Raw genomic sequence first — 121,896 nt, 5'->3', positions numbered from 1 at the left:
AAAGCAGATGATCTCCAGGCCCCACCTGGGGCTGGCAACCCTAGTAGGGGAAGCAAAATTCCAAGGGTTATGTGATTAATTCCACATTGTGTTTGCTGTGGGTCTGGGTGAAGTGAAGAGGCCCAGAAGGGAACTTTGAAGCTCCATTGTGTCTTCCAGTCCTAGAGATTTGCAGGTGGAGGCTGGGGTTTGAAGAAAGGGCATAGTGCCATAAAGTCAGCAGGGTATTATGCCGCAGAGTCCACCCTCCAAAGGAGCCATTTTCTCTGACAGAACTGATCTCCATCGTCATGAGATCAGTTGTAATTCTGGGAGGCCGCCAGGCCCCGCCTGGCTATTAGCAACCTTACATCCAGTGGGGGGTTGGTAAACAAGCCTTGCCTTTCTTAATGCTATTCAGTGAGATCAGGTCTAAACTGAGGTTCAGCTTGTGCCATATCTTCTTAGTGAGTGTACACAGCATCAAGCCATTAATGCTATTAGAGGGATATAAAACCACAGACAGCAAAGAACTGGGTTTTTCAGCTCAGGCTCATTTGCTCCATGGCTGCCCCCCCCCCTCCATTATGCAATGACATTGTTCAGTTCCTCTTCTGTCGGCAGCAACAAGAATTTGGCAGGGAGTGGGGGGAGAGCTGAAGAACTGCCCAGCTGGCTGTGTGATCGCAGGAGCCCAGCAGTGTCTTCAGCTTGGGCAGCGACAGTAACCCATCTTGTTCTTTTCCTCCAAATGGATCTCACACTCTATTTCTTTCCCAGGTCCTTTTGCTACAACCACATCGAGGTGAGGAGCAAATGGAGGGAGAGGAGGCAGAGAGAGGAAGATGGCACAAAGCTCCCCCCCCTCCCCCGTCGGGAAGAAATACTGGCACTTCTGGGGCCCAGCTGTGTTGAGCAGGTTGAATTCCTTCTCAGAGCCCTTCTGCCTTCCATGGCATCTTGCTGTGTCAAGTCTGATTACTCTAATCTTCAACAGGCTTCCACAATACGGAGCTCTGCTCAGAAGTTGGGCATGAAAGCCGCCTTTGTGTGTCGCCTCTGGCAGTGTGCGAGCCGCTTGTTAGGTATATAAAAGATGAATGCTTTACATGTCAGGCTGAACCATCAAGGGGGGACTTTTCTGCTTGCCACCTTGAAGATCCTGCAACGGTTTCTCAGCCCTTCTGACTGTGAGTAGACAGGGGTGCAAGGAGCTGTACATTTGCACCTTGGATGCAGAATGTCTACGAACAGTGGTCCAGGCAGCATGACCAGATAAGAAGGATTCCCCAGAAGAGCCAGTCCTGTCTTTCACACACACATACACACAGCAAAAAGCTAATTCAAGCATTACTGGCTGAGGACGCCACTGGATATATAGAATCATGGGAGCGGCCCATGGGAAAAAGGTAATGATTTTTTGCTTGGTATTTGTATTCTGGCTGAGGTGGAGCTGCCTAGCAACTCGGGATTAACTCATGAAGACTCTGATGGGTGTCTATCAAAGGGTATCAAAGGCTGAAATGAAGCAGTTTTGAGCAGATATCTGGAGAGGAGGCAGATCAATACTTTCAAGAAGACAAATGTGGCTTTGGCATCCTCTGGATGGAGACCTTCTTCCTTGTCCGGCTGATAAATTAGCCATCTGGCGCAGGAGGAGGGAAAAAGTTTCACAGAACCTGTTGAGATGAGGAGTGAGAACAAAAATGACAAAGGTAGCTATAGTTCAGCTGGAGTCCTGCAGATGCTAGGGGCCAGTTCTTAAATGGTGCCTTCTGGTGAGATTCATGTGAAGAAAGCATTTGATTTCAGTGGGCTTTGACTGGAGCAACTTTGCATCAAATCATAATATTATTTAGGCTGAGGTAGATTAGCCAGAGAGAGGCCAAAGGTCACTCACTGAGTGTCGTGGCTGAGTGGGGATTTGAAACTTAGGCTCTGGGGCCAAAGTCAAGCCTGCTAGCAGTTATGTTCCACCAGCTCTCACACACCAATGCCCTGAATTTGACTTATTCATTTGAACTGTTTATTAAAAGTTTTTCCAACTGCTTGAAGTGAGGAACATAAAAAGTAAAACAAAAGAACTGTGAGAAATAAAACCAGGTGACAGAACAGCCCTTTTGGGGAGGTGTTTACTGCAGTGTGCTCCGCTGTACCACTTCTGATTAATCTTTGGAAGCTTCTAGTGAAGCAGAGTAAAATTACTGATTATATAATATCAGCCGTCTAGCATCTGTGCTAATCATGCAGCGACACTCTGATTTTTGGGCAAACTATGGTTTTGAACGCAAAAATCCCACAGAGTTTTGCCCAAAAATCAGTGTCACACATTATGTCATTGGCATGATGATGTCACTTCCAGGATGAAACACCCCCAAATCCCCCACTGTGATGGCAAGGGGACCTGGCAACCCTACTTTAGATCACATTGTAACAATAAAGGCAAGACAGTGAAGCCTTTTTGGTGGTTGGCCCTGAATGTGGAATTCTTTGTCTTTGAAGATTCCCCAAACAGCACAGTTATACTTAAGCTCATTTTGGTTGCTAGGGTTAAAATGATACGAGAGTGGGGTGTTAATGTTGTTTGGCTTTTAATTACTCCCCTTGAAGAGGCTGTGGATTTGAAGTGGGGAAAGATCCTTCAGAAAATCACTGGAAGTCAAAACTGCAGGTTCTAGCGGTTCTTTTTTTTGGGGGGGAGGGTTTAAAACAATTTTATTTGGTAACATATGGTAACAAATTATATTTCTTGCATCATTAATAACTTCTTTTATCTATCCCATATATTACTTTCTACCCACCCCTCCCCCCGTTACTTGACCCCTGCCGGTGTTATTTACTTAAAGTACTAATGTTTAAAGGTATCCTTAACTAATAAAAACAAAAATTAATATTCTTCTTTTTTCTAAGACTTAATCATTATCAAAAATTGTCCAATGTCCTTTTATTTTCCATTCTTTTTCTACATATCTTCTGAACTTTTTCCACTCCATCTTAAAAACTTCTAAATCATAGTCTCCTAACATTCTTGTTAATTTGTCCATTTCACTCCATGTCATAACTTTTACAACCCAATCCCATTTCTCTGGTATTTTTTCTTGCTTCCACAACTGTGCATATAATGTCCTAGCAGCTGAAAGCAAGTACCAAATTATAGTTCTATCTTCTTTTGGAAATTTTTGCATTTGTAATCCCAACAGAAAAGTCTCTGCAACTTTCTTAAATTCATATCCCAAGATCCTAGAAATGTCTTGTTGAATCATCTGCCAATACTTTTTTGCTCTTTCACAAGTCCACCACATATGGTAGAAAGAACCTTCATGCTTTTTACATTTCCAACATCTGTCTGGCATCTTATTATTCATCTTTGCCAATTTCTTAGGAGTCATATACCATCTATACATCATTTTAAAACAGTTCTCTTTAATACTATGACACGTTGAAAGCTTCATAGAGTTCTTCCACAAATATTCCCAAGTTTCCATCTGTATTTCTTTATTTACATTAATTGTCCACTTAATCATTTGAGATTTCACTACTTCATCTTTCGTAGACCATTTTAAAAGTAATTTATATAATTTTGAAATTAATTTTTCGTTATCTCCAAGCAGAACTTTTTCCATTTCTGTTTGCTCTTTTCTTATTCCTTCAGTTTTAATGTCATTCTCCACCAAACTCTTTATTTGTTGCATTTGAAACCAATCATATTTATTATTCAGCTCTTCAGCAGTTTTCAATTCTATGTTGCCACTTTGTATTTTTAATAGTCGATTATATGACAACCACTTTTCTTCACCCGCCTCAGCTGTTATTTTTATCACTTCGGCTGGCACTATCCATAACAGTTTTCTCTCATCTCCATATTTCTTATATTTCATCCATGTATTTAGCAAGCTGTTTCTTATATAATGGTGAGAAAAAAAGCCGTCTATCTTTTTTTCCCCATAATACATATAAGCGTGCCAGCCAAATTTATTTCCATGACCTTCCAACGCTAAGAGTTTTTTGTTTAACAACATTATCCATTCTTTTAGCCATACTAAGCAAACTGCTTCATGATATAATTTTAAGACTGGTAATTGAAATCCGCCTCTCTCTTTTGCATCTGTTAAAATTTTCATTTTAATTCTTGGTTTCTTCCCCGCCCACACAACTCTGAAATTTTTCTTTGCCATCTATTAGATTGGTTACTGTCTTTCACAATTGGAATAGTTTGAAACCAATACATTATTATTGGTAGAATATTCATTTTAATTGCGGCTATTCTACCCAACAGTGACAAATTAAGTTTATTCCACTTTAACATATCTTCATCCATTTTACGCCATAGCTTCTCATAATTATTTTTGAACAAATCAATATTCTTCATTGTTATCTCCACACCCAAATATTTTACCTTGGAGGTAACTTCACAGCCCATTAGTCTCTGCAATTTTTGTTGCTCATTTATTTGCATCTTTTTACATAGAAGTTTTGATTTTTCTTTATTAATACAAAGTCCCCCCCACTCCCCATATTCTTGTATTTTGACTAACAACAAAGGTGTGACTTGTGTGGGGTTTTCATTTATAAACATTATATCATCTGCAAATGCTCTGTATTTATAAGTAAATCCTTTTACTTTTAATCCTTCTATTTCTTTATCTTCTTGGATTTGCATCAGTAAGATTTCAAGAGTCATTATAAACAACAGTGGGGAAAGTGGACAACCTTGTCTTGTACCTTTACTAATTCTCATGTCTTCTGTAAGATCAGCATTTATACATAGCCTTGCACGTTGTTCAGTATATATTGCTTTTATCATTCTTATAAAGCTTTCTCCCAGCTCCATTTTCTCCATTACTGCAAACATAAAATGCCAATTTAAATTAGCAAATGCTTTCTCTGCGTCCGCTTTCTCTGCATCCGCTACTTCCTTTTCTGGATGTCTTTCATAATATTCTACAATATTTACAACAGTCCTGATATTGTCTCAACTTCTTAGACAATTTTGTAATCCACATTATTGGGTTATGGTCAGCCCCAATTTTAGGTAAAATCTCTATTTTCTTTGTTATAAGGCCTAAGTCTTTCGTGCCCCATAACATGTCAATTCTGGAAAAAGTTTTATGTCTTGCTGAAAAAAAGGTATAGTCCCGCACTTCAGGATTAAATTTCCTCCATATATCCTCAAAATTTTCTTGTTTGACCGATTCAAAAAAAGACTTTGGCAATTTTCCTTCCTTATTAATTTTTTTTACCCCCAGACCTATCCAGTGTGCTCTTAATTGTTCCATTAAAGTCCCCCATTATCAAAACTTGGTCATAAGTCAGTTCATCAAATTGTTATATAATGTCTTTTAAAAAGGCATCCTTTGCACCATTTGGTGCATACAGTCCCAATAACAACTTTTTTTTGCATTTAATATTATTTCTACCGCTACAAATCTTCCATCTTTATCTTTAAACACTAATTTCGGCTCCAATTCTTGTTTAATATAGAAAATCACTCCCCTTTTCTTCTGTTCAGCCAATGAATAAAATTTTAGTCCCAGTTGTTTATTCCATAAAAATTTATAATCCTTTTGTTTGATATGCACTTCTTGTAAACAAACTATATTACAATTTTGCTTTTTAATCCAATGAAACGTTGCCTTTCTTTTTTGTGGTGAATTTAGTCCATTTACATTCCAAGATAATAATTTGTAATCCATCATGGTGCAAATTCTTTATGTTCTTCATAAAACCTACGCAGTTTCTGCGTGGTTGTAATTGTAATCCTTTTTCCTTGCAGCTCAAAGCTCAGACCTTCAGGTATTATCCATCTATACCTCATTTCATTGTCACGTAGTTTTTCTGTCAATTGTCTGTATGCTTTTCTGTCATTTATCACTTGTCCCACAGTTTCTTTGAAGCAGACAGTCCTACTTTAGTCACCCCCAAAAATCATGTTGTGGGCCCCAAATGCTTCTGTGCTTAAACTATAAAGCCACGTATTGACTGACAGACCTCATCCAGGCCAAACTTAAAGTATGCTATGAAAATGAATGCCTTATCTTGATTTGGGACCCAGCTACTCCACAGTTCCTTCAGATCCATATAGCAAATGAGTCGAAATGGAAGGGCTTCTGCCACCTCTGCTAACTTTCTTGTGTTGCAAAAGCTGGGGGGTGGGGAAGAGAGAAAGGAAAGCTATAACTGCAGGGATGCCAACCTCCAGGTGAGACCTGGAGTTCTCCCAGAAGTACGACTGATATCCTGATCAGTTCACCTGGATAAAATGGCAGCCGCAGAGGTAGGGATGCCAGTGTGGTGCCGTGGTTAAGAGCAATGGACTCTGATCTGGAGACCTGGGTTTGATTCCCCACTCCTCCCCATGAAGCCTGCTGGGTGATCTTGGGTCAATCACTGTTCTCTGAGAGCTGTTCCCTCAAGAGCAGTTCTTTCAGAGCTCTCTCAGCCCCACCTGCCTCATAGGGTTTCTGTTGTGGGGAGAGGAAGAGATGGTGATCGTAAGCCACTTTGAGACTCCCTACAGTAGATAAAAGTAGGGCATAAAAACCTACTCTTCTTCTTCTACTTCTTCTCCAGGTGAGACCTGGGATTCTCTGGAATTACAGCTCAACTCCAAAGTTCTCCTGGAGAAAATAGATGCTTTGGAGGGTAGACTCTGTGGCACTGAGGTCCTTGTCCTCCCCAGGCTCCATCCCCAAATCTCCAGGAGTTTCCCAACCTGCATCTTACAACCTTATCTTTCCATCCCATGCTGGCAACCATAGAGAGCCGACTCTGTGTTATATTACAACAGTCTAGGTGAAATCCTTCCCCAAACTTCCACCTCCTCAGGCACCACCCCAAATTTTTAGGAATTTCCTAGGATGGAGTTGGCAGCCCAAATAACTGGTGAAATGTGAAACAATACTGTCTGTGTCCAATCTGAATCCGTTCTGCCGCAATCCAGAACCACTGTTTCCTAGCTTTCCCCAGCAGTTGTTTCCCCTTCTTTATTCTATGGCACCCTTTTAAATGAAAGAAAACATCTACAGTTTCCACCACCACACACAGTTACCCAACTCCATTTCTTCACCTTTCACCCTTTCCTCACTTGTGGCACATTCCAACCTTTTTACTTTATTTAACACAAGGCTTTGCTACCAAACAAAGAGACAGACAAAATAAGAGCCATTATCCAAGAGATGAACAATTTCCTCCCCACTACAAGAATGGCAGTTCCTTATTTTGGAAAGGGAACTAAAAAGCAGACAAGAGAGCTGTGTTTGTGGGAAGCCAAACAGAGGACAGCTTTATAGCAATCCAGGCCAGGAACAGCCTCTTCCATTCAGGCTGGGGAGAACCCTGCATGGTTTCAGGGGGTTAGCAGGCCATGCCAGCCACTCAGACAGCTTGGTCGTGTCTTCGTTTCGGACCTGGGCTGACAGGACTATAAAAGAGGAGATTTCTAAAAGCCTGATCCTTTCACATTCCCTTTTAAAAATGTGTCTCCTCAGAAGCAGTGGCTGGCCATGAAAGAGCTCCCCAAGAGGGACGGAAAGGTGGGTTTGGTAATTGATTTTCCGGCTCGCAGAGCTCAGTTTGGCTCCTGCTGAGCGTTTGACAAGACGGAAAATACTGTTCTGTGACCTGGCAACAGGTAGAGCCAGTGCCAGCAGCTGGGCAACCTGGGTAGCTGCCCAAAGTCATTAGTCTGTGAAGGGGGCCCAGGCTAGGCCAGTTGCTGCCAGCCAGCAGGACAGCTCCATTTTGTTCCCTTCTAAACTCTTAATCACAGGAGTGGACAGCAATTTATACTGAATCAACTGGAGTTTTAGAGAACATTGGGTAATGGTGGCCAGAGGAATTTAAGTAGCATCCACTAGGGTTCCCAACCTCCAGGTGAGGCCTGGAGAGCCAACCAGAAGATATCTCATCTCCAGACCTCAGAGATCGTTCCTCTTGGAGAAAATGGCAGTTTTGAAGGATAAACTCTATGACATTATACCCTGTTAAGGTACCTCCCCAAGCTCCACCCTCCCCAGGGTCCACACCCAAATCTCCAGTGATTTCCAAGCTGGAGCTGGCAGCTCTAGCCACCCACACATTGTAAGACATTGCATTCTTGTTGCGCTGTGGAAATCACTTGTAACTAAATTTGTGGACAAGACAGTGCACTTGTTGCAGCTCAGCAATAGCATTGTATTTGGCATTGTGTCCATGTAACCTAAAACAAAGCCAGTGTCCAAAGACTGCAGAGCACTTTAGATGATAACCCATCCATGTCTTGTGAAAATCTACAAGGGGTGGTGAAGTGACCACTTGTGACAACATCACAAATGACATGTGAGGCCTTGGCGGGGGGGGGGGGAATTACCTCCACAGCTGCAGATTGGAGACTAATGCCAACCTCCAGGTGGGACCTGGGGATCCCCCAGGATTACAGCTCATCTCCAGACTACAGAGATCAGTTCCTTTGGAGAAAATGGATGTTTTGGAGGGTGGGCTCTAGGTCCCTGTCCTCCCTGGGCTCCATCTCCAAATCTTCTGGAGTTTCCCAACTTGGATCTCTCCACCCTACCCCTTCACCCCCTACCAGTGGCCAGGGGGGACCTGGCAACCCTAAAGTGCCCCTTTTGGTCTAAGCAAAAGGGCTGGGGCAGGAAAGGAGGTGGCCATCTTCTCCTTTAAAGAAGAAGAAAAGGGCTAACAAGATTTTGAAGCTGTCTTTAGCATAATCTGTCTCTTCTGGCCAAGTAGCACAAAAACCTAGGCTGGAGAAACACTTTGCTGAAGGTTGTGCAATCACTGAGCTATAGAAGTTGCTGGTGAGTGTCTTTTCCTGTATGGACGATATGATTCAATTATGTGGGAATGCTATAGCACCACTGTAGTCCACTATCCAGAGAGTTGTTAAATGCAGCCCTAGATAGCCCAGAATTTGACTTCATTTATACCCTGCCTCTTTCCCCAGCATGGACCGAAAGCACCTTACATGGTTTGCCTCTCTTCCATTTTATCCTCACAATGACCCTGCGAGGTAGATAGGTAGGTTAAGGCTACAAATATGTGACTGGCCCAAGATCACCCAGCAAGGGGAGGGACGGTGGCTCAGTAGTAGAGCATCTGTTTGTGAAGCAGAAGGTCCCAGGTTCAATCCCTGGCATCTCCAAAAAAGGGTCCAGGCAAATAGGTGTGAAAAACCTCAGCTTGAGACCCTGGAGAGCCACTGCCAGTCTGAGAAGACAATACTGACTTTGATGGACCAAGGGTCTGATTCAGTATAAGGCAGCTTCATATGTTCATATGTTCAAGTTTCCATGACAGATTGGGGATTTGAACCTCTCTCCCAGATCCTACTTCAGTGCTTTAACCACACTGGTAGGAGGAGAAACAGAATGTAACACCAGTGGTTAAATGCATGGACTCTTATCTGGGAGAACCGGGTTTGAGTCACGACTCCTCCATTTGCACCTGCTGGAATGGCCTTGGGTCAGCCATAGCTTTCACAGGTCCTTGAAAGGGCAGCTGCTGTGAAAGCTCTCTCAGCCCCACCTACCTCACAGAGTGTCTGTTGTGGGGGGGTGGGGAAGGTAGAGGAGATTGTGACCACTCTGAGATTCAGAGTATAGGGCGGGATATAAATCCAATATCTTCTTCTTCTCTGTGGCATCTTTGGGCCAGCTTCTTTCTCCCCTCCTCTCAGCTTGGAGCAGTTTGATAGGAACCAAGAGAGCTATCTAGCGACCATCTCCTGGCAATTAGCTGCCATTGAGGAAGCATCTGCAGCTATTACAGATCATTAGACTTTTGTCAAGTCCTTGCTCCTGTCATGTACCATTTTAGATTAATCCATGTGCCCATTCAGACAAATCAGGTGGCAGTGTCACTCACAACAATACAAATATTATGACTTGTATGGATCAAATGTATAGGAGCTGATGAGTTTTCCATGGTAGGCATGAATAAGCGATCTACTTCTGCGGAAAGCCTGAAGATGGCAGTGCAAGAATTTAATTGTTTCTATGTCTAAGCTGCCTTGCTCTCTTTGCTTTGGCCTCTCTCAGTAAAAATACGTTCACATGCGATGCTGGTGATGACTTCTGTTCAGTCTGAGAAACAGAACTGTGTTGTGGAGCATCATGCTGGAAATACAAGGTGTCTTTTGGGTTTCACATGTGCAGAGGCCCATTTCATGTTGCCGTGATGTACAGGCCTCATTTTGGACAGGAACTCACAGGAGCAGATATCTGGAACGGCTAAATTTTATTGTGCTCTTTCTTTCTTACTTCTCCCCCCTTTCCAAATACTTGTTTCTGGGCTCCATTGTTCAAACCCCCATGAGAATTTTGCTGAACTCTTAAGATCTGACAGACTTTCTAATATTTTTTCCCACAAAAATGAGTAAATAACCAAAGCATATAAATAGACAGATGGAAATCATCATCATGCCACTGTGGCCACATAGGAGAAAGTAATTTTAGAAGTATGATGGAAGTAAGGCGTTATTACGACAATTATAATTCAAGAAGCATTTTAAGATAGATGCTGAGCTGATTTCATTTAGTATATCATCTGATGATATGCGGCATATGCAGATGAGTTATGCTAATGAGTTGTGCTAATGAACTCCAGCACCTCTTTTTCTACAAAATGACCCTAGTCATGTGAAGCTATAGTTGCTCTGAGGTCAGGGTGCACCTGGTTTCCTTACAATGCCCCTGTATAAATCGATGGTGCGGTCTCATTTGGAGTACTGTGTGCAGTTCTGGTTGCCGCACCTCAAAAAGGATATTATAGCATTGGAGAAAGTCCAGAAAAGGGCAACTAGAATAATTAAAGGGTTGGAACACTTTCCCTATTAAGAAAGGCTGAAATGCTTGGGGCTCTTTAGCTTGGAGAAACGTCGCCTGAGGGGTGACATGATAGAGGTTTACAAGATTATGCATGGGATGGAGAAAGTAGAGAAAGAAGTACTTTTCTCCCTTTCTCACAATACAAGAACTCGTGGGCATTCAATGAAATTGCTGAGCAGTCAGGTTAAAACGGATAAAAGGAAGTACTTCTTCACCCAAAGGGTGATTAACATGTGGAATTCACTGCCACAGGAGGTGGTGGTGGCTACAAGCATAGCCAGCTTCAAGAGGGGATTGGATAAAAATATGGAGCAGAGGTCCATCAGTGGCTATTAGCCACAGTGTGTGTGTATATATATATATATATACATTTTGGTCACTGTGTGACACAGAGTGTTGGACTGGATGGGCCATTGGCCTGATCCAACATGGCTTCTCTTATGTTTTTATGGCTTGCCATAGCCCAGGTGCCAGGCAAGTAGATGGTCTCTGGGCTAACACTGTAGCATTGGATCTGCTGGCTTTTGGTACCTTTCCACTCTGTGGCTCTCTGAAACATGAGGGCTTGGATCCCATTTCTGCTGATGGATGGATTTCCATCAGCAGAACAGACTTTCCTCACCTTCTCCCTCTCTCTGCAGCCTGAAATGCTGCTCCTGCCCACAAGAGGGATGTGTCAGCAAAGGAAAGGGGAGACTGGCAAGAATCAACCTCCTTCTGTGAGCAGACATCTTCCATGGGTGGGGTCCCCTCAGTATTTATTCATTCATTTATTTATAATTGAATATACTGCCCTTCTCTGAATTCACAGAGCTCAGGACAGCTGACAACATAAACTGTACAATTTAAAATAAAATAAAAATAGCTAAAAATAACATCACATGCCACCAAAGCAATCATGCGCAGAGGGTTAAAGCTGCAGTACTACAGTCCTAAGCTCTGCTCACGAGTCATGACCTAAGTTCGATCCTCGGTGGAAGCTGGGTTTTCAGGTAGCCGGCTCAAGGTTGACTCAGCCTTTCATTCTTCCAAGGTCAGTAAAATGAGTACCCAGCTTGCTGGGGAGAAAGTGTAGATGACTGGGGAAGGCAATGGCAAACTACCCCGTAAAAAGTCTGCCATGAAAATGTTGTGAAAGCAACATCACCTCAGAGTCAAAAATGACTGGTGCTTGCACAGGGGACCTTTCCTTTCCTCACAATAAGAGGGAGAAAGGAGGGGAGAGGAAGAGAGTGCCAGATAGGGGGTACCCATTGCTGTCCTCAACTAAGGCCAGGTGGAACATCTCTAGCTTGCATGCCCTGCTGAACTGCACAAAGTCCAACAAGGTATGGATGTTGTGTGGCAGAGAGTTCCACCAAGTAGGAACCAGGGCTGAGAAAACCCTGGCTCTGGTTGAGGATAGCCAAATGTCTTTAGGCCTAGGGATCGCCAGTAAGTTGTTCTCAGCAGAGCATAAAGCTTTGCTAGCATAATATCATGGGATAGCTAGCATGATATGATGGACCAAGATCTGGGAGACCCAGATCAAACTAACATTCTGTCATGGAAGCTTGCTGGGTGACCTTGGGCCAGGCACTCTCTCTCAGCTGAATCACAGAGTTGTTAATCTGAGGAGGAGGAGGAAGGAAGGAAAAGGAAACAATGTTGTGAGACTTGGGTTGCCAACTCTGGAAGAGCCTTGATGGATGGTGCTTTGGAGAAGGAGGCTATAATACAATAGAATCTACCTTCCAAAGCAGCCATTTCTCTAGGCCTAGGCGAACAGATCACTGTCAACCAGAGATCATTTGTAATTCCTAGCAATCTCCAAGCCCCACCTGGAGGACAGCAACCCTTTTTGAAGCACTTTGGATCCTCACTGGGAAGAAAAGCAGGCTTAGATATCTAAACAAGGAAATAAACCCGAGGGATCTTCACTTAGCATTGAGACCTTGTGCTCAGTCCCTTGACAAGGGGTCACTTATATGTGACAGTAGGTGACTTGTGGGCATTGCCAAGGACATGTGAAAGGGGGAGGGACAATCTTTCTAGCAGAAGGGGTAGGCTGATGATAGGGGAGGGCCTATATATTCCTGAAGCCCTTATTGTCAGGTTGCAAAGTATCTTAGTATGCCCTGCCTGCAGATACATACTGAGCTCTTCCCATGTGAGGACCCTGCCAGTGGAGGCCAGGGTACCAGCTGACAGAATGCAAAGACACGTTCTGCCCTCACTGTAAGAGGTCTTGCAGAGCTGCTCATTACTTCTCCCCATAAGTGTGAGAGACCCCCAGTTATTCCAACAGGAGAAAGTAAAGACAGGGAAAGCCTCAGACGAGGAGGAAAAACTCACAGCTTGTGACCTTAGCAACTGAGAATCAAACATGCTCTTTCCAGCCTTAGCCTCGCTTTTTCATCTGCATAATCCCTTCTTGGGCCCACTTTTTTTGGTGCCACTATAGTAGGATGGAATGTTGGGAATGCAATTAGCATTGTCAACCTCCAGGTGGGACCTGGAGATCTCCCAGAATTACAACTGATCTCCAGACTATAGAGAGTAGTTCCCCTGGAGGAAATGGCTGCTTTGGAGGATGGACTTTATGGCATTTTATACAACTGAGGTCCCTCTTCTTCTCAAACCCCCTGGCTCCACCCAAAATCTCCAAGAATTTCCCCTTATGGAATTGGCAACCCTGAATCACTTTTAAATGAATGTTTTATTGTTCCCTAAAGCAAACCCTCTACATACAACACATGTAGGAGCAGAAATGAACAGACAGGCCACATCCTCAGCTCACAAATGCGTGTGCTGGCCCTCACTGTGTTTGACATGCATTCATTTGAATGTGGCCCTGGTGCCCTTGCATGTAACCAACGGTGCCTGTATCAAGTCCCTCCTAGTAACCAGGCACTGGAGGGGAGGAGAATGATATAAGCCACTGTGGGTTCCCACTGGAGAGCAAGTCAGGAAATGAATTAATCAAATAAGACAGGTGGCCAACGGTAGCTCTCCAGATGTTTTTTGCCCACAATTCCCATCAGCCCCAGCCAGCATGGCCAATGGCTGGGGCTGATGGGAGTTGTAGGCAAAAAATATCTGGAGAGCTACTGTTGGCCACCCCTGAATAAGTGAACAAACAAAAGACAGTGCTTCTGGTCTTATCAACAGACAATTTATGTACCTGCATTTGGATGAACACATGGAGGGTAAGGCCTGTGTATAAGAACATAAAGGAGCATCTTGCCCTAGCAGCTGGTCACTAACTGTGGCACACATTACAACACCTGTGATAATCGTCTACAGATGAGAGATTGTGGTTACTGTCGGTATGAAATCATCTTTGTAGGGGGAAAGCCTATCAAGGCTGCTGCTTGCTTTTGCTAAGCCCTGCTGAGAGCCAGTTTCAAAACATCCCCCTATGATTACTCCAATGTTCCCTTTTCCTGCCCAGCATGGAAATTATGGATTCCTCTCTCTGCCCCCCCCCCCCAAGAGTTAACTCAATATTACCGCAAGAGTTCAATCGTCTGAAGAGCATTACGCCATCTGATACCTGCTGATCTACTATGTTGAGGTAAGGGAATAATGGTAATATAATCTTTGGACATCCCTTAAAAGAATCGGATGCCATGCCAATGGATTTGGCTATGTGAGCAGGAGATGGAAACAGGAAGACTGAGGGCATACTGACAAATGGATTAAATTTTATCGGTGGTGGGTTTTTTTAATCCTGCCTTATCTTGGAAGTTCAGGCTTGGTTAAAAGGCATTTAAACCACATAAACGTTCCCCCAAATAATGTTTGTGAACTATTTTTTAAAAAGTTCCAATTGACAAGGAGAAAATTAATTAATCAGACTGCTCTGACAACGGGAGCTTTGACTCTTGAGAGTTTATATCCCCAAAATCTTGCTGGTCTCTAAAATGCTACTGGACTTTATCTGTCAAACTATTCCAGAGAATCTACCTAGCAGTTTTATGCAAATGTAAAAGCAAGGTTAAACAAATATGGGAATGGAAAACTGAAGTGAGGGATTGTAGGTATAAAAGTGGGATTATGGGATTTGCTGTTGGTCATGAGGCACAGAAATCTGGGGCATTGCCCTGTGCTTTTTGTGAGATTCCCTCTCTGTGCCCATTTTGTCTGTCTGTGCCGAGTTTCAGGTGCCAATTGAAAATGTTCATATTTATCCAGCCATTCGGTGGCGTGTAGGATCATTTTCCTGCTGCTTTCTGCTTGTGAGTCTCTTTAATTACTCTTTGTCCTTATGTGGGGGGGAGGTTGCTTTCTCTGTTTTGATGTGTTGATACTGATCTTCTAACACTGTTGTATGCTACATGTTGAAGGTCCTGGGTGAGATGGGCAAAATATAATCGGTTTTAACTGAATGGATAAGTGTTGCATAGAGAAGGTCCTGGCTCAGACCCTAGAATCTCAAGTTAAAAGGTCTTGGGGAACAGAACTGGGTGACACCTCCGGAGACCTTGAATAATTGCTGCTGTCTGTCAGACAGTACTGAGCTGGAGGGACCAATATCCGATAGACAGCTGTCATTCAGACCCAGCTGTGCTTCGCCATTCCGAGGGCAGTATGCTGTACTGAATCAAAGATGATGTCAGGTCAGACTGCCTGAGCCAAACACATTTCCAAACTCTTTCAAGTGTGGTTTTTTTAGGTTGCAGAAGAAATGGGAATGGAATTAATAGAAAAAGTCCCCTTTTGCACTTTACAAGTGATAACTTTTTTGCTATTAAATCCACATGTTTAAGTTATGTCAGCTGTGGGCAAAGTGTTGAATTTGGACTGGGAGGGGCGGTTGTGTCCAAATCCCTCCTCATCCGTGATGTTCACCTTCGGCCAGTTGCTGTCCCAGCTTAGACCCTACTTCACAGGACTGTTGCAATGATAAAGTGTTAAATCCCCTATGCTTCCTTGGTCTACAAAAATGATAAATTAATCACAAGTGTCTGGACAGAAAACCAGCAACCATTGGTAACTGGACTTTCAAATAAAACTGATCCTCCCTTAACATTAGCATCATCCTTATTTTTCTTCTCTTGATAACTTTTCTGCATCATTGACTCTTAGGGTGGCTTAACTGTACCTTGACATTAAGCCATACACCTGCCAACCTGTGCAAAGAGGTAGATTTCAGTGAGCACATAATGATTTGGCAGTTCTTGTACACAGGAGAGCTTCCAGATCAGTGCCAAGTGACGGCTCTTGGTGCCAAACAATGATGGATCGTTGCATGAGATATAAAAAAAGAAATCATTGCCACATCAGTGATAATTGAGGCAATAGACTGCTCTTGTGTTTAGAGCGCTTCAAATAATCTCTATCGACTGTGGTTTGAGATAGCTTCAAAAGTGGGGTTGCCAGCCTCCTAGTGATAGAAATAAGAACAACAACAAACATGTACCCAGTCACAAACAAGAATCATGCTATAAATAAATTAACAATAATTACATTCTAATTCTTATTCAACAATAATAAACTCAATCATCAATTGGACAATTCATAAAGATTCATAAGAAACTGTCCAAAAGGGAAACATGCCCACCAAGCGTAAAGTTCATTAATCAGTCTGAAGAACTAAGGACACCACTGCCCCAGCAAAGCTGTTACAGTCACAGTGGTTCTTGCTGGAGTCCTCTAGTATGAACATTATCACAACCAATTCATCGAACTGATTGCTGAGAATTTTAAAGCTTTGCTGTTTTGAAAATTGTATAATGGCATTTTGAAACTTGTAGAAGCTCTGGGTGAAACAGGGAGTTATGTACAACCCTGTCATGCTTTCTTCTTGCCTTGCTGTAACACATCATCCCACCCTTCTTCTTGAAAGAAAAATTGGAGCACTGGACTCCGTTTGAGAATCGACCTTCTTTACCACAACCCGGACCTTTAATTTGGAATATTCAGCATTGTCTGCGTGCATAGTACTTTGGGTGCAGGCGTGGCCAGTGTTCTGTGTCTTTAAATGTGATTAATTTCACTGTTTTGTATAAATACACTTCTCTTTTTAATAGGTTCATTTAGTTTTGTAATTTTTTGAGGCTGGTTTTTGCAGAGGTCTATGTACCTTTACCCTGCTCCATTTTCTGTGATTCTCTGTTTGGTTGCTGTAACTTCCAGATAGTCCCAGGGCGTTTTCGCACTCACCTTCAGCCGACGCGACCCCCTTCTTCACCGCGCAGGATCTGCGCGGATTTCACACTAAATGCCGCAGAGCAGCCGGAAGAGCCGGAAACTCCCGTCGCAAAAGCCGCGCAAACGGAAACTGCTTTTTGGCGGTTTCCATTTGAGCGGCTTTTGCGCCGGGAGTTTCCGGCTCTTCCGGCTGCTCCGCGGCATTTAGTGCGAAATCCGCACAGATCCTGCGTGGTGAAGAGGGGGGTCGCGCCGTCTGAAGGTGAGTGCGAAAACGCCCCCAGAGAACTCCCAGAATTACAAATGATGTTCAAACTACAAATGATCTTTAGATCTTTGTTTCCCCTACAGGTTACGGCAGCACCAGAAAGTGAACTCTATAGCATCAGATCCCTGCTGAACTCCCTTCCCTACCCAAATTCCTCCCTCTGCAGGCTCTGTCCCCAAATCTTCAGAAATTTTGCATTCCAGAATTTACTCCCTATAGTTATGCAAACTAGGCTTAAAGGCACTAGGGATCTCTAGTAAAGAAGTCTTCACACCCTCATAAAACTACACTATTAAGGATTTTGTCATTTACTCCCTATAGATATGTAAACTAGGCCTAAAGGCGCTAGGGATCTCTAGTATAGAAGTCTCCACACCCTCATAAAACTACACTATTAAGGATTTTGTAAGAGAAACCACTGTTGCTGAACTGAAAGCAAAATAAATTCTTTGTATTTAGTGTAGATATTCCCTGAGCGCATACTGAGATCAGGTCTCACCAGGTCTAATATAGTTCATGAACTCGCCATTCAGTATGACTGCCAATAGGGGAACTAACAGTGCCTGGAGGTGTATGTCTTTCTGGCTGGTAATGTATACACCTTAATATTTCATAATCAGTACAGCCAGCCCACAGTTCCCTTCTCAATTCATGAGATCAGGTTTTGAATGGCAGCCTAATACGTCGATGACAGCACTGTAATACAAAGGTGGGCCTAAATCTATTCAAAGGCCCTCGTAAGAGAGAGCAATTACATCTACGTTATTGGTACTTAGGTTATGGGCTGGCTGACAGCTGGCCTTATGGACAAAGCCTTAATCAAAGCCCCAGCACACGTAGAGATTACTGACAGTGGCATGCCTTTCGTTGGAAAGTGATTCAGTGTTATCCAGGTGCAGGCCAATTATTACATGATTAATAGCGTAGGAGAGCTGGTGTGAAGAGCTGGCGCTGGTGTAGCATGCTGTCTTTCAAGGCCGCTGTTATGCCAGAGATTTGTGCTGAACACAATCTCTGCTGTATTTCCTGACAGAGATGAAGCAGTTGGGGAATATTTGTTCCCAAGGGCCACACTGCTGCTTGTTCAGTGGTTACCATTTCGTATTCACTTAAGCATTGCTCTTGCTATTTATTACATTTTTATTGCACCTTTCTCAGTTATGGAATTTAAGGCAGCATACCTGAAATTCCCAGTCATGTACTATCTGAGGAGGGACTGTAGCTCAGTGGTAGAGCATTTGGTTTGCATGTAGAAGGTCCTTGTTTCAATCCTTGGTATCTTCAGCTAAAATAATTAGGGTGTAGGTAATGTGAAATATAGGAATACCAGCCTCCAGGTGGGACCTAGGGATTCCCTGGAATTACAGCTCATCTGTAGACTACAGAGATCAGTTCCCCAGGAGAAAATGGATGCTTTGGAGGGTGGACTCTATGGCACTGTACCCTACTGAGATCCCTCTCTAGGATCCATCCCCAGACTTCCAAGAGATTCCCGACCTGGATCTGGCAACCCTACACCACCATCCCCTGCTGGTGAAAATGGGGGAACAGGCAACCCTAGAGAAAGATCTTTTTCCTCCTGGGAACCCTCTGCCACTCACTGTAGGCCAATGATCCCCAACTGGCACTCATGAGTTCTATCATCATGTAGGGTTGCCAGCCTCCAGGTGGGGCCTGGAGATCCAGCTGGCAGAGACCAGCTCCCCTGGAAAAAATGGCTGCTTTGAAGGGTAGACTCTATGGCCTCTCGCAGATCTACCCCCAAAGTCTCCAGGTATTTTCCAACACAGAACTGGAAACCCTGGTTCTGTGACACATATACCAAAGGGTTACCCAGTGCTCACTTGATTCTTCCTCCCCAAAGCAAGAACCAAACTAGGTTTTCCTCTAGCTCATGGAGGAGAAAGGGCTTTGGAAGACCACAGGAGGGTTTACAGGTTGTGTCCATTCAGAAAGTGTTACCCACATCTGTGGAAAATAACACCATCATAGGAGGATGCTTGGCTTGGAACCACCCAACATTTTGTAATCCTTCTCTAGTAGCCATTTTGTGACAGGTCCTCACTTTCTGGTGTTTCTCATTACCCTTTTTCAAAATTCCAGAAGTGCCCAACAGGCATAGTAATGAGGAGGACCTTTGCAGTTGTTAGTTCTGTCCTTGGTATAAAACAGTTCTTACCTGGTATAAAACAGCTTTCATCATTTGAACAGAGCCAAATCAGCTTAGTTTCAGTAAATTTGCCTTATCCAGGGCTTTCTTGTAGCAGGAACTCCTTTGCATATTAGGCTACACACTCCTGATGCAGTCAAGCCTCCTGGAGCTTACAGTACGCCCTGTAAAGAGCCTTGTAAGCTCTTGGAGGATTTGCTACATATCCTCAACATCTTCACTGGGGGAGGGAAACTGTCCCTTAAAAAATAATAATGGAACTTCGTGTAATGTATAATTCTATGACATTAGACCAAATGTGGGATGGAGGCAAATCAGGAGAGAAACAAATATTTTTAATAGATTTCACTGCCTCTGCTCCTGTAGTTTTAACAGCAGTACTGACACTCACAAACTAAGCCAGATAATTCTGACATTGAGATAAATAAACTCTGAAAAGTAGGTCTACCAGCTGTCCTGCTATAGCAGGAGACCTCCCACTGGCCGTTATCTTTGCCCACCGCTGATCCAAGCAGCAGGAGGAGAATTTTAAAAAAAAATTGATGTCAGTGTCATTGCTACATCACTTCTGGGAAAAAACCTCAGACGTGATATAGAGTAGCTCCAGAAGTTTCCAGCAATTCCTAGAGCTACCCTACATCATTTTGGGGTTTTCTCCAGAAGTGACATAGTGACACCACCAATGTCACTCACCTCCATGACCCTGCCTCCTACTGAAAAATATTCCTTACTACATTTCTGTAGTGTAAAGACAAGAAGCAGAGCCACTGGGAAAAAAACTGGCAACCCTAATCAAGCAGCAGTTGCCGGGGGCCAGGTAGGAAAAGAAATGTCACTTGACTTGGCTGGATGGTAGGCCTAGAGCTCCTTCCAAAGTGGTCAGGAGCTAATATTTATGCATTTTTATTTATCAAAAGCAGGTCACTCATCCGGCACAAAACCTAGGCTCCAAATCCATGTCATGTTCATCTCCCCTCTATGCCCTCTCAGGAAACGCACTTCAAAACAATCACAGACAGGCACAAAGGAACATATATTTTATTTTTCTGGGTGATATTCTGACTTCAGACTAGTTAATTAAGTCGTGCCTGAGACAGACAGCCTGTCATTCAGTCAAAAGGTTTTAACTAGATGACTCAAAGGTGTGTCATGCCACCTTGTGTCACACTGTGTCTTACTGCCCAGAAAATTGGAAATGTCAGTGCTCTCAGAACAACAAATTGCAGGATTATTAAAACAGAATAGAACAACAAAAAAGAGTTTGATAGATGTGCGCAGACTGTTTTTTCCTATTTGGATTCAGCTCATTTCGCTCATTAAAAATAACATGTTTGGCTTCTTTAAGATCATGTTGACTGACGTACCTTTGGAATTGGACTGAAATAATGTCCCCAGCCTTTAACTTATTTGTCTCCCAAATGATTTGGAAAGAAACTCTCACTTGTCAAAAACCTCGCCCAGGGAATCCTGTCTTCCAGCTTCCAGGCAGAAAGATGAAAGCCTCCCCATACTATAGGCAATTAAAAATCTCACTTACAGACTAGATTTGGAGCTAGGGTTGCCAGCCTTGGGTTGGGAAATACCTGGAGATTTTGAAGAGCAGGTTTTGGGGAGTGGGGGGGGGGGGACCTCAGCAGGGTATAATGCCATAGAATCCATCTTCCAAAGCAGCCATTTTCTCCAGGGCAACTGATCTCTCTTGTATAGGTATGAGCTGTCATTCTGGGGGATCCACAGGTCTCATCTGGAGTCTGGTATCCCTGCAGTGAGCCCGGTGCCCTTTCTTCAAAATCCCCAAAGTACCTGCAGCCTCAACAAAGTTGAGCAGCCAGGCAGGGGACTGGAAGGAGCCAAAACTGTTGTGTCCTGAGCTTGAGGCGCAACACAATAGACTGAGAGGATCCAAAGATCTGCATCCCGATTGGCTGCATAATTCAAACTAGCAATAAAGGGACAGTATCAGAGAATCCTAGGCTCTGCCAATGAGTATTCATATTCTAATAAAGGATCCATAAGGGTGCAATCACAGAGTGATTTCTGCTTCATGGGGGCAGGGTTTCTCCTGCCCCAACTGTATATATTGCTGCATGTTGAGTGCTGGGTGGTAGTTGTAGTCAATAAGATGCTGAATCACTATGCTAGCTGAACTCACTACTTAGCAAAAGCGCAGAGAATCCTTCTTTGTTCTCCCTTCCCAACTGCCTGGCTGTTATTGGGGAGAGAGATTCTCTGCCTGCTAGCCTACACAGGTGCTCTGCTGAACTTGGCCTGACTGGTAGCGTTGGTGGCAAGCAGCACAAATCCTGGCCTCAGCACCAACTCCCTCTCCAGCTTTTAACACTGGCAGAGAGGAGGAAAATAGGAGGAGGAGGAAGGGAGAGTAAAACAAAAGCGAGTAGGATTAATACTGACAATAATAACAATATTTTGAAATAGATAATAAAAGATTGCAAATCTTTAATAATAGTCTGCAGTTTCTCAGTGCTAGTAACAATATCAATATGAAAAATCTACACTGTAAGTGGGGGACCCACACGGATCCCTTCCCTACTATTTTTGCTTCACTGAAAGCCCCATAACCTCTCGCCTTTTCCTGCTACCTTCTTCCCTTCCCACCCAACAGCCAATTTATCCTTATCTGCATCCCTGTCTTCAGCTTTTCCTCCTTTCCTCAGCAGCCTCTACCCAAAAAACTATGGCCCACAACACTTGTGCTGTAGCAGCCACTGGACCAGACCCAGGTGCATGGTAGGGATCCTATAAGGACTTCCAAGGACACCTCACTTTCCACTGGATCACCCTCTCTGCACTATTTCCTATTTCTCTCCTCCTGGCAAGACCCATATCCTCTCCCCTTTCCCTGCCTTCTTTTCACCTTCTCAGCCATCCACCAACCTACCTTTTATTTACCCCCTCATCAGCTATATTTATTATTTATTTTATGTGCTACCTTCATCCACAATAGGAACCCAAAGCAGCTAATTCATTCTCCTAGCATTCATTTTATCCTTACAACAATTCTGTGAGGTAGATTAGGCAGAGTGTGTGCAGCTGGCCAAAAGTCACTCAGTGAGCTTCCACAGCAGAGTAGGGATTCAAACATGGGTCTTCTAGATCCTAGTTTTAAACTAAGCACTGTACTACAACTGCCTTTCGTGGGGTGCTGAACAGTAGCAAGTGTCCAGGCCCAGGTGAATTATGCAAGTTGCATGGTAGCAAGCATAGTTAATGCCAGCCCTAGCCCTGATTAATACTCCCTTAAAACCCAAACAGCCCTGAAAAAAGCCTTGCCCTCTCCTTCTTCCTTTTCCTGACAGAAACTAAAGCTTGAAGGCAGGCAATACTATTATGGTTGCCTACCAGTGACCACAGAGGGCATATGTTTCTAGGGTGGCCATAATGTCTGAAGGCCAGCCAGGGACACCTTTGGGGGAGGGAACGCCGCTGGAAACAGGAAGTGACGTCACTTCCGGCGACGTCACTTCCGGCGACGTCATGCCACCGCCGGAAACAGGAAGTGACATCACTTCCTGTGACATCATTTCCCCCGTGCCACCTGCCAGAAACAGGAAGTGACATCACTTCCTGTAACATCATTTTTCCCCGTGCCACCTGCTGGAAACAGGAAGTGACATCACTTCCTGTGACATCATTTCCCCCACGCCACCTGCCGGAAGCAGGTAGTGACATCACTTCCTGTGACATCATTTTCCCCAAATGACATCATTTCCCCCAAATGCCACTGCCGGAAACAGGAAGTGACTTCACAGCACTTCCTGTGACGTCCCCAAAAATCCCCCAAATATCACCGCCGGAAACACCAAGATTATTTATAGAGAGGGAAAGGGGGAAGTAAAGTTAAATGAAACTCTTTTTTTACTTTTTTCAAAGTGAGAAGACTAGAGAGAACGGGTTCCACGCTGAGAAGCCAGTCAGATTCCAGTGAGATTCCAGTGAGACTGTGCTGCATAATGCAGCCTATTTATTTTGTCCTGTTTGCTCTGTTGGCTCTATCTGCGCCACCTTCATCACTTTCGGGGTGTGGATCCCCCAGTGGGGTGGTCTCCCGACTCCCTCCGCTGGCTGTTTCTGATAGCCCTGCGCCCCCTCTTTCATTTGATATGTGTCCCGTGCGGGTGCCACCCTCCCGCTGGGAGATGCTGCAAAATGAGCCCCCTTGAGGCTTATGGCGGCAGGGCTCAGGGGAAGCGAGCTAGACTGCTGTTCTTTTGAGGGGTTATAGAGTGTTTCGAGCCCGTCCCTGTGGCATCGGTCCCATCGTTGTGGGACCCAGGGGGCCGGCGCAGCGGCACGCCGAAGCAGCCTGTCACTAATAACAAAGGTCAAGATGCAGGACAGGAACCCGGAAGTGACCGACAGGCTGCTTCAGCCGCCCCCCCCGCTTTCGGCCCCCTCCCTCCCTGCTTACCTTCTTCCAGGGCGGGTGGCGGCCTCTCCTCCGGGCGGCTGGTGCTGCTGGCAGGGCTGGCGGCGGCTGCGGAGGCCGGGGAGGGCCTCCGCTCGTCTCTGGAGGACCTCCAGGGACCAGCGCCGGCCTCTCCGCGGCCTCCGCTGGTCGGCGCTGGTCGCTGGAGGCCCTCCAGAGTCTCTGGAGGGCCTATAGGGACCAGCGCCGGCCTCTCCGCAGCCTCCCCGGCCTCCGCCACCGCCACCGGGCCCCGCGCGCGGGCGGGGAAGGCGGCGAGTGAGGGAGGGAGCATCCCTGCGCATGCGCAGGGGCCCTTCCCCGCCGGCACGCGCGGCCCACCGGCTCTCTGGCTGGCTAAACCGGGACCTCTAATGGTCCCGGTATAGCCAGCCCGGGAGGCGGGAATAGGGGGCCAGAACCGGGACTTTCCCGGGTGCCCGGGACGGTCTGGCCACCCTATATGTTTCTCAAAGCTACAGGTGCTCCTTTTTTATTGAGAAGTATTAACCCCCATCTCTTTTAAAATATGCATTTCAGATTTTTCTGCAAACTTGGGGCATTTCCCAGTTTTGTAGAAATATCTGTATTTATGGTCCCAATCCCCTTATTTAAGTATCCAAAGGTTTGGCCATACTGAGAATGTATATAAAAACATTTTGAATGGAATGGAAGAGGAGGAAATGCATAATAGGTACAATTACTAGAAACAAAGTATAAGGGCAATTTAACAGATATTAAGGACATTTCTTGTTCAAAGTATCTTTTTTTATCTGATCTTATCAATCTTATCTATCATATAAAGGTAAAGGTACTCCCCTGTGCAGTCATTTCCGACTCTGGGGTGATGTCACATCACAACGTTTTCACAGCAGACTTTTTACAGGGTGGTTTGCCATTGCCTTCCCCAGTCATCTACACTTTACCCCCAGCAAGCAGGGTAGTCATTTTACCGATCTCGGAAGGATGGAAGGCTGAGTCAACATTGAGCAGGTTACCTAAACCCAGCTTCTGCCGGGATCAAACTCAGGTTGGGAGCAGAGCTTGGACATCATATAGTATATCATAAATAACCTCATGGTAATTTTTTGTAGAATTTTCACTCAATAGTAGTTGTCACTAAAAAACACTGATAAGTTATACCCTTAATATTTCATATTCAAGTTGTGTAATATTATCATGGATTATCAAACCATTCAGACGTGTAACTACAATTGCTTATAATGATCATAAAAGGCTCACATTTATTATCAAATTCATCTTTCAGTCTTTGATTAACATAGTTTGTCGGTTTTGTCATTACTGCAGATTCTTGCATCTTGTCTTGAGTTGGACAACCCTCAGACAGGGGGCACACAGATAGCAAAAATATATCATAATACCAATTCTAATGTAAACAGAATAAAAGCCAATGCAAAATTTAAAAAATTAAAAATAACTGTAAAAATATAAATCACTGAAGTGATTGCCTAGGGTTCTGGCCTTTTGGGGGCACAAACTTGGGCACCCCCATGTGACTCAGTGATGTTATCAGTGCAGGGGGGGGGCAGCAGAATATTCCAATTTCTTTCATTTTTGACCCTAGAACTCCCACGAACATCCTGAAGCTGGTGGCCATTTTTTAGATTTCTAGATTTATTTTCTGATGAGTTACATCTGCTGCAAAGGGACAGATAGATGGACATGACCCTTTTATTATTATAGATAGATGCATGGTAACAGCGAGCAAAGTGATTTGTTTTGTTACAGTATTTGATTTGGATCAGAGTCCTATTGGCAGGGGGAAGGGGGGAGAGGGAATTTTTGTCCAGGAGCCCTTGGCGGCTCCCATCAATCCTGCTCAAAAGCCAGTGAAGATCTTCTCATGCTGGAATTCCCTGTACTGATACTGCATTCCCAAGTCCAAGCTGGAGTGAATATGGGTGATTTCATTGAGAAAGTATTTAGCAAAGAAGCCGCAGCAAGCTACCAAACACTGAAATTACTTCTTTTGGCTAAGATATTGAAGTCCAGTCACTACTCAGGAAAGATTTAGTCAGACAATGTTATATAGCAGAGAAATGAACAAAAGGTTGCCAACCTCCTAGTGTACTGCAGCCTGAAGAAGCTGAATGAAATGGATAATTACCTATCCTAGGCAATCCATTGCTGCTGTTACTGTAATATTGCTGCTGTTGCTGTGTATCAACCTTCTCTTGTTATTCTGCCAATTGTTGTTAAATTCTGGCATCAAGTGTTTTTTGTAAATAATACTGAGATCAAATTGTTACAAAATATAGAATAGCAAGCCAAGATTTGTATTGACAATTGTTACTTCTATATAGCTTTTCCTTTTGTCACAACCTCCAGGTGGTGGCTGAAGAGCTCCCACTATTACAGCTGATCTTCAAGTGACCAAGATCAGTTCCCCCAGACAAAATGGCTGTTTGGAGAGTGGACTTTATGGCATGGTACCAGGCTGAATTCCCTCCCCTTCTCCAACCCCACCCTACCTTGCCACCATCCTTATTTATGTAATTTTCTTGCTCTTTTTTGCCTCTTATGGTGACCCTACAGTGTTTTCAAGGCAAGAAATGTTCAGAGGTGGTTTGCTGTTGCCTGCCTTATGGCCTGCTGAAATTCCTTCTTCCATCCTCACATTTGTGTTACAAGAGCCCAGTCATTTCATTCTGGGAACTTTGCATCTCATATCCCTGGTCAGGTGCTTCTTCCCAGCTTTAGGGTTATTTAAGACCAGCTGTAGCCATGAAATTAAAAGATGTTTCCTCCTTGGGAGGACAGCTATGGCAAACCTAGGCAATATAATAAAAAGTAGAGACATCACCTTGCAAACCAAAGTCCGTATAGTCAAGGCGATGGTATTCCCAGTAGTAATGTATGGCTGTGAGAGTTGGACCATAAAGAAGGCCAAGCACAGAAGAATAGATGCTTTTGAGCTGTGATGCTGGAGAAGACTCTTGAGAGTCCCTTGGACTGCAAGAAGATCAAATCAGTCAGTCCTAAGGGAAATCAACCCAGACTGTTCCCTGGAAGGTCAGATGCTGAAGCTGAAGCTCAAATACTTTGGCCACCAAATGAGAAGGGAGCACTCACTGGAGAAGACTCTGATGCTGGGAAGGACAGAAGGCAAAAGAAGAAGAGGACAGCAGAAGATGAGATGGCTGGACAGCGTTACTGACACAACTAACATGAATTTGAGCAGACTTCGGAGGATGGCCTGATGTGACTTGGTCCATGGGGTTGCAAAGAGTTGGACTCAACTGTGTGACTGAACAACAACAAAGGACCAGCTAGCGTGATTTTCCTTCCAAATACTTCCTCCTCCACTTTCTTCCATCCATCTTAGCTTCCTCCCTTTTGCTAAAGTGGCAGGCATGCCATATGGCAGACCCTAGAATTATATATGTAAATTTACAAAAGTACACAGCAGACTTCAGGAAGCAACTGAATGCCATGTGTGATGATCATAAAATTCTATAATAGTAAAAATGTCCCATTTGCACATTGAAAATGGCTTATTGTATGTAGAACAGAGATCCCCAACATGGTGCCCATGGGCCACAGCATCCTTCAACACCTTTTATGGTGCCTGTCAAGTGTTTTTTAGAAAGTGGTTGAGGCCAGGTAGGGATTTTGCCCATTAAGGCCTCTGACTGACTATTGGAGATTCGATTGACTGTGGAGATTTTTTTAAAAAATGTTGCTTGGCAGCAGCTTCCACCACAGCACAAGGATCTACACCATGTTACTGAAGTTAATCTGTGGCAACCATTTTGTGGCTGGTTTTGGCAACCTTTTTGTTGCTGCACCCACTATGCTGTGTCAGAATATTACAGATTCCTTACTAGCCTTGTCCCAGTCTTGTGCTCCTCTTCTCCGCAGCGCTTCTGTTCAATTTTGCACAAGCTGCCGCTGGGCTGCAACTCACCTCACCTCTTTCCCATGGCAAGCAAAAACTGGCTTTTAGAGGATCTTACTTGCTGCAGGAAAGAGGCAGGGCAAGTCACAGCCCTGTGGCAACTAGTGCGAAATTGGACGGAAGTGCTGCGGAGAAGAGGAGCATGAGACCAGGACAAGGCTAGTGGGGAATCAGCTTATGCCTGCAGGCTCAAAAAGGCTGGGGACCCCTGATCTAGAGATCTTGCTCTCTGGAGAACTATTTTAGGCAAGACTGTGAGGGCAGAGGGCAGGTCAAAATACTAACATGTACACTTACCTCTTCATTATCCATGGACAGGATACATGCCCCTCCATTTCCTGGGCTTTCAGGCATGAATATAGGGGTTGGTTCCTGTCTTTTCTCACAAAGCAAGCAAGGAACCCACACCACTGAAAATCTGTTTCTAAAGATTAGCCCTTAATTTAAATGCAGTTCTATAGACATGACTGAGAAGCAAATCCGGTTGAATTTAAGAGAGCTTGCTTTCAATTAAATGAGTTTAGGCTCATGCTGTGAATTTGTAAAACCAAACATGCCTCCTTTTCTGCCCTTCTCTCTTCAGTCCCTCACTATTGAAATCTTAATCATACATCCCTCAGGGAAATGGCCTGAACATGAATGGTACTATAAAACTAAAAACTACACAGACTCATTTACTTCCACTCTGGATTTGGCTTTCTAAGCAATAGAAAGGACATTTTTGGCATGTCTTTGCAAAAAAAATAAATAAATTGCGTATTTACTTCCTCCTAGCATGTGGGCAGTACAGCTGATAAAAATGGGATGGGCACAATATGTGCTCCTCCAGGGAAATTGCTGTTCTCACTGTGCTGAGATATTTAATAAAGATATAGACAGGGTTGGGAACCTTAGACAAAGTGTCTTTCTGCAGGGTTGTTTGCCAAGGCGAGGGAGATCTTACACTCTGTGTGCAGGCTGAAAGGATGTCCTTTCTCAGGCAGCATATATCTGCCTGCTGTAAGATGATTCAAAGAGAAAATAAATTCCCCAAATCATGTTCTACAGCTGAAAAGCCCTGGGCAAATCAGGCTCCCAGAGAGGTATTACCAACCTAGTAGTGAAAGGGGCATAGAGGAAGCAGAAGATGAAAACAGGACTTGTCAACAAGGATGAGACTGGGGGTTCTACACTCTCCGACAAAAAAAAAAAAAGTACAGATCAGGCTCATCAGTGGGAAGTTCAGAGGCAGAACCATTTCTTCTTCCCACTTCCCAATAGGGTTGCCAGACCCCCCCCCCTCCACACAGAGGTAGGGTCTCCTGCTACCATGCCCCACCTCCCTGCTGCCAATCCGCTGACTAGTGGGGGGAACTTACCCTGAAAACAACACTCCAACATGCAGCGACATGTCTATGTCACTGCCCACATGACCTGGAAGTGATGACATCACATTCAGGACATCAGGGTAACACTCTGGTATTTTGGCAAAACCTCTATCGGAGAAGCAAATTTATCATAGAGTTTTTGCCCAAATACCAGAGTATCATCCCAACATCCCATACATGGTGAAGTCAATTATAGGTCATTTGGGCAGTGACATAGACATGTCGCTGTATGTCAGCTGGGGCTTTCTGCTGCTCCCAGTAAGTCCCCCCAATCCCCTGCCAGTTGCCAGAAGGAACCTGACAATCCAACTTCCCAAACCTTTACCTTTCTCTCCTCTTGTCTAAGATTGTCATTCACCAGGTGTGGGGTGGAGATCTCCTGGAATTAAATTGATTGCCAGATGACAGAGATCAGTTCCTGTGGAGGACATGAGAGTTTCGGTAGGTGGACTCTATGGCACCACATCCATACTGAATGTCCTTCCCTCCCCATATTCTGCCCTCCCCAGGCTCTGCCCCCAAATCCCCAGGAATTTTCCATCCCAGAGTTAGCAACCCTACTCTGACCACACCTTGGCCCACACTTACCCCATTATTCCTGGGAGGGTTGCTGGTGTCCCAGTCCAGACTTCCATTGTTCCATTTTGATAATGTAATGTAAGAAAATGCAAACAGAACTAGGACTCCAAACTCCATGAGAGGCAGCAAGCAAATGGAATAGCTGGAGACCTGGAGTCAAGACTGAAGTTGTCCCACCTCAAAATTAAGACAAATTCCTAATGACCTTAGGAGCAGGGGGCACAACTAGGGTTGCCGACTCCAGCTTGTGAAATTCCTGGAGATTAGGAATGCCTGTGGAGGGTGGAATTTGGGGAGGGGAGGGACCTCATCTCAACCAAGATGTAATTCCATAGAGTGGACCCTCTAAAGTTGCTGTATCCTCCAGAGGAACTGATCTCTGTAGCCTGGAGATTAATTGTAATGTTGGGAGAACTCCAGGCCCCACCTGGAGGCTGGCAATCCTAATTACTTTCTCTTGACTTGGAGGTGAGAATAACAAAAGAAGTTAGGTCTTCAAAAATAACATTTTTAAAGTCTATTACATGCTAAGGGGCATGTTCTCTAGTTGCTTGAAAGATGTTAGAGCTTAGTCAGGGTACAAACAGAACCTTTACAGATCGGGTCTAGGTAGTCCAATAAAGCAGACAGGCAGGGAGCAAGTAAACACACATGGAATTCAGGGCAGAGCAAGACAAACAGGAGCCTCATTATTGTGTTAAAACAATTTTTATTGGTAACATATGGCAGTTATATCTAATACTAATAAAATATTAATAATCACTTAATGCCTCATTATATCAAGTCAAAACACTGGTCTACCAAGGTCAGTATTGTCTGCTCTGACTGGTAGCAGTTTTCAGGTGCAGGACTTTTGTATAATCTACAAACTTATCCTTTTTAACTGGAGATGCCAGGGATTGACCTTGGGATCTTGCTGCAGGTGCTCTACCACATTTGCCAAAGCAGAGAAGAAAAACCAAGGCAGCTTCACTACATAAATAAAATAATAAATAAATAAATTCACTCGTGCCAGGCCCAATTCAAGAAATATCTGGGGACTTTGGGGGTGGAGCCAGGATACTTTAGGGGTGGAGCCAGGAACAAGGGTGTGACAAGCATAATTGAACTCCAAAGGGAGTTCTGGCCATCACATTTAAAGGAACAGCACACCTTTTAAATGTCTTCCCTCCATTGGAAATCATGAAGGATAGGGGCACCTTCTTTTGGGCCTTATAGAATTGGACCCTCTGGTCTAATCTTTTTGAAGCTTGGAGGGTGTTTTGAGGAGAGGAACCGGATGCTATGCTGAAAATTTTGTGCCTCTACCCTAAAAAACAGCCCCCCTCAGAGCCCCAGATACCCGTGGATTGATTCTACATTATGTCCTATGGGAATCGGTCTCCATAGGGAATAACGGAGTGCCCAGCAGACATTTCCCTCCCCCCGCCCCCACTTTCTGACGACCCTGAAGCAGGGGGAGGGCCTCCAAACCGGGGGATCTCCTGCCCCCACCTGGGTACTGGCAACCCTAAGCTTCACCAATGCAAAGCCGACATAGGCTGGAGCTGCTGATCCACTCAACCAGTCTTCTCTTCCCTCCAGTTTCCTTTCATAGACATGTCTGGAAGGCTTTAACTAATGAGTAGGGTTGCCAGTTCTGGCTTGGGAAATACCAAGAGATTTTAGGGGTAGAGCCTGGGGAGGGTGGGGTTTAGGGAGGGGAGGGACTTTAGCAGGATACAATGCTATACAGTTAGGATTGCCAACTCTGGCTTGGGAAAACACTGGAGATTTGAGGGGTGGACTCTGGGGGAAGGGAGGTTTCTCAGTGGAGTACAATGCCACAGACTCCAGCATTAGAAGAAGCCATTTTCTCTGAGAGAACTCTTCTCTGTTGTCTGGAGATCAACTGTAATTCTTGGAAATATCTAGTCCCCACCTGGAGGTTGGCAACCCTATATACAGCCCGCCCTCCAAAGCAGCCATTTTCTTCAGGAGGATTTGATCTGGGACTTCTGGAGATAAATTGTTATAGTGGGAGATCGCCAGGTGCCACCTGGAGGTTGGAAACCCTAGGGCCAAACAGCCAAATTGCTTCCAGCTGTGTTTAACCCAGTCTCAACTGTACAGGACTAAAAGCTTGATTCTTGTTAGTCGCCCAACCAGAAGCAGCGACGGGAGAATAAGGGGAGGCTTCAAGCCAAACCCCAAGGAAGTGTGTTCATTTGGTTTGCACCACCCTCAATCAAATAGAACATCTGCTCTTTATCAAAGGCAATGTGAGAACGGGTGGGTAGAGCTTTGGGGGCAATCTCTGTGCCCCATTAGGTTTACGAGGTCTCAAGGCATCTGTAAACTTCATGGGCAGTGAAATTGGTTTAATACCCTTTTTACACCAGATTAGTGCCCCAACTATCTTTGCCTGGACCTTCTTGCGAGTTCCCATCCCACTATGAGGTTAGAGGAATGCAGAGTGCCTTTGACTTTGACTTCTGGAATTCCTCTGATTTGAAATGAAACTTCTGCAGAACATGCTGTGCCTGAGGAGACAAAAAGTATGCCAAGATTGCTTTGGGGCTGGGCTGCACTGATATGGTCTCAGGATATCAAGTGCAATAATTTCAGCTTCATAAAGTACTACCGCAGGAGAAGGCTCTCTAACTGCGGGAAGCATTGTCCAGAGGAATAGCTTCTGATAAACATCACCTAGCAACCACCCTGCTGACACACAGTAACCTTCAGGGAGCTGTGGAGAAACACAAAGGGCTTTTTGTTCAGAAGTCTTTAAGAGCACAGGTTGGAAGGAGTACCATATTCAGATGCCAAATTGGGGTCTTAGCTCAAGTGGCTTCTGGAAGAACCGGTTTGATGTGGAAACCCACCCCTTTAGCGCCTATGCCAATTCCTCAGCCCTGTTATCCAGGAGCAGCTCTCCTGTATAAATGCACGACTACACACACTGTGTGGACTAATCTGGTGTAAAAAGGGTATTAAGACCAATTTCACTGCCCATGAAGTTTACAGATGCCTTGAGACCTCGTAAACCTAATGGGGCACAGAGATTGCCCCCAAAGCTCTACCCACCCGTTCTCACATTGCCTTTGATAAAGAGCAGATGTTCTATTTGATTGAGGATGGTGCAAACCAAATGAACACACTTCCTTGGGGTTTGGCACCACATTGAAGAAAGATGAGCTCTTATATCTGACTCTTGAGCCCAATGCAGCTGTTGTTGTTTTAAAAGAAAACCAAATATTCATTTATTTACTTACTTTATTTATATCCCACCTTTCACCCCAATGGGGACCCAAAGCATTTTCTACTCCTCTGTTTTATGTGCTCCACATAAAACAGGTAGATTAGGCTAAGAGTGTGTGACTGGCCCTTTCAGGTAGATTAGGCTAAGAGTGTGTGACTGGCTCAAGGTCACCCAGCAGGCTTCCATGGTATAAATGAGGATTTGAACCTGGATTCCCCAGATCCAGATACTTTAACTACTACACCACAAGAGCTCTCAGTTAAGGTATATTAGAGGGCCATGTGTGATGCTGGAACAACCAGCATGTGAAGGAAATGGCAGGTAAAGATGTCAATGGGACTGCACCACTTCTTAGAAATTCTTCCCCAAAAAGGAAACAAATGAGGCAAACAGTTAGCAGTGGGGATGGGCTCAGACCTAAACCTGAGCCAAAGTCTGGGCTGGGCTTTGCCTGGTTCAGAATTCATAAGCCAACGTTCAGGGAAGGTGCCTTCCCTCGAACACTCACTGTGCTTTTCTGCTCAGTTTGGCCTGCAAGTTCGGCACACCACTTCCAGGTGTCATTGGGTCTGGCATGCCTATGTCATCTGTAAATGACACAAGCACATTGCTGACATTCTTGCATCACTTCCAGGTAATGCAGGTATGCTGGGGCAGAGCCTGATACCACTCAGAAGTGATGCGAGTGTGCAGGGGGACCAACATGCTTGTGTCACTTCCAGACGATGCAGGCCCACTGAGGGCTATGTTTGGGCGGGTTTTTGTTCAGCGGTTCAGTTTGGGACTTGGTCTGGGGCCACCCAGTTTGTGAGCCCCATACCGAACCTGGCTTTCCTGGTCTGTGCTCATCCTAGAACAATACTCCGAGTGCTAAACTTGTGAAGATTTTACCAGTGCACTGAAACAATTACTCAGGGTTCTTATTTCTTCTTTTGAGAACCTGAGTGTTCTGCTTCCTCACAAAGGACTCACAACAACCAGTGTTTGGGCTGCAGAAACTGTCAACGTGTCAATTATCAATCATGTTAAGCTGTGCATTTTCAGTTGTGCAAACTAGCTTTCTTATACTGGCTCTTTGTTGATCTCTTGCTCTGATTTTTATATAGTTTGGCTCTTAAATTGTAACTGGTTGCAAATCCCATCTTAATTATCATATATATGCAACTATTATGGATATAAATATATTTAACATGCTAAGGGCAGGCATTCATATTGAAATAAGACATATCCAAATCAGACATTTGAGAAATTAAAATGAGTAGGGAGAGAACAGTGAACTGAGGAATTCTTACAGCATCACACAACATGGTGATGCCATTTGCAGGTCTTTACCCAGAAGTGCTGTCACTCTATCATGTGACACCCCTCCTCCCTGACCCCTTGTCCCACCCCAAAAGCTCACAGGTATGGTTGTCATTCTCCAAGTGGGACCTGGAGATCTCCCAGAATTACAGTTGATCTCACAGTTTAGTTCTCTTGGAGAATATTGATGTTTTGGGGATTATACCCTGCTGAGATCCCTTCATCTGCAAAACCCACCCTCTCTAGGCTGCACCCCCAATCTTCGTGAATTTTTCAACTCAGAGTTGGCAAACCTACACACAGGCCTGGCAACACTGCATCCAAATCAGGGATCCTTGTGCATGCTATTTAGTGGAGAGCTCAGCATTTCTATAAACAGCATTTCCAGCATCTAATGTGGTTTGCCCCTTCGATCACCTCAAACATCTTCTAAGTTATATTGTTCTACTTTGAAAATACAAGGTGAAGGGTGCCCTGTACATCATAGTCCTAGGCTTACAAAAGGGCTGGAAATGTAAATTAGTAATAAAAAATCCTCCCTTTTTTTCTTTCTCTTTTTCTCCCTAGAAAGAATATTCTTTCCAGTCAAAACAACACAACAAAAAGGGGAAGCATGTTAGTAATGGCTCAGGTATGTATATAATACATGGTTGGTTGTAAGGATCATCCTTGTGCATGGTGTCCCATAATTCCCTGGTTTTCACAGCTTTCTCTGGGAAATGAGTAGTAGGGTGGATAAACTGAACTGTCCTTCCTATTAAAATGTGTATGTTCGCTAGGGGAGACCTGGGGCAGGGACATGGTGGGGCAGCTATCGGTGATGCTGTAACATCACTTTCATGGAAAACCCAGAAGTAATATCACAACTCTCTAGAAATTGCCAGGAACTCTATGGCAAAACAAGTCCCCCACTGGCAGCCAGGTACGTCCTGACAACCCTAGTCTATAGCCAGTGTGATGTATTGTTTAAAGTGTTAGACTAGGTCCAGAAGTAATTATATGAATTCCATTACCTACCACATAAAGTTGTTGTTGGAAGTACCTTGTGGAATGACCCTGTGCCTCAGACCTCCAAAGGCAAGTGACCACAGAGTAGGCAGGGTAGTCAGGCACACACAAAGCTCCTTCCTGTATACTCTGCTCTCTATTGTCACAGTCCCCCTTTAAGATGCAAATGAGCACTAGGGAAAAGCAACTTCCTTCCTGCTCTCGCTCCCTCCTCCCACCCACACAAGATGGGGCTGCAGGCTCTTCATCCACCCCCATCTACCCGGTAGATAGTACAGGATCTTTCTCTATCTCTTACCCTTCACTATCAGACATGTATTTGTAGAATAGATATTATTTCGTTTCAACTTGAAACCATAGCTCTGTGTAACTTTGTAACTGTGCAACCATCTGGTCTGTTCTGATTCAATACAAGCACCTCAGCGTTAAAGCCTTGTGTGCTCTGCTAACTAAAAAGGATCAGGTCCAACCAGAACCAGTACCCTTCCCAGCAGTTGTGAGGATACAATGCAGGAGGGAAGAGCTGTATTTGCCACTCTTTGCTCCTCAGAGGAAGAGTGAAATGAAAATGTAATTGACAGATACAAAGATGGACACCATGGAGCTGGTTATTCCGACCCTGTGTCTGCAATGAAATAGCACCTTTTTACTGTTCTGTTGTAAGAAAGGCTAATGTTGTAAGAATCTTAGCTGATCAGAACTCCATTTCATGAACTTAGGTGGGTTGTAAAACAAAGTCTGAATACAGTGGCACCTTTTAGACTAACAAAATTTTGTTCTGGGTATAAGCTTTTGTGTGCATGCACACTTCTTCAGATTGTGGGATTGTATAAACCTCAAAGGGTTTGACACCTGGGATGAGGATGAGCAGCAAGGGGGATCTTTTTTCAGTTTTCAGCTGCAAACCTTGAAATGTTTGGTGCACCTCTCAAGGAAGGTGCAATGACCAGAGAATCCTTGTAAGCTTTTTATTAAGCCAGAACTTGAAATTTTGTTTCTGGGACCATTTTTCCCTTTCCATATCCCCCCCCGCCCCCACATTGGTCTGTATGCATGTGCATAGAATACACTTTTACAAATTAGATCTTAGCTTTGAGATTTCCTGGGCTTTTTCCCCCATGGCCCAGTGTTCAATTCATGCTACTTTATGCACAAGAACAATTGAGAAGGGAGAATCACTTGTGTTTTGGGAGACAAGCTTAGGTGCAGGAGGATGCTTAGGTCTCTCTCCTGCACTCTCTCTGTGCAGGAGGATGAGTGCAGGAGAGTGCAGGAGGATGCTTAGGTCTCTCTCCTGCACTCTCTCTGTCACACAAATGCACATTCTGGTAGCAGAAATCTAGGGCTGTCCAGGGGCAGTCTGTCAATGTTGCAAGAACTTAACCCTCCCCCTCCCTCAAAATGCCAAGGATCCAAAGAAGTTGAGAGTCTTGTTTAAAGCCTTTTTAAATGCACCTAACCCCACATCAGATTCTAAACTCCTTTGGAGCACACAGTTGGGAGTTCTGGTAACAGCAGGGCTTTTTTTGAGCAGGAGCACACAGGAATGCAGTTCCAGCTGGCTTGGTGCCAGGGGTATGGTCTAATAAACAAATAAGTCCCTGCTGGGCTTTTTCTACCAAAAAGCCCTGTGTGAAACAATGGTGATGTCAGGTGATATGGCCTAATATGCAAATGAGTTCCTGCTGGGCTTTTCCTGCCAAAATGCCCTATGTGAAACAATTGTGATGTTAGCAGGTGTGGCCTAATATGTAATCAAGTTCCTGCTGGGCTTTTTCTGCCAAAAAGCCCTGTGTGAAACAATGGTGGTGACAGGTTGTGTGGCCTAATATGCAAATAAGTTCCTGCTGGGCTTTTTCTATCAAAAGAAGCCCTAGGTAACAGGGTACTTTCACTAACAGACAGAGAAAGTAAAGAATGAAAGGAAGAGGACTATCACTTGTCTTCTCAGAATTCTTATAGGTAACTCAGGATGCCAGATACAAAGACCTACAAAGAGCTTCTGCTCAGTCCTACATCTGGGGAAGAAAAGGCACTCCAGTATAGGTAAGCAAGGAAGAATACACATCCGTCTCACAATCATCACTTCTCCAAGAATAATGACTATACAAAACACTCAAGTAGTCTCAGCCACAAATTGAATTATTCCCTCATCTATCACCTTCTACGGGGGGGGGACATCTGTACTTATACGGAAACTGCTTTTTGGCGGTTTACTTTGAGCGGCTTTTGCGCCGGGAGCTTCCAGCTGCTCCACGGCATTTAGTGCGAAATCCGCGCAGATCCTGCGCGGTGAAGAGGGGGGTCGCGCCGGCTGAAGGTGAGTGCGAAAACGCCCATAGAATCTTAGTGTTGGAAGGGGCCAACCTCCTGTTCAATGCAGGATCAGCCTAAAGCATCCCTGAGAAGTATTCTTCTAGCCACTGCTTGAAGACTGCCAGTGGGGGGAACTCACCACCTCTCTAGCCCATTCCACTGCTGGACTCCAGCAGTAAAACAAACAACCTTTCCTTATTCAGCAGGTGATAGCAACATCTTTTATCCAGGTTATGATTGCACGGTGCAGAAAGGGGGCCCTACTAGCCACAGATTCCCAAACCTAGCTAAGCACCAACAGACACTAATGAAGGCATAAGCACCACCTTTGCTGGTGAACCCCAGGCACACCATTTCACCTTTATCCCCAGCTTGACAAACATTCATTAGTAATTTCTCCTTGCAGGATATGAGCCGGACCCAGCAGGACAGAATAAGCAGAAGCTGCAGACAGTGAACCATTGCAGCTCCCTACAGTGGGTAGGTGAGTATTGTTGCAAATGACTATTTCATCCCCCCCCAAAAAAAATTACTCTATAACAGGGGTGGCCAACGGTAGCTCTCCAGATGTTTTTTGCCTGAAACTCCCATCAGCCCCAGCCATTGGCCATGCTGGCTGGGGCTGATGGGAGTTGTAGGCAAAAAAACATCTGGAGAGCTACCGTTGGCCACCCCTGCTCTATAATGTAGACCTTGGTGTTGGGGATGTGCAAATTGTCAAAAAGGGCTGAAACAGGCAGAATGGAAGAGTGTCTTCATGATAGCATCCTTTTGCACAGCACCTAGTTTCAGGGCTTTTTTTGTAGAAAAAAACCAGCAGTAACTCATTTGCATATTAGGCCACACCCCCTGACATCACCATTGTGATTTTTTTCTACAAAAAATCATTTTTCTACAAAAAGCCCACCAAGGCATAATTTGCATATTAGGCCACACCCCTGACACCAAGCCAGCTGGAACTGCGTTCCTGTGTGTTCCTGCTCAAGAAAAGCCCTGCCTAGTTCTAAGACATTTGTTACTTCTGCTACATTATTCATGTCATTCCTATGTCTCTCGTCTCTCTACAGGCAACCAAGCAATCATTCAACATGCGGTGAAGAAACAATATTCCTCATTGCAGAGCAGCAGTGATCAGTGGGAATCCAGGGGTGCTTCTGTAGAGTATCCTGTTTGGGCTCCTGGTCTTCTCAGAGAGCACGATGGACGGCAGTGGCAGGTGTGACTCTACCCACATAGTAATGGAGAAGTACAGCTGCCCCAGTTGCTCCTGTATGTAGTTGAAAGCATAAGGGGTTCTATTTGACACAGACGTTGAGCAGCACCACTCCTCTGTTATACGTTCTATGTCATAACTCACTCCACAACTTAATAAAAGCTGTCATTCTATCAGACACGTCCCCATTTTCATTATTGTTGGCAAGAAAAGAACAGCCTTCCTTTCATTATTCACCCCAGATGTTCTCAGGACTGGGCCTGCCCATGAGGAAGAGATAGAATGGCTCCTCTACCACCACACTGAAACTGATGCTCCACATCATGCCCATGGCCTTGGCCAGAATACCAGCAAAGGTATCCCAGCAACTCTGCTTTTCCCATCAACTCCTGGAACGACATAACCCCACGTCCACCATTATTCCTGTTGTGGTACTAAGCCCAGCAGAAGCTGCATGAAAAGGAGGGGCAAGGAGACACTGATCAAAAACATCCTGAGACAATAACCAGCAGATATTTGCAATCACCCTCTAGTGGACCTGCTGGAGCATGCCGAGTTAAGAGTGCTGGCCAAAATGAAAAGGTACCCGGTGCATAAACAGATCATAGTTATCTGAATAAAGTAATTGGTATATGTGCCAAAGCAAAATTTGCTCATCTTTCCAGTCTTCTTCTCTGTAGCCAGGAATCAAACCTGAGACCTCTTTCTGGAATTTGTCTGCATTAAGTCTTTGTCGTCATGGAAGGACTTGAAAATCTAGTGCTGTTGTAAGAGGCAATCCTGCACTTCTGAATCATCCATGCAGGCTCTGTAGCCTCGGTATTATTGGAGACCTAAACAGAGGAAAGTGTTGTGGTCTTTAACGTGGGTATACATCCATAACTGTTCCCTTTGAACACTGGATACAATGCAGAAGGACCTGATGTGCATTGTATGAAACAGTCAAGGCTTTCTTAAGCAGTTATATTTTTGAGATCTGTGAACCTAGTTCATATATAATAGTAGTACTTGTTGTGAGCACTTCAGAAGTAGTGCTTAGAGTGTCAGACTAGAATCTGAGTGACCCAGCTTCAAATCCCCACTCTGTCATGGAAGCTCTATGGGTGACCTTGGGCCAGTCACACACTCACAGCCTAATTTACCTCACAAGGGTTGTTGTGAGGGGGGAAATGAAAGACAGGAAGAGGATGTAAACTGCTTTGGGTCCCTCTGGTTTGGAGAGATAGGCAAAGTATTACTGAAATAAAATGTTGTAAAAAACCCCAAACAGACAAACAAACCCCCCCCAGCTCTTGAATATAATAAGTTTCCTGTTTGATGAGCCCAGGGTTCCTTCCTGTTCCACACAGTGGCCAACCAGTTGCTCTGGAGGACCAACGAATAAGACATAGAGGTCAAGGCCTTCCCCTGTTGTTGCTTCCTTGCACTGATATTCAGAACCTGTGGGTATGGAGGTTCCATTCAGTTACCATGGCTGGTAGCCACTGATTGACCTTTCCTCCATGAATCTGTTTAATTCCTCTTTAAAGCTTTAAATGCTCATGGCCATCACTATATCCACTGGCAATGAATCCCACAATTAGCAGAATTCATAGCCTATGGAATTCACAACTTTTGGTGGTGTTCCATGTTAAGACACTCATGGGTACTGCTGTTGTAAGAGACAATCCTGCACTAGATGGACCAGTAGTGTGACCTGGTAAAAGGCAGCTTTATCTGTTCCTAAGCAGCTGCTGTCCAGAGGTAGAATGAACCATTAAATCTTTAATATTGGTCCAAGAAGTCCATTAGAGAACTCTTCGAACCTTGTGGCATAAATTATCTCACTCCCTTCACCGCACAAACATCTATTTGTCTCCTTGCACTTAAACCTTTTCTGTCCTGCTTTTCTTATGTTAAAACAATTTTATTTGGTAACATATGGTAACAAATTATATTTCTTGCATCATTAATAACTTCTTTTATCTATCCCATATATTACTTTCTACCCACCCCTCCCCCCGTTACTTGAGCCCCGCCGGTGTTATTTATTTAAAGTACTAATGTTTAAAGGTACCCTTAACTAATAAAAACAAAAATTAATATTCTTCTTTTTTTAAGACTTAATCATTATCAAAAATTGTCCAATGTCCTTTTATTTTCCACTCTTTTTCTACATATCTTCTGAACTTTTTCCACTGCATCTTAAAAACTTCTAAATCATAGTCTTAAATTTCCTCCATATATCTTCCAAATTTTCTTGTTTGACCAATTCAAAAAAAGACTTTGGCAATTTTCCTTCCTTATTATTTTTTTTACCCCCAGACTTATGCAGTGTGTTCTTAATTGTTCCATTAAAGTCCCCCATTATCAAAACTTGGTCATAAGTAAGTTCATCAAATTGTTGTATAATGTCTTTTTTAAAAGCATCCTTTGCACCATTTGGTGCATACAGTCCCAATAACAACTTTTTTTTTTGCATTTAATATTATTTCTACCGCTACAAATCTTCCATCTTTATCTTTAAACACTAATTTTGGCTCCAATTCTTGTTTAATATAGAAAATCACTCCCCTTTTCTTCTGTTCAGCCAATGAATAAAATTCTAGTCCCAGTTGTTTATTCCATAAAAATTTGTAATCCTTTTGTTTGATATGCACTTCTTGTAAACAAACTATATTACAATTTTGCTTTTTAATCCAATGAAACGTTGCCTTTCTTTTTTGTGGTGGATTTAGTCCATTTACATTCCAAGATAATAATTTGTAATCCATCATGGTGCAAATTCTTTATGTTCTTCATAAAACCTACGCAGTTTCTGCGTGCTTGTAATTGTAATCCTTTTTCCTTGCAGCTCAAAGCTCAGACCTTCAGGTATTATCCATCTATACCTCATTTCATTGTCACGTAGTTTTTCTGTCAATTTTCTGTATGCTTTTCTGTCATTTATCACTTGTCTTGGCAATTCTTTCATGATTCTTACTCTGCTGCCTCCCACTATTAATGTCTTTTCAAAATTTTTATTCAAGATTTTTTCCCACCATTTCTTTTATCATATATCTTATAACCACATCCGTTGGCAGATTATTTTTCTTGGCATATAGTGATTTCACTCTATACATATAGTCATACATGCTTCTAGTTCCTTCAGGATCTTCCTCCAAAAATTCTGCAATTATTTTTATTATATATCCTTTCAAATCAGTCTCTTCATCCTCAGGTACTCCTCTCAGACGTATCTGGGTTTCCATCAATTTGCAGTCATGAATTGCCACCTTTTCTTGCATTTTTAGCAAGGTGGAATCACATACTTTCACTCTCTCTTCAACCTCTTGCACTTTCTTTGATGTTATCACAGTCTCATTTCTGAGATCTTCAATATCTTTCCATAGCTCTTCAATGTCTTTTCTAATTTCTTTTTTAGAAGCAGTTATCATGTCTCTCACCCCTTTCATCATTCTGGCTTCCATTGCTTCTAATTGCTCTTGCATTTTCTCCATTGAGGCAGTCCTTGCACAGGTTAACTTATGCTCTGACATTTAAAAAAACACCGAAAATTTTGACCTCTCCAAATTAAATTTGAACTATCAGGTTTGATAGAGAAAGGCTTGCCCTTTTCAATAAGCCTAATTTCGCTGTCCTCAGAGCCTCCTGGGCTCAGATAGTAATTTTTAAAGTTTTTATTTCTTCCAAAATGGCGGTCGCGACTTTCTGCTTCCCTTTAAAAAAAATTTCCTTCAAACTGCTTCTAAAATAATTATCAGCGATAATGTCCAATAGCATTTACCTTATAATTGTCACCTCTGTCAGCTTCACCAATTTTTAATGTCCCAAACACTTTAAAAACTTTGTTTAAATTTTGACCTCCTAGCAATGGCCGCCGATGTTTTTCTATGATATTATAGTCCTAGAGTAGGCTAGCTGCTTCAATGATTTCCCTTTTCCATCTGACACTTACTGCTTTTCTTGCCACCAAATCCTGTTTTCAATGGTAAAAAGATCTCGCAATGTTTGATGTATTTCCTGTGTTGACTGTGAGAGCTGCAAATCTGTGACGATGGGGCTTTTTCACCAAAACCGCAAGCAGACAAAACAATAAATTCCTTTCCACTTTTTAGCACTGTTCTTTAAATTTACAAACTTCAAATTTCGCCCCTTCTCCCCTTCTTCCAAGCTTTCTGAATCTCTATTTCCCACCTTCTGATTTTATTTTGTTTAACTTTAAATAGTCCCGGAATGAAGATAGTCATCAGTACCTTTTTCTGTAGTTATCCAGATCCAACACCGGTCTTGTATAGCTTTAGATGTTTAGCAGTCTCAAAGAAGGTTAGGATCCTGTCGAGCTTATGTCAAATAAATGACTCTGGAAACTTCTGCAGATGATGAATATGCAACTCGTCTCCGGAGACCCCTCAAAGTCTCAAAGGAGCCCCGCCCCGGGACTCCCTTTTAGCCAAGGTAAATCTCCTCAGAGTTTCCTGTGCATATCTTGGACTGATCTCTGACTGAGAAAAGTAGGCAGTAGGCATTAAATTGCCCTCCACTACCCCGAACAGAAGCCCCAGCCTGCTCCCCTTCTGAGAAGCAATTCAGCTCGGCATTTTCCAACCCCGGAAGTCCCTGTCCTGCTTTTCTTTGGATTCTCAAAGAGATTAGCAAACAATAATATTGCAATCTCATAAAAATCAGCCTCACATTTAATCTTTTAAAAAACTCTAAATCATCGACAGCCTTCAAGCATAAAAGTGTCTTACAATAATTGTTTATAAAACAAGCGAACGTGAGCCTCCATCAAGGAAAATATTATTATAGAATCATCATGATCATATCTTTGCTCAGTGCTCTAGTACAATAATATTCCAACCTAAATAGACTCAGGACCACCTTCACTCTCAGTGTGCAACAGAAGTCCACTTCTACTTTTCTCCCTATGAATTTCCATCTTTATTACTTTCTTCTCCTGCTCTCTGTCATCTCCTCCATCTTCTTTCTGATCTTGAAAATAAACAACCAAACAAAAAGTTATGATGACACTAAAATGTGACCTGCTTTGGATTGTGACCCAACTGTGGGACTTGAATTATTAACAGAAAAATCAGTGCTGTAATAAATCATCCATAAGAAGAATCTTAACTGGAGCAAAGTTCCCTTGAGTCTCCTTCCAAGTAGGTATCCCCAAGAAGCCCAAATATCCAGCAAGAAAGCAACAGATCTCCACTGTTGTCATGCAGCATTGAACGTTCTGCTTCTGGACATGGAGATTCTACTCAGCCTTCATGCTGGCTAGCTGTTGATAGACTTATCCTCCACAAACTCACCTACTATTGTTTTCAAGCTACTTAAGCTAGTGACCAGCATTAACTCTTGTAATGAGCCAATTTGGTGTAGTGGTTAAGTGTGCGGACTCTTATCTGGGAGAACCAGGTTTGATTCCCCACTCCTCCATTGCAGCTGCTAGAATGGACTTGGGTCAGCCATAGCTATCACAGGAGTTGTCCTTGAAAGGGCAGCTGTTGTGAGAGCCCTCTCAGCCCCACCCACCTCACAGGGTGTCTGTTGTGGGGGGAGAAGATATAGGAGATTGTAAGCCGCTCTGAGTCTCTGATTCAGAGAGAAGGGTGGAGTATAAATCTGCAGTCTTCTTCTTCTTCTTCCTCTTCTTCTCTTGAAATTCCATTGTGAATTCTACTGTTGAGCAATTTGCATGGCCCTAAATTCTAGTATTTGTAGAGAGGAGCAGAGGTCTCCCTTGTCCCTGGATCATTTTATAAACCACATCATACCCTCCTTTAATTATATTTTCCCCCCTAAGCTAAAATTTCAGCACCTCCCTGCCTAGTATGTGGCAGGGAGAGATACTGTGTTAAGATGTGTGAGGCCTAAGCCATATAGCTTGTTACTGTGACATGAACAAAACCTGGAAAACTAATAGGTAGGCAGCCAGTATAGCAGATTCAAGGGAATGTATTCTGTTCTCACTGCTCTTCTTTCATAGGAAGGGTGGCAGCTCCAGTTATGGGAATGAAGGGTGCTTGCCTGAAAGCATCATTCTTTGAACATCCTGTGCTCATTCACATTGCAGCTACACATGATCCATAGGTGAGAATTAACAGAAAACCTGGGGAAAGACCCTTATTTAAACATGTCTCACTTCCTTCCAGCAACACAGTGTTTTTGCAGAAGCTATTCAAGTCTCTCTTTTGCAGTTTTCTTTTTTTTTTTTTTGAGAAGAATTTTACTTTTATTTAAGATAAGAAAAACATTACATTGACAAAAGAAAAAGAAAAATATACACAAAAAAGCAACATATAACACATAACTTAGTCAATAACTAAGCCACAAACAAAATACATACATCCTCCTCCCTTAATCAAACAACCACAACAGATACCCAACCAAACACACTGGGAGGCGGAGAGGTTTCAACAAAAAAATAAAAAATATTCAGTTATAATTTCACAATTATTTCAATCATATTTTGTATAAAAATTCAATATCAGAATCTCAACTTTTAAACTAAACAAAAACGTTCTCGTTAATCAATAATTGTATCATATTTCAATATAATTACTCCATATCAAATCCTTTACTTTTAATCCATTTATACACAGGGTCCCAACCCTCCTGACACTTCTGGACATTTCCGTTTCTTAATCTTGTAGACATTAAGTCGGCCTCTGCAATTTCTAATAATTTATTTATAAACTCATCTCTGTTCGGGGTTTTGTCACCTTTCCAATACTTGGCATATAATATTCTGGCTGTTGTAATGATGTACATTAACAATTTCAGCTTTGCTATGGGAAGTTCCTGCCTACAGATGTTTAGGAGATATAGTTCCGGCACATGAATAACTTGTGTTTCCAAGATTTTTTGAGTCCAAATGCTAATTTGCGTCCAATATTTTCTAGCTGACTTGCATTGCCACCATATATGAAATAAAGATCCTTTAACTTCTCGACATTTCCAACACTTATTGGAATATGTAGGATAGATTTTAGCCAATCTGTCAGGTGTAAGATACCACCTATATACCATTTTGTATAAGTTTTCTTTAAGATCTGCTGGTCTTATCAGCTTTGAATTCTGTTTCCATAATTTCTCCCCTTCCTCTAGATCTATGTTATAGCCGAAATCTTTAAGCCAACGAATCCATGCTTCCTTCACTGCTTCATCACTCATCTTAATTTGGAGCAACCAATCATACACCTTAGAAATTATCTTCCGCTTAGATTCTAAAATTAGATCTAACTCAATTTGTGTGTTCACAAAGCCTTTTTCTTTATCTGCTCGGAATCTTGATCTCAATTGGCATTGGAGCCACCAATTTAGCTTAACAATCTCTTCTTCAATCAATTCATTTTTATCGTTCAACAAGTATGCGTAGTCCTGCGGGCTATCCCAGTTGTACAAATTAGGATGAGTCAAGGCTTCAATCGGAGATATCCACTTGGGAGTGTAAGAATACTGTAGCTTAATATCACTCCAAATCTTGTACAAAGATCTTCTTATTTCATGTCTAAGAAAACGACCCGTTTTCGTAGGGGCATGATACCACATATAGTTGTGCCAGCCTTCTCCCAGGCCAGCCCCTTCAATAATCAATAGTCTCTTATTATCTAGCTTACACCAATCTCTCAACCATGCCATACCACATGCTTTATAGTATAAGTTCCAATCTGGGAGGGCTAGGCCACCTCTTAATTTACTGTCCTGTAAAACTTTCAATTTTATTCTGGCCTTCTTGCCCTGCCAGATAAAAGTCTTAGTCATGGTATTAAGTTGTTGGAAAAATGTTTTGGGTATCGTGATTGGTATTGTCTGAAACAAAAACAAGATTCTCGGGAGAATGTTCATCTTAATTGTGGCAATCCTGCCCAAAAGTGAGATCTGAAGGTCTTTCCATTTAGTTAGGTCATGACGAATTAATTTCAATATTTTTTCATAATTGTCTCTATATAAAGTCTTTAAGTCATTTGTGAGGTAAATTCCCAAATACTTAATTTTTTTCTCATGTTTAAAACCTGACAATTCCTCTAATAGTTGGATCTGGTCTTCCGCCATGTTTTTAGATAAGATTTTAGTCTTGGCAACGTTCAATTTGAAGCCGGAAACTTCACCAAATTCTCTTATTTTTTGCTTCAAGAGGACTATCGAAGAGACAGGTTGTTCCAGAATAAATACTAAATCGTCGGCAAATGCCAAAGTCTTCAACTCTATGTTATTTATTCTCGTGCCTTGGATTTGGGTATCCTCTCTAATCTTCTTAATCAACGGTTCCAACGTCAAAATAAAGAGTAAAGGAGAAAGAGGACAACCCTGTCTTGTACCTTGTTCAATTTCTATTGAATCAGTCATTACTCCATTAAAACTTACTTTTGCTGTTTGCTTTGAGTACACCGCTTCGACCATTCTAATGTACTTTTCACCACAACCAATTGCAGCCAATATGGCTTTAATAAAATTCCAATTAACATTGTCAAAGGCCTTTTCTGCATCTACCAAAATTGCAGCGAATTCTTTATCCGGATGTTCCTTGTAGTATTCAATTACATTCAGCAAGAGTCTCACATTCTGGTTCATTAACCTTCCTGGGACAAAACCAGTTTGATCTTCGTGGATCAGGCTCGGGATTACTTTCTTCAATCTATTTGCGAGTATCGCTGCAAAGATCTTATAGTCACTATTCAGGAGTGAAATTGGCCTATAATTTTTAACTTCTGCTGAGTCAGTACCTTCTTTATGAATGAGCGTGATTAAAGCTTCTTTCCAGGAATCCGGAATCACACCTGTATTGTAAGCTTCTTCAATAACTCTCTTAAAGGGTAACAATAATAAATCTTCAAATGCTCTGAAAAATTCAATCGGTAATCCGTCCGGGCCTGGAGTCTTGTTACTTTTTTGAGTTTTAATTACATCAACAATTTCTTGTAGTGAAATAGGATTCTCCAAACTTGCTTGTTGCTCCCGAGTTAATTGTTTAACTTCCACTCCCTTTATATAATCTTCTTGATTTAATTGTTCAATTTTCTGTTTTTTATAAAGATTCCTATAAAAATTTTGAATGACAATTTGCATTTGAGAGTTTTGAAATAGCTCCTCGTTAGTTTCACTTTTCAACATTTTAATAATCTTTTTCTCCTTTTCCTTCCTCAATCTATATGCCAACCATCTACTCACTTTATTTGCATTTTCAAAATGGTTTTGTCTTGTCCATTTTAATTTTTTCTCAATTTCTTCTGCTAATAAAGTATTGATCTTATGTTGAATGAAGCTGATTTTTGCCTTCACCTCCTTTGGGTTCCTCGCTTTCTGTTGTTGCTCGAAATACTTCAATTTTGTTATAAGATCATTGTACGTTTTCTTTCGTTCTCTTTTCCTCCTCGCTGTGTATCTGATAGCAACGCCTCTGAAAAAAGCTTTAAAAGCATCCCAAATAACAGGAATCTTAGTATCTTTTTCCACATTAATCTTAAAAAATTCTTGAATTTCTTTTTTAGCAGTTTCTAAAAATTGTGTTTCTCTTAAAATTTGCAAGTTTAAAGACCATCGAGGGTTTCTTGATTGCTCCTCCAATGTCAACAAGATTGGACTGTGGTCTGCATAAGACTGTGGAAGAATATCTGCTTGACTCACCGAAAGGATCATACTCAAGGATACCCACGACATATCAATTCTTGACCAAGATTTATGTGCATGAGAGTAAAAAGTAAAATCAATAGTAGTCGGATTTTTTGTTCTCCAAGCATCTACCAAAATGAGTTCTTCAGCCATTTGCAAGAAAGAATTAGGTACTGTATTGCGATTTTTCTTTCTCTTTTGGGGGTCATCATATTTTTTATCCATTTTTATGTCGAATATTGCATTGTAATCCCCAACAATACAATACCTATCTGAGTTGAATTCACTAAGTTTGAGATACAGTGTTTGGTAGAATTTTTCTTGGTTTTCATTGGGGGCATAGATGTTTCCTAATATTGTTTTAAGTCCATTCAATTCCACTTCTACGATAATAATTCTTCCCTGATCATCCGAGTATAAACAACTCGACTTAATATGTTGAGAGACATAAATCGCAACTCCCTTCTTCTTTTTAGATGGATCACATGACGAATATAAGGTTCCCAATTTCTTGTTTTCCAAATACTTCCGGTTATCTTGTCTGATATGAGTTTCTTGCAGACAAATAATTTGAGCATCTGATTTTCTCAGCTGTTGGAAAGTCTTCTTCCTTTTGCCAGGTTCATTTAAGCCGTTTATGTTCAAAGAAAGTATTTTGGTGCCCAGCTTTAAATTCATTTTGGAAGATCCATACTATCAGATATATTAGCTAGGTCCTTCCTGCTCTGAAGTCTAGTCTTAATCTTTTCATGTTTCTTTTTGGGAGTCGCCCCCTCCGGAGATTTCTTGGCACCTTCTATCTCCTGTTCTTCTCCTGAGTCAGATCCATTACGCTTCACGTGTTCATCCCAGAATTCTTCCATCTTTGCCTCAGTGGTAATGTTAAATCTTTTAGCTTGGAACGTGAAGAAAAGGCCTTGTGGAATCAGCCATCTGAATTGAATTTCATGTTTGATTAGCCAGGTAGACAATTTCTTAAATTTAAATCTCCGCTGTCTCACACTCCAGGGTATTTCTTTCAAAATTTTGATCTTGGTTCCTTTCCAGTTAATTTCACATTCTCTAGCTTTCCGAAGAATCCTCTCCGTAGTTTCTGGACGTACAAACTTTACTTGCACCTCCCTAGGGAGTTTGTGTTTCCTTGTATAAGTTGAAGACACTCTTTTAGCCCAGAAAATGTCTTTTGGACCATCCTCCAATAATTCTTCATCATCGACCATTAAAGTGTCCATGATTTTGTGAATTAAATCCTCCTCCTTCTCTTCAGGTAAATTTTGGAAACGCAAGATCGTTGCAGCTTTCTCCATTTCTAGTCTCATCACACGATCTTCTAGCTCCAAGATTTCTGTTTGATTTTCCCTGACTAACTTGCTTGTCTGTCTATCACGATCCTCCATTCTGTCTACCTTGGCAGTTAATCCATGAACCTGCTGAGTGTTGGCCAATAACTGCTTTTGAAATTCTGCCAATTGGTCGTTAGTTTTCTTAACCTGGCACATCAAATCTGTTTTCAAACCATCTAATGCTTCTTGGTTCTGTTTAAAACCCGCTGTGACAATGCTTTGTAATTTCTCCAAAGCATCCTGATTAGCCGGTGCTGGACCTGCTTTGGCTCCCCCCGCCGGGGGGGTACCTTGCAGAAATTTTTTGATCTTTGTTTCTGTCATGGTAAAAGTATGTCGTTAATTCAAAGACTGGGCCTCCCCAAGGTTACTCAAAGTTATAAGTATATCTCTACAAAAATACTACTAACAGTGCTAAGTCCAGTCAAAGTTCAATAACAATCCATACCCCAATAATTCTTAAATTCAACCAGCAATTCAGAATTTCAGGTGTCCCACCACCAAACAGCAAGAGAGAAGGGTGCAAATCATTAAACAGTAAGGAGACCCAAAACAGGGGAAGAAATTGGATCAATCAGGCAATTTAACAAAACATTAAGTTCACTCAACTTGTTCAACTAATGATATAACATTAATCCATTCATTAAAAACAAAACTCCCCAATTGCCTCCCCAAATCACAGTCTTATCTTGACAGCTCTTTCTTCCTTCCTCTCTCTTCTCTCTTCCCTTCCTTCTTCTCTCTTCCCTTCTCTGTTATGTCCTTTTTGGCACTGTCCCCAGTCCTAGTGACTTGGTACTCTAGAGTCCTAGAAGCAAACTTACAATAATATGACCATGAAGTTTTAGTCTTGGAAGATCCAGCCAAAAATTAGTGATAAAATAATCCAACGAAGACAGGCACACAGACCAGAAAGAGTCTCCAAAGTGACTTAGAATAAAGTTGTAATCCAAATGTCTCTTAAAAAATGTGGACCCAAACACCCATAACACCCATAATCTTCAGTAGAGCGCAGCCGCAGTGGTAGCTGCTAAGAACTGCAGCTCTACCCTTTAATCAGACAGAAGATATCTCTGAAACACGTAGCCACAAGAACAAGGCTGTTCCTTCCCACAGGCAAAAATGTATAGCTTTAAAGAGAAACCATTCTTCAACAGCGCTTGCCAAAAGGAGGGAAACGAAGAGCACAAAGTAAAGTCAAGGTGGGGGGGGATTTATATCTTCCACCCCGCTTACAGAAAAACTTTCCAAGCCCCGGCCGGCTCCAGCACTTCCAAGACTTCCGCTCCACGCCCGCTTCAGCTCGAGTCGGCCATTACGTCTCGCCTTCTTTCTCTCCTGTCACACCCCCCACCGAGTCTGGCGAGTAAAGATCCCACAGGCTCGCCTCTTCCCCTCCGGTTACTTCTTCCCCCCTCAAATATAAACTTTAGTTACGCTCGCTCACCGCGCCACTCAGCTGATCAGCCGCTGGAGGCTTCATCAAACGCCGCGTGTCGGACTATCGCTCGCTCTCCGCCACTCGCCGCCCCTCGCTTGCAGGCGCCTCCGCACCCCCACTGTCTGAGAACGGACCGCTCACCGGCGGGCTTCCTCCTTCCTTCTTCCTCAAGAGCTTGCGAGGGGCTTAAAAGATGCAAGGCATGAAGACCCAGAAATGAGAAGGCCACCTTTCTGGGTAAGCTAATGGGAGTTACGCTTCCTCTCCGGTCTCCCTTTTTTCCGGCGGCACAGCTCGGCACAACAGTGTTGGATGGGAATCGGCCAAAAGAGGAAACTGGTACTGGGAGAGGAACCTCCGTCCCTCCCTCACATCCAGCAGCCCCCCAGGCTTCGGAGCGTCTCCGACAGCTCCGTAAGGGGTGTCTCCAAGTAGGAGACCCCCTCGATCTCCCCCCAAACAGAACTCCCTCCCCGAGCACCGAGAAGGAGTCCGCTTCACTCCGCCATCTTGCCGGACTCTTTTGCAGTTTTCTATGGGAAATAGCTGAATGCTGAGGCTGAGGCTGGACTGAGCAGCTGAACTGGTATTTAAGATTAGAGCAAAGCACATCTCAGACTGGGGTTAATATATGAAGGGGCTAATGGCTGGCAGCCCAAAGCCGCATAAAGGAAAAGTGTAGAAAATAAGTCTCTCTCTCTCTCGGCTTGACTTCGCGGACGAAGATTTAAGAAGGGTGCAGTAGTCCACGTCTGCTGGCTCGCTGGTGGCTGACAAGACCAATGCGGGACAGGCAGATCCAGCCACAGTGGTTGCAGGGAAAAGTCTGATTTGGGGTTGGTGCTGTAGCAGTGCGATTCTTCCTCAATCTCCTTTTGTCCTCAAGACCAGCTATGCGTGCGTTCTCAAAGGAAGAGACAGCCTGGTGGATGGTGTGCCTCCATGCTTTGCGATCTGAGGCTAGGTCAGACCGCTGGTGATGGTTGATGCGACAGGTACATTCTGCACAAAGCCACTGACATCACAGTTCGGTGTCATCTGGCAACCCTCTATAGTTTTGAGTGTATTAAAATCACAGAAGCGCATAGTACTATTGTTCCTTTTGTTGACAGCATGCGGAATTGTTGCTGATTTCCTAATTTCTATTGCTTCAATGTTCTGAAAGTTCTGGAATGAACAGGAATAAAACAATTGCCTGCTCCAGCCTGTGCCCATAGCAAGCAAAGCTCCTTCCTGCCAGTTCTCCAGCAGGATTGGACCTTGGTCACCCTCCTCCAACCCTGTGAGAGAGAAGACATTAATGGGCAAGCACCATCCTGCTTGGTACCCAAGAAAACTCATTCAGATCTCTTCTATTCTCTTAATACCAACTTGGAGGAAGTTTCAGAGGGAAGCCATGTTGGTTAGGTTTCAGTACCACTAGCTTTGAGTCCAGGAGACCAACAAGATTTTCAGGGCATCACTACTCAGTGCCACTGGGGAAAGGGCTACAGGCAGTGGTGAGTATGGCCAGAGAGAGCTCAAATGCGGGCAGGGGAAGAATACACAGGTGAGAGGCATGCAGTGGTAGTGGGAGGGAATGAGGGCATGTTTGTGGGGCTGGTGGTGGTAGGTAGAAGAGATGAGATGAACTCTGAGAACACCCTGCCCATGGCCTCTCAAAACCTGGAACCGCCCCGCCAGCACTCATATGTAGGGTTGCCAGGTTTTAACTGACTCCCAGCAGGGGAAAGTTTCTCTATGATGCCACAGAGTTTTTACCCAAATTGCTAGAGTGCCCTCACATGACATGCCCTGTATGATGATGTCACTTCCAGATGATGTCATCTAGTCAGGCACAGTGAGTGTGACAGAGCTTTTGGGGGGTGGGGATCCACCCATTGGTCAACTCCATGCCGGTGGGTTGGGAGCCCAAAACTGGGGGAAAACCCACCCCAGCTGGAGGCAGGGAACCCTACCCATAATCCCAGCAGGTCCAATATCCTTGCCAGACAGTCCAATTATTCAGTCAGCAGATTCAGGTGGGTAGCCAGGTTGTTCTGAAGCAGTGTAGAAAATAAGTCTCTCTCTCTCTCTTCAGGTTGTTCTGAAGTTTGAACCCAGTGGTGCCTTTGAGACCAACAAAGTTTAATTCTGGGTATAAGGCTTTCATGTGCAGGCACACTGATAGTTGATGAAGAGTGCATGCCCATGAAAGTTTATACCCATAATTAAACTTTGTTGGTCTTATAGGCACCACTGGGCTCAAACTTTGTTCTTTTCAATAGGCAGTTAGTTTTGATCCTATGTATGGGCACTAAACTTCCTCCCATTCCACTAATGGATGGTCTTAAGGTTGCAAGCTTCCAGGTGGCAACTGGCAATCTTCCGCTATCACAATGGATCTCCAGACAATCAAGATAATTTCTCCTGGAGAAAATGGCTGCTTTGGAGGGTGATCTCTATGACATTATATCCTGCTGAGGTTTCTCCTCTCCTTGAAACCTGCCCTCCCCAGGCTCCACCCCCAAAATCTCCAGATATTTCCCAAAGCAGGGCTGACAGCCCTAGGTGATGAGGAGGAGGATGATGATGAAGAAGATGATATTGGATTTATATCCCTCACTTCACTCTGAATCTCAGAGTCTCAGAGAGGCTCACAATATTTTTTATCTTCCTCCCCCATAACAAATACCCTGTGAGGTAGGTGGGGCTGAGAGCTTTCCCACAAGCTGCCCTTTCAAAGACAACTCTGTGAGATCTACAGCTGACCCAAGGCCATCCCAGCAGCTGCAAGTGGAGCAGTGGGGAATCAAACCCGGTTCTCCCAGATAAGAGTCCATGCACTTAACCACTACACCAAACTGGCTCTACAGCCCAGTTACCAGCTTAGCCCATTCTGAAACGCTTAATGATTGGGCCTTTCTCCTCAGCAGGGCTTTTTTGGTAGAAAAAACCCAGCAGGAACTCCTTTGCATATCAGGCCACACCCCCTGACATCACCACTGTTTCACACAGGGCTTTTGGGTAGAAAAAGCCCAGCAGGGATTCATTTACATATTAAGCCACAACCCCTGACACCAAGCCAGCAGGAACTGCGTTCCTCTGTGTTCCTGCTCAAAAAAAAGCCCTGCTCCTTAGTAAGAAGCACATCTGTACCAGAAGCATTCTTTGACTGCCTCAACCAGGGCATTAACTGCGATGATGTCTGTGCTGATTTGGGGCTGGCTGTTTCTAAGCGTAGGAGTAGCGCTGCAAATGTTCCTGTCTAAATTGCCATTCCAGCAGCTCCTTGTCTCATAGGCAGCGGCTGGTTTTCACAACTCATTCTTTCGCACCACTCTACCCACGTGCTAATACAGACACACACACACACACACACACACAAAATTCTTCCTTTAAAAAAATGAATACAAAACATTCTTCCTTTGTAGAAAAGGCAAAATTGCACTTTTTTCTCCCTCTGGTTGACAGCATGGACAAGAAACCTAGTGCAGAGGAATTTCAAAGGCCCCCTTCTTAAGGTGTAGGCTGGCGCCCTTGCACAGTAATGTAATATTACAGGATCCGCAAGGGGAATGGTTTTGTTAGAGCAGACCGTGACTGTCAGCAGGGGAGGGCAGCAGCTATACAGCTACTCAAGGGTCATGTGACTTGCTTATTCTCCTTGCTTCTGAAAAGATCTTGCAGAAGTGAAAGAGCTTTAGCTGTAAACTGCCAAAAAGTCATGCACACTTAGAAACATGCAGAGGTAACTGAAGGAGAGGGGGAGAGAGGCTGAAGTCAGCCTGAGCAATCCGAGGAAGCTGACAAGGACCCAAAGGGCTTCTCGACACAGAGGATGGAAGAGCAGGTGAGAGTCCCACCTGAGGCCACTGGACTGTACAGAGCAATGCTAGTCAAATCAGGTAAGCACAAAAGTGAAGGTGTTTTCTGAGAAGCATGAGAAGTCTGATGGATTCTGGGTTTTCAGATGGACTACAGGAATTGAGAAAATCATGATGCCTTTGACTTTCCCTTTGGGATTTCACAGCCCCCTTGTTTCCTCCCCACCCCCTGTGATATGTATTTGCTTTGGTGGCATTTGTTAATTTTTTCCCCTTAAATTATTCACCCTGGAAGTTTTCCCAGTTTAGTGATTAATGCCATCCTGGGTCTCCAGGTGGCCAAACTTGAAATGTGTATGGCTAGTTTTGAAAGAGATTTCCCATTGGATAGACCACTGATAGCCAAAACACACAGGTGAACTTTGTATGGCATTTCGAACAGCACTGTCAGTTGGGGCTGGAGTGGGGGGAGAGGGGTCCGGTTTTCAAGAGGCGTGTAGGTAGTACTGAGATTAGTAATTAACTAAGGATATACAACTTTAAAGATTGCAGCTGTCAAGTCAATAATTGATTAGTGGGTTGCTACTCTGACTGTAACAAAAAGAAAACATGTTCTGCTAATCCTTTATGGCACATAATGTTTCTTATAATTATTGAATTAGCAATAGAGAATTATGTATGGTTGAGATGAGGGAGCTCCACAATTCAGTGCTGATTTTTTTGGTGAGGGTTCCCCCTCCCCCCCCCCCTTTCAGTTACTAAAACATGTTGTTGGCTGCCGGTGTGTGTTTTGGGAGAACAGAAAGTATTTGACATTTTCAGGAAGGAATTTCAAGTGATTCACTGTGTTAATAGAGGGAGAGACAGATATGGAACTTGTCAAGCTTATTTGATTGCAGCCTTTTTTAAAAAAAAAAATTCTGCTGCTGCATTCAGAGTTTACTGTAGGATACTGGGTTGCGTGTGTATGGCCTAAGGGTGGGTGCAGTATACATAATCGGTCTTGTTTCTCTCTGTGTGGCAAGGAGTGCCAAACAGATGGATGCACATGGAATGGAACTGAATGCCTCTTTACTTTGAGATCTTCTAAGGAGAAAGTATGATGACCCAGGATGAAGTCAGCCAGTTTCCAGATGCCAGGCTGTATTATGAATACAGGTGAATTGGGCTTGGTTAATTATTTAATGTGAATGGCACAAAGGGGTCTCCTCAGCTTTTGTTCCTGAGACCTACATTGTCCTGGGTAAGTCTAAGTGATAGGAGAGCAAAAGTTGCCCAGTCTAGAGCTATGCTGCGCTGTTCTCTGTGCTGGTGACAGGAATATCCCTGCTGGGCAAAGCCCCATAAATTGCTGAATCAGAAGTGCCATATGATTAAAGGAACTGTAACAGATAACATTCAGCTTAAATAGTGATACTGTGCAAGAAATGTGGAGATAAAATTACCTAGCTAGACAATTAAAGTATTGGGATAATTACTGAGGGTGATCACAGGCTGTGTGTGGTGCTTAAACTAATACTTGTGCACTGGAGAAACCCAGATGAGCTTGGGACCAGGGCTGGATTGCCCACTAGGTGAATTAGGTGATCATCTAGGGTGCCAAAGGTCCAGGGTTACAGAATTGGATCATGTGCCCCTCCCGCCCCTCCGTGCCTCTCAGAGTTTCCAAGAGGGGCCAGCAGTGGGGCTTTTTTCCAGCTTTCTCCCCCCCCACATGTACACACACCTCTCAGAGTCTCCAAGGTGCATGGGGTGCAGGAAAAAGATCTCCCCACCCCACCAGTGCCTCCCAGAGTCTCCAAGAGGTGCAGGCTGATGGGCCCATAGGATAGAATGGAGAAATTGGGCTACCGCAGCAGTGCTACCCCAGAGAAGGGGTTTAAAACCCCGCCTCTAACATCCAGCCCTGATTGGGATTTTTCTCTTACAATGCAATCCTAAACAAAATCATGCCATTCTAAACCCAATTATTTCAGTGGATTAAGAAGAGTGAAATTGTAAATTTCATATTAGTCAAAACTTTTTTAAAAAACAGGTTTCTGATCCTCAAGCTTCTAGTCCTTACAATCACACCAAAAAGAGTGGAAAATTTGCACAATGGGGGAAGCTCAGAAAATATAGGACAGGTATTGATTAGGTGTCACCAGGCTTATATCCCTCCACCATAGCAACTTTTTCCTAGTGGACATTATTTCCAGTCTCTGCACATTTTCAATCCCCACTGTCATATCATTTTTTTCCAACCTCTTGGTTGCCCAAGAAAGCACACAACTGTAAAAGAATGCAAATGTTCATTGTTTGCTAATTTTATTATGAACACAAATTCGGAATTATTATATGGCAGAATCTGGTGGTGGTGAAAGTGCCATCAAGTTGCAGCCAAGTTGTGATGACCTTGTAGGGTTTTCAAGGCAAGAGATGAACAGAGGTGGCTTCCAATGCTTAGCAACAGTGGACTTCCAATGCTTAGCAACAGTGGACTTCCTTGGTGTTCTCCCACCCCGCACTTAATTTCAGCCTTGCTTAATTTCTGAGATTTGATGAGACCAGGCCAGCCTAGGCTATCCAGGTCAGGGTAGGTCAGAATAACTATGTTCATAACGCTGAAAGATTGTAAACTCAATTTGTTGGCTCTTTCTGCTGAAATTGTCTGTAGCATGCAATGGTTGCCCATACATATCCCTACATCGCCCCAAGATTTAGTAACTTCTCTCTATCTTTCCTTCATCTCCTCATAGAGACTCACTGACTCCTATCTCTTGCCTTCCAAAATGCTCAGTTAGAGAAATCCTCTCAGAAACTCCCAGAGGACTCGTACATACACAGAAATTATATGTAGCATAATTTTTAACCAACCACAGTGACTGTGTCCCATGTGGCAAGTCATTCATTCTACCCTCTCTATGCAGATCCCACAATCCCCAACACAGTACCACTCAAGTGTTTTGTTTTGTTTTCTTCTTAAGGTGGTTGTTGATGTTTTTAACTTCTGGGGTGATATGCAGAAATTGCCTTCCATCTGTTTGGTAATTTTGCATAAGTATGGAGACATGGTTAAAATATCAGAGTATGACTGAGGAAACCAGAGCTCAGATTGCCATTCTGTTTATATGTTGACCTTGACCCATTTACTACTGTAAGCCTACTCTACCTCACAGGCTTCATGTGAAGATAAATTGGGGGGAACCATTTACACTGCCCTGAGCCAAGCCCCTAGCTACAGGGGCATTTGGGGGCAATGCCTTTGGAAAAACATGTTCTGCCCTTTTCCGAATTCCTCATTTTAATTTTTTTTAAGAGTCTCTAGGTGTTTTTGTCATAGAGATATAAAAGAAAATATAAATTGCCTGGGAAGAAATTGGGAAAAGGAAGTTGTAAGACAATTGGAAAAGACTCAGTTAACTCCTCAGTGACCAAATTTATACTCACCTGCTCTGTCTCATCCAACTGAGCACATGAGTCTTTTGCTTTTTTCTTTTTCCTGTTTGTATCACTCCTCTTTGTCTGCAGTGATACAAGTGAGCACACTGGACAGGAAGTTGGAATGAGCTTCACACTATTTGGAGGTTGCTTTTTTGGTTTGCAGTAAGAAAAAGAGTAGGTAGGGCTAGGACAGGGGGCAGAAACAAAAAAAAAGAATGCCTAATTTTAATAAGCTTTGCATCTGTTTTCAATAATTAATTGCAACCCAACTTGCTGCCACTTGTCTGTGTGAAAAAATGTGGGCCTCTGGAGGCTTCCGGAGTTGGAGCATGATGAGCTGACCTGTTTCTCTTAAAAGGAGCAGACCGAGATCTTTATTTGGGCATAAAAGGCACCTTAATGCCTGCTGCCTACATTTTCTAGCAGACAGACATGCATAGCAATTCGAGGGGACTTACTTTGGCTGACGAGAGATCCCAGGAGGGGTTTTTTTTCAACTTTGAAGGATCCCCAATGAGTTTGCATTCCATTGTCTACAAAGCATCTCCGGAGTCATTGATTTGACATAAACTCATCAAGGTTCCAGCTTTCTATGGACTATAATAACATCTGAAGACAGAGTGGACGGTGTAATTAATCATAAACGTCGTTAAGGTAAAAGATCTTTATCTTTCACTTTGGAACCAGATTAAGACTCTTAAAAAAAAGTTTTAAGATCCAGAACTATTGGCTACAGTTTGAAATTAAAGAGAAGTGGAAGGGGGTGAAAATGGAGTTTTTGGAATTAAGGGAAAGCAGTAAAATACAGAAAAATATCTGCTGTTGAAAATTCCTGTGGCTTCTGAAAAAAAAACCCAGCCATAACAAAACTGCAATCTCCTGTTACAAAGCAGGAAGTGACGTGTGTTTCCAACATCGTGAGATTTACAACCAGTGAGAACAGGACTTCATTGCCAGAGAGTCAGGAAGTAATTGCTGAGAGAAAGAGGAACTTCCAAACATCTGGGTATTTTCTTGACCCAGAAATCATAGAGAACCATTGGAGGCCATTATAGAAAGGTCAAAGTTTTTTATATAAAATAAACTGGAATTGGACTGTAATAATACTTAAAACTAACATAAATCGTCCCCAAAAGGTGAAACAATCTGGACTGTGTGTTTGGAAATGAATAATAAGCCCTAGGGGGAAAAGGAAAAGTTTTTAAAAAGAGAGGCTTGAAAACATTGCAGCTGCCATTTTGGAAATTTAAAAACTTTAAAAATTAATTTTTCAAGCCAGGAACTCTGAGGATGGCGATTTTGGGCTTGTTGGAAAGGGCATGCTCCAATCTATCAAATGCAACCATCAGATTGTGGATTGGTGAGTTCAACCTGAGACCCATTATTTGCAATGGGCAGTCAGTAATGTCTGATCAGAAGCTGGGATTAAGAGTTACGCGGTCAAGAGCCACCTCACTGGGAGAGGGAAAAATGTCTAAACAAGTGCAAGACCAACTGGATGCTATGGAAGCAAGACTGGTAAAAGCAATGAAGGACTTAATAACAGGAAGTGAAAAGAAACTCAAAAAGAAAATAACTAAAGAAATAAATTCAAGTGCTGAAGACGTAAAGAAGGATATTAAAAAAGAGATTGATGACTTAAGAAAAGAATCTCAAACAACAGCTAAAAAGACTGAAGAGATTGAAGTAAAAATAAAAGATCAAGATGCTACCATTTAAAAGATGCAGGATAAAGCAATACTACAAGATTGTAAGCTGATGGAGAACATGATTCATCTCAGGGGAGTACCTGAGACTGACCAAGAGGATTTAAAAAATTATATTGCTGCAATAATAGCCAACTTTATGGAAGATGACCCTGTGGAGATGGGACGTTTGTGTGATTATGTTTACAGGGTCAATTCAGAATTTGCCAGAAAGCGCAAGCTACCCAGGGATGTGGTAGTGAAGTTTACCACAAGAGACGTGGTGGGAAGGATCTTAAGTAAGCAATTTGAAAGCCCACTGGTGGTGGAGAAAAGCAGAGTGCGGATGATGAAGGAACTGCCGAGGAAAGTCATCACTGACAGAAAACAATTCAAGAAATTGACAGATAAATTGAGAGACAAGGATATAAGATACAGATAGATTTTACCTGAAAGTCTTAGCTTTGAATATAAAAGACTGAGGAAAACAATAGTGGACATGCAAGGCATGAATGAATTTTTGGCGGACAATAAAGAATTTGAGGATACAAAATAATTGAAAAATCATTATGGATTACAAATTAATTTCTTGGAATGTAAATGGACTTAATTCACCTCAAAAAAGAAAAGCAATTTTTCATTGGATTAAAAAGCAGAGATGTAATATAGTATGTTTACAAGAAGTACATATTAAGCTATTGGATTACAAATTTTTGTGGAATAAGGCTTTGGGGGAAGAATTTTTTTCATTAGCTAAAGAAAAAAAAGGGAGTGGTCTTTTATATTAAAAAAGAATTGGAGCCAAAATTGGTTTTTAAAGACAATGAAGGCAGATACATTGCTTTGGAGGTGTTTATGAATGAAAAAAAGATGTTGTTGTTGGGACTATATGCCCCGAATGGGGCAAAAGATGCTTTTTTTAAAGACATTGAGCAACAACTTGATCAAATGACTTATGAACAGGTAATGTTGATGGGAGATTTCAATGGAACAATTAAGAACTCTCTGGATAGATCGGGAAGCAAAAAGAAAAAAGATGGCAAGCTGTCAAAGTCTTTTTTTAAAATAATAAAGCAAGAAAGTTTGGAAGACATTTGGAGAAAGTTTAATCCTAATGTACGTGACTATACTTTTTTTTCATCAAGGCATGATTCCTTCTCAAGAATTGATATGATATGGACTACGAAGGATTTGGGACTTATTACTAATAAAATAGAGATTCTTTCGAAAATTGGTGCAGATCAATTGCAAGGAAAATTTAGTCGGTTTAAATTGCTTCAGATTAAAAGCTTGATGGAAAAAGATATTAGAATTACAGGTATAACAGTTGAAAAAACGGAAATGGAAAAAATAACGAAATACAAATGGAGATGTGGGAACACCTATGGAAGAACTATGAAAATTTCAACGTGTTATAATATAAAAGAGAATTGTTTTAAAATGCTGTATAGGTGGTATATGACACCTAAAAAACTAGCAAAAATGAACAATCAAGCTTCAGATAGGTGTTGGAAATGTAAAAAACATGAAGGTTCTTTCTACCATATGTGGTGGACTTGCGAAAAGGCGAAACAATTTTGGCTAATGATTCAACAAGAGATTTCCAAAATCTTGGGATATAATATTAAAAGAGCACCGGATGTCTTTCTGGTGGGATTACAAATGGAAAGCTTTCCGAAGCAAGACAGGACATTGTTGTGGTATTTTCTTTCAGCTGCAAGGACATTGTATGCGCAAATGTGGAAGCAAGATAAAATACCAGAAAAATGGGACTGGATCTTAAAGGTTCTTAATTGGAGTGAAATGACAAACTTACTAGAATCTTAAAAGACTGTAACCTGGAGAAATTTAAAGAAGATTGGAATAAATTCCAAAACTATGTGGAGATACAATGGAAGGTGAAGAGCCATCTAGTGGTTTTTTATAATATTAACTGAACTTTAAAAGAGAAAAAGGACTGTGATTGCTGAGTATTGTTTTAGTAATGAAATATAAGTAGTGGAGTTCATATAGTAAATTTATGTGAGTTAAAATAAGATTAAGATTTGAATAATCTTTAGTGATGATTTAATGACTACAAAATCTATGTTTAATGTTTAACAAGTACGTAATAATTAAATTCTTAAAGTGCAAAGGAGAATAAATTATGACTATCCGACTAAATGTGTAATATTGATGATTAAGTAGAAAGTATTAAGGAATAAGAATAGTAGTTATATTGGATAAAGTTAAATAAATGATAACTTTTAGTTAAGATTCTATACATGGGAATTTTTACTTTTAAAAGGTTTTTAATTTGTTTTGTAGACCGGCGGAGGCCACAATTTGGAGGGTGGGATGGGTGGGAAAATGTGTAATGTATTTATGAACTATATTTAGATTCTGAAAGTAGAATATTTTTCAATATATTGCAAAATAAAAACTTTGTTATACAAAAAAAAGTGGGCCTCTGGGCATGTGCAGAATGCATTCTACTCACCAGTGAATGACCACTGTCCAGCTCCCCAACTTCCCCTCCCCTGACACCTGGGATTAGGGCTGATGGAGGTACAATGGTCAGGCAGGCTTTACCGCCAGAATTTCACTATGGAAAAAAGACATACTTCATTGATGAAAGCCAGGGCTTCTTTTGCATATTAGGCCACACCCCCATGATGTAGCTAATCCTCCAAGAGCTTACAGCGCTCTTTTTACAGGGCCTACTGTAAGCACTTGGAGGATTGGTTATATCAGGGTGGTGTAGCCTAACATGCAAAAAAGCTCCTGCTTCAAAAAAAGCCCTGGTGAAAGCTGAAGGGCCAAGGAGCATAGAAGCTTTACCACCTTTCACAGCAGAAAAATAAGACCTAAACACATTTGAACCTCAAGTAATTCCTGTTCTGATTGCCAAGACAATAATCATCCTGGGCATGTGCAGAGTTATTTTTCCTCTGTATACCTATCTACTTACCTGGTATTAGGGAACTAATTTTTAACTTTGGGAGAGAGAACTGCATGCAAGTATAACTCGGGAATCCCCCATTTGGATAATCAGAGTACTAATTGCTGCCACACAATTACATTCTCCAATGTCACACTAATTTCTGGCCTTGCCACCTCCTCCTGCCCCAACTGAAACCTGGGCTCTTCTCAGGTGATTTCTTTTGAAAAAGATTACAAGATCACACATTTCTCCTTGTATGTTACTATCAAATTTCCAGCAGTCTAAAGCCCTCTTCTGTTGTTGGAAACATTATTCCTGTCACCGATGAGAGTTCTGGCTTTGTGTCTGAGAAGGGTAAATGTTAAATAAGTCAAATAAGGCTATATTGGAGAGTGTTGTGAACAGCACCCCTAGAATACGTGGTGATGGAAACTGGCATCGAGTTGCAGACACCAAAGGGCTTGTGAAGGGAGAGGTGAACGGAGGTGATTTGCCATTGCCTGCCTTAGCAGAATAGCCCTGGACTTTCTTGGTAGTCTTCCATCCAAGTGCTAACCAGGGCTGACCCTGCATGGCTTCTGAGATCTGACAGGAATGGGCTAGCCTGGGCTATTCAGGTTACTTTAGTACTAAATATCCAGCCAGTTTGGTAAAGTGGTTAAGTGCGCCGACTCTTATCTGGGAGAACCGGATTTGATTCCCCACTCTTCCACATGCACCTGCTGAAGTGGCCTTGGGTCAGCCGTAGCTATCACAGGAATTGCCCTTGAAAAGGACCTCCCTCACAGGGTGTCTGTTGTGGGGGAGATAAAGGAGATTGTGACTGCTCTGAGATTTAGAGTGAAGAGCGGGATATAAATCCAATATCTTCTTTTTCTTCTTCAAGTTAAATTAAAAAATTAAGTAGCACTTTAAAGAATATCAGATTTACTTAGAAATTAAGTAGCACTTTAAAGAATATCAGATTTACTTAGGTTTGTACTATTTCAAGGTGACCCAACTTGCTGTGAGTACTGTGTACAATTCTGATTACCGCACTTCAAAAAAGATATTCTAGCATTGGAAAAAGTGCAGAAAAGGGCAACTAGAATGATTAAAGGGTTGGAACACTTTCCCTTTGAAGAAAGGTTAAAATGCTTGAGGCTCTTTAGCTTGGAGAAACATCAGCTTGAGGGTTGACATGATCGAGGTTTACAAGATTATGCATGGGATAGAGAAAGTAGAGAAAGAAGTACTTTTCTCTCAATACAAGAACTCATGGACACTCAATGAAATTGCTGTTCAGTTGGGTTAGAACAGATAAAAGGAAGTACGTCTTCACCCAAAGGGTGATTAACACATGGAATTCACTGCCACAGGAAGTGGTAGCTACATGCATAGATGGCTTCAAGAGAGGATTGGATAAACATATGGAGCAGAGGTCCATCACTGGTTATTAGCCACAGGGTACTGCTGGAACTCTCTGTCTGGGGCAGTGATGCTCTGTATTCTTGGTGAACATAACATAAGAGAAGCCATGTTGGATCAGGCCAGTGGCCCATCCAGTCCAACACTCTGTGTCACACAGTGGCCAAAAAAAACTCCCAAGTGCCATCAGGAGGTTCACAAGTGGGGCTAGAAGCCCTTCCACTTTGCCCCCCCCCCCCAAAGCACCAAGAATACAGAGCATCACTGCCCCAGACAGTTCCAATAATATGCTGTGGCTAATAGCCACTGATGGACTTCTGCTCCATATTTTTATCCAATCCCCTCTTGAAGCTGTCTATGCTTGTAGCTGCCACTACTTCCTGTGGCAGTGAATTCCATATGTTAATCAGCTTTGGGTGAAGAAGTACTTCCTTTTATCCGTTCTAACCCGACTGCTCAGCAATTTCATTGAATGCCCACGAGTTCTTGTATTGTGAGAAAGGAAGAAAAGTACTTCTTTCTCTACTTTCTCCATCCCATGCATAATCTTGTAAACCTCTATCATGTCTCCCCGCAGTCAACGGTGCTTGGGGGAGGCAACAGTGGGAGGGCCTCTAGCATCCTAGCCCCACTAGTGGACCTCCTGATGGCAGCTGGGGTTTTTGCCCACTGAGTGACAGGCCTGATCCAACAGGGCTTCTCTTATGTTCTTATGACCAATGACAACCTCCCCTCATTCCTTTAGATTTGCCAGGGCCTTGTAGCATATTCCCACAATTGCAGTTTTAAATCCAGAATTGTGTCAGATAGCCAGCACATTGTCAGGCTTCTTCTAAAACATCTATGTGTGCTCACTACTGCACATATCCACTGAATATGGGAGGCAATAATCTGGCACTCATAGATGAAATGCATTTTACATTAAGCACAGTTATGTCTTTGTTTAATTTTGTGCACACAATGAATAGTCCATCTCTTCAAAATCTATCTCTAAACACATTCACATATAGCATGTGATACAATACCTAGTGGCTTGTGAAAGTGCTTCTAGTCAATATGACATCATCAGGTCCTATCTCATGATATCATTGAACTTCATTCATGACACCATAAGAGCCTACCCACTAAGGGCATGAGATGAGGGAGGCTGGCAACTCTTCCACACCGCTTGTATTATTATGCCTTCTCACTGTAAATTTTATGGCTACTGTACAAGCCTGTCATAGAATCATAGAGTTGGAAGGGACTTCTAGGGTCATCTAGTCCAACCCCTTGTACAATGCAGGAAACTCACAAATACCTCCCCCTAAATTCATTGCTGTCAGATGGCCATCTAACATCTGTTTAAAAACCTCCAAGGAAGTTTCTTGGCTTGAATACTGTTCTAATTTTAAAAAATGAAACATGGAGCTTGCCACTGTATGGGTCAGTTTTATAAGGTTTGCATGTGTTAGCCATAACCTGACGAATACTCCCTCTAAGCATTGAAATTTTGTGAGCAAAAATTCTAACTTGTGAGCTACTGCCATTAAAGCTGTGAGCTACTGCATAAATTAGTTTGCTCTGGAGCCATTTTTCCTGAGCTAAGACAAAAATGTATGAGCCAGAGGCTAAAAAACTGTGAGCTAGCTCACACTAACTCAGCTTAGAGGGAACATTGAACCTGACGTGTACAGCAATACATAAAGGACAGGAAAAAGAGCAGAGGGTGGATCAGACTTTCTTGACATGCTTTTTTGTATTGGTTTGGATATTTAGATCTGAGAGCCCATCTGAAGCCACACACATAGCCATAAAGGTGATCAGCCCTTTCATCATCATCATCATTTTATTTATAACCCGCCCTCCCCGCCGAAGCTTTGAAGACAACACCATGAGAAGTATATGTGAAGAAGGATGCATTGTCTACCTTGATCCTTAGTTGATTAGTTGGTGGAGCAAGACTGAAGGGTTCATATGTCTGAGGGTGGCTGCTGTTGTTGTTTTTGACATTTTGGCTTTAGTGTGGAATTGGAACAGGAAATTAAGAAGTAAATATAAAGGCTGGTGTTTCCATCTGACAATGAACAGCAGCTTTTGCCGACTGAGTAGCCAGTTATTTCATAAATTCTTCAAAAAGCAATCATACAGAAGGTTTGTCATTATGTGAATATATGTAAATTTAATCAATTAACAGCTAAATGATTAGAACAGGAAAAAATCATGAAAGACCTAGTTCTATCCTTTAAAAAATTCCTTGACAAATCTGTGAATACAATAAGAGATTGTCTTTTGGAAGACGCAAAACCTGATCTTTGCAGACAAAGAAACAAAAGAATATTGTGTGAAGTGTTGCTTCTTTTGTGTATGAGAAGTGGAAAGAATAACAAATATCTGTCACTTTTAAGTCAATTTCTTTCTTCCTTGTCTCTTCTTCCCCATGAACTCTTGATTCCCAAGCCAACATTTTGTGCCCAGGCCCCAAACACTGGGGAACCTGAATATTCATCATTGTTCCTTTTGACATAAAGCACAATGTAGAGGGATCTAGGAAGCATGGTTGGGCACAGTCATATTTTTCAGAAGTTCAAGCCTAGTTCATATGTAAGAGCAGCCCTCCATGTAGGCACCTCAGAGGCAAAAATGCAAGATCCACAGTATAGAGTGCTTGGAAACCAGTACCGGTATTGTGAGCCAGGCTGTGTTGTCTGCATCAAATGCAGGAGTGCAGTTGCCAGTCCCAAGTGAGGCTTGGAGATCTCGTGGAATTACAACTGATCTCCAGAAGACAGAGATCAGTCTGCCTGGAGAAAATGGCTGGTTTGGAGGTGAACTCTGGCACTATACACTGTTGAGGTCCCTTCCCAAACCTCATGTTCCCTACATTCTACCATCCCAGGGCGCTTTTTTAGTAGAAAATCCCCAGTAGGAACTCATTTTCATATTAGGCCACAACCCTGATTGTCACCATTGTTTCCCACAGGGCTTTTTTGTAGAAAAGGCCCAGCAGGAACTCATTTGCATATTACACCACACCCCCTGGTGCCAAGCCATCCGGAACTGCTTTCCTGTGTGTTCCTGCTCACAAAAAGCGCTGACCCACCCCAAATCTCCAAGAATTCCCCATCCCACAGTTAACAACTCCAGCCAGATGTCTGTGGAAGTGGTCAGAACCCTCAGGTGGTGGGCCATGGAGCTCCGCTTGCTAAGTCACAGTTCTCTACACAGCACCTCTGTAGAGAGCCAGGCCATCATGCATACTGGTTCTTTATGTACATGTGTGTATGCTATTCCATTCCATTCCTTTCCACTTGCTGCTGCTACTGTGGCAGGAGTGATTTTTCCACACACCCCTGTGGTTGTAGCTCCATGAGCAACAAAGCACAACATATTTATTTACATACTTACTTCATTTATGCATCACCTTCTTCCATTTTGGTGTTCTGGTTAACAGATTAATCAGATTTGATTCCCCACTCCTCCACATACAGCTGCTGGTGTGATCTTGGGTCAGTCACAGTTCTCTTAGAACTGTTCTCTCAAGACCAGTTCTCTCAGAGCTCTCTCAGCCCCACTTACCTCACAGGGTGTTGTGGGGAGAGGAAGGGAAGGAGATTGTAAGCCATTCTGAGGCTTCAAGTGTAGAATGGGGTATAAATTCAATTTTGTCCTCCTCTTCCCTCCTTCCCACTGGGGACCCGACAGCTTACATTGTTCTCCTCTCCTCCATTTTAATGTCACAAGAACCCTGTGAGGTAAGTTAGGCTGAGCAGGTTGCCCCATGTTGCCTAGTTAGCTTCCATAGTACAAGTGGGGATTCAACCCCCAAAATTTCCCAGACCCTGGTCCAGCACTCTGACTGCTACAGTACACAAACTTTCAAAATCAACTGAAATGCATAATTCATAGGAAAAAACGAAAGCAGAATAAATGTTGACTTCTTTTTTTATCATTATGCCTCAATAAATAAACAATTTCAGTTAAACTATTGAGTCTGTTCTTTACTGGTTCAGTAAACCCCACAGAGGAAATATACATTTTCCAATTAAATTTTTCTTCATTTACCTCTTGTAGCAAAGACTCAGAAATAGCAAGAAAACCTGGTCTGGATATTTGAATAGTCAACAGGCAACTGGGGCCCTCTATTAAAATTTTATGAATTAAGATAAATACTTGGAAGGGTGATAGAATGATAAGGATCACATTGATGGTAAGACACACACTGATCTATTATTTCTTTAGTTTGATTTTTTTTAAACTTCCCTTTTTTTCTGTCTTTCCTCCCCTTTCCAATAACTGAAAGGCTAAATCCCTTTTCCTTGCACTGTGGGGCCTGGCTTGGATGCTATTTGACTGTTTAAAAGCATCAGTGTCTCCTCAAGTTGGATGCTCACCTTTAGGGTTACCACTGCTGAGTGGAAAAATACCTAGAGATTGGGAGGGGGGGTGCCTGGGGTAGATGGGGTTTGGAAGGGGAGGGTCCTCAGCCAGGTACAATTCAATAGAATCCATCCTCCAAAGCAGCCATCTTTCCCAGGCACCCTCCCCCCCCCAATCTCTAGGTATTTTCCCACCCAGTGGAAAACAGGATGCAGTCCTGAATGGACCTTTCATCTGAATGGAAAGGCCATTGCACATAGGATTTTTCATATCAATCCTGAGTTGTATAATAGGGAGAGTGCTGGACTAGGATACCCAGGTTTGAGACCTCACTTTGCCTTGGAAGTTCACTGGGTGGCCTTGGACTAGTCATTCTGTCTCAGCCAACCTACTTCATGGGGTTATTGTGAGGATAAAATGGACAAGGGGAGAATGACGCAAGCCACTTCAGGGTCCCATGGGGAGAAAAGTTGTGTGTGTGTGAAGTGCCATCAAGTTGCTTCCAACTCATGGTGACCCTATGAATTAATGACCTCTAAAATGTCCTATTGTTAACAGCCTTTCTCAAGTCTTGCAAACTAAGGACCCTGGCTTCCTTTTTTGGATCAACCCTTCTCATATTGGGTCTTCTTCTGTTCTTGCTGCCCTCAACTTTTCCTAGCATTGTTGTCTTTTCCAATGAGCGGTGTCCTCTCGTAATGTGACCAAAGTACAAAAGCCTCTGGAAGGAAAACTTTCTCCAATAGAACACGGCACTTGATCCCGAAAGATTCTACAAACCCTAATAATACAAAAGCCTCAGTTTAGTAACTTTAGCTTCTAGGGAGCTCAGGCTTGATTAGATTTGGAACCCATTGATTTATCTTTTTGGCAGTCCATGGTATCCATAAAACTCTCATCCATCACCATATTTCAAAGGAATCTAATTTCTTCCTGTCAGTTTTCATCATTGATCAACTGTCACAGCAATACATAGTAATGGGGAATATACCATAGTATGGATTGTCTTACCCTTGGTTGCCAGTGAAGAAGAAGATATTGGACAAAAACATAAGAGAAGTCATGTTGGATCAGGCCAAAAAAATTATATATATATATATATATATATATATATATATATATATATATATATATATATATATATATATATATATATATATATATATACACACACACACACACACACACACACACACACATATATATACACACACTGTGGCTAATAGCTCTGCTCCATATTTTTATCTAACCCCCTCTTGAAGCTGTCTATGCATGTAGCCGCCACCACCTCCTGTGGCAGTGAATTCCACATGTTAATCACCCTTTGGGTGAAGAAGTACTTCCTTTTATCCATTTTAACCCGACTGCTCAGCAATTTCATCGAATGCCCACAAGTTCTTGTATTGTGAGAAAGGGAGAAAAGGACTTCTTTCTCTGCTTTCTCCATCCCATGCATAATCTTGTAAACCTCTATCATGTCACCCCGCAGTCGACGTTTCTCCAAGCTAAAGAGCCCCAAGCGTTTTAACCTTTCTTCATAGGGAAAGTGTTCCAACCCTTTAATCATTTTAGTTGCCCTTTTCTGCACTTTTCCCAATGCTATAATATCCTTTTTGAGGTGCAGTAACCAGAATTGTACACAGTATTCCAAATGAGACCGCACCATCGATTTATACAGGGGCATTATGATACTGGCTGATTTGTTTCAATCCTAATAATTCCCAGCATGGCATTGGCCTTTTTTATTACAATCGCACACTGTCTTGACATTTTCAGTGAGTTATCTACCACGACCCCAAGATCTCTCTCTTGGTCAGTTTCTGCCAGTTCACACCCCATCAACTTGTATTTGTAGCTGGGATTTTTGGCCCCAATGTGCATTACTTTGCACTTGGCCACACTGAACCTCATCTGCCACGTTGACACCCACTCACCCAGCCTCAACGGTTCCAAATGGCTCTGGGGGATCCCTGCCCCCCTAGCGATTCCCTTGATGACCTGGTCAAGGCCTGGCAAAACCGGCTATCCAGGGCTATCAATGAGATCGCACTTCGACGTCCTCTGCGCCCTCGTATGAGGCTGGCTTCATGGTACACCTTGGAGTTATGACAGCTGAAACAAGGGCTCAGATGACTAGAGCGGCAGTGGCGGCATACTCGTGACGAAGCGACGAGAACATCCTATAGAACGTTTATGAGGTCTTAGGAGATGGCAGTGAAGGCTGCAAAGAAAGATTACTTTGCAGCTAGGATTGCATCTGCAAATTTGCGCCCGGCACAATTGTTTAGAATAATTGGAAACTTAACTACATTGCCTCAAGGCAGACCAAAAGTGAGAGAATTGGGGATAGGCTGTGAGGCTTTTGCCAAATTTTTTGCAGATAAGATCTCGTCGCTCCGCCAGGACTTGCCTATCACATTGGATACAGTACATGAACTTGAGGCTCTGTGCCTGTCTTCTGGTCTAGTTCTGGATCAATTCGACCCACTCAGCCTGGAGGAAGTCGACAGAATTCTCTCTACTGCACGCCCAACAACTTGTGATTTGGACCCTTGCCCCTCCTGGCTGTTTAAAACTTGTCAGAGGGAGCTTAGATGTCCTTTATGGGACATCATAAATAGATCCCTCTTGGAGGGATGCTTTCCAACACCCTTGAAAGAGGCCGTGGTCCGTCCCCTCCTGAAAAAAAGTACAGCAGACCCGGCCGAATTGGCAAATTACTGACCGGTCTCTAATTTACCGTTTTTAGGTAAAAATCTTGAGAGGGCAGTGGTGTTGCAGTTGCAGAGTTTTCTGGATAACGCTTCCATCCTTGACCCTTGCGAGTCCGGCTTTCGCCCAGGTCATGGGACGCCCAGTGCTGGTCGCCTTGGTAGATGACCTCCAGCAGCATCTGTATCGAGGTGGCGTGGCGGTGCTGAAGTTGTTAGACCTGTCGGCTGCATTTGATAAAGTTGACCATCAGTTACTGACCCGCCGCCTTGCCGACGTAGGAGTTAGGGGGTCGGCCTTACAATGGCTTTCCTCCTTCCTCAAGGAACGGGGACAAAGGGTGGCAATCGGGAGTGAGCTATCCCAGAGGCGCACACTAGATTGTGGGGTTCCACAGGGAGCACTTCTCTCTCCAATGTTATTTAACATCTACATGCGCCCCCTTGCCCAGATTGCCCGGAGGTTTGGGCTGGGGTGTCACCAACATGCAGATGACACCCAGCTCTATCTACTAATGGATGGCTGACCTGACTGCGTCCCAGGGAATTTGGATCTAGCATTGCAGGCCGTGGCATGTTGGCTCAGGCTGAGTCGGCTGAAGCTGAATCCGACGAAGACAGAGGTCCTTTGCATGGGTCGTGACACTCTGGGGAGGGAAATTCCTCTCCTGGTTTTTGACGGAGTGCCGCTGAAAGCGGCGCACCGGGTCAGGAGCTTGGGAGTTCTACTGGAGCCTTCACTATCAATGGAGGCCCAGAGAACAGCCACTGCCAAGTCAGCGTTCTTTCATCTGAGGCGGACAAGGCAGTTGGCTCCCTTCCTAGAGTGTCGGGACCTAGCAACAGTGATTCATGCAACGGTCACCTCAAGACTGGATTACTGTAATGCCCTCTACATGGGGCTGCCTCTGTGCCGAACCCGGAAGCTGCAGCTGGTGCAGAACGCGGTGGCTAGGCTACTATTAGGGCTCCCGAAGTGGGAGCACATACAGCCGGGGCTGCGCGGACTGCACTGGCTGCCAATCCCATACCGGGTTCGTTACAAAGTGCTGGTCTCTCCCCATATGAACCCCAGAGAGCACTGAGGTCACTGGGGAAGAACCAACTGACTACCCCTGGGCCGAAGGAGGCAAAACTACAGAACACCCGTATACGAGCTTTCTCTATTGCAGCACCACACCTATGGAACCAACTCCCGGAAGAAGTGCGGGCCCTGCGGAGCCTTGAACAGTTCCGCAGGGTCTGCAAGACCATCCTTTTTAGGATGGCCTTTGCCTGACTAAACACTTGATGGATTCGCCTTAAGTGAGATCCGCCATCATATCATATCTGCTGATGGAATAGCACCAGAAATATTTAATGTGTAATTTTAAACTGGAATGTTTTTAAGGTTATATGCTGTTTTTAATACTTATTGTATAATTTATTCTATTAATATGTTGTTAGCCGCCCTGAGCCTGCATCGGCGGGGAGGGCGGGATATAAATAAAACGTTGTTGTTTTTATTATTATTGTTATTATCCCTTTGGAGTGCCTCACAATCCTCTCTGGTTCTCACCACCCTGAACAATTTAGTGTCATCTGCAAACTTGGCCACTTCACTGCTTACTCCCAACTCCAAATCATTTATGAACAAGTTAAAGTGCATGGGACCCAGTACTGAGCCCTGTGGCGCCCCACTGCTTACCGTCCTCCACAGCGAAGACTGCCCATTTATACTCACTCTCTGCTTCCTATTAATTAGCCAGTTTTTGATCCACAAGAGGACCTGTCCTTTTACTCCATGACTCTCGAGCTCTAAAATGTCCTCTAAAATGACCTCTAAAATGTCCTATTGTTGAGGAGCCTTTGATGAGGAACTTTATCAAAAGCTTTCTGGAAGTCAAGGTAAACAACATCTATTGGGTCTCCTTTGTCCACATGTTTGTTCACCCCCTTTTGATCCCACCCTTCACTCTGAATCTCAGAGTGGTCACAATCTCCTTTACCTTCCTCCCCCACAACAAACACCCTGTGAGGTAGGTGGGGTTGAGAAAGCTCTCACAGAAGCTGCCCTTTCAAAGACAGCCCTGCAAGAGCAATGGCTGACCCAAGGCCATTCCAGCAGTTGCAAGTGAAGGTGTGAGAAATCAAACCCGGTTCTTTCTGATAAGAGTCCACACAGTTAACCACTACACCAAACTAGCTCTTACACTTACATTCTTACACGTAAAGATTTTTTTCTAGCTCCTTCCCAGTTTCAGCCTCTTTCTGATTTCTTGGTTGCAGTCATTTGGTTGATGATGAAGCCAAGGAATAGAAAATCCTCAGCAATTTCAGTTTCTTCATTCTCAGCCTTTGTGTGAACATATAAACATATGAAGCTCCCTTATACTGAATCAGACCCTCGGTCCATCAAAGTCAGTATTGTCTACTCAGACTGGCAGCAGCTCTCCAGGGTCTCAAGCTGAGGTTTTTCACACCTATTTGCCTGGACCCTTTTTAGTTGGAGATGCCAGGGATTGAACCTGCGACCTTCTGCTTACCAAGCAGATGCTCTACCCCTGAGCCACCATCCCTCCCCAGTAGTCATTACTTTTGTCTTCTTGATTTTTATTGGTATTCATGCTTTGGCACTTTCTGCTAAACAGTAAACGGATTATTAACAGAGAAGTCTGGGAGGGGTGGAGAAGAAGGTCTCTTCTCCACTTCCAAAAAGTTTTTAAAGGTTGGTGGTTGTAGGAACTAGGCCTTTGGTCAATCCAGTCTCTCTGAGCTCTGTACCCATTCCAAATCTGACCTCTCTTTAACCTATAATACACTGTCCTTATTTGCATGGTTATTGGAAGACGTGCTAAGCTAGGAAATGCATTACATGAATGCTACGTGTTCTCACAGCAGTAACATCTCAGTTGTCCACCTGTTTCCTTCACTATCTGCCTGATCTTTCAGCACTTCTGCGGAGTGTGGGTGACCAAACTGCTAAACCAATTAATATGTGTGATGGTGCCACAACACCCGCCTATCACACCAAGAAAAGGCTAAGTCAGCTATTCCTAATTAAAACTGAGCTGGGTTTCAGGATGACTTTTTTTTTTTTTTTTTAAGAGTGAGATTCTTGTGCTCCTCCAAATTTCACCTTAGAAATCACCATGGCATTTATTTTCTGTGCTTTTCAGTCCAGAACTAAAGCTTGAAGAGATGTGTTTATACATTAATGGCCATTTGTGAGTAGGCATGCACCCCACAATAACAAAGAAAGGGTTCTCCTTTCCATTGATTCATTATTATTCCCTCTCAACAAAAATGAGTTTACTTAAATAACCATTTTAGAAAGATGAGGCTTTTTTGTATTATTTCTTCCTCTGAAAAGTGTGTTAGAATAGAAATTTGGAAAAGATCACACACAGGCACAGAAACCTAGAAAGGAAAGTGGGAAGGAGTTTGAGTTGGCATGGAAACCTTTTTGTACTTAATATCTGTGCTTTGGCAGACAAAATACTGGTTTTGTTTAACGGACCACTGTAATGTCAGCTTCTTGGAAGTGCTAATGGTATTCCTCAAAGAGAAAAGATTCCAGTTCTTGCTTTTCCAAGCATGCATATTGTAGGCATGCTTAGAGTCGTTTTCCTTTTATTCAGCGAGTAATGTGAGACCTTCATTTTGCTGTTTTAGCATTCCTGGATAAAAAAGATGCAAGAAAGGTAGACACATGAATGATTCCAGAGGTTCGGTGAGTCACATGAGCTATTCAGATGTGGCTTTCAAGGGCCCATCCAAGGGCCAGACTATATATTGCTGCCACTTGTGTAGCTAGACTGCAACAGCCTCCATTGGGCCTACACATAGCCTCTATGCAGTGTGGCTTGCCATGTGGCTTCTCCATTTTATGTGCCTCCACAAGTCTACTGCACATCCTGTGCATGCTGTATTCACAGAATCTCTGCTGCACGGCTGCTTTAGTGGGACTCCATACAGTAACTGGAATGCATAGCTTGACCATGAGAAAGAATGTTCAAAATAGAGACTGGTAGAACCAAGGGACATGAAGTCTCTTCCTGGGGAGAAGGGAACTTCTCTGGAACTATTTTCAAGGCTACATCTTGTCTCTTGCAGTACTGAAAAGGTATTTCCTCCTCCTTTGATTCTGAGCCTAGGGTCGGGTTGCCAAGTCCAACTCAAGAAATATCTGAGGGGGTTGGGTGGAGCCAGGAGACTTTGGGGGTGAAGCCAGGAGACATTGGGGGTGGAACCATAAGTTGTGATAAGCACAACTGTACTCCAAAGGGAGTTCTGGCCATCACATTTAAAGGAACCGCACACTTTTAAAATGCCGTCCCTACATTAGAAATAATGGATAGGGGCACCTTCTTTTGGGGCTCATATAATTGGACCCCATGGTTCAATCTATTTGAAACTTGGAGCACATTTTGAGGAGAGTCATTAGATGATATGCAGAAAAATTGGTCTCTCTACTTCAAAAAACAGCCCCTCCAGAGCCCCAGATACCCCCAGATCAATTCTCAATTATTCCCTATGTGAATCAATCTCCGTAGGGAATAATGAAGTGCCTAGCAGACATTTCCCTCCCCCCCACCCCCATTTCTGACGACTCTGAAGTGTGAGAGGGCCTGCTCCCACCTGGGGGTTGGCATCTCTACTCACAAGTTGCTGAACTTCCAACGTCTTCAAAGAAACACAGAGCAACCAACCTCTGCAAAGATTGTGCAACCAACGGAGGGTCTGGGCTGCTTTCACAGCCATGTTATTCTGCTTGCTCCCCCGCCCCCCTTCAACCTTAAAGATGCAGACGCACCATCCCAAGAAGAAGTCTTTCCCAGTGGAGTCTGAAGTCTCCGGATGTGGAAAGGCACATGGGGGCGGGGCTTCCCCTCACCGGCCAGCTGACTGGGGGCGGAAGGAGCCTGAGAAAGCGGGAGAACCCCCGCTGGGACCTGGGGATTGGCAAGCCTAGCCTAGGGTTGCCAATCCCCAGTTGGAATCATTCATATGTCTACCTTTCTTGCATCCTTTTTATCCAGGAATAAAACAAGAGAATCATGGAAATGGATATATGCAAAGAATAAGCCATGGAAAATAACTAACAGTTGGAAAGCAAGCTATGCACATTTCAGACATTATAAGCTTAACTGTTGTTGTTTACCTGAAAAGAGGATGTGATGTATTGTAGCTTAAATCCAATTAGGAACTGTCTCTTGTAAGGCCAGAAAAATGTAAACACGTACATGTTTTGGTTAGTTATAGTTAGCACCTTGTGTGTAAAAATGCTTTGATCTCATATGCAAGGTTGAATTGCCTATCTTCCTGCCCCAAAGTTCTCTGGGAAGAAGAAGCAGCTAACAAAGAGCTGTAAAATAGTCATGTTGCGGTAAGGACATAGATAGCCATGCTAGAATGCTAAGTTTTATTTCTTTTTTCCCAAGTACCTTTCCCTGATGTTTTATACTAGTAAACTTTATTTCTTTAGATAAGCATAAGTCTCGTCTCCATTTCTGCAACCTCCTCACCTCTGAGTTTAAAACAAATTAACCCAATACTAACCCAATCACCAGTCTTGATATGGAATCTATTGTACTATAGAGTTTTGCCCTCCCAAACTGCTAGAGCATCCAGGAAAACCATCGAGTTTTCCCAGAAATGCCTAGAGCTGCCGGGTGTGACATTGCCGGCACAATGACATTACTTCCGGGTGACATCATTGCATCATGCACACAGACTTGGCAACCCTATGTAGATTGCAAAAAAAAAGGATGGGCTTCTCATGGAAATGGAAAACATTCACAGGCTTAAATAGGCATTTGATTCTTTACCCCAATTCTCTCTGTACATGACACAAAAGGTGCCATCTGAGAGGCCAAATGGGTCTCTGAGCACAAAGCAAACAAAAACCAAATTCCGGAGTCTGTCTTTGCTGTAGCAAGAGAATGTGGAGTGGAGGAAACATTTTTAGGGGAAAGAAAGACACAGGAAGGGGTTCTAAACCTTTCTCTTACCTACTGATTCTGCCCTCCAATCTCTCATTGAGGCCATTTTGACTGGGTTCAGAAACCTGAAATGCCTGGGTAAAAAGTGCCTGGTTCCACAGAGAACCAGTGACTGAGGGATAAGTTGAGAAGCTTCCCCCTCCCACATTTCTCAACAAACTCCTCAGGTTTGGTAATCTATATTTGTTGACATAGCACATTCCACCTTTTTATAAGTGAAAAAATGCACCTTAGTCTCACTGCCAAATTCTGGTCTGTTGTATGCCTCTAAAGCAATAAGCAATAGTGGGGGGGGGGGGGGGAGGGTGAAATTATCAAGGGGATAATCCTCTTAATGAAGAAAGTCTTAAAGGATTGCTATTTTTAGCTTCTATAAAAACAGATGATGATAGAAAAGTTTCTAAAACAAGGAGCAGCATAGTAGGCAAGAGGACTGTAAGAAAAACCTAATGAACTACATCATATCATACATCACTGTCACATGGAACCACTGGGCATTATGGTGGCCTTTAACAAAAGTAATATTTTTTAAGGATAAGGAAAAATACTGAAGTTAGGTCCCAGTGTAAGAAGTGGCTTCCCAGTGGTCAGTCTACAACGGAATTGGTTCACACCTTGACCATTGTTAGTGTATCTGCCCTGGGTTCAATGCTGTTGGGAAGTTGGGGTTGTTTTTCCTCCTTCTTACAGCATAGGGTTGCCAGGTCTGTGTTGGAAAATACCTGGAGACTTTGGGGGTGGATCCAGGAGAGGGCAGAGTTTGGGGAGGAGGAGGAGCATCAGCATGATACAATGTAGGACTGCCAATGTCTGCTGGGCACTCCATTATTCCCTATGGAGACCTATTTCCATAGGGTATATTGGAAAATTGATCTGCAGGTATCTGGGGCTTGGGGGGGCTGCTTTTGGGGGAAGAGGCACCAGATCTGCAGCATAGCATCCAATGTCTCTCCTCAAAAGACCCTCCAAGTTTCAAAAAGTTTGGACCGGAGGTCCAGTTCTATGAGCCCCAAAAGAAGGTGCCCTATACTTCATTATTTCCAATGGAGGGAAAGCATTTAAAAGGTGTGCAGTTCCTCTAAATGTGATGGCCAGAACTCCCTTTGGAGTTCAATTATGCTTGTCACAACCTTGCTCCTGGCTCCACCCTCAAAGCTCCCAGATATTTCTTGAATTGGACTTGGCAGCCCTAGAATGCCATAGAGTCCACCCTTTAAAGCCACCATTTTCTCCAGGGGAGCTGATCTCTGCCAGCTGGAGATCAGTTGTAAAAGTGAAAGATCTCAAGGCCCTAACTGGAGGCTGGCAACCTTACCCACAGCATCATGATATATTCATGCATAGGCATAAACTACAGGAGGGGCCCTCAGGGGCTCGAGCCCCCACCAGATTTTTCAGGGGGGGGCTGAGCTCTCCCCCCCAGCAACCAATGCAGGACTTGGAGATTGTTTTCCAATCCATTTTAGATTTTCAAGAAGGAGAGATAATGATCTTCAAAGGCATGAATGGGGTAGTGACTCAGTTGAAGAGACTAAAATCTGTTATATTAACAGGGCTTTTTTTTAGCCGGAATGCACCAGAATGCCGTTCCGGCTGTCCCGGGCAGCATTCCGGCTGGTCTAGGGTTGCCAAATCCAACCCCAGAAATATCTGGGGACTTTGGGGGTGGAGCCAGGAGATACTGGAGTGGAGCTAGGGGAGGGGGGGAACGGCGAGCCGCCCCGTCTCAGAGCGGGCGTCGCCGCTGCGCAGCTGCCGCCTCTTCTTCACTCGCCCTGGCTGCTCCTCTGAGATGGGCTCAGCCTGAGCCCATCTCGGAGGAGCAGCAACGGCGAGCGGAGAAGAGGCGGCAGCGGCACGGTGGCCTCATCCGCTCCGCCTCTGGGGTGGAATCGGAGGGGGGGGGGAGGTGGGCCGGGGGCGTGGCGAGCCGCGAGTCCAGGTCCTAGAAGGGCCCGGATTCACAGCTCGCCTGCTCCTGGCCTGCCTCGCCCTCCCCTTCTCTGGTTTTGCCTGCACTGCTCTTGGCTGCTCCTCCAAGATGGGCTCAGCTTGGGCCCATCTCGGAGGAGCAGCTGCGGTGGGCGAGGAGGGGGCGGCAGCGGCGGCCTCGCCCGCTCCAGGATCGGGCGGCTCGCCATGCTCCCCGGCGCCATTTCCCCCCTCCCCCCGCTTCCGTTTTTTTGGGGAGCGGGGGAAGAGGGTGGAAATCCTGGGGTCCCCCGCCAGGGCGGGAGGGTTGGGAAGTCTAGGCTGGTCCAGGCAACATTCCGTCTCGGCCTCATCAATTTCCGCCGCTGCATGGCGGAGCTCAGGGAGGCCAGTCGCGCTTGCGAGGGGGGCCTCCTGACGTCCGGATGTCTGGTGGGGATCAGGGAGGCCTGCTGCGCTTGCGTGGGGGCCTCCTGGCATTGCGCTGTCTGGGGGGGGCTTGGAGAGGCCTGCCACGCTTGCGCAGAAATCTCCATACGTTCCCGCTGTCTGATGGGGCTTGGAGAGGCCTGCCACGTTTCTGCTGGGGTGTCTGGTGGGGCTCGGGGAGGCCTGCTGCACTTGCACGGGGGCCTCCCAACATCGCGCTGCCCGGCAGCGCTTGGGAAGGCCTGCCGTGCTGGGGCGGGGCCTCCCGACATCCAGCTGTCCTGCGGGGCTTGAGGGGCCAAGCTGCAGAGCCGGGACTTTGTGGGAGTCAGCACTTTTACAGGTGAGTTGCTTGCATCCCCTTTCTTTCAGTCTCTTTATTTTTTCCTTTCTTTTCTCTTTCATTCTTGCTTTCTTCTCTCCTTTCTTTCACTCTTTCCCTCCCTTTTCCTTTTTCCTATTTCATTTATCTTTCTTTCTTTTTTTCTCTATTTGTTTCCAACTGTCTCCCCCTCCCTCCCTTTCATTTATTCATTTTTTGTTTCTGTCAATCCCTTTCATTCTTTTTGGCAGTGTTCTTTCTTTCTTTCCAACTCTCTCCCCCCTTTCATTCATTCATTTTTTCTTTCTGTCAGTCCCTTTCATTCATTCATTATTTCTTTCTTTTTGGCAGTGTTCTTTCTTTCTCCCCCCTTTCACGCATTCATTTTTTTCTTTTGTCAGTCTTTTTTTTTTTTGCTTTATTTTTTACCCCCTCACTCTTTCTTTCTGTCAATATTTCTTTTTCCCTGTTCGCCTTATTTCCCACTAACCCCTCCCTCTCTCTCTCTCTCCTTCTCTCTTTCCAGCTCTCTCCCCCCTTTCATTCAGTCAATCAGTCTTTTCTCCTGTCTGTTTGCTTTATTTCTCTTTCTTTCTTTAAGCACTACACCATGCTGGCTCTGTAGTACTGTGTTGGAATTTGATTTTTTCCGCTGGGATTGCTATATATTTATGGCTTTGTATATATATGTGGGGATATATTTCTGGACTTTTTCCAATGCTAGAATATCTTTTTTGAGGTGTGATGACCAGAATTGTTACCACACCCCCAAAAAGACATTATATGCTTTTGGTGGTCAGAGGTGTGGCCTAGTATGCAAATGACAGTGCCTGGTATGCAAATGATGGTGATGTCAGAGGTGTGGCCTAGTAAGCAAATGATGGTGATGTCAGAGGTGTGGATTCGCATACTAATGTTTCTGCTGGGTTTTTTCTACAAAAAAGCCCTTTATATTAATATAACATTATACTAAGATTAAAGCTTCCATTTAAAAACAAAAACAAAAAAACTCTATCCCCTTCTTTTGCGGAGATATGCCTTTCCCCTTGTGTTTCTGCTTCAGTTAACCTGGAATACATTTTGGTACAACATTATAGAGATTATAATGATATTCTAGTGCCTGTTTAAAAAAAAAAACCCTAGTGCCCCAGGGTAGAGTGGCGGCTGTTTCTGGGAGACTTGGTAGGGAAATTGCAGGGAAATCTGCTAAGTCCAATTCAAGAACTATCTGGGGACTTTAGGGGTGGAGCACGGAGACATTAGGGGTGGAGCCAAGATCAAGGCTGTGACAAGCATAATTGAACTCCAAAGGGAGTTCTGGCCATCACATTTAAAGGGACAGCACACCTTTTCAATGCCTTCCTTCCATAGGAAATAATGAAGGATAGGGGCACCTTCTTTTGGGGCTCATAGAATTGGACCCCCTGGCCCAATCTTTTTGAAACTTGGGGGTATTTTGGGGAGAGGCACTAGATGCTATACTGAAAATTTGGTGCCTCTACCCCAAAAAAACAGCCCCCCCAGAGCCTCAGATACCCGCGGATCAATTCTCCATGATTTTCTATGGGAATAAATCTCCATAGGGAATAATAGAGTTCCCAGCAGACATTTCCCTTCCCTCCCCCGCTTTCTGACGACCCTGAAGCGAGGAGAGGTCTCCAAACTGGGGGATCCCCTGCCCCCACCTGGGGATTGGCAACCCTAATGGAAGCCCTGTTGTTGCTGCACTTTATCAGCAACTGCACCAGCAACAGAGAAACCACACAAGCCTGTCCCCATGTGGAAAGCAATCTTTGACCTCTTCATGTCTGTAGAAAGGGATAGTTGAAGCATCCTCAGAAAACTTTCACACAGTCTTTGTGTGATAAGTGCAGCCTCAAATGGTAATGTGTGTGTGTGTGATGAATAAAAATCACACACCAGAGATAGAACTTTGATTATTTTTCTGTGCTCATTATTTCAAACATGTATTCTTTTTTTTCTTTTTTCTTTTTTTTGGTGCACTGCTCCAAATGCCCCAGTAGGTATGCTTGTGTCAGCATGTCGAGACACAATGTGGGCTAAATTTAGAACACTTTGCGATGTTGTGGGGGTTAGGCTTCCTCTCATGAGCAATGCTTATTGCTGTGAGGCCTTAAAATTGGGTTACAATCGACCTGTGAGTTAGGGTTGCAGGTTGCAAGAGCAGTCTACTCTCCTTTCGCAGTTCTCATCAAGAGATCATTTACCTTTTAACAGGCTTCTTCCCACCCTGCACCCCGTTGCCTAGGAGCTTTAAAGCATTACCTAATACCCCAAACACATTGTAAATGATTGCCAACTGTGTTCTATAATACTATCAGATGGGGTCTCAGCCTAGTTTAAACTATGCCTTGGCTATTTCACAGCAGGATCAGAATTGCCAGCTTCCAAGATCTTGCTCTATTAGCACCTGGGGCTTCTGCTTTGGTTGTTGGACACTGTTGGGCCAAGAAACCAAGACAAGCTAAGTCAGAGCTTCCCAAACTTATTTGGCCTAAAGCCCCCTTTTCAGAAAAAAAATTACTCAGCGCCCCCCTGGAAATCTACCTTCAAGAAGTGGACTAAAAGATGCAGTGACATGTTTGCACACAGGGTAAGCAAAGATGTTGTAAAGAAGACACTTTGAAGCTTGAAATTCTACAATTATTTTATAAAATCAACCACAGTAACATTTGCATACACAGAAAATTTTTGAAATTTCTTTATAATTATTATCCCACTCTCCCTGCAAGTGGGCTCAGGGCAGGTAACAGCAGTTCAAATATAGTATACAATGCATCACTTCCATCATACAGAACAATGCAGCAAAACCAATGAAGATAAAATATGCATGTAGCAGTAAACAGGAAAAGCAACAGGCAGTCTGAGTTCAATTCACCAATTAGTTCTGTCTTGCAAAACGTTGTGGTCAGTTAAGTCCTACTTCTCAGTCTTGCTCATTCACTTCTCTTTCAAATAAATTCAGTTCCAACAAAATGGCAGCCCTGCAGTCTCCAACTTGAAAAGGTATACACACAGAAAATTAAGACAACAAAGGATAATATTAAAATAAAAATGGGGTATAATGGAGAATTGATCCATGGGTATCTGGGGCTCTGGGAGGACTGTTTTTTGAGGTAGATGCACCAAATGTTCAGCATAGCATCCAATGCCACTACTCAAAACACCAAGTTTCAAAACAGTCGGACCAGGGGGTTCATTTCTATGAGGCCCCAAAGAAGGGGCCCTTATCCTTCATTGTTTCAAATGGAAGGAAGACATTTAAACAATGTGCAGTCACTTTAAATGTGATTGCCAGATCTCCCTTCTGAGTTCAATAGTGCTTGTCACAACCTTGGTCCTGGCTCCACCCCAAGGTCTCCTGGCTCTACCCCCAAAATCTCCAGATATTTCTTGAGCCAGATGTGGGAACCCTACCCCCACATGAATAGTTGGGAAAAGGCCACCTTTGCAATTTCTTTAATTTTGAAATCATTACTTACCATTAGCATTGCAGAGATTAGAGCAGTATCTGAAGCAGCAGCTGTTTATCACTGTTTATCTCAGTCAGCTCCATGGGAAGTAAAGTCAGAGTGTGGGAAACATGAAGTAATGAATGAAGCAGGCAGCCAGCAGTGGGCTCCTGGCTTCAGACAATTCAGGAAACAACTATTTCCGGAATGACATTTAAGAATAAGGAAGTTTCTTTGAAGAGGCTTTACTACTATGGAGATAGAGAGAGAAAGAGAGGCTTCTTTGATGTAATGCCAGTTGGGCATTGTTTAGGTTTTTTAATGACTGTGTAATAGCTACAGGATTCGGTTGGGAGGACAGACTAGACTGCCATGTGCCCCATCCACAAGTCACAGAAGCCTCCTGTCAAGAAATTGAGTGTTTCATCAACCATGTGTGCAAGTGTTTGTCTGCATCATTACCTGGAAAATGACAATACCCAAATTCTAGGTGTTTGTGTGGGTTGCTATCAGCCTAAGTAAGCCTAGAGACCATGTTCTTAATGGTAAACACTTGTAAAATAGTAAACACCTGTGAACTTTCAATTCCAACTGACAGGAGGCCATCTAGTTTGACTGGTATTTGACAGGAGACAATCTAGTTGGGCCCAGCTAAATTGGTTGTTTTGTACCATTGATTGGTTGCACAATTCTAGCACTTTGACAGCCAGTCAGGGATATAAGTGGATTAGTAAAATATCAAAACTCAAGAAGAGGAGCAGAAGATCAATGCTGGTGCTAGGGGTTCTGTCGCCTTAGGCATACCCCTTCCCGTGCGATCCTAAGGGGGGTGGGAATATTCTTTGCAACTGGTGATGACATCATTGTGCCAGCCAGCAGGGAAGCCAAGAGCCCCAGTGGCGCACACAAATGCTGCTGCACCACCACTTTTCTTCACAGGGCAAACGTCTGTGCTTGTCAGGGGCTTCAAACGAAGCCTCCGAAGAGTTCCCCATTTTACTGCTGCCCGCTGCTTTTGGGTTAAAAGCAGCTGAGCAGGCAGCATCTTCCCATTGCACTCATCAGCTCTGACTAGTGCAATGGGAAGGTGCTGCTGTCCAGCCACTTTCAACCTGAAAGCAGCAGGCAGTGGTAAAATGGGGCTCTCTTTGAAGGCTTCCTTGGAAGCCTCTAACAAGCACAGGCAACGTTTGCTCTGCAAAGAAAAGTGGCGGTGCAGCAGCGCTGTCCGGGGCTCTTGGCTTGCCTCCTGGCTGGCGAGATCGTGACACATGGAACGGGGAGTAAGGGGGTGCCAAGCAGCAAACCTGGCAGGATGGGCCCTAGGCAGTCACCTACCCTTCCTACTCCCACAGCTGCCCCTTCAGAAGACACTCATGTCTAGGGCATTGCAGTTGGCTAAAATCAACAGAAGCAACCACCTGGTAACCAGAGGACTGTAAGAAGCTTGATGCTCTGCAGAAAACCTTGTGAGGAGAAAGCTGCAAGTTGGAACTCTTCAGAGAAGTTTGTGCAATTGCTTCTGTGCTACCACTGTCCTGACTTGAACTGTATTGCTGAGAGAGAAACTGCAAGCAACCTTGAGAAGCTGCTAGCTGTAGCAAGTATTGGCTAGGATAGCTAGTAAGGTTTTTTGGTTTTGTGTTTCTTGTTTGTCTATACACATCTATTTTTTTATTCTGTCTTTTTTTCTGTAAATAAACTGCTTCCTTCTTATATTTTAAGTGGAAGAAGTTCTGGTTCTCATTGCTAGTCTAATTGGGTGAATTTGCACTAAGCAGCAAACAAAAGAGAACCCTCTATTTTTGTTAATGGGAATTTTTCTCTAAATTAGAAATTCTGGATACCTCCCAGAAATGTGATGTTTTGGCATCTACCACCCTCTCTGCTCTACTCTACTCTACTCTACTCTACTCTACTCTTCTTTTTATTCACCGCCCCCCAATTGCACCCAAGGCTACTACTGCCCCTCTGGATTGTTCCAATGCCCCCCAGGCATATCGCCACTGTTTTCCATATCGCCCACTTTGGGAAACACAGAGCTAAGTGAACAGCCAAATAGATATTCACTATTGGGCTAACATTCCATGATGGAAAAGCTGACGGGGAGGAGAGCTGAAGAATATGCCCTGAAAGACCTGAATTCAAAGCTTGATGGCAACTGTCAGAGAAGCTCACTATCTCTCAGCCTTATTTAGTTGCTAGGGTTCTTGTAAAGATAAAATGGAAGGGAGAATCAGGGCCAGCTCTGCCACCAAGCAAACTAGGCAATTGCCTAGGGCGCCAGCCTTCTGGGGCCCCCAAATTGAGCACCCCCATGTGACTCTGTGACATTATCAGTGTGGGGGGAGGGGCACAAGAAGTTAGCCTTGCCTAAGGTGCCAGACACTCTAGGGCCAGCCCTGGGGAGAATTATATGTTCTGCTTGGAGTTCCTTGATGGAAAGGTGGCCAAAGATCCTGAGAAAGAGTGGAGGTAAACAGGGAGGGATCAGCCTCTCCCACAGTAACCATATCTACACCAACTGTTCCTCTTCTCTTTTTCCTACCCTCCTTCCCTCAGTGTGCAGCCACTCCATGTAAATTCGTGGGATTCTGTACCTGTTGCTAAATCCCAAACTCTGACACCTCCCAAAATGGCAGAGCCCTTTCCAAAGCCATAAGTACAGACGGGCGGTTGGCTGTTTGGCTCTGCTGTGTTTATATTCAGTAATTGGCTCCTTAAACAAAAACTGCACATGGACTTATAAAACTGGTGACTGGGAATGTGATTCAGTAGGAAGTTGCTCTACCTGTCCTTTTTTAAATTGACAGCAGAGTAAATATTTGGCTAAAGCTCAGTCAATTTGTCATGCATGAGCATGCTTTAGTTACCTTAGTCTGCAGTGACTGTACACTTTTCCTGGTGATTATTCCGGGCTGTCTCTGTGTTCAAACTCTGCTCTCCAAACCAGGTAGGCTTGCCAACTCAGGATCAGACAATTCCTGGAGATTTGGAGGCAGAGTCAGAGGGGGGGGGTTGGGGGAGGGAGGGATCTTAGTGGGGTAATAATGCCATAGAACCCACCCTCCAAGGCAGCCATTTTCTCCAGGGAATCTGATCTTGGTTATTTGTTGTCATTCTGGGTGACTTCCATCCTTCCCCCACCCCCCACAAGAGGATGGCAACCCAGTGTTGAGGCTGATTTACACATGCAAGGGAATTTGGTGGTTTAAAATTTTGAGGTGATAGAAAGGACCCCTCCAAGTCAAACTAGCAGTGGCTGCTGCGGAACACATTTTAGAATAGTCCTGTTACTGTATATTAAAAACTCCCTGCAGACAGAAGGTCAGTGCAGCAAGCAAAAGAAGGCTGCAGAAGTTTCCTCTCTGCTTTGTTCATTTTCTGTTCTCATGTGTTTCTCCACATGACTTCTGCAACTTGGCTGGGCCCAGCAATAGCCACTACACTACACTACTCACCTGAACTACTTGCTACTGCACAACTGGGCCAGACTTGTACCAGGGAGGGGCTGCCAGGGGGAGGTGAAGTTGAGAGCCAGTATGATGTACCAGTTAGAGTGTCAGACTTAGATCTGGAAAGCTCAGGTTCAAATCCCAGCTCTGCCGTAGAAGCTTGCTGGATGACCTTGGGCCGGTTACACTTTCATGATGATGTCATTGTAGGACAACCTGCAACCAAACCCAGGAGGACCCCACAGCCCATCCCCTGAGTCTGCAATCTGTGTTGCTTCTGCTTTTGTAAAATCCGGTAGCACTTCTAAGGCCAACAAAGTTTTATTCGGAATGGAAGCTTTTGTGTGCGTGCACACTTCATCAGACAATGAAATGGGGTACAGTGAGCTGTGCTACATATAGCCAGCGGGCAGTGGTTAAGCATGCAAAGTAGTACAAAGTTAGAATCCAATGGCAAAATAGTGAAATTAACAAATTGAAAGAACAAATTGGGTTAAACTAAGAATATGTTTTTCTGCTTTTGAGACTGCAGCTTACTTGCCTGGCCCCTTGAGTCAATGGGCGGTAAGAGAGGAGAGTGAGGAGAAAGAACAGCCATTTACCTCACCCTCTGTCCTGAAACATCAGTAAGATTTGGACCCAAATGGAGATGGTAAATGATTAGGCAGAAGCAGAGATTTTTCTAGTCAGGGAGGCGATCCAATAATGCATCTTGCCTGAGCCCCCACTCCAAACTGAGCCAGTACTGCCTGGATGTTCTATAGCCACATATGTTCTATAGTCACATTATAGAAAGTTCCTACCTGCCACAACTTTTGTTAGTCTTTAAGGTGCTACTGGACTCTTAATCTTTTCTACTGCTACAGACAGACTAACATGTCTACCCATCTTAGTCACGTTACAATAGCGCAATTGCACCTTCCCAGCCACACTTGGTCTTTTAAAAGTTATTAGCCAAGACACACAGTAAGTTTCTCCACCTCTCTCACAAAAGCCATTTGCACAAATCACAATTAATGGTCCCAACTGATATTGTGTGTGCAGATTAAAGATTCAGGGACAGACGGGTTTGTCGCTCTGGTAAGCGTCTTGTTTAGATCAGCGGTTGGTCTATAGGAAGTTTGTTGCATAGTCACACAAGATTTTTACAGCTGTATATAGGCTTTGGAAAGGAGTGACTCTTGGGTTCTGTGATGGTATGACTGATGTAAGAAGAATAGCCATTGTCTGCTCATGATGAGCAAAACTCATTTATGCTGTTGACCAGGAGATTGGCTCCATCTGCCAACTGTGAGTTCTCTTCCAGTACTTTATTTGCCACTAGCCCTCTACACATGATAGGCCCACTGAAATCAGTGTGCATGGAGGGGAAGTGGGCACAGGCATGCTGGCCCTGCCTGCTGCCTATGCACAGTTACTAACTCATGAGCAGGCACAGGAAGTTAATCTTGGAATGCTGCTTTTACAAGCATACCAAAGCATGGCAGAGTGCCAGTACCAATGTGGTGCCTTCAGGTACAATGGTACCTGCCAATGCGTCCCTTGATGCTCATATAGCTTTTCAGAAAGTGGGCGGGGCCGCTATTACCAGGGCTTGGTATTGGCTGCCCTCTTTCAAATAAAAGGGTTTTCCACTGGAGAATCTGGAGGACTGGGTTTTCCTTAGTCCGTGTGTGGTTCCATTCCCCTTTCAGGATTCCTTTCTTCCCAGGAGGTATGAGAAGGGAGGTATTCCAGTTGGCTCCAGCACCTGAGGCAGCCATTTCGGGTTGGGCTCTGTCTCTTGCCGTGGCAACCATTTTTGAGTGGTGCTCACCACACTCTCTCAAAATTCTAAAGATGCCCACGGGCTCAAAAAGAGTGGGGACCCTGAAGTACACACACATACACTTCTTATGCATGCTGACTCTTTGATCGTGAGCTGGCAATCACATCTAAGTGGGGAGGGATAGTACATTCGTGCCCATTCCACCTTTATAATCAATGTACATAGCATTATGTATTACTGCTTTGATTTTAAACTCTCTGGACATGTGGCAAATCCATTCAACCTTCCTTTGTAAGAACAAAGTTCATTCCTCTCAAGTGAAAAACTAAACGGTTATGTAACAGTTCTCAGAACAACACCAAAAAGTATTCCCTTCTGCTGACAAAGTGCCCAGGAACTGTGTCTCTACCTACTTCTCATTTTACACTAAAATCCAAATGGGAACACTTTTTTTTTGTCACAAAAGATTAATAAAGAGAGAAAAGGCTCTCTTGGGTTTCTCCTTTCCCTTGTTTTTCATCTCTAATTTAGATAGTACAGGATTTTTTTCCTCTATCTTTTGTTCCGTACTAATATTTGAAAAATTAACTCCAGTTAATAGAGTTTGGGGTTCAAAATCAAGCCGGGGAGGGGGAAGTATGTAGTTCAAGGGTCAAAAATGCATGACTTATGCATGACTTATTTTTTTCTATTTTATCTGCTATGGAAGTTTTTGTTTTATTTTTTTAAAATCTGGAAGTAGTACATTGTTTTTGCCTGCTACTATTTCTTTATTCAGGTTGTTTTCTTGTTTTATGGTTCGGTCTATCAGTTGTGATTGATTGTTATTACTTGTTAGCCTAGATTGATTTGTATATTTTGTAATTTAATATGGGCTTTATTTGTGAGTTGCCCCGGGAGCTACTGCTATATAAAAGAGAATCTAATTAAAATTAATAATGTTATTGGACAAAGAACCTTTTTATGATGTTGTGGTACAATGCAAAAGCAAGCAAGAGATTAAGACTGGCCTTCTTATCTAGACTTCATGAGGAGAAAGCTTGGCAATATGTCTTGCAGAGGCTGGCCTGAAGACTAATACCTCCCTGAGGTAAATTCATGCAGCAGCTTAGGGAACCCATGAGCTACTCCATGGTTCCTGCTCACTTAGGACCTAACTATACATTACAAACTCTTCTGTTTGGTTCCAGACCAGGGCCCAGTTGGGCTTTAGCAACTTTCCTTGACCTCAGACAGACAGTACAATCCTATTCCACCTTCTTTCCCCTCGTCCCAAAGCTAGTCCCATCCCTCTCAGCCTCCCTCAAGCCTTTTAAAGTCCCTAGCCAGGGCTGGGGGCATGCCCAGTGGCATTCCTCTACTCAGAAGCCCTGTGGAGATAATCACAAGCCCATGAAGGACCAGTAGCACCTTTGAGCAATCTTTCCTGTCCCACTCATATTCGAGTCTGATTCCCCATTCGTCCACATGAAGCCAAGTGAGTGATCTTGGGTCACTCAGAGCTCAAGAGCAGTTTTCTCAGAGTTCTCTCGGCCCCACCTACCTCACAGGATGTCTGTTGGGGGGAGAGGAAGGGAAAGGAGATTGTACACCTCTGAGACTCTGAGTGAAGTATAAATCCAGTCTTCTCCTCCTCTTCTACTTTGCCACCCCAGGGCTGGGGTTTCTGGAAGCTGTTTTCAGATAGCTATCTATCTAAGGGTCAGCTGTCATTGACTGGCTGGCTCTAAAAGGGCTAACAGCTAATTGATCAACTGGCTGGTGTGCACATGTTTATAGGGTGCATCAATAGCCCCACTAAACCTGATGGATGCCAGGCTTGACAACATCACAGAGTGCCAAGAAAGAAGAGGGCCTGATATTAATCTTGCTGCCTCCTTGCATCCTTATGTTCTCCACCCCCCCCCTCCCTATCCCCATTTAGTCAACAAGCGTGTGATCAGTGTGGAGTTCCATGCTTGAAACGTAATTCCCAGGCACACAACAGGACTTGATTCAGATTGAAATATGGAGTGGAGGTGGAGGGGGATTAAGCCTAAGCAGTTTTCCTGAACTGAAATGCCTCCAGGGAGCTGTTATTTGCTCCATCAGCGACACTTAAGTGTACTGATGAGCTACATATGCGTTTTCCTAACAGGACAAGTGCAGTGCCTCAAGGAGCTGTCCTGAGGCCTATTTTGTTCAACATCTTTATAAATGATTCGGAAGAAGGAATAGAGGGAATGCTTATTAAATTTGCAGATGATAATAAATTGGGAGGGGTTGCAAATACAGTAGAAGACAGAAACAGGACACAGGATGATCTTGACAGGTTGGAAAACTGAGCTAAAACCAATAAAATGAATTTTAACAGGGATAAATGTAAAGTTCTGCATTTATGTAGGAAAAATCCAGTGCATGGTTATAGGATGAGGGAGACTTGCATGTGCAAAAAGGATCTAGGGGTCTTAGTGGACCATATGCTGAATATGAGTCAACAGTGTGATGCAGTGGCTAAAAAGGCAAATGCAATTTTGGGCTCTATCAGCAGAAGTATAGTGCCCAGATCACGTGAAGTGATGGTATCACTTTACTCTGCTCTGGATTTGAAGAGTAAAAGTATGTAATAAAGTTTATACAGTATAGAGGAAAAAGGCTGGTGAAAGATTATGGTTAAAAGGAATAAGATGGATTATGGTTACGTGATTATATTGTTTTGCTGCTGAGATATTTTTTTAATTTGAAGATGATATTGGATTTATATCCCGCTCTCCACTCCGACGAGTCTCAGAGCGGCTCACAATCTCCTTTACCTTCCTCCCCCACAACAGACACCCTGTGAGGTGGGTGGGGCTAAGAGAGCTCTTACAGCAGCTGCCCTTTCAAGGACAACCTCTGCCAGGGCTATGGCTAACCCAAGGCCATTCCAGCAGGTGCAAGTGGAGGAGTGGGGATTCAAACCCGGTTCTCCCAGATAAGAGTCCACACACTTAACCACTACACCAAACTGGCTCTCCTGAATTTGGTTAAATGGCTAAGATATGTTTCTCTGCTCTAATTTCTTTTCTTTTTTTCTTTTTATTGTTTATATATTTTTCTTCTCAATTTTTCTTTTATGAAAAACTTAATAAAAGTATTAAACATCAAAATTGGGTAAATGTCTGAAAGAGCTCCAATGTCTGAAAAATGTTTCTCTAACCTGATAGTCTATCTCTCTGCTCTAGCCTAATTCTTCTTTTCATATACCTCAGTTGCATACCTTCTAATGGTACTGATTTACTTGGTACAATAATGGTTCTTTAGTTCCTGTACTATGTAGTCACAGTCGTATAAACCATTATTGACATATATCAGATAGTAAATAAAACAATGAACAGGAATAAAGGTAACAAGGAGAAAAGATATGTCAATCATATACATCTAAACATTAAGCAATCGATCCTTCATTACCAGACTTAAAAATAAGGCTACCCTTTCAGTTATTTCAGTTGATGAATCATTCAGGAGATGACACACCTTCACGGCATCTGAACAACCTGTCATGTTGAGCAAAACTGAGTGTAAAATATTGAAGCGTATATCATCATATTGGGGACAGTCAAGAAGAATATGAGAAACTGAGTCAAGCTGTTTTAAATTGCATACACAGAGTCTGGCTGAATATGGAGTTTTATTATATCTGCCATAGACGACTGCAGATGGGATAGTATTGCATCTAGCAAGTGCAAATGCTCTGCACAGTCGTGGGGCATGAAGGGCTGATAAGTAGAAAGGCAAACAGCCAACAGTAGGAAAAATTCCAAAACTCAGAGGGGAGCAGGTTTTATTTGCAGTACTGATTTGGTTTTGCATTTCAGTATCTAGAATTCTGCATTTGATTAGGTAATATGCATTCGTAAAAGGGAGCATACACAGAGGATCTATGGACAAGCCTATAGTGATTATTTTCTCCTCTATATAGGCAGACCGTTTGGATGTGGGGGGGATTCAGACAACATTTGATGTAGATAACTCCCACAGTCAGCAGTGTAATTCACTTTGAGCCAGTGTTTAATTGATATAAACCATGCAGGCCTGTTTCTAAACAAAGGACAGCATATGAAATGCGACAAGGCAAACCCATAATTTTCTTTACAAATTTGGATTGAACTCTTTCAATGCCAATCTCAAAGGCACTAATCCATGTTGTGTAATGTCTGTCTGTACTATGTATATAGATGCCAGAAAAAAATGTACTGTTTTTTAGTGAAATAAAATGCATAAGTGGTGCTTGGAATGTTAGGACATCTCACAGAGAATGCTGGAACAAGCCTCTAGGATTGTGGACTTGCAGCTGATATCATGGCTTGGATCCAATAATCAGTCAGCAGAAGGTATTGGTAGTTGCAGATTTTCCCCGTCCTCTCCCCGCTTCACAGCCATTTTCAACCCCAGGAAAGTTCACTGGACCAATTTAGACCTTCATTTTCAGAGGCAGTAAACTGCTGACTAACAACACTAGGTGGGAACATCAGGGTAATGGACTTGGCCTCCATGGTTTGTTTGCTGACCATCCAGAACAACTATCTGACTTCTATGTGAAACTGGACTAGATGGGCCACTGGTCTAATCCAGCAGGGCTTTTTGTATGTTCTTGTATTCCTAATAGCCATGCAGGTCAGGAGGCTGCAAGAGGAGGGCAGTAAAATACCCCATGCTGCTTTTTCTGTCACTGCATCAGATAGTGATTTAACCTCCTTCAACCTCGCCACTGTAGTCTCCCAACCCTCTTGGCCACTAGACTTACAAGTACTCCAACTTTAGTGGGAAATCTCACACCCTGTGTTCTGCCACTCCCACTGCTGCTTAGGAGGGAGGAAATCGACACTGCTGTGATGCTGTGATGTCACTTCCAGCATGAATCCAGAAGTTACTCCTGTGCTTTCTCCATAATTCAGCAAATGTTGGCAATTTGATCTCAAGTTCGTCTCTGAAACCCAGCTTGTCTGTCTGACATGTTTTTTGCCCTACTCTTCGTTTAAGGAGTTCAGACAACTTTTGCTTTCTTGTCCCATTCCCACCCCTAGTGTTATCCTCACAACAAGCTTGTAAGGTAGGTTAAGCTAATGTACCATATGAAAAGTAGTGGTTAGAGAATCAAGTTCCCATTGTGTTCTATGAGATTATTCTGAATTAGAATGATGATATGATAATGATATTGGATTTATATCCCGCCCTCCACTCCGAAGAGTCTCAGAGCGGCTCACAATCTCCTTTACCTTCCTCCCCCACAACAGACACCCTGTGAGGTGGGTGGGGCTGAGAGGGCTCTCACAGCAGCTGCCCTTTCAAGGACAACCTCTGCCAGAGCTATGGCTGACCCAAGGCCATTCTAGCAGGTGCAAGTGGAGGAGTGGGGAATCAAACCCGGTTCTCCCAGATAAGAGTCTGCACACTTAACCACTACACCAAACTGGCTCTCCTCAGAATATCCTCAGTGTCTGGCAAATCTGAACATGTCAGACCTTTTCCTTTCCTTAAAATAAATTTCAGATTCCCCTGGAAATGTAGACAAACATAGCCCTCAGTGTTTCTGTGATGCTTAATTGTTACAACTGAACTTTTCACCCCAATTATGCTGATGTAATCAGTTGTGATCTGTTTTTCTCTCTTCCTTTACTACAGCAGTGGGATACATCCTGTTGTTAGCATGCAATGAGAAGCTATTCAGCACTGAATTATTTTACTGGGGGGGTGGGAATGGTTTATCACTACATTTTAGCTGCATATCATTAACACTGCCCTCTCATTTTTTCTAGATTTCTGAAATGTTTGATTTAAATAGACTTGGCAAATACTATTAGGCCATTTTTCGCATGGAGTCAGGCATGCATAGCTTTCCTACCAGTTGCAAAAAGGCTTCCACATGACAGCTTTGCCCATAGTTTTCCTGTTCCTGCTGTGATCCAGACACAAAACTTTAGTGTCATTAAAAACACTATGGTTAGTGTGATTGTCTGAATGCATGTCTCTCCACTAGCAACTATAAGTTAAGGTCTGTCAAATCAGGATCTGAATCTAAGATCTGAAATTTGTTATTAACGAAGTTAGTCTTGACTAGTTTTAAGTGATGTATGAATTCCAGGGTTACCAGGTCTCCTGGTCTGTGGGAGATCTCTGCCCGCTGCCACTCTGCTGGGTGATAGAGAAAAAATGCCAGGTGAAAAGAGGGGATGGCATTGGTTGACATCATGACATCATTTCCAGTGCAACCCAAAAGTGACATAATTGTGTCAGGGGATGTGACTCTATAGGGTATTTAACCCCTGGGAATACTCCAGCTGGTCCTGGAAAAAGGATCCTTCACGAATTATTAGCATTTGCCTGAAATTCCCTGGTGAAACTATAGAGTTGGGAATGAACATTAGAATGTTGCCTCTGGTGTGACAATGTCACTTCTGGCCTGAGTAGCTGTGAAACAGGCTTGCAGCAATTGGCTGGAACGCCCGAGCAACAAAAAAAGTATCCATTTAAGGTTTGCTTAGCAGTGGAACTCCTCAGATTTTTTAGTCTTAACCAGGGTGTCTTCGAGAGAAGTCTTCAGAGAAGGAGTCTGAAGTGAAGACGGTGGGCTTAGGCCCATCAGTTGTAACGACAACTGGACGAGGGGCTGAGAGCAACCAGTGAGGCTGGGCTCCTTGTGGGAGACAGAGCTGAGTGGTGTCTGTCTGAAGGAAGAGAGTTTTCAGGCAGTTTGAAACTCTCTGAGGGAGATTTTGCCAGCACATCAGGCAATCTCCATGTACAAACTAGATCACACAAATACACGCTGAGGGGAGAACTGGATTCTGGTGGTCAGCAGGGTTACCCAAGACTCAGACCAGAGGACTGGCTGTGGGGCTGAGACGCATCGATATTGAAGGGTACGAGTCCTGGAAGATAGCTAGTGTGAGAGGGTCTGTGAGGGAGAATACACTGACACCAGTCAGGAGTTCTCTATGTGTGTGTGGAAAGAGTGATGGTAGTTTGTTATTTTTATGATTTGGCACTGCCAAAGCTAGTGCTAGACATCTGAAGTAACAGCATTCTGAGTGCCCAGAAGGCACAGCCTGCCTGAAGAAGAATTCAGTAGAATTCTGAAGCCTGCCTGTTTATTGTTTATTTTAAAAGATCTCCTGCCAAAGTAATTGTTATATTTTACCTCAGCCTGATAAGTCTCTGCATTTAGTAATTGATTCATTCTGCCAAACATCTGCCAACTGATTTGCCTTTTTAATATTAAACAGTCATAATCAATATTATTTTATCCCTCTCCCTTGCCTTTTGTTACCTAATAAATATTTTTGTGGGTTTTGACTTTAAATCTGTCTGGTGCCAATCTTTGAGAGTTCTAACAGGATTCTGTGAGTGTGACTGAGGGACTGAGGGAAGGTGACCGGGGAGAAATTTAAAGTGGTCACCCTCCCAAGTAAGCTTCTGACTGGGTCCTTCACACCAGTGCAACCCAAAAGTGACATAATTGTGCCATGGGATGTGGCTCTATAGGGTATTTAACCCCAGGGAATACTCCAGCTGGTCCTGGAAAAAGGTTCCTTCACAAATTATTAGCATTTGCTTGAAATTTCCTGGTGAAACTATAGAGTTGGGAGTGAACATTAGAATGTTGCCTCTGGTGTGACAATGTCACTTCTAGGTCACGCTAGAAGTGACATCATCACACCTGCGTGACACCAACAGCATAAATCCCCACCTCACCCCATGTCTGGTTGTATGCAGATATCTCAGTTTAGCCCTAGTTTAATTCTAGCTTGTTCCTGTTTACTCTCTCCCAGGCTATAGAGAGAAGAATTTGGTTGAGGCAAACAAGCATCTGACTGATTATCTGTGAGCCAAATCCTGGTTTCACAAATTAACCATAATTAAAATAAACAAAGGTTTTACACAATGTCTGAACTGAGTCTCTGTGTGAAAACTTGGTGTGTTACGGAGCTAGCTGTTTAAAATCATTCAGATGCCTTGGAAACGTTCCTCTCTGCTCATTAGCCAGGAGAAGGGAAGGGGCAGGTAACTGAAATCCTGTCCAGCACTGCAATCAGTCAGGGGATGTGGCTCTATAGGATATTTAACCCCTGGGAATACTCCAGCTGAACCTGGAAAAAGAATCCTTCACAAATTATTTGCTTTGTTCAGAGATAGGGGTTGTCCAGATATTTACCATGATACTAATATCTAAATATGAGAAAATATGAGCCTCTGAGAAGAGATGGGCATTATTGGCTCATGTTCTTTTTCCTCCTGAAAATTTTCTCTGATATTTAACCCAGAGATCTGTGTTCCTTCTTTCTCTCTCTTCTAGCATCTATGTATTCTGAAATACAGAGGGAACGGCCTGAACTGGGAAATATCATGGCTCACCCAGATTACATTGATGGGAGCCCTGATCTTATCAAACCTAAAAAGCTCCTCAATCCTGTAAGAGCCTCGAAAAGCCACCAAGAACTTCACAGGGAGCTGCTTATGAACCACAAAAGGTAAGGAACCGGCTGCCCCTCCAAGGAATTCCAAACTAAGAAAAATACAAATTCTGTGTTTAAAATGGTACAAATTTGCAGGAATAAATGAATAGCTTGCCTTTGAGGACCTCTTCCTAAACTTATTGTGCCATATTTCAAGGCACAAATGTCTGGCAGCGTTCACTATTGTGACAATCTATTGCAGAAGAGGCAAGCCATAGTTTTGTATTAGAGGCACTTGCCTCTTCAGCACAGAAAACAGCTGCAAGTAAAAGATGAAGCAAAACTTGAACTACAACTACATTGCATGCCTTTACTTGACCTCCCAGTCTATAAAACTACATAAAAACATAAGAGAAGCCATGTTGGATCAGGCCAATGGCCCATGCAGTCCAACACTCTGCGTCACACAGTGGCCAAAAAACCCAAGTGTCATCAGGAGGTCCACCAGTGAGGCCAGGACATTAGAAGCCCTCCCACTGTGCTCCCCCTAAGCACCAAGAATACAGAGCATCACTGCCCCAGACAGAGAGTTCCAACTATAAGCTGTGGCTAATAGCCAGTGATGGACCTCTGCTCCATATGTTTATCCAATCCCCTCTTGAAGCTGTCTATGCTTGTAGCCACCACCGCCTCCTGTGCCAGTGAATTCCATGTGTTAATCACCCTTTGGGTGAAGAAGTACTTCCTTTTATCAGTTCTAACCCAACTGCTCAGCAATATACGGCACCCAAAAGATCTAACAAAAGTTTGTTTGTGCACATGTATTTGTGCCAGCAGGATGTAATGGTTAGTGAGATTAATCTGGTCATCATGATCATAACAGAGTTTTTGAATCAGTGTAGGAAGGTGTTAGAGCCCCATGGTGCAGAGTGGTAAGATGCTGTACTGCAGTCCAAGCTCTGCTCATGACCTAAGTTAGATCCCAGTGAAAGCTGGGTTCAGGTAGCTGGCTCAAAGTTGACTCAGCCTTCCATCCTTCCAAGGATGGAAGTACCCAGCTTGCTGGGGGTAAAGTGTAGATGACTGGAGAAGGCAATGGCAAATGACCCTGTAAAAAGTCTGCCAAGAAAATGTTGTAATGTGACATCACCTCATGGGTTGGTAACGACTAGGTGTTTGCACAGGGGACTACCTTTACCTTTAGGAATGTGTTGTGATTATGTGTTAGGTCCACAGGGGTGACCAAACTTGCTTAATGTAAGAGCCACATAGAATAAACATCAGATGTTTGAGAGCCACAAGACAGGAAGGAAGGCAGGAAAGCAAATAGATTGGGGGAGGTGGAAAGAAAGCAACTTTAAAAGCATTTTCCAAGCTGCTGGCTGGCTTGGCTTGGAGAAGTGATTTAGAGACAAATGCCTTTTCCAAGCTGGCTGAAAGGGCAGTGAGGGCTTTGAGAGCCATGCAATATGTGTGAAAGAGCCACATGTGGCTCCCGAGCTGCAGTTTGGCCACTGCTATGTTAGGATATCTTCTTTGTACACAGATGGTTCAAGGTTCAGACCCTGGCATTTCTAATTAAAATGTGAAAGAAGACCCGAGGCCTTGCCAGTCAAAATAGATGAACCTGATAGACCAGTGGTCTGACTCAGTCTAAAGTAGCTTTACGAGTGTTATAACGGTTAGAATATTAAGATTGGGATCTGGAACACCCAGGTTCAAATCCCCACTCTACCATGAAGGTCACTGTCAAGCACTGATATTTCTCAATAACCAGTTCTTTGTTTTAAGTCAAAGTAGTTTTATTGTTAGAAACTCAGGAGCTGTACCAAGGACACAAGCCTTGGGAGTAATGACGTACATACAGTTACATAGTTGCTATATAGGATATCATCAGAGTTTACCATACAGATGCATACTTGAGTCACGGGTTCAATGGTTACTAAACCACTATCTATTTTATTACTAAGGAATTTTAGGCTATTGGAAACATCAGACATTCTCACACTACTCTGGGAGAAGATAAGGGTTGTCTGTGTGAAACTGTGGGAGAGGCAACTTGAAGGTAATGTCAGCCAGGCTGTAGCATAAACATCCTAGGGCCAGATGGATGTATTACTTGCCCACTGGCTGTAAATAAGGGGGGAGCAATGGAGAGCTGGTGACCTGCTCTTTATCTAGAAAAACTCAGTACGGAAATGAGCGTGCTTGACAGTCACTGGGTGCCCATGGATCAGTCATTCCCTCTTAGCGTAACCCACTATATAGGGTTGTTGTAAGAATTAAATAAGAAAGGGAGAACCTGGTGTTCTTCCCTGAACACCCTGAACTAAGGGCAGGGTTAAAATGTGCTACACAGATTCATATTTACGTGTGTGCTGATGGCATTTTGATTCTTTGCAACAACCTCCAGCTCCTTTTATCTCTATTTAACATCACAAAGCCCAATTGAACACGTATTCTTCTAGTTCTGCCTGTACTGAAGAAGCCCTCACACAATTCAGACCACATTTTATAATCTCCTCCTGGTTTGCTGTGGCGTCAGTAGAGTCAATCTGAGGTCTCCCAAAGCCCCACAAAGAGATAAACATATTTCTTTGATGAAAGAAAGACAACCATCTTGTCAGGGCCCCTTTTTAGATGAAAGGAAGGAGAGGAGCTGGTAAATATCCTGCCTGTTTCCCCTGCCACATCCGCTAGTTTTATTTGTTTTATTCAGTACATAACTTGTTTGGAAAGGGCAAGCAGGAAGCAGTTAGGATACAGGGAGATCTGCTCGGGCGTGATACTATGAAGAAGTCAGTTTCAATGCCACATATGAGTGCCTCAAGAAGGGAGGAGTGGTGGGCTGCTGCTGATTGGCATCTTTTACACAACATAATTTGAGAACAGTCTGCATTAATCCGAGAAAACTCTTTCTCTAAGCTTTTAGTGAAGCATCAGAGCATGTATTCTACATTCATGAGATTGTACCCCTGTGTCACATAGAGGAAAGGTGTTTGTGTGCTTAGTTTTTTTTAAAAAAAAAAAATTAGGATTGTGAATTTAAAAACATAAGAACATAAGAGAAGCCATATTGAATCAGGCCAATGGCCCATCCAGTCCAACACTCTGTGTCACACAGTGGCCAAAAAAACCAGGTGCCATCAGGAGGTCCATCAGTGGGGCCAGGACACTAGAAGTCCTCACACTGTTGCCCCTCCCAAGCACCAAGAATACAGAGCATCACTATCCCAGACAGACAACAATAACGCTGTTGCCCCTGGACAACAATACGCAGTGACTATTAGCCACTGATGGACCTCTGCTCCATATGTTTATCCAACTAACCAAAACTTTTATCTTCCCCCAACTTCCATTTGGGATCTGACATTCTCCCAGAGTTATGACAGATCTCCAGGCCACGGAGATCAATTCCACAAGAGAAAATGGCTGCTTCAGAGGCAGGGCCGTCCCTGCCACTAGGCAAACTAGGCCATTGCCTAGGGCACTGACCTTCTGGGGTGCCACATTATCAGTGGGGAGGCACCAGAAGTTAGCCTTGCCTAGGGTGCCAGGCAGTGTAGGACTTCTCTTCCTAGGCTCTGCCTCCCAAATCTCCAGGAATCATAGATCAGCTCTATGATATCGCATCCCTCCTGAGTTCAATCCACTCCCCAACTCCACTATCCCCAGGTTCTGCAGCCCCCAGATCTCCAGGAATTTCCCATATCAGCATGAGCAAAGCTGTATGAGCCAGATTAAACATAAACATCCTGTGATCCTGCTCAGGTAGGAAACTACAGGCCATTCCGCCTGCAGCCATTATGGGAAGGGGCAGGCAGAGCCATGCTGTGCCTTCAAAATGGCAGAGTTAAGGTCTGCATCCCCTCACCACCACCTTTCAGCCCTTTCAGTTACTTTTTTTGTTCTTTTTTCCTACATGGTGGCATAACAGCATGGCTTAGTGGTGACATGAGACGGGATGGGAAAGGTCTCAGAGGAAGGTATTGAAATCAGTGTTATGTCTGTGCTTTTGTGCAGTTGCTATGAAGTGGGATGACAGCACAGCAGGGTCAGGTGTGTTCCTGCCCATCCTAGCTCTACATGCTGCCACCGCCATGGTATGGGCATGTTTTTACTCTCCCTTGTGGAAGAAGCCAGACATAACAAGGGATAGAGCCGGCCTTCACAGAATTGATTTCACAGGCTCCAGAACAACTTCTCTCATGCATACTGGTCTTTCTTGAAGCTTTCAGAACCGCCTCCCCACACTATTCCTCTTTCCCTCCTCCTGGCAATCCCCTGCTTCCTTCCTTCCTATCCACCAACTAACCAAAATTTTTATCTTCCCTCATCTTCTGCTATATGTATTTTTTTATTTACTTCACATATGCCCTGCCTTTCTCCACAATGGAGATTCAACACAGATTATATCATTCTCCTTTCCTCCATTGTATCTTTAGAAAAAGGTGAGGTAGACTAGGCTGAGAGTGTGTGACGGGGGGAGGCAACATTGTGATGTCACTTCCAGGAAATGATGACACATCTCTTGTCACTGGGGGGGGGAGTATTTGTGAGTTTCTTGAATTGTGCAAGAAGTTGGACTAGATGACCCTGGGGAGATCCCTTCCAACTCTATGATTCTATTATTCTACCTCTCTAGGAGTCATAAGAAACTCTGTGGTAAAACCATAGTGACAGCACAGCATTGACTGGCAGCATTTATTTATAAAAAATTCTCCTGCTGCTGCTCCAAAGAGCACTGGGAAATTAGAAGAGGGGCAGGGATCTGCCACCCCCACCAGGGGACTGGCAACACTAAACCCCTCCATAAGGCATCACATTGCCTTGCCACATGTTTCTGAACATGTGCCTGCAGTTAGTATCAGCCCCACTGCCTAGTGTGATTATGATCACTACCAAATCTACAGATGCAACTGCTGCACATAAACAAATACAGGGGGTTTTTTGTAGCAGAAACTCTTTTGCATATTAGGCCACACACCCCTGATGTAGCCAATCCTCCTGGAGCTTACAGTAAGCCCTGTACTAAGACCCTTGTAAACTCTTAGAGGAAAATTTGGCCACCCCTGATATAGGAGAAGACAATCCTTCAGCTACCCATGTCCCAAGCTCTGTAGGGCTTTAAAGATTAAAAGCAATATCTTAAATTGGGCTCTGGAGTGGCAGCCAGTATAATTGCTGTGACATCTGGGTCACATGCTCCCAATACCTGGCCCCGACCAGCAGTCTAGCCACAGTGAACTAGCTGCAGCCTCCAAACACTCATCAAGGGTAGCCCCAAGCACTCCAGTCTAGATTTAACAAAGGCATGGATCACTGTGGCTAGATATGACTGATCCAAGAACAAATGCAGTTGACCTACCAGATGAAACTGGGCAAAAACACTCCACCTTTTCTAAGGTGATTGCTGTGTCAAATAGCACTTCCAAACCATGAACCTGGCTTTTTAAGGGGAGTACTGCTTCTTTCCAAGACAGGTCAAGTCCCTGATCTGTCTTTCTGCTAGAAAACCTCTGTCTTGTCAGGATTAAGTTTCAGCTTGTTCACCTGCATCCAGCTTATTACCAACTCCAAGCACAGGTTTAGAACTTCAACAGCATCCTTGGAATTAGGGAAGAGAGAAAGGTAGAGTTAGACATCATCCTCTCATCAAGGTGAGGATAGTTGCTTGGGTAACTTGGGGGCTGACATAAGTCAGGAATACCTTCAGATATACTCAAGATATGTTTTGATTGGGCCAGAAGTGACTGAGAAATTTATTCTGTGGTTGCCAGGAAACAGTAAAGGGCTTTTTTCCTTTTCTCCTCCCTAGATTAGAGGTGAAGAGCTAAGGTATAAATAGAAATCAACAGAGAACTTAGTGGAACTATCTAGCAGTTATCTATAGTAGTGTCCTATACAAAACCAGTGCACTGAGAAGATGGCTGTCTCGTCCAGTAAAATACCCAGTGCTAGCATGAGTGATGTTCAAAATCTTACAGCAAAAACTGTAACTGTATATGGAATACAAAATGCCAGATGTTCAAGCTGGATTCAGAAAAGGAAGAGACACTAGAGATCATGCCAATTTCTGTTGGTTACTGGAACATACAAGAGAATTTCAGAAGAAAATCAGCACATATTTCATCAATTACAGCAAAGCTTTTATTTTTATTTATTTTTATTGCATTTATATCCCGCCCTCCCCTAACAGGCTCCAGGCGGCTAACAACAGTTAAAATAACAGAGTGTTAAAATCAAAGTACAATAAAATCATTAAAACATTTCAACAATGCATACAATTTAAAATATGTAGTATGATTCCAGGTTCACTCACCGGATCCAGATGGCGGGTTTTAATTCTTATTGAGCACCACATGTAATGATATTGTAAGATATTATCTGGCACTCTGGATTTGTACTGGGATGGTTCAGGTGTCAGTGCTGTGGGATGGTGGAACAGGGGTCACCTCCCCATTATTTGTTAAACGCTATTTTAAACAATTCCGTCTTACAAGTCTGTCTTTTGACTGTGCAGATCATGAAAAGCTATGGTTAGCTTTAAAGAAAATGGGTGTGCCACAGTATCTGATTTTTTAAACAATTTATTGAGTATTTTTGTGCATGTGTACATGTGTGTGTGTGTGTGCGTGCATGCACACATCTGGAAGTCATGGTGGCCTCTGGTGACTGACCCCTACTGGAGGCCTGGGGGATATTCAGGGAGGTGGCTGAATAAAGCCTGCCCCTGCTTTCTGACTGCTGGTCTTCCAAGGTCTCCCCATCTAAGTTCTTAACAGAGTTGAGACTGCTTAGATTCCAAGATCTGATGAGATCAGACTTGCCTGGGCTATCAAGCTCAGGGCCTATCTGATCGTTTTGATGTGCAATTTATATTCTGGACGAGAAACAGAATGTTTTTCAGTTTGCAAAGTAGCAGACAAGGATGCATTTTATCTCCCTATCTCTTCAATCTGTATGCAGAACATATCATGAGGAAGGCTGGGTTAGTTTTAGATGAAGGTAGAGTGAAAATTGGTGGAAGGAACATTAACAATTTGAGATATGCAGATGGCACACATTAATAGCAGAAAACAGTGAAGACTTGAAACAACTACTGATGAAAGTAAAAGCAGAATTACAGCTAAACATCAAGAAGACAAAAGTAATGACTACTGGGGAATTACACAACTTTAAGGTTGACAAAGAAATTGAAATTGTTCAAGATGTTCTATTTCTTGGTTCCATCATCAACCAAAAGGGAGACTACACCTAAGAAATCAGGAGAATGAAACTGGGAAAAGCCACCACGAAGGAGCTAGAAAAGATCTTAAGGTATAAGGATGTGTTACTGGTGACTGAGTTGCTGATTAATTCATGTCACTGTATTCCCCTTTGCAATGTATAGGTCTGAAAGTTGGACAATGAAGAAAACTGACAGGGGGAAAAAAACCTGACAGGGAGAAAGCAGAAATGTGATGTCAGAGGACAGTTTCACAGATACTGTGGACCACCAAAAAGACAAATAAATGGGTTCTAGGCCAAATCAAGCCTGAATTCTCCCTGAAGCTAAAATGCCTAAATTGAGGCTATTGTACTTTGGTCACATTATGAGAACACAAGAGGCATTGGAAAAGACAATAATACTAGCAAAAGTTGGAGGCAGCAGGAAAAAAGGAAGACCCAACATGAGATGGATTCCGTCAAAGAAGCCACAGCCCTCAGTTTGCAAGTCCTGGGATTGGCTGTTAATAATAGGACATTTTGGAGGACATGAATTCATAGGATCATGATAAATTGGAAGTGACATGACAGCACTTAACACACATACACGAAAGCTGAATGGAAGAGAGGGTCTGCACTCAACCAGCTGCAGCAAGCATATGTAACCATTGAGCTACTTGATGCTGAATTCAACCCTAAGATTACTGGTGAAATCCCTCCCTCTGCTGGAGAAAAGGAAGAAAAGGAAAGGGGGGGGGCGTTTTTTGTCCAGATAATCTTAATACTTTGGAGGACGGTGGAAGACAGGAGGACCTGGCGTGACTTTGTCCATGGGGTCGCAAAGAGTCTGACTCCACTGTGCGACTGAACAACAACAAAAAATCCTAATAAACATGTGATTGATTTAATAAATATATTTCATTAAGACATGTAATTATGCACTTATTACTTCAAATGATAATTGTTTGATAAAGTTTTATGGATACATCCGTTTTACCACAGAGTTTGGATTTATTTTATCCAATTGTGCCTGGAATATTGGTCCAGAGTTCCCAAAATATTGAGGATGCATCCATTTTAGCAGAGTCACAAAATATGTCTAGAAAGAGGGAAAACATATTTTAGATTGAAGCAGGAGTCAAGCAGCACCTTTAAGACCAACAAACTTTTATTCAGAATGTAAGCTTTCATGTGCGTGCACACTTCTTCAAGCTTACATTCTGAATAAAAGTTTGCTGGTCTTAAAGGTGATACTTGACTCCTGCTTTGTTCTACTGCTTCAGACCGACACAGCTGCCCACCTGGATCTATATTTTAGATCACAATTTATATGAATACAGGATTCATTGTATCCAACCATGCCTAACATACCAGACATTCCCAAAATGTTTCACAACCATCAGAGCTTTTTTTATGGAAAAAGAGGTGCCCAAACTCTCAAAAGGGAAATGGAGAAACAAATCGGTGCTCCTCGTTAACTTTTCTTTTCTTTTTAAATTTTGTTTCCACGCCACAAAGAGGTTCCAGAACTCTGTTCCACTGTGTTCCCCCAGGAAAAAAGCCCTGACAACCATACACAGTCTTTCAGAGGTCTGTGACCCTTACGATCTTTGTAACCCTTCTGAGGGGAACAGAAGCTATGCTCTGTCCATGCAGCCAGAATCTACTCAGATCTCCTTCTGTCTCTCTGTCCAGTGCTGAAAGAAAGAACCCCAACTCTTTCGGCATCTGTCATATCCGAATACTTTCAAACAGATTTGGCTGAAAGAAAGCCAGACAAATATTTAATCGTATCATTTCTCACCACCCTTCCATGTTCCTGTTTTGTTTTTGTTTTGCATATTAAATTAAATTATTGTATCGCATTGTGTGCAGAATAGTCAAGAGATCTCTAAGAATCATCTCGTCTGGATGCCTGAAGCACCACTAGGTGGCGAGCTATGTTTATTTTTAGGCTGAAAGAAAGCTGTGACTGACCCAAGGTCACCCAGCTGGCTTCAAGTGGAAGAGTGGGGAAACAAACACAGTTCTCCAGATTAGAGTCTGAAACTCTTAACCACTACCCCAAGCTGGCTTTTGTGGTTTTGGGGAACCTTGGTACAATTCCTGTGATTGATTTATGTGCAGAAATTCAATTGGTGGATGTTGTAGTTCTTGGAAAGCAGATGTAGGCATGGGAAAATTTAGTTGAATTTCCACTTGTAACATGGTTGTTAGAAGCATGGGAGCCCTGCTGCAAAGAGAGAGGGAGATTGCAGCCCTGTTCTAGGGTTTCATATAGGGTCACTGTACATAAATGAACCAGGATTAAATTGTCCCCTTTGTGCCTAAAATGCAATGCTAATTGACTTATTCTCTTCCTCCCCATAGAGGACTGGGAGTTGAGAGCAAACCAGAACTGCAGCGAGTCCTAGAGCATCGGCGACGAAACCAGCTGATAAGGCAGAGGAAAGAAGAAGAAGAGGCAAAAAAACTGACGTCTCCCTTTGAACAAGAACTGATGAAGAGGCAACAAAGGCTGGATCAGGTAGGAGATGATTCAGTGACATTTGTTTGCACCAATGGAAGAGTGTGCCAATACAAAAAGGGTATTTGCGTTGCATTTCCTATGAATCCTCTTCACCATTCAAAACCCTGCCCAAATATGAAGTTCCATGGTAATTTTGCATGGTTCATGTGTAACACCTCGTCATTTGATGTTAGATCTAATTGAGCCCAATGGCTCTTGGACTAATCTACCCTGCACAGTCACATGATGCTGCAAGTTTGATTTGGTTGAGGGCCACTGGCCCGTTCAGCCATAATATGGTGGCTCAAATGGCAGCCCTGTTCCACGGTTTTATATAGGCCCACTGTACATAAATATACTCTCTGTTCTACTTCCCTCTTTTCCTCATGTATTCTGTTTTCCTCCCTCCTTTCTTGGTTCATGGCAAACTATAATATGATCTGGCATCCAAACTATAACTTTGTGATTGCTTGCCCTCCAAATAAACTGTGGATTGCACTTCTTGCTCAGAGTTTGCCAGTTAATGGTTTCAAAACTGGAAAGGTGGGAAGGAGTTGTAGCACAAGACAGGAAACAAACAATGGAGTGCACGAGCCTGATACTCATTCCTGTAACACCAAGACATGATCCAGCATTACCTCTGTACCAGGACGGTAACTCATGCAACAAGGTTTACTGAAGGATCACTGGTGGTGGATAAAAAAATGGCTGAGAAGCTGAATGCATTTTTGCCTCCATCTTCACTGTGAAAGATGAGAAGTGTTTGCCCACTCCAGAACCGCTAATTTTGGAAGAGGTGTTGAGAGACCTGAGTCAGATTGAGGTGACAAGAGAGGAGGTCCTACAACTGATAGACAAATGAAAAACGAATAAGTCACCAGGCCCGGATGGCATACATCCAAGAGTTCTGAAAGAACTCAAAGGTGAACTTGTGGATCTCCTGACAAAAAATATGTAATCTTTCATTGAAATCTGCCTCTGTTCCTGAGGACTGGAAGTTAGCAAGTGTCACCCCCATCTTTAGATAGGGTTCCAGAGGAGATCCGGGAAATTACAGGCCAGTCAGTCTGACTTCAATACCGGGAATGTTGGTAGAAACCATTATCAAAGAGAGAATGAGTAGGCACATTGATGAACACAAGTTATTGAGGAAGACTCAGCATGGGTTCTGTAAGGGAAGATCTTGTCTCATTAACCTGTTAGAGTTCTTTGAGGGGGTGAACAAACATGTGGACAAAGGGGACCCAATAGATGTTGTTTACCTTGACTTCCAGAAAGCTTTTGATAAAGTTCCTCATCAAAGGCTCCTTAGTAAGCTGGAGAGTCATGGAGTAAAAGGACAAGTCCTCTTGTGGATCAAAAACTGACTAAATAATAGGAAACAGAGAGTGAGTATAAATAAGTAATTTTCGTAGTGGAAGATGGTAAGCAGTGGGGTGCCGCAGGGCTCACTACTAGGTCCCATGCTCTTTAACTTGTTCATTAATGATTTGGAGTTGAAAGTAAGCACTGAAGTGGCCAAGTTTGCAGATGACACTAAATTGTTCAGGGTGGCATTCCAAAGGGATCTGTCAAGGCTGGGCAACTGGGCATCAACATGGCAGATGAGGTTCAATGTGGCCAAGGGCAAAGTAATACACTTTGGGGCAAAAATCCTAGCTATAAATACAAGTTGATGGGGTGTAAACTGGCAGAGACTGACCAAGAGAGAGATCTTGGAGTCATGGTAGATAACTCATTGAAAATGTCAAGACAGTGTGCGATTGCAATAAAAAAGGCCAACACCATGCTGCGAATTATTAGAAAGGGATTTGAAAACAATCAGCCAGCATCATAATGCCCCTGTATAAATCAATGGTGCGGTCTCATTTGGAATACTGTGTACAATTCTGGTCACCGCACCTCAAAAAAGATACAGCACTGGAAAAAGTGCAGAAAAGGGCATCTAGAATGATTAAAGGGTTGGAATACTTTCCCTTTGAAGAAAGGTTAAAACACTTGGGGCTCTTTAGCTTGGAGAAACGTCAACTGAGGGGTGACATGATAGAAGTTTACAAGATTATGCATGGGATGCAGAAAGCAGAGAAAGAAGTACTTTTCTCCCTTTCTCACAATACAAGAACTCATGGGCATTCAATGAAATTGCTGAGCAGTCGGGTTAGGACTGATAAAAGGAAGTACTTCTTCACCCAAAGGGTGATTAACGTGTGGAATTCACTGCCACAGGAGGTGGTGGCGGCAACAAGCATAGACAGCTTCAGAGGTCCATCAGTGGCTATTAGCCACAGTGTATCATAGTAACTCTCTGTCTGGGGCAGTGATGCTCTGTATTCTGCTGCTTGGGAGGAGCACAGTGGAAGGGCTTCTAACCCCACTGGTGGACCTCTAGATGGCACTTGGTTTTGTTTTGTTTTGTTTTGCCACTGTGTGACAGAGTGTTGGACTGGATGGGCCATTGGCCTGATCCAATATGGCTTCTCTTATGTTCTGAAGGTTATCACTGAGTTTCACATCTGAGTAGGGCTTTGAATCAGAGTAATCCATTAATCACCCCATTTTTTATTTCCTGGTGTGATAAATGTACAGGATTTTTTTTTTTTTTTGCATAGCCCTTTAATGGAGCACAATGTCAAAGGCTACAATTGACACCTGTGGTTTGTGTGATGAGCCCTTTTGATCAAAAACACTAAGGTGTCTTTCACATTGCCATAAAAATCCACTTGCATTACCTGATGTTAGTGTTAGTTTTTTTCCCCCCTTGTGTTCAGACAACTTCATAAACATCCTACAGCTGTCCCATATCTTCCTTATTTTTCCCCTGTTCATAATCAAACTGGTTTCTGCCACACTTTTCTCCCAAAGCGAAATGTATTCACAATAAAACCTCTGCCCGTAATCTCAAGTAAATTTTTTGCATTGGTAACTTCCAGCACAAGCCACCTGACCAGAAAGGGGTGGATGGGTTTGGGTGTTTGTGTTTTAATTTGCATCCCAGCAGAGAAACATTTCAAGGATGGAAGAGTTGAAATAAGCAATCATTCACATTAGGGGCACCTTCATTTGTGTGTGTGTGTGTGTGTGTGTGTGTTGATTAAGACTTCGGGCCACACCACAAGTAGCCTGGATAAACCTTTACAACCCCCCATTCTACATGCCATAATAAGGCTTCCTAAATCTTCTGCTGGGACAGCTAAGTTGCCACATTTCTGTCATTACTTCTGGCTGTTTACAAGCTCTTGAAACTCAGTGGAGTCATAAGAAAGTTCTCAGCTTGTAAATAGGTTCAGGATTGACATTTTTCAATCAGTCCTCCAGAAAAGGTAGGGATGCCAGCCTACAGGTGGGATTCCCTGAAATTACAGCTCATCTCCAGACTACAGAGATCAGTTCCCCTGGAGAAAAAAGGATGTTTTGGAAGGTGGGCTTTGTGGAATTATGCCACACTGAGGTCCCTGTCCTCTCCAGGCTCCACCCACAAATCTCTAGATCTAGCAACCCTCCCCTCCCCACCCCCATCCCCTGCCAGTGGCCAAGAGGGTTCTGGAAGCCCTAAGAACAGGACAGCAAGTGCAGTACTGCCCATCAATCAGTTATTGGATAGAAATCTTAATTAAATTCTTGGCATAACACCACATGCATCTCCTGAAGGGACAATTATCGACACGCTATGGCATGTATTTTCCTTGTTTTTGTTAACATAGGCTGCTTAATTGCAGACACTTCCAAACAATGAAACAAAAATCGTGGGGCTGTGAACACAACCCAGCTTTGCAGGAACATCCCATAAGCTCAGTTGGAACAATGCAATTAAACATTTTTTTATTAAAAGGAATACCTCGCGGCCTTTTAAACAGAGTGAACTCATCTGCAGGAGATGTAATTAGCTGCTTAATTTTCCTTGGCTTCATTTTGTTTTAATTCCTCCTTCTTATTTTTTTATCCACACTCAAACTTTCCTAATTAGGGTGGCTTATTGTGATCAAAAGCTGATAAAAGCATGGCCTGATCATGTTTTTGCTAAAAGCTTTTAACAGCTTTCTCTTTTTAAAAGAGGATTCCCCCCCCCCCCCATTTTTGATGCTTCCCATTTTCTCAAGTGTAATGAAGTTCTTGCGGCAATTTGAATACCATCATTTTCTTTGTGAGGACAAAGCGCTTTATGGCATATGTTGTTTCTGATGTGTATGAACCTACAAGTTGAGCCTAGGAGAGGAGGTGAGTACACGCATAGAGGTACTCAGAGTTACTGTGGTGTAGCACTGGAAAAGACAATCATGGCTAGGACAATTGTGGCTAGGAAAAGTCGGAGGCAGTAGGAAAAGAGGAAGACCCAACCTGAGATGGATTGACTCAGTCAAGGAAGCCATGGCCCTCTGTTTGCAAGGTCTGAGCAAGGCTGTTAATGATAGGATGTTCCGGTGGGATCTTTCATTCATGGGGCCCAAGGCTTTTTTTTTTAGCATGACTGCACAGGGACGCAGTTCCAGCTGGCTTGACAACGGGGGGGGGGGGTGGGGGGTGGCCTAATATGCACAAAAGCTCTATATGAAACAATGGTGATGTCAGGGGTTGTGGCCTAATATGCAAATGAGTTCCTGCTGGTGTCACAAAACAGTATGTTGCACTTGGCTAGGTCAGATTCAGATTTGCAGGACTCAGATATGAATCCCCAGTCTTCCATGGAAGGTGAGTGGGTAACCTTAGGACAGTCAATCTTCTCCCATTCTAACCACAAGGCTGCTGTTGTGAGGATTAAATGTGGGAGGGGAGAGTGATGTTATAAGCCAATTTGGGTCCCTGTTGGGATACAAATATCTAAATGAATAAATAAAATAAACTAATCTTTGTCCCCAGTGAGACCAGGCATCATCTTTTGTCTTTTTTTTAAACTAAGAGCCCCAAGCTCTTAGGCTATCCTTGTAGGGAAGGGGCTTCTACTACACCTAAATAAGTTTGATCACCCTTTGCTTTGCTAGGACCTTTTGAGATGGAGGGCCCACTTCAATGCCCAGTGCTGAACAAAGGATTCGAGATGACCTCACTCCATGGCCAGGACTCTGGAGCTTTTCTCTTTTGTTGTTCCTATTTTCATATAGAGAAAGCATGACTATCCAGCACATGCAACTTTCTCCTGCTCTTATACTCATAGGGTAGGACTTTTAACCACATGGCCACAAACATCTCCTCATTCTCCTGTACAGATAAACCTTCTTTGGGAATTATCCCCCCCCCTCCGCCCCATAATTACTCCATATTTTCCTTCAAATGGTTTGGGAGGCTCTAAACTGTTTGCAAATGATGAGTCCTCTTTTTTATTTCCTTTTTCTTTTTTGTTGTAATTAAAAGATTTGAAGATGAAAGCTTCTGGGGGGGTCTCCTTGCTGCAGGGGTTTCGCCTTTGTTCTTTTAGGCTCAGCTTTTGGGTGCGGTAATCAACTGATCAAGGCACTTGAATAATTAGGGCTGCCAATCCCCAGGTTGGGGCAGGAGATCCCACAGTTTGGAGGCCCTCCCCCCGCTTCAGGATCATTAGAAAGCGGGGGGTAGGGAAATGTCTACTGGGCACTCCATTATTCCCTATGGAGACTGATTCCCATAAGATATAATGGAAAATTGATCCACAGGTATCTTGGGCTTGTGGGGGGGGGGCGGTGGCTGTTTTTAAAGCTAGAGGCACCAAATGCTCAGCACAGCATGTGGTACCTCTCCTCAAAATACCCTCCAAGTTTCAAAAAGATTGGACCAGGGGGTCCAATTCTATGAGCCCTCAAAGAAGGTGCCCCTATGCTTCATTATTTCTAACGGAGTGAGGGGATTTAAAAGGCATGCGGCCCCTTTAAATGTGATGGCCAGAACTCCCTTTGGAGTTCAGTTGTGCTAGTCACAACCTTGTTCCTGGCTCCACCCCCAATGTCCCCAGGCTCCACCCCCAAAGTCTCCTGACTCCACCTTCAAAGTCCCCCGATATTTCTTGAATTGGACTTAGCAACCCTATGATTAAGTGCCTGAAGATTGTGTGTTTGAGTCTTACCTATGGACATGCTTGCATAAGGGTGGAAGGGCAGGTATGGATTCCAGTTGATCTGAAGCACAAGACACAATTAGGGTTGCCAGGTCCAACTCAAGAAATATCTAGGGACTTTGGAAGTGGAGCCAGGAGACTTTGAGTTGAAGCCAGGAGCAAGTGTGTGACAAAAAAATACACACAAAAATACACTACAAATACAACAACCCCCCCCCCCCTCTCCAAATGCTGTAAATATGGTGGGAGTTCTCTTTTGAATGTATGTGTATCTGTAGCGTATTAACAAATGGAAATGCTTTTATTGTTGGCGTATTTGCTGGTATGCTATGGGTTCGAGAGGTTTAAGAATATACAGCACACTGACTTGTGCTAACTATATACATTTATTTACAGATTTACAAGTTATAGTTGTCCTGGTATACACTGGTCAAAGTGTACATACAATACATACGATAGCAGAGGATACACTGTACAAGCTCTCCTCAGTTATATACACATAGCTATATACAAGCACCAATCAGCACACAGTGCTGAGTCATTCTGCATCAGCACAAGTCCTCTGGACAGAACCAGTTTGCACCTGCTAGGGGAAGCTGTCAGGAACTGTCATAGATCATGTGCATTAGACTCCAGCCGGAAGTCTTATTAGCAAGCATATGCTGACATTTATATGATACAGACACTACCTATCATTTTATTTATTAGATGTTAATTATTTATTAGATGGTTTATTATTATTTGTTAGATGTTTTAGCCACCACTCACCCAGGGGGGGGGGGTCTCACGGTGATTTACAACACTTAAAACAACATCATCATCATAAATACATTAAAACCCAGCAAAATCAAATAATACAAATAAAATATTAAAGTTTGACTTAGCACCATATTACTATCAAGCCAGCCCAACGCATCCAGTTAACCTCCAATGGCCACCTGAACAATTTGGTCTTACGAGCCCTGTGGAAACTAATCAAGTCCCACAGAGTGCAGGTGTCATCAGAGAGCAGGGATGCCAGTCTCTGGATGGTGGCTGGAAATCTCCTGGAATTACAACTGTTCTCCAGGTGACAGAGATCTGTTCCTCTGGAAAAAATGACCACTTTGGAAGGTGGACTCTATGGCATTTTACCCCATTAAGGTCCCTCCTCTCTCCAAGCCCCCTCCTCCTAAGGCTCCACCCCCAAAATCTCCAGATATTTCCGAACCTGAAGCTGGCAACCCTATCATAGAGTGCATTCCACAGGATAGGGGCCATCACTGAGGAAGCCCTTCCCCTAGTAACAGCTTATGTCAACCATCCTTAGGCCAGGCACCTGCAAAAGGCTCCAAGAGGATGACAGTGGAGGGAGTGATGGGTTGTAACAATGTGAGAGTAGGAAGGTATGCGAGTCTTATAGGTATGAGGATCCCAAGCTGCTGAGGCCTTTAAAAGTTGACAACAGTACTTTCAATTGGATTTGGAAACTAACTGATAGCCAGTGTAGCGGCTGAAGTATTGGGATTATATGAGATGACCATGATGTTCCAATTAGCAGCCTAGCAGCTGCATTCTGGACCACTTGTAGTTTCCAAAGCGTTTTCAAGGATAGCCCTACATAGAATTGCAGTAGTCCAATCTGAAGGGAACTGTTACATGGATCAATGTGGCAAGGTCTGGTCAGGACAAATACGGAGCCAACTGGCAAGCCTGGCATAGGTGCAAAAATGCTGTTATACTGAAAGATGTCTTTGATTTATTCTTGAAATAAATAATCTTGTTTAAAAAGCAAAGTATCTTCAATGAAATGGTAAATCCTTCTGTTTCTCAGAAATTAATACGACAACTGCATGATCAGACAGTGTTTGGCATTCTATTAGAATATCAGCTAGTCAGGTAATGAGACCAAAAGTCACAAAGATAAAATCAGTTCTGGAGTAACTTGAATATGGGTTAGAGTGAAAAGTATAATCCTTTTGAGGATTTAAAAAATCTTCAAATTTGAATGCGTTGGAGATATTTTAGTTTTCTTTGATAACAGATTAGAATTCCAACCCCCCCCCCCTTATTTTACCTATCAAAACTTGGCTCTAATGTTCCATTAGTGAAAAGTATAATCCTTTTGAGGATTTAAAAAATCTTCAAATTTGAATGCGTTGGAGATATTTTAGTTTTCTTTGAAAACAGATTAGAATCCCCCCCCTTATTTTACCTATCAAAACTTGGCTCTAATGTTCCATTAAAGATGCAGCTAATTATAATTTCATCCTCTGTGGAGTGTGTAAATGGCAAACCTACCTTTGTACTAGTAACAAGACTAGTCAGAAATTTCATTTTTCTTTTTTGAAAGGGAACAGGAGGCAAATCTAATGCAAATCATACCTCTGGATTCTCAGTTTCAATGCTAGCCAAACCTTGTATTGTTTTTAATTGGCAGTTCACACATACCTCAACAAAGAACTCTGTGTGTATTAAATGCCATGAAGTCACTGACAACTTATGGCAATGTGCAAAGAACTAGAATGTCACAATTAAGGCCCTTTCATTGAAGACTGCTAGAGTTAATTCTAAAAAGCTTACTTAACATTTTCATGACAACCTGATAAGATCATAATCTTCCATACCTTCCTTCAGACCATGTACCTTCGTACTATGAGTCCTGCTTCTGTATTCTATAAGCTGTAGTTTATTCTCAATATTTTAAATTTGCTTCTGCAGCCTTATGCATTTTGTTTTACTTTACTATCAACTTTGTATCTTCTATATTTCTGTGATTCCACCTCCCCCCCAAATAGAGCCAGCTACACCTGTTTAGTTAGCAGAGCCTTCATTTCCTGTTAATAAAATTGCTCTTCCAACTTGTGCAATCTAGAATCAGCAATATTATTTGACTTAGCTGTGTAAATGAATACTGATGACCACTTTAAATTGGACCAATATATACTAGTGTCCAGGCGTCCCCCCACCACAAGATTAAGGGCTCTTCTTAAGCCCTGCTGACTATACCCTAGCCTGCAGAAGTGAGGTGGATGCTGTCAACAGATAGGGTCTTTTTAGCAGTGGCTCGATTCTGGCATTCACTTCATCCATGGAGCAGACCTTTCTTGGTTCCCTCCTTTCATTGTAGCCCAGTGTTATAAGAGCTTCCTATTCCCCAAGAGCTGCAATCGGAAGACATGTTGGGCTGCGAGAGGAAAGGGAGATGAGAAAGGTTTTCTCCACTTAGCTGATGGAAATTCCTTCTGTCAGTGATGTTCCAAGGGATCAAAGCTACTATTCCTTGATTAAATTTTGGTATGAGCCATATGTATTTCCAAGTTAATAAAGAAAATCATCATCCAGGAGTAAATCCTGCCACGGGGCAGAGCTCTGCCTGGGCTGGCCAGGGCTCCAGCTGGTCCAACCCACCATGCAGCAGTCACATGCTCCGAGGGTTGCCAAGTCCAATCCCAGAAATATCTGGGGACTTTGGGGGTGGAGCCAGGAGACACTGGGGTGGAGCTAGGGGGGAGGGGGGAAACGGAGCCAGGGAGCGTGGCGAGCCGCCCCGTCTCGGAGCAGGCAACGCCGCTGTGCAGCTGCCGCCTCTTCTCCGCTCGCCGTGGCTGCTCCTCCGAGATGGGCTCAGGCTGAGCCCATCTCGGAGGAGCAGCTGCGGTGGGGGGGGGCGGCAGCGGTGCGGCAGCCTCGCCTGCTCCGCTCCGCCTCTGGGGTGGAATCGGAGGGGGGGTGGAGGCGGGCCAGGGGCGTGGCGAGCCGCGAGTCCGGGTCCTAGAAGGGCCCGGATTCGCGACTCGCCATGCTCCTGGCCTGCCTCCGCCCTTCCCTTCTCTGGTTTTGCCTGCGCTGCTGCCGCCTCTTGGCTGCTCCTCCGAGATGGGCTCAGCCTGGGCCCATCTCAGAGGAGCAGCTGCGATGGGTGGGGCGGGGGTGGCAGCAGCGCGGCGGCCTCGCCTGCTCCAGGATGGGGCAGCTCGTCATGCTCCCCAGCGCCATTTCCCCCCTCCCCCCGCTTCCATTTTTTTGGGGAGCGGGGGAAGAGGGTGGAAATCCTGAGGTCCCCCGCCAGGGCGGGAGGGTTGGGAAGCCTACATGCTCCTAGGCCAAGCATTTTGGCTTAATATGCAAATAAGCTCCTGCTGGGCTTTTTCTACAAAAAATGCACTGAGTACATCGCATTCGTTTGTCTGCCAAGTTCAAGTCGTAAGTCATCACCTGAGGCTGACTATTGCTTCTTTAAGGTATGAAGTTCTGTTTTTGGATTGGACCAAGAGAAAGAGTTGAGTTAAATTATCCTTCTAGAAGTATGGATCTCTGAAGCAAATGATTTATTACAAACATTACTCCTGTTCTTAATAATAATAATAACAACAGTACAAAACCTGCATTCCTTTTTCAGCTGGAGAGAGAACAAGAGAAGCAAGAAGAAAATGCACCAGAATTTATTAAGGTCAAGGAAAACCTGAGGAGGACATCAACATTAACTGGGGCAGAGAAGGTTGCGTAGCATCAGTTGAGATCTTCTGTTGGTTCGAATACCTAAACACTGACATCTCTGTATATGGTGGATATTCACAGTTATGTCTTCGGGGCTACTTACTGTTTGTTAATGCTTGTTCCAGTAGAAATCCCCAACATGGGCTTTTTTTGTAATCACAAAAGAGTATACAGCCAGAGTGTGGGTGTCTTATGCAGGAGATGTACTCAAATGAGAAAAAGCAAAGGGAGTGGGCCCCAGGGGGCATTGTAACCACAATATATACTCTTCCTCTCAAGTATTTGAACAACATTAAAGCCCTGTCGACTCCTTATTAATCTTTGTCTAACCACCAAAAAGTGCTATGCAGCCCTCTGATGCTGTTACGAAACCTTGCACATGTCTCCCCCCCACCAAAGCAACCATGAGGACTATATACATTCTTTTCAAAGCAAGTATATAGCATGAGCTCATAGCAGAGCAACTGTGGAGAGGGAGATTTTACACACAGAGCTATGGACATCATTATGTGCAAGGATTTCAAGAAGCTAAACAACTAAGCATTTCTGCTGCTTGTAGTGAAATCTAGAAGGCCAGTAGGCTAATCTTTCTGTTAGAATAGCTTGTTGTAAAAACTTGGGAGGAAAGCAGAAAAAGGGAAAAGTTTGCCACTTGGGAACATGCTAGCCAACTCCTAAAGCATATCCCCCTATAATAATATGACTTATGATATATCTAAGCAGCAATGTCCCAGCTCAAGCAATGGCATCCATCCATCACTTAAAGAGATGTGGAAGAAATGTCTCGTCTCTCTCTTTAGCATTGTTTCTGGGTGGTCCTTCATTGGCTGGTTTCAGTGGCCAAACAGTTCCTCGGGAAGGCCAACAACAGGGCATAGAGGTCAAGGCCTTTCCCTGAATTTGCCTCCTGGCTCTGGGATTCAAAGGTTGAAGAGGTTGCCTTTAGTCACCATGGCTTGTAGTCACTGATAGAACTCTCCTCCACGAATCTATCTCATCCCCTTTTAAAGCTGCCTATGCCTGTGGCCATCACTGCATCCCCATCAGCAAATTCCACATTTTAATTACCTTCTTCACAAGTTGTGTCACACACCAGGGCTGGTCCTTCCATTAGAGAGGAAAAGGCGGCAAATGTTGGCGTAAAGTCAGTCATCGCTGTTACACTTTCACTCAACAGAGGGCTGCTGTTTAGATTTTCTCCCTCAGGTACCACAGTATCATCATGGCCTGTCTCTGATACAGATCTGCAAATCAGAGATGGCCTCAGCAGTAAGTCTTCCCCATTCCCGCCATGGTTCAGGTGGGCTGCCTATCATTGGTTAACTTTTAAAGTGCTGCATGTTAATTTATGCATTTATATGTTTGTCCGTCACTAAAAAAGAAGAAAATAAACATGTTTTAAATGTACAAACTGCTTGAGGTAGTGAAAGAAAGATTCTTACATTGCAGGCTCTAGTCAATATAGGCACCCTTGATCTTTCTTTTTCAAGCCTCTCTGAACACCTTTACAGCCACAATTTAAGAGCTTTCCAGAAGAAAGAGATCATCTGTCTCCAAACAGCCCAACTCCCTCGGTCATTATGCTAATCAAAGGTCACTTCAAGGCAGGGCCATATCTCTTAAAGCCAGTTTGGTATACTGGCTAAGAGTGGAGGACTCTAATCTGGAGAACCAGGTTTAATTTCCCACTCCTCCACATGCAGCTAGTTGGGTGACCTTTGGTCAGTCACAGTTCTCCCAGAGCTGTTATTTCAAGAGCAGTTCTCTCAGAGCTCCCTCAGCCTCTCACAGGGTGTCTGTTGTGGGGAGAAGAAGGAAAGGAGATTGTAAGCCATTCTGAGACTCCAAGTGAAAGGAAAAAAAGGAAAGGTCCCTTGTGCAAGCACCAATCGTTTCTGACTCATTTTCATGTTTTCACGGCAGACTTTTTATGGGATGGTTTGCCATTACCTTCCCCAGTCGTCTACACTTTCCCCCCAGCAAGCTGGGTACTCATTTTACTGACCTCGGAAGGATGGAAGGATGAGTCAACCTCGAGCTGGCTACCTGAAAATTCAGCTTCTGCCGGGGATTGAACTCAGGTCGAGAGCAGAGCTTAGGACTGCAGTACTGCAGCTTTAACACTCTGTGCCACGGGGCTCCAAGTGAAGGGCAAGGTATTAACCCAAGTCTTCTTCTCTTAGCTCAATAAAAGGTAAAGGTAGCCCCCTGTGCAAGCACAGAGTCATTAACGACTCATGGGGTGATGTCACATCAGGACGTTTCCTTGGCAGGCTTTTCATGGGGTTTGCCATTGGCTTCCCAGTCATCTGGTACACCACAAAGTTAAAGGCTGCATATTCAATCTTTCCTTGCTAGCAGAGCAGAACTACAAAAAACTGTGTTAGGTGAACTAATTTATTTAATATAAGGCAACTTTATATGTTCAATTTCAATGCTGTATATGTCAGCCTAGCCCAATCTTGTAAGATCTTGGCTGCTAACCAGTATTGGCCTTGGTTAGTACTTGGATGGGAGACCACCATGGAAGTTCCAAGTTGCTACACAGAGGCAGGCAATGGCAAATCACCTCTGCTCCTTTCTTGCTTTGAAAACCCGATGGGATCACTGCAAGTTACTGTGACTTGATGATACTTTCCACATATGTCAACACACAGGTTTCCTTTAATAGCCCCCTTTCAGTTCCTAGGCAGTTGTTTCCTTGAAATCACTTATCAGCCTGGTGATAAAATCCTTTGTCTGTATGGAAAAGAGGGGAAAACTTTTGGGAGGGAGGAGCACAACTAGTAGTAAGAGGTTCCATTAAAAACTCTTTCAATTTAATCTGTTTTCATGCAGGCAGAACACAGTTTGGAACCAACTAATCCATCTAGTAAGTAGCCCAATTGATTACATAACCCAGAAAACCTATTTGCACAGAGGCTCAATCCATGTCTCAAGAGTTTGTTCACAAAACATGAGATGCCTGACTCTGGTTCAAGGTTGGGTTAACATGCTTAGTCTCTCCTCCATTGGCACATTGTGCTGAGCCCAAAAATTAGTTGTGGTGTACAAATGCAGATGCCTTCACTTGCTGAAGTTACTGACTTTCCAATAACTGGGACTTCATAATCCTAGTTGTGGTTAAGAATCCCAATTAACAGGAAGGAAAACAAACCTCTGTTGGTTCATGTGCTTGCATTGGGATGTCACAATCAATCAGAGCTAGTTGAAGCAGTCTCTTTATGCTGTAAAGGGGGGGGGGGGTGTTTGCAAGCATGGCAATAAACCAGACTCATCCTCAGCACATACAAACCATGATCTGTTCATGATATCTGAATGCAGCCTACTGAATCACATCCTAGATTACACAGACTTGGTCCAGGCAACCCAACAGCCAGTGTTGGAACATTCAACCCACACACTGTGTACTGAGTGTGTTGATTGCTGTCATTGGAAAACACTGATTACCCACAAAAACTCATTTCCTACTTGGATCACATACTGTACAATGTATGTATATATATATAGTGATACTGACCATGTATTGGCTGCATGTAATCTCAAGCACTCGTGTACAAATTAAATTGAGCGTGAGAAAGGTCAAGTATAAATGAAATAAATGTCACCGTTGCTTTCTGCAGGGTGGGGGAGGGATATTACTCAGTGAATCAGAGCAATTGTATATTTTGCTAGAAATGAAGATACCTATGAACAAAAGCAAGCAGCAGCCAAATAAACCAATTTCACTGTTTTGTTTTGTTTTTTAAATAAATCTGAAATTTGAAGAAAGGCTGATCTTTCAATACTATGTTTAAAGACCTATTGGGAAGTCCCCAGGGCCTCATCCCATGCTTGGGTGTGGGGGAGAATCTTCTTTCCATCAAGCTAAACACTGGCTAACACACCAGAAATGTTACAATTGCACTTTAGTTGTTGTCTGGCTCTTTTTTGATGCCAATTCCACCACTCCCTAGCCCAGTCAGTTTACTTCCCATCACTTAGAGCCAGTTTGGTGTACTGGTTAAGTGCACGGACTCTTATCTGGGAGAACTGGGTTTGATTTCCCACTCCTCTGCTTGCAGCTGCTGGAATGGCCGTGGGTCAGCCATAGCTCTCATAGGAGTTGTCCTTGAAAGGGCAGCTGCTATAAGAGCTCTCTCAGTCCCACCTACCTCACAGGGTGTCTGTTGTGAGGGGGTGGGGGAAGGTAAAGGAGATTGTGACCGCTCTGAGACTCAGAGTATAGGGCAGGGTATAAATCCAGTATCATCATCCTCATCCTCTTCTTCTTCTTCCTCTTCTTCTTCTTCCTCTTCTTCTTCTTCCTCTTCTTCTTCCTCTTCTTCTTCCTCTTCCTCTTCTTCTTCCTCTTCTTCTTCCTCTTCCTCTTCTTCCTCTTCTTCTTCTTCTTCCCCCCCCCCCTAGGTGCTGGGGCTGCTTTCTTCTCCCTGCTCCTTAAGCTCATGTCCTG

At 43.5% G+C, this 121,896-nt stretch overlaps 1 protein-coding gene and 1 non-coding gene across 3 annotated transcripts; both read left to right on the top strand.

Moving 5' to 3' along the window:
* Positions 1 to 1,288: 1,288 nt before the first annotated feature.
* Positions 1,289 to 118,079, top strand: FAM107A (family with sequence similarity 107 member A). 2 transcript variants are annotated; one of them, XM_060239414.1, is made up of 5 exons: positions 1,289 to 1,388; positions 34,780 to 34,843; positions 97,125 to 97,299; positions 106,804 to 106,960; positions 117,346 to 118,079. In XM_060239414.1, the coding sequence occupies exons 1-5, from the start codon at positions 1,365 to 1,367 to the stop codon at positions 117,451 to 117,453; spliced, it is 528 nt and encodes a 175-aa protein (XP_060095397.1). In that variant the 5' UTR covers positions 1,289 to 1,364; the 3' UTR covers positions 117,454 to 118,079. The 2 variants fall into 2 exon arrangements, with proteins under 2 accessions (XP_060095397.1, XP_060095398.1); XM_060239415.1 differs by lacking the exons at positions 1,289 to 1,388; positions 34,780 to 34,843 and adding an exon at positions 54,690 to 55,020.
* On the top strand, positions 9,055 to 9,121 carry TRNAH-GUG (transfer RNA histidin (anticodon GUG)). Its single transcript has one exon. It is a non-coding gene; the product is annotated as a tRNA-His (tRNA).
* Positions 118,080 to 121,896: the final 3,817 nt, after the last annotated feature.

Source organism: Heteronotia binoei, chromosome 5, assembly GCF_032191835.1.
Source record: "Heteronotia binoei isolate CCM8104 ecotype False Entrance Well chromosome 5, APGP_CSIRO_Hbin_v1, whole genome shotgun sequence".
Classification (NCBI taxonomy): Eukaryota; Metazoa; Chordata; class Lepidosauria; order Squamata; family Gekkonidae; genus Heteronotia; species Heteronotia binoei.
Note: the sequence above shows the minus strand (reverse complement) of the source record. Positions and strands in the feature narration are given on the sequence as shown.

Excerpts from the sequence above, each read along its gene's own strand:
- FAM107A (XM_060239414.1), top strand. The coding sequence starts at position 1,365 with ATGGGAGCGGCCCATGGGAAAAAG. Across the intron at positions 1,389-34,779 it reads GAGCGGCCCATGGGAAAAAG|AAAGAATATTCTTTCCAGTC; the intron begins GTAATGATTTTT and ends TTTTCTCCCTAG. Across the intron at positions 97,300-106,803 it reads CTGCTTATGAACCACAAAAG|AGGACTGGGAGTTGAGAGCA; the intron begins GTAAGGAACCGG and ends TCCTCCCCATAG.